Here is a 111748-nt window from a genome sequence, read left to right as displayed (position 1 = left end):
AGGCCAGTCCATATTATTATATTATTATATTATTACCTATATTAAGTAGTTTTGTGGGGCTATTGTAGTTGGTATTTTGTTGGTAATAATTATGATATTGACTGGCCTTGAGGGAGATACCAAATAATTAAATATTGCCCGCACTGAAAGAATATTTTTTTTGGTATCTCCCTCAAGGCCAGTCAATATTATACAATAATTAATCTCACTGGTAGAGTGTTATTGTAATCGTCAAAACCTGTATTACTACCTGTCTTGTAATCTTGAAACTATATATCCCATATAGTACATAGTATTGAGCGAGCGCCTTTGTCATTGAAGGGCTCGTCACTAAATCACTATATTACTAAATAGGCTTTTGACTATTTTTTTTATATTTCTCCAAAAGTATGTTCCAGATCAATGAATTTTTAATTCAGTTCAATATATTCTTTAAAAGCTCCGTTGTTGCCCCGTATCGTTGAATATCAGTTTTAAAAATCCAAAAGTTTCACATCATTCCTTTGTTCGATCCCTATAAACTTATAACACAATGAAACACACACCCTGAAATATAAAAGAGGTAACAGATACCCCAATTTAGACATTCGCAATGTCCTTGAATATTACCCTTTTTTCTTCTTTTTGATAAAATTTTTTCCAAATATCCCCCCCCCCCAAAAAAAGTGTGAACCGGATCGTTAAATTTCCCATAGTTCTATAGAATACGAAAGCTCACCATCGTGTGGGAGGGGAGTATACACTGGCGTAGCCAGGGGGGGGCGATGGGGGCGGTCGCCCCCCCTAAGATTTGGACCGGGGATTTGGGAGGCGGAAAAAAAAATGCGTGTATACTGTATGCATGCACATGAAGCGGGTCTCCTTTGCAACCTTTCATCAAATAAGATATTTTTTTTGAATATTTCACTCAAAGTGTGCACCAGATCGTTGAATTTCAATTCAAAATATGCAAAATCTCTCGTGCATGGGAGGGGGTATCCCCCTCCCAAACCCTCCCCCTCTGTGCCTCTTTCCCTAGCTTAGTACACTTTTTAGATTTACAAAAAAAATTATGAATAATTCTGAGTACACAAGACTTATCACATACCTTCCAAAAACTCAAGGTTCCCTCATGTATAAGGGGAATTTCCCCTTTTAATCGACCCTTTCCTCCCTCAGTCCCCTCCCCCCATCAGTTTTTTTTTTTTTTTTGATTTCCCAAATGTTGATTCCATCAAATATGCGTATACGAGATATCTCAATTTCAACCTTAAAAAGGCAAAAGCTCCATCGGAAGGGAAAGGTGGAGATAACACAAGGTATAGCCCACGCCTTCTCCCTGCTCACCCGCCCCTCCTCCCCCCCCCCCCCCCCCCTTCCGCCATGCATAGAAGTAGACTGTGGCTATACCCAGATCGCTTTATTTCAATTCTAAAAACGCAAAAGCTCCGCGAGCGGGAGGCGGAATTCCCCTTCCCCTAAGCTCTACCTCACTAGACTTTCTACACTGACACACAGATGGTGCATATTCGGAATAAGAGCTAAATTCCGTGATTTTAACACTTCGATGAAAAAGTATTGCACCAAAAATTTGCACCAGATCGCTGAATTTCAGGTCTGAAAACGCAAAATCCCCTTCGTGTGGGAGGGGATATGCCCCTATCTACAACCTCGTGTGCATGCTTTTTCTGTTTGATTGCTGAACAGACAGCGTTCATGATATTCAGTGTAAGAATTAATACAAGAAGTGTATTTAAATATAGGCAAATTGTTCTATAATAATCTACACTAAAATATACTGCAACCTCAAACAAGTGGGACTGCTTCAACTCGTTAAAACACGCAAAAACATGCATCAAATTGCACCATTTTGCAACATCAATATGCAAAAAGTTCTCACCGTGGGAGGGGGACACCCCCCTCCCACACCCTCCCCCTCCCCCTTCGCTCGCTCCGCTCGCTCGGGTTCAGTCGCTTTCATGATATTCAGTGAAACGAATTAATACAAGAAGATTATTCAAAATGATACCATTTTATATGCAAATTGTTCAATAATAATCTACATCAAAATATACTGCTACCTTACACTAATGTTACTGTTTCACGTCGATAAAACGCGCAAAAACATGCATCAAATTGCATCATTTGCAACATCAAAATGCAAAAAGTTCTCACCATGGGAGGGGGGACACCCCCTCCCACACCCTCCCCTCTCCCTTCGCTCGCTCCGCTTGCTCGGGTTCAGTCGCGTTCATGATATTCAGTGAAAAGAATTAATACAAGAAGTGTATTTAAATCATACCATATTATAGGCAAATTGTTCAATGATAATCTACATCAAAATATACTGCTGCCTAACACTAATGTTACTGTTTCACGTCGATAAAACGCGCAAAAACATGCATCAAATTGCACCATTGCAACATCAAAATGCAAAAAGTTCTCACCGTGGGAGGGGGTACACCCCCTCCCACACCCTCCCCCTCCCCCTTCGCTCGCTCCGCTTGCTCGGGTTCAGTCGCGTTCATGATATTCAGTGAAAAGAATTAATACAAGAAGATTATTCAAATTGATACCATTTTATATGCAAATTGTTCAATAATAATCTACATCAAAATATACTGCTACCTTACACTAATGTTACTGTTTCACGTCGATAAACGCGCAAAAACATGCATCAAATTGCATCATTTGCAACATCAAAATGCAAAAAGTTCTCACCGTGGGAGGGGGACACCCCCTCCCACACCCTCCCCTCTCCCTTCGCTCGCTCCGCTTGCTCGGGTTCAGTCGCGTTCATGATATTCAGTGAAAAGAATTAATACAAGAAGTGTATTTAAACGTACCATATTATAGGCATTTTATAGGCAAATTGTTCAATAATAATCTACATCAAAATATACTGCTACCTTACACTAATGTTACTGTTTCACGTCGATAAAACGCGCAAAAACATGCATCAAATTGCACCATTTGCAACATCAAAATGCAAAAAGTTCTTACCGTGGGAGGGGGGACACCCCCCTCCCACACCCTCCCCCCTCGCTCGCTCCGCTCGCTCGGGCTCGGTCGCTTCGCTCCCTCGCAGACTAACCGCCCCCCCTAAGATGAAATCCTGGCTACGCCGTTGGGAGTATAACCCTCCCATATTATACCCTCCCCCATACCGTTCCATATATTGGCTAATGAGTTATACATGCACATGAAGACAATAGGTATTGTGGACGCCGAAAAGGATGCAACAACCACATCAGTCATTCACGTTGCCTTATAGATGTTCATTTTTCTAACTCTTTGATCAAGACAATATTTCCACACCTATACCCCCCCCCCTCATGCTTACCAAATCGTTGAATTTTAGTTCTAAAAATACAAAAGCTCCACACTCTTCCCTTTAGTCCACTTATCCAGACTTGAAATGAAGACACACACATGGATTGCAGATAAAACTAAGCCACGTCCTGAAATATATTTTTTCCTATTTGTCCATTAAAATTTTTTTATCTTTAACACAAAATGTGCACCACATCATTGAATTTCAGTGCTAAAAAATGCAAAATCCCCCTAGTCCGGGAATGAGGATTCTTCCCAGACCCTCCCCCGCTCGGTCTTTACGCTCCTTAGCTTGAATGTTCCCCACAAAATACTGAATATATTTTCTCTCTCCCCCGCCTGGAACTGGACTGCCACTTTTATTTTTAACCCTACAAAGCCAAATCTATTTTGACCCCTTATATAGGCTCAAGGGGGAGGGGGCACTTTGTGTCCCGATATAACTTCTTTATCATATGACGTATCACTTTTAACGTGTGACGTGTTGGCACATGGGCAGAGCAACTTACTTTACATCACCCAATATCTATTTTTTTTTAGGTCACCCATTGACGGAGTTATTTACCAAAATATAAAGATACATAGGAAATATGCTAAAACCACGTCTCTTTCCTTCATATTTCTTTATCCCCAGTATATTACGTTTTTAGTCTATATACGAATCATATTTACATTTTCCACAAAAGAAAAGCGAGTTAACCTTTATCAGTATGAATTTTTTTATGGTTGAAATTTTCAAGGTCAGCACATGGGGCACTATTTATTACAATACAAAGAGATATATGAGACCTATGATACATTGCTTGGGATACTATTGGTAGGTCCTATCAAATTTCATAATTCCATATCTAATATTGGACTTTTGAGTTTGCAGATATGATAGACAAAGCTTATGTGAAAATTACACAAATTAAATGATAATCTTCGGAAAATGCTGTATTCTTTTATTATTTCTATTACATCTATTGTTTGTTGCCTATGTCACGTAAGAATAAAGTATAAAAAGAAGACCATTTTAGCGTAAGACCATATCATTACTCCACATATTGGTCCTTCAGCAAATCACAGCCAAGAAAACTCAGTTTTGTCCTTTATCATTATCTTAACTGAAATTGGAAAAAAAAAACATGGAAAATCTGACTGTCATGGTTGTCAGTTTATGGTTGCCATGGCAAGCATCAATATTAGACATAGCTAAATTAGGCCTATATGCATCCCAAAATGCAATAAAATCTAAGGATCGCCATAATTACATGTATTATCATTTGGTCGAAATCGGGTAAAAGGCATGATTTATATGAGTGGCAAATGATAGTAGGGACAAAATGTGGCAAGGTCATTCGTACCAACAGGCATCTTGGTTTTTAAATTCACTGGAATAAGCATCTGTGATGTAATGCTTATACATGTAATCCTTATGCTGCTTGATTATGTCTCTCTAAAACGAGTGAAGTGCCCCTAACCGACTGAGAAAAAACAAAACAAAACAAAAAGGTCATTCGGCCGGACCTGGGCAACTCCGATCAGTACTGGCTTTTGTGTGGTGACCGCGCTGAATTATCATAACAATTTTGGCTTCCCATAAAAATGGCCTTGTGAAATACAGTGTGCTTCCCATAGGTTTAATACGTGCCATACCCCAATCTGTGCCGTCTAAAAAAAAACGCGCCCGGGTTGCTCTGCCACAAATTGTCTGCTGCCCTCAACGAACCCGAATCGGTCAATAGAGATGCGCGTAATAAATCAATGTGGTAATAACACCGAACTTTAGTTCGGTGGGTAATAATCACTGAACTAGGTCTAGTTCGGTTATAAATGCGATATTCGGCCTTCCATAATTGGGCAGAAAAATGGCGCACGAATCAATGCAGCTTCTTCAAGCAACCACCCAGCAAGTAGGCCTATGTAAGATTATCTCACGATAATCACAAACTTCAGGATGGGAGTCTTACATCTGTTGGCTCTGTGTAAGTTTAGGACTATCATTTTGTTCACAATTTTCTGTAGAAGAGAATTTAGTCACCTTTCGTCTGTTCAGATTTTCCTTGACTGTCTAGCGTAGCCGTTGGTACAAAAGTGTACAGTTCTGTGGTATACACGCTAGCGTAAACCTATGTTATCGTAGCATTGGATAGCCTAGCCTAGGTCTGACAGCTAGCTACGCATTTTTGGGTTGCGTAGACTAACGTTAGTTGTATAACTAGAATGTAGTAGAAGAGGGCCTACTATTAGTATTAACGTTAGAATTAGATAGAAGGGTACTCATCCGCAGAGACTCCAACAACCCCAAGAACATTCTGATCTGGAGACTCTCCCGCCTGAAACCCTTAGCAAACAGGAGACTCCAACTTGAGTTGATGTGCGCGAAGTTCAATTCATTCATTCTCATTTTCTTCCAACCACAAACATTACACAAGGTAAATCAGGAATTCCATCATAAGCATAATATGTACATTAACAGTGGGCCTACAAGTGATAAACGATAGTCAGCAAACCAAAAGATAAGTTCCTTGCTGCCGTGGTCCAGGGCCCGCTAATAGTAAGGTGTAAGGGCCCTGGAAGCGCTAGGGTTCTAACGTTAGAATGATGCTCTCTCGAGCTAGCTCAAGCTGATATTTTTGAACATACGATGACTCTAAGTAAGAAATCATTTCAAGCGGGAGACACAGAGCCAGGGCGGGAGAACAGCCGGGAGATTTTGCAAAAGAGGGCTTTCGGCGGGAAATCTGCCGTCGAAAGCGGGAGAGTTGGAGTCTCTGCGACTGTATCCGTGGATCATCAAAATAGATTTTTTGTTTGTTTTTTTTTACTTCGAGATTCTACGTTACAAGCTTTACGTGTTCTGTTACGTATTATTATGTTCATTCGCTTTGGAAATTCATTTATCAACTCATTCACTTATTTCGTTCATTCTTTATTTCTTTCACTCATGTACGCACGCATTCTGTGCCTTTCTCTAATTTTTATCCGCATGGTACTGGCAAACATCTCAGACATACAAACAAAGAAAAAGTACTAAAACACAATATTCATGATTAATCATTTTTCAGTTCTGTTTAATGTGGCTTCTTTTAAGAGTAGTAATATTTTTAACATCATCATCGTATTCTTCAAAGTCGAGATGACAATATAGTTTCAAACATTTTGTTTTGAACGTATGACAGATATATACAAAGTATATAATGTGACAATCTTTCAGATTTGAACCATTTGAGAAGCACATTGGTTTGAGTGTATTTGGTGTGTTTTTATGTGTGGGTTTGTGTCTGTGTGTGCGTGTGCGTGCAACGCCTTCAACTACAGTGTATATAATTGTATGAACAAGAAATAATATTTAATGAGCACAACATGGGCAGGAAAATGCGTAAGAGTTTGACACAAAATTGGGGTGTGTAATATTTCAGATGCACCCAATGTCCGCAATGATTGCACTGGGCCCACGTGAGGTAGTATGAGTATGAGGACTTCCCATCAACTTCAGGGGGAACACGGAGATGGCAAACACAACAGAGTTGTTACTACTGTAGTCATCTTCGTCCATCTCGTCTTTGGTGTCGGTGCAACGATTTAAAGTGAGTCTCTTTCTGATCCCTGAAGGGCCTGCAGTGCTTTTGTAGTCATTCACTCCTGTGATGGTCGAGGGAAGCTGGTTTTCAGACTGGATTGGTTGCCCGTCATCGAATTCTTGGAACTGTGTCATTCTTGGTCGTCTCATTGGTGCTATCCGAGGATCTGCAAACATGAAGTGAACCATTCTGTCGCAAAATCTTCAGATAGATTTTCATCTCAGTCACTGCTACCCCTGAAGACTGGTAGGCTGACTTGCGTTTACTGCCGGTCACTTTCGGTGTAGGAGGTGCGGACGTAACTGAGACAGATGCCTGGCAATGTTGAATGCGACATCGTCATCACCATGGTCGTCATCGTCATTCATGTTGGCATTGTTGTTGTTGTTGTTGTTGCTCTTGTTGACCAGTTTTGAGGTGAGACACGCATGTGAGATGTCTACTTCCTCAGGCTTGAAAGGGAAAACGCCCGTGGCGCGGAATGCCGACCTCAGATTCGCCGATGTCATTGCCCTCCTATAAGCTGAACATATCAGCTGACACATATTGAGTCTGGTGATTACTTAACTAATATGCTCTTTCAAGAAGCGACTACATTCCGCGTTGTAGGCTGACTTCATTGGGCTAAATAGCCCTACATCAAGAGGTTGGAGAATGTGACTCGTATGTGATGGAAGGACCAATATGACTACGTCGTTGGCCCGAGCCTAGTCGATGACCTCTGTTGTTACATGGGATGTTTTCATCACATATCAGGAGGACATGCTCTCCTTTCTTCCTGCGCTCATTGACGAAAGGGATGTCCGGGTGAGTGGAGAACTTGTAGAATATGTCTGAGTTGCTCCATCCTGTCTCAGACATTTCGGTGACGGTGCCAATTAGGTCGACCCCTTTTTCAGATCTGCGTTCTGACGCTTGCCCTTGAAGACGATGAAAGGGGAAGGCTATCGCCGTTGGCATTCCCACAAGCAATCAACGTGGTAATCGCTGATCTTGGCGATGTGATGACAAGTGGACGATGTAGACAACGTCTTTTTGCCACTTTCTTGATGGGCTGATGCTCAGTGTTGAAACCTGACTCGTCCACATTGTACATCAGGTCGCTTCTGCCTTCCAGCCCATACTTCTTGATCATCTTTGAGACCTCATCAAAGTAGGAGTCGACTTTCACCGATGATCGTGCCCTCGTCATTGTCAGCCCCTTGGTTTCACCAGGCGAATGTTAGGCCATCTTCTCAGGAAACCACGGAACCAGTTCTCTGTCAGGAATTGTTTTTCTGGTGCCCTGTCATCCAGACGTCCCAGCTTCTGACAAAGGCTGGTCACGAGAGACATCACCTGTACAGAAAGAAAATATAATCAATTCTAAATTAGTCTTGTTCTTTGTTGTTTTTTTTTAAAGAGGAAATTTACAGCAATATATTCATCATTTCAAGTGATCAACAAACGTTATTATTGATTTTGATATATTATTATGAAATATCTATTTGGAATGAGAGTGCTTCCTAACTAAAATGTGGGTTTATATATCGTGTGTTTGTGCTCCATGTTCTGTGTTATTGTTGATATACAATTACCTTACCCCCCCCCCCCGCCCGCATTATTTTGAACTGGGATTTATGCTCATTGAATTTACCTCAAGGCGTGAGAGTCCATATCCCCTCTCAGCCATGAAGAGTATGTGCTTCACCAGTTCTTCTTCCTCTTTCATCTTAAGGAGAGGTGTGGGACCCTGGTCAACCTTCTTGTACTTCTTTCTCAAGAAGTCATGCAGAGTTGACTTGGGTAGTCCACACTTCCGAGCCGCCTTTCGGACCGAATCAATCACCACGTTGAACCAGGTGTTGGGCGGCATCGTTTCTCGAGGCGCTCGTTAAGAATCTTTGTGGGGTTTTTCTATTTTGAGAAAGTAAATAAGGTTGTGCAATAATTGATAATTAGGTCCTTTCATTATTATTATTTTTTTTTTTTTGGTTTTGATAGCAGTGCTTTGAATTACATGAAAAGAACTTAAAGAACAATCATGAAATACCAATAAGACAATTCAATTTATAAGCCTCAAGAGGGAAGGGATTTGTTCGGCCAGGAAAAACTAATCATTAAAAAAAAAGGTCCACGAACACACACAAACATACTCTTAAAAACACAAACTCATACATATGCACAAACGGAACGCTAATAATGACACACACACACACACACACACACACACTCACAAAATTATAATTTGATCGATGACGAGGATGACAAAAACACATCATAGTTATCACTTTAGTGTTTTCTCTTGCCTCATTCTCGCTGTACCATCGACGCTTTCGAACATTCGATCGAACTGGCCTAATGATATTTGTGTACAACTCGTTACAACTTGTGAGACTTTCACTCAGCGATAACGACACGAATCGCAGCCAGCGGGAGGTATAAATTACATACATTAGCAAGAAAATACATTTTTTAGGTGAGAAAATGAAAGAATTATCATATTTTATGAAATTATGAGACAGTTACTTACATTTTTGCGTCGCATCTTTTAGATCTGTCCATGAGAATTCCATTCCCAGGGTTGGTTTTATTCCTGGGTGCGTCATTTTCATTACAGACGCACTTACAATACACGTTCGGTCCCACAACGCTTGTTCATTACTTGGAAATTGCTGTTTTTAAGAGCTAAATTCTCGGTAAACTTGTACAGATTGTAAAACAAACATGTAATGCATGTAATGAACCTGCTTTATGCAGTAATGAATATGCGTTTATTACCTTTTCATATTTTTTTTTTAGCATTGAGGACCCATATGCAAATTAGCGCATAATTAATGAGATGCAAATTTGCATATTTTCCACCGGCCTGTTCCAGAAAAGAGGATGCTGGAAAAAATTCGGTAAAGTTTTTTTTTTTTTTTTTTTTTTAACCTGTGTGAATCAACTATGCCTACAAAAAGTATATCTAGACACCAAGAACTTGGATAATAAATCTGAACAAATTTGCATAATTAATATTACATCGGCATTAATAAATGTATACAATATACATGCACACGATGTAACTTGCAAATTTTTGTGTACTTGGAAACTGCTGTTTTTAAGAGCTAAATCCTGCCAACTTATACAGATTGTAAAGCATGTAATGCATGTATTAAACCTGCTTTATGCATTAATGTATATGCATGTATTGCCTTTTCATATTATTCCCCCACAGCCTCGGTTGAAAAAGGTGGTAATGCTAAACTGACGTCCCAATGACAGCAGAGGGTCCTGATGACGAACACTACACAATGAATACTTTTAATCTTCATGAAGAATCCATAAGATATCACTGTTTTGGTTACTGATTGTCATTTATCAACTTGTTCTCATAGCTGGCTTCCAATAGTGATGATAAGTTGGTATAAACAGGAGTAGAAGTAACAGCAGCAAGACTGTAGCGGAGCAAGAAAGGGGAGTGATGTTGTTGATCAGCTATGGCATTGAGACTTGCACCAGGATTGATTCTGCACAGATCTGCAAGTTGAAAGACAGAAAATGTCTTTATAAACTCTTTAAAAAAAGAAACAAAATGAAAAAAGTGATAGTCTACAATTATTTAAAAATAACATGTAACATATACTTGATAAAGGATATCGGAAGAAGCCAACATTTCGTTAGTGCTTTTTTCGTTTTTCACCTTAGCAAATAATTTTTAAGTCTCCCTGCGTATAATCCGCGAGCAGCTTGTACGAATATTTAACCTGGTCATTGTCATATTTCACATCAAACCATTCTGGGTATCCTAGGACTTGGGATACAACACGGCCGTGGAATTCAGCAGCTTCAAAGCGATGCTGTATCTGATGGGGTATAGAGAAGTGAGACTGTTAAGAGCAATCGATAATGCACCTTGTTTCTGCAAGTACAAGATTGAAATTTATCCTTATCAAGGCTGCAGAAATGAAAATAATGTGAAATACAAAATAATTTGCAAATACATACATTTTTCACAACTGAAAAGTACCAACAAACAAAAAAAGCTTTAGAGTACTTGGCAAAATGGTAGACCATGCATTAACTCGTAGATAAGTAAAAAACAGCTACTTGTAAAAATGTATATATCACCATTTCGGGTGAAGAAATGAAATAATAATACAACTTACAAATAGAAAAAAACTAATATACAAAATGATAAATGTAAATCTAAATACTGTTATACTCAATTGAATTTGATAGTCTATGAATACAGCAGTGCATGTGAAGAGGAATTAATATGAAAACATTAAAAAATCATAGTTTACATACCTGAAATCAGAACTTAAAAAACAAACAAACTCGGCAGCCTTGATAAACACAAATGAAAAACAGCAAGCAGATCCATATACTTCTCGATTATTTATTCCTCTGTAGTGCAACAAAACTGTACAAATGAGACATTTCATCGACAATGATTGGAGTCTAAAGGTATGGAAAGAACAGAAAGTAGTTAACTAACATTTTGATCGTCCACTCATGACAAAGGTTCATATATCAAAGAAGATATACATGTATAACTGATATTCTTCATCTAGTGTTTCTTTAGTTTAACTTTTATAAACTTGTAGTTGCACAATCCTTTTCAACCACCCTGATACATGTATTTGAAATCAATTGTTCATTTGAAATACAGCACAGAAATTATATGCCAGTCTCACCCTTTTGCCAACCAGAAGAGGTGCATACTCAGGCATTGGGGTTAAAGGGAGGGAGAATGAGTGTGCAATTAGGGACTTCACATTTTCTGCGAGATGTTCCCATGAATGTGGAGAGCCCTTTGCACTGAAGGCATATATGTCACCATTTGAATGAGTCTGTCTTAGTGCATGCTGTCTGAATCTCAGTTGAGCTTTTAAAGCGTTTACTTTTCCAGAACTGGATGGAATTGATGTCAGCATCTCATCAACTTCCCTAATGCTCTGCAAAAGCCCGTGGAAGTGAATGTCTTCAGTGTACTTTTCAAACTCATGTAATTTTTTGTCTGCTCTTTCTTTTTCTTCTTTTTCCGCAGGGCTTCCTGTTTTTGTTTCAGTATGAGGTATGCTCTCTGTTTGAAGTTCTGGTGAACTATCCTTGCCTTCTTCCTCGCCTCTGGGATGTTTCTTGTTTGCTCTTCTGACATTCCCCCAAGCCACTCATCTGTCTTGTTTAGTGAAAACATGATTGTTGCCTCATAAACAAGAGTTGTGGAATTGGGCCTGCATTTTATCAATTGATCCATGTAGGCGAACACCCTTTCACCGAATTTGTTGTGTTTGGCAACACTCTTGCTTGTTTCACGTGCACATTCGGCAGTATCGAGGAGGTGTTGAGAATGAGCGGTCATCACCTTTGCTAGTGATGGGAGAACATTCTGCAAGACAGCCTCTGTTTGTCCATCATAGTCTGCAGGCTCTGTCAGTGCTCTGAAGGCGACATCGTCCTGGAAGTTTACATCGAATGGATTGATAGTGCCATCCATGAACTCATGCGGATTCTGGAATCCTCTTTGAAGAGCAACTTGGATGTTGTCATAGACCTCGGAGAGGTCGAGGATATGAATGGTCTTATCCTCCAGACATTCCACAAGGGTGATGTGATTATCTTGCTCACCAGACCAAGGGCCTTGCATCCTGCCAGATAAAATGGTTCCTCCAAGTCAGCTTGAACACAGTTCAGATGCTTCTTTGTGGCATCAAATTTCTGTAGAAAAGTGATCATTTGGTCTTTCAGGAAATAGACAAATCCGGCGTTGAAAAACAAGATGTTAAACCTGGAACCTCTGAATGGAATGATTTGGAGAGTTTTCATCCGACTTTCGTCCCAAAAACACCAAAAAATTAACTGCAAGCTCGTTCCACTCTAAACTAGACATTTTAACCCATCAAAATACATACTCATTCTCTCACTCCAACAGAAAAGTTACTGTAAATGTAATCATATATGTATGTATACATATATATTTATATATATAATATTCAAGTCAAGACTGTGTGTTGGCCAACTCTGAGAGCGAGACCAAGTTAGAAAGTATAGACTAATCTAGAGAATCTAGAGAAAAGCCAAACTGAACTTCCGAAGTTTTAATTTATTTTTATAAATTTTAGGCCTATGGATCAGTCACACTGTCTGCCTTATGATACTGACTGTGACACTCATCATTCTTTAGCTTAGAAAAGCTTTCATCATATATTAGATATAGTATGTCAACAACCAACACACCTGTGTTTAAACCAGAACAAAAATGGAAAATCTCTACAGTGAACACATCAATTTATATGGATGGGACTACACTACTTCATGTTGTTCCCACCGTTGGTGGCGCTAGAACATCAGCGGCCACGCAAAAGTTTCAAATATGATAACAAGGTCTCGAAATACCGCAGTGGTAATTGGCCACAAGTTGTATAATGGCATTGAGAAGCTAAGAGTTCACTGAACACAAATTAAGACACTTACCGGTACTTTTTGGTCACTACCCCTAGTTTGTTAGCTAAATACCTTTGAAACGCGGCCAAAATATCAATTTTCGCCATTTTAAACGATATTCAACTTGTGTCAAAATGTGTTCGAAAAATGTAATTTGGCTAGAAATCGAAAGCGAATAATCTTACCTTCCGTGGAAGCCATCTTGCACTACTGGAAACATTCGAAATCTCGCGGGACACGTGATTTCACCCACGAGACCCCTGCAACCCGGAAGTGTCTTCAGCTCCACTGCCTGCGATCAGCGATGATGCACAAAACCCAGTACGGTACGCAAATAAGCCACACAGAAAACGATATTTTGTTTTATGTTGTATTCATCTCAAAATAACCACGAAGGAAAATAAGCGTATGGATATTTTTGACGAAAAAAATGTGAGTTATTACATTCTCCTTAAATTAGTTACGTGAGATATCAACTGTAAATTGAGGGACTTGAAGAAGCATTCATTGTGTAGTGTCGGAATAGGACACGCGCAGAGGGCGGTCAGTTTGGCATCGCTACTTAAGGAAAATATCAATTTGCCTTGTTGAAACGAAGTTATGTGCATAACTTATTTACTTTGGATTTTCCCAAGAAACTTTTTTTTTTTCAATCATTGCTTCATTTTCACAGCATGGGACAAGATCTACCGTCTGAATGCGCCAGAAGGGTATAGCTTCTAAGCTTGGAAGAGAACAAGTCTGTAAGTATGTTTACTTTACATGTAGGCCTAGGCCTATCTTACGGCCTGGAAGTGTAATACCACTGTATAAACTTTTAATGTTTTCTGACGTTACAATAAGAAATTGACATTACAGTACAACATTAAATTGGTAATGGCATTACAGAGCTGTCATTTTATTATGATGCTTAGTGAATATATAGATACAACATGTTTATGTATAATGATAGAGTCCTACATACTATTACAAGTAGTATTAATTATTATTTGTTCAGGTGAAGAAACAAACATTTTTGTTAATGGAGAACTGTACCGATTTTTGTTCCACCTACTGTGATCTCTGAAATTTATGTTCGATATGTTCATACAGTGTAGACGTGATCTATCATGCATTGTTTCGCTTACTGTTTTACAGAAAGCACACACACACACACACATGGACACAAGCACTTGGACACTCGCGCATACACAGCAAGGAGGAGACCCGACTCGACTGTTCGCTGACTGGATAGGATCTACTTTAATAGTACATGTAGTGTTACCTGAGGCCAGCACATTGTGATCGCCTCTTTGGTCCCGAAATCATACCGCCGGGTCAGAGGATTTGTACAAGTGTATACGCTGTTGTCATGAGGGGTTCTATTGCGTCGGCCTTTATATTATATATTTAAATGATGATGATGATCATCATCATCGTCATCCACAGCATTTAAAATGGCGCCATATATCTGTTATAGAAACATTCAAAGGCGCAGACTCCTCCAAGAGAGTTAGCAATTGAATGTCAGGTGAAAAATGTGAGTTTTTAGTGAGGCTTTGAAGTGATCCAGTGATATAGAATTTAGCGTAGAATTAACATTAATTTAGCCTATGACAGAAACTTCCGTTTGTTTCATTCGAGTGAGCTGAAATGCAATCAAGGACACCGTCGGTCAAACTATCATTTTCTTATCCTTCTGTATAAAAAAGGGGGGCTACTATAGACACATACCGCAGGGAAGAAGAAATAATAATTGTCCCCCCCCCCCCCCTGTCTATCAATTTAAGGTACCTCGGTACGCCACCTAGAGATCGAGACGTACAAAGAATGAAGTTCACATCTACTCTAGACATTCAATGACATAAATGATGTCAGAAAATTTTATTTGCGTTTTTGTTTCTTGCAAACATGTTTCCATTAAACCTGGTTAAAAGTCTAGGCTGTATACTACAGTACTAGTACATTGTAATGTATTAGTCAGATGGACGTGACGCACACGTTCGTGCTTGCGTTGTAGGCCTAATTGTGCACCCGGCACGAGTAGTACATGTACAGTTTGCATACTGTGATTCATTGTCGAAATTCATTTAAGACAAGAAAGCATTTGGCTGTTTGTAGAATCTAGACTTAGTTGCCGATAAAATTGCAGGCTTTATGATTAGATCTACAGGTATGTTTCCGTAAGGTGCAATGCGATGTCACTCCGTGCGAAAGGGATACAACGTGAAGCAGCACTTTATTTAAAAAAATTATTTTAAAAAATGCTTACTTTCTTCGAGTGTAACTTGGGCGCATTCTTTAGTCGCTACTTTCGTCTACTAACTTAAAATTAATCTATAAATTAATCGCCCTCTTGTTATCTTCGACATCGTTCTTGTGAAGTGTACCCTGTTGCTCCGCGTACCCTGTTGCTCCGCCGCGGCGGAGCAACAGGGTACACTTCACAAGAACGATGTCGAAGATAACAAGAGGTCGATTGATTTATAGATTAATTTTAAGTTAGTAGACGAAAGTAGCGACCGCCTCGTAAAAGAAATTCTAGCACTGTTACGGCGCCATTGTTACAAGACCCATCTCGGCGAGTTTCTCGACAGGAGAAAGTCATAGGGACACAATGACATGTCCCTTATCATTGTGTCAGTGCCAGTGATGAGACTTAGCGGCAGTGGAAGTGGCCCCCTCCGCTCCAATTCCATTGCTCTCTCTCGTTGGTATGTGGAGTAGGGCCTACTTCTGATTTTGGCGTGGATTCTTAGGTGTTTTCACCGGTCCAAGATTTGGGAGGTGTTCCAGCTTGCTCCATCCGAAACATTGTTTGAAACAAAGATTTCTTCCCATTCTTTCTTCTTTTCCTCAGACATTGTTCTAAACGTCTGATTTTGTTCTGCAATATGTCTATTATTTTCGCTTTCAACTCGAGTAAGTATAGTTTCTTTTAACTGCTTGAGAATTCCCTCTCACTCTTACACCGGCCATTTTTAAATTCACGTTGTTATTCCTAGCAATGTGTGTTATTAAATCTGTGATTTGTTTTATATCTGCTTATAGTACACTTGTGAGAGTATGATGAATTGTACTGAGCATGCTTACTTCAGTGTTTTCTCCATGGTACAAATACCGTACAATTCATAGAACAATTTTAGACCCATGTTTTGAGTATTCACGTTTAAACTATGATTTGATTTTGTACCATGTTTTACGTAGAATATATGCGATACTTTTCGACTCACCGTGGATGATGCTATTCAACTATAGGCCTATTATTAGCAGTAACTATCCTTCCATTTAATAGACAAATTAGTATTCAAGATTTAACAATCCTTTTTTTCTTTTCTTTTCTTTTCTTTTTTGCCATCTTCATGGGCGTCACCAGGGGGGGTGCGTTGGGTGCGAACGCACCCCCCTTCAGATCCTTAAGAAAAAAAAAAAAAAACAACAACAACCGTTCAGTCTGCGAGCGATCTCAACGCCGGACGCTAAATAATCATTCTTTTCTATTTTTTATTCTTTTATTTTACTCCAGGGACAAAAAAAAAAAGAAAATCGTGGGCAAAAACAATTCTCTCCCCTGGTTCTGGCAGCACTGCTTTTATACATATCTACTAGTATTCTATACAATGTTTACTATTTATCGACCGTACTGTACATCCGTACGGTACGGAGCACGTACACGTTTGCATGTACATGTGCTACTTACAAGTATGGGTCTATATACGTTACTTCTGACCAATCCATATTGCAAGCCCAAGTGCGAGCCTTAGCCTCATTAAAAAAAAAAAAAGATGGAGGGGCAAGCATATCATTGTGCCCACCCCTCCCCCCTCCATAATTCCAGAGACGAGAAGATTTTCTTACCTTTTTTTTTTTTTTTTTTTTTTTGGACAGAAAAAAAAAGTTGCCCCATAAAAATATTGGAGGGGCAAGCATATTATAATTTTGCCCCCCCCCATAATTAATAATTCCCGAAATGAGAAGATTTTCTTGCTTTTGAAAGAAAACAAAAATGTTGCCCCCATAAAGATAGTGGAAGGCAAGCGCATCATTTGCCCCACCACACATAATCATAAGATTTTCTTGCTTTGTTGTTAGAAATCTGTCCAATTATTTCACCCAAAAGCAGTGGCGTAACCACGGAGGGGGGGGGGGGTGCCCCCCTAAAAAAAAAAAAAAATCCGCTGGTTAAAAAAAAAGACTTACCAAAATGGTAATTCGAGGGTTAGTAAACTGCTTTCAAATGAAAGGGTGATCAAGAAATAAGATATTTTTCTATGATTTCTTTTAACCATAATTAAATAGGTATATAGTGTGAAACATTGTTCAAAGAGCCCGGAGCTGACAAATAATTGTGATTCAACGTGATTCCTGATTGGCATTCTGCATATAAGCAGGATGTGCGCAGTGTACTCAGAACATCCGAACGGCAAAAAGAGTCGATGCAATGTTGCGCAATGTGATGTAGAATGTACACCTTTGTACCTTACGCTTCGTTATATCAAAGCTAGATCATTGATTTGCAGTGTTGCTTTACATACTAGTCTATATAGAAATGTCTTGCATTGCCAATAAAAAGACTTGACCTGGGCTAATTCCTAACTGTTCCATGTATATAGTACACACACACAAATAAACACGCACAATTAGGGGATGCTCTGAAGTGCAGATTTTGGACATCCTTCCCCCGCTTGGTCACTTCGACGTCACCTCGCTGGTCATACCTCCCCCAGTCATGAACATAAACCGACACCCTTGACTACCAGTAGCGGATCCAGGGGGAGGGGTGCACCGGGCGTCCCCCCCCCCCCCTTAATTTCTAAAGCGAAAAAGTATAGCTTCAAACGGCAGTTTTTGGACTGTAAAATGTCAAAATTTTCAAGCTTGCTTGCTCCGCTCGCTCGCATTTAGTCGTAATGCCATTCTCCTGAAGTTGCTGCCAGTAATTGCCGGCAGTTGCGCCCGGTGCGCCCCCTTAATTTCCAAAGCGAAAAAATATAGATACAAACGGCAGTTTTTGGACTGTAAAATGTCACAATTTTCAAGCTCGCTCGCTCCGCTCGCTCACATTTAAATTCTCCTGATATTGCTGCTAGTGATTGTCAGCAGTTGCGCCCGGTGCGCCCCCCCCCCCCTTAATTTCGAAAGCAAAAAAAGATATAGCTTCAAACGGCAGTTTTTGGTCTGTAAAATGTCAAAATTTTCAAGCTCGCTCTCTTCGCTCGTTCGCATTGAATAGTTATGCAATTCACCTGATGTTGCTGCCAGTAATTGCCAGCAGTTGCGCCCGGTACGCCCCCTTATGATTTCCAAAGCGAAAAACTATGGCTAAGAACGGTAGTTTTGGGACTGTAAACTGTAAAATTTTCAAGCTCGCTCTCTTCGCTCACTCGCATTGAATCGCTATGCAATTCACCTGATGTTGCTGCCAGTAATTGCCAGCAGTTGCGCCCGGTGCGCCCCCCCCCCCATTAATTTCCAAAGTGAAAAACTAAGGCTAAGAACGGCAGTTTTTGGCCTGTAAAATGTAAAAATTTCAAGCTCGCTCGCTCCGCTCGCTCGCATGTAATCGATGCTCTCCTGATATTGCTGCCAGTAATTGCCAGTAGTTGCGCCCGATGCGCCCCCTTAAATTCCAAAGCGAAAAAAATATAGCTACAGTATACAAACGGCATTTTTTTTTTTTTACTGTAAAATGTCAAAATTTTCAAGCTCGCTCGCTGCGCTCGCTCGTATTTATTGTTACGCCATTCTCCTGATGTTGCTGTCAGTAATTGCCGGCAGTTGCGCCCGGTGCGCCCCCTACCCCCCTTTATTTCCAAAGCGAAAAAATAAGGCTCCAAATGGCAGTTTTGGGACTGTAAAATGTCAAAATTTTCGAGCTCGCTCTCTTCGCTCGCTCGCATTTAATTGTTATGCCATTCATCTGATGTTCAGCTGCCAGTAATTACCAGCAGTTGCGCCCGGTGCGCCCCCCCCCCCCCCTTAATTTCCAAAGCAAAAAAATATGGCTACAAACGGCAGTTTCTGGACTGCAAAATGTCAAAATTTTCGAGCTCGCTCGCTCCGCTCGCTCGCATGTATTGTTATGCCATTCTCCTGATATTGCTGCCAGTAATTTGTTGTTTCACACCGTCATTCCATAATCCATTTATGGGGGGGGGGGGGGAGGGGACAACCCCCTCCCACAACCTCCCTCCTTGCTCGTTCCGCGTGCTCGGGCTCGGTCGCGTTCATGACATCAGTGTAAGTTTCCCTCAAAAAATAGTAAAAGTGTATAATATAGGGATTGAGAGTTTCGTATATTCCAAATGTTTGTCCACAAAAAATATCGTTACATTTACTGTCAAAACGCACCCCCCTTGAAAAAAAGCTGGTGACGCCCCTGATCTTTCCGTCACATTCTTATCCACATCCATAACCTTGCTCTGAGCAGGCCCCTTATGTACTCTCTCGGTCTTCCCAATCTCCAACCTAGTTAATTATGACGGTGTCTCAACCTCAAATTTCTTCATTTTTAATTCATTTATCACCTTATTATTTTTTTAAATAGAACATAACAATCCATTAACCATACCAAATAATATAACACCAGATCTTATACATCATAGTATATTCACAGTAAACTAAATGCCGAATCCTCTTTCTTCCTTTATAAAGGCCTAAACATAAAATCTTAACTCTCAAAAAAAAAGTTTGCTAATGTTATAAATAAAGATACAAACATGTCTAAAATCATCAAAACTCTATATGCACATAATAAATCGAACCCCAAATTCATCTAAAAGTAAACAAAATTAGTTATTAGTCATGAATTATGTATACAATGTATACTATACAGAGACTTTCATATTATTTACAAAAATATACAAAATGGTGCAAGAGCCAACAGAGAGAGAGAAAGTGAAAAAAATCATGCAAACAAAACGGTGTTAAAATAGCAGGTCGACAATCACGCAGATAAAACCGATTTCAATCATGTAAAGCAAAATGCTTAAAATATAACATTAACATAAAGAAAAAAATCAAATAGTGTAGACACTAACTTCTTGTGAGCCTTCAATTCATCACAAAATTTGGCTAATTATACCCCCACCCACACATAGTGTGTAGGGGGGGGGGGGGGGGGTATAGGAATCACCCTGAGGTCGGTTGGCCGGTCGGTTGGCCGGTCGGTCGGTCGGTCGGTCGGTCGGTCGGTCGGGCGGTCGGGCGGTCGGTCCGTTGCAAAATCTTGTGGGTCGAACTCCTCTCTCAATTTTTGAGCATTTGACCCCAAATTTGGCATGTGTGACCGCTATCAAAGGTAGATGTGCAAGACACCTTTTTCGTTAGTATTGCATAATGCGTTGCCATGGCAACGGCATATTTTCGTAAAAACTTGTGGATCGAACTACTCTCTCATTTTTTGAGCAATTATTCCCAAATTAAACATGTGTGACTGCTATCAAAGAGGGATGTGCAAGACACCTTTTTCGTTAGTATTGCATAATGAGTTGCCGTGGCAACGGCAAATTTTTAAAAAATCTAACAAAATGTTGTGGATCGAACTCCTCTCTCATTTTTTGAGCAATTGACCCCAAATTTGGCGTGTGTGACTGCTATCAAAGGTAGATGTGCAAGACACCTTTTTCATTAGTATCGCATAATGCGTTGCCATGGCAACGGCATATTTTCATAAAAACTTGTGAATCGAACAACTTTGTCATTTTTTGAGCAATTAACTTCAAATTTGGCATGTGTGACCGCTATCACAGGCAGATGTGCAAGAGACCTTTTTCATGAGTATTTCATAATGCGTTGCCATGGCAACAGAAGATTTTCATAAAAATCTTGCAAAATATTGTGGATTGTTCTACTCTCTTAATATTGTAGCAATTCAATTTTAATTTGGGTTATGTGATCAATGTAATGTATATTTGTGCAAAACACATTTGATATGTGTGGTAATGAATCTGTTGCCATGGCAACAGTATTTTTTTAAACCAATCATACAAAAATGTGTTGATTAGCCTTCAGTTTTCAAGCATTTGGCTTAAAAATTGGCACATGTGACCACTATTGTATGTAGATGTGCATACTTACTCTTTCGTCATTGTTGATCAATGTGTTGCCATGGTAACGGCATAGTTTGAATGAAAATCATACGAAAATATTGTGGATTCAGTTAACTCCCTCAGTCTTAGAGCATTTGACTTGAAATTTGGCACACATGACCACTATAGTATATAGATGTGCAAACTTAATCTTTCGTGAGTGGTGAGCAATGCGTTGCCATGGTAACAGCTTTTGTTTACCAAAAAAAATACAAAAATATTGTGGATTCTGCTAACTTCCTTTAGTCTTCGAGCATTTAGCTAGATATTTGGCACACATGACCACTGTGTTACGTAGATGTGCAGAGGTAATCTTTCGTCAGTGGTGATCAATGCGTTGCCATGGTAACGGCATATTTTGAATGAAAATCATACAAAAATATTGTGGATTCAGTTAGCTCCCTCAGTCTTTGAGCATCTGGCTTGAAATTTGGCAGATATGCAACCACAATAGCATATAGATGTGCAAACTTAATCTTTCGTCAGTGGTGAACAATGGGTTGCCATGGTAACAGCAGCTTTTCACTAAAATGCATACAAAAATATTGTGGATTCAGGTAACTACCTCAGTCTTTGAGCATTTAGCTTGAAACTTGGCACATCTGACCACTATAGTATGTAGATGAGCATACATAGTCTTTGGTCATTGTTGATCAATGTGTTGCCATGGTAACATTATATTTTGAATGAATATCATGCAAAAATATTGTGGATTCAGTTAACTCCCCCAGTCTTTGAGCATTTGGCTTGAAATTTGGCACATGTGACCACTATAGCATATAGATGTTCAAACTTAATCTGTCATTATTGTTGAACAATGCGTTGCCATGGTAACAACATTTTTTCACCAAAAAGCATGTGGATTCCGCCAACTCCCTCAGACTTTGAGCATTTAGCTTGAAATTTGGCACACCTGACCACAACGGTACCTAGATGTGCAAACTTAACCTTTCATCATGGTTGATCATTGTGTTGCCATGGTAGCAGCATAGTTTGAATGAAAATCGTATAAAAATACTGCGGATTCAGGTAACTCCCTCAGTCTTTGAGCATTTGGCTTGAAATTTGGCACATGTATGCAACCATTGTAGTACAGAGATATGCAAACTTTGTATTTCATCATTGTTGAACAATGTGTTGCCATGGTAACAGTGCATTTTAAATGATAATGAAACACTAATATTGTGAATTCAACTAAGTCCCTCATCCTATTACTTGTAGCATTTGGCTTGAAATTTGGCACATGTGACATGTATGGTTTTTAATAAAAACCATAGAAATCATCAATTTGTCTTGCTCACTCAGTTTTTGAGCACTTGACTTGAGATGTGGGACATTTGACTAACAGTGAGCAATACATTTATTTACTGTTGGACAGCGCATTGCCATGGTATTTTTTTTTCATTAAAAAGTAAAAAAAAAAATCCTGGTTGAGCTAATTTCCTCAGTTTTGGGTGGGGTTATATTAATCACAATGAGTGATAGTTCTAGTTTAATCAACTGACTATATATTTCCAGAATTGAATAAATGTAACATCTTTAAAAGTGTTCGACCTTATTATATCATAGGGGCTTAATGAATTCATTTCTGGCCTTAATCATTTTCATGGCTCTTAAATAATGCAATTCATCACCAAGTCTATTGAAATCAGTAAATTACAAACTCGATCACAATGCTCAATTCCCAGGTACTATTATCTGCCAATCACAATTGGCAATCTGTGGTTGGCACAACGCAATTTTGCGAGAGTTCGTCCGAATTATGATTGAATACGCTAGGAATCTTAAACAAGTATGCATCTTAACACAAATCCGTTTTGAAAAACCTGTGATTGGTACAACATCCACTGCTTCTAATGATAAGACTGCAGATTCTGTAGAAGGACGAGTAGTTTTATCGAAGACTTCAACCGCTAAGACTCTTTTTTGTCAAAGCCATTCCTATGTAATGAACAAGCGTAAAAATATTTCTTGTTAGCTTGATTTGATATCATTTTACATACAATGGTTGATATAGACTTCAACCAAAAGTTAAGCGTTCTTTAACGGTACAGACTACTAGTATTTCAAACTTAACTTATTTTCCCAGAGCCGTGATATATCATATATATGTATAGTCAAAACAGTACGTCAACATAAAAAACTCCGTTAGAGACGTAAATTTAACGAATATTTGCCCATAAGGCTTTGTCAAGTCAATACATTTGTCACTCTATTTTGAAGCAGATATAAATCAAAATAAAAGATGCGTCGTCAGATTGAAGTTTGAAGTTTGATTTATTACTCAACGACCCTCATGGGGTATGGGAGTACAATGTCAATTGAAAATACACAAAATCAGAAAAATGTCAAATAATAATTAACATATATAAAAGTATAATACAAATATATACAAGATATCAACATACTTTTCAAATACAATTTGCATAAAAGTATGTTATAAATGATATTATACTATACAAATGTAAATCTATCACATGAATTACGAACAATGCAGGCACTGCCTGATGCAAATAATCACGCAAAGGGTATATAAAATAAACTAAATCAAACGAAATAATTAAAATGTAGTAACTAACTAAAAAAGGACATTATTACCTTACAAAACCTCGAAATGTTTGACAAAGTCTTTTTCTTAGTGGAATTGAACAATTAATCAGAAATGTGTTACGATACTTCCTATAATATTTTTCGAGAAATCTTTTACGTTCTGTCTTGAAGAAGGGACATACAAACAAAAATAATGAAATTCATCACCAATATCATTTTTAGAACAATAGGTACCCAAACGTTCAATTCTTGGAATGTCTTTGTAACGCCCAGACACTATTGGAAGCTTATGATTAAGGCAACGAAAACGTGTTAAAGATTTCCTATTATTTTCAATAAGACGAATCAGATACTTTTCAAAGCATAATTGCTGCTTAAAAATTCTATAAACAGTGCATTGATTGTTTAGCTCAACATCACTGTGCCACTCCTGTTGACTCATATCTTTAATTTTTGTATCTATTATTCTTTTGATTGAAGATAAAGATAGATTACTTGCTTGACTCTTCCACACGTCAGAAAGGCCTAAGCTATCAAGAGTATTCTTTACTTTGAGAATCCAACCCATCTGATTTTTCCCCTTCAAAAAGGAAAAAATTCAAAGCTATAAATGATGCTTGATAATTTAGCTGATTTTCCATTTACGAGACGATACCAGAACATTAGCATTCGACTAGTGACAGTTTTTTTTCTAATTTGTAGTGCCCAAGTTCACCGTAAGTCATCAATTGGGAGTTCTCTTGTTCAGACCAAGCAATTCTTTACAGAACTTCAAATAAAACGTTTCAATTTGAATTACATTTTCAAAACCCTAAACCTCACATCCATATAACAGAATTGGTAATATCAATTGATTAAATAGCTCAAGTTGAATATCAACAGGTAGACAAAGAGATGCGATTTTGCTCTTCATGGAGTACATAGCTCTTTGTGCTTGAGTTACTTGTTTATTTATAGCTTTTTTGAAGCTATTGTTATAGTTGAAAATTTTATCTAAATACACATACTCATCAATTACACTTAAAGGTTCATTGGCAAAATAAAACTTCGGAATATTTCTAACTTTTCCTCTAGAAAAAATAACCTTCGTCTTTGTGGTATTAACAGTAAATGCCACAATTGGCAATAATCAGAAAGAGAGAACTGCTAAGAGCATCTTGTAAATCATTCGCACTTTCAGTGGTAGCGCGTCCATAACAAACTGCGCACATACACAAATAGCGCACAAGGTAGGACGTCACAAAGAAAACTAGGAAGGTAAGTAAAATACAAGAAGCGTTCAAAATAGGACGTCACAAAGAACAAAGAAAAAACACGTCACAGAGCAAGGAGGTAGAAAATTGCAGATGAGAGAGAGAGGGGGGGGGGAGGAAACGAAGATAAAAAGGAAGGATTATTCCCTAACTTGGAAAGAACGGGAAAAAACCCAACATTCAGTCCATTAATGGGTTGAAGGCAGCCGAGGCGATGGATTAGTTGTTCTTCTCGTAGTTGTCAAGGATAGCGCTGATACATATTATGCAGCTTAAGCAACACTTGTTGAGAATAGGGGTATGGTAGAAAGTGATGTGCAATAATTAGAATCTCAATGAAGACTCAACTAAAACTCAACAAAAGTTCTGAGTGTATGAGTATATTATATATATGCTATATGTATCATGTATAAGTACATTGCTATATACATCCATGTAATTTTAAACTTTAGCGACTCCAATTTTTTTTAAGATAAACATCGAAGAAAAGCATTTAACGACGCATATCAAGCATTAATAACAAATGGAGAAGAGATGAGCTAGTACAACAAATTATCAGAGCATCTGTTTACTGTGATGATAAAGGTTATGACAAATTAGCGGATAATCAAGACATCATATTTAGCATGAAAAAATAAGTAGTAAATGTAAATATAATGAAATCTCAACATTAACTCCATTAAAATCTCAATGAAGACTCAACTCAAACTAAAAGTTCCAAGTGTATAAAGTGCATATTATATTATGCTATATATGCTATATGTAAATACATTGTTATACGTCCATGTAATATTAAACTTTAGCGACTCCATTTTTTTTGTAGGTAAACATTGAAGAAAAGCATGTAATGACGCATATCTAGCATTAATTGCAAACGTAGAAAAGATTGAAAGAAATTAATGAGCTAATGATATAACCAAATATCAGAGCATCTGTTTCTGTTATGATAAAGAAAATGACAAATTTGCGGGTGATCAAGACATATTTAGCATAAATAGTAAGTAGTCAATGCAAATTAATCATAATGAAATCCTAACATTATCTATCATAAATAATAAAAAAAATATTCATATATAGGCCCAGTCTCCGATTCTTAGAGCTTCATTTCTTGTAGATAGTGAAATTGCTTAGCCATCTAAGGTCCTTCTTGAGTCCTGTTGCAAAAGACCTGGTTTGGATGATGAATTTCATTTCAGCTAATTTTCTGGCTTCTCTGTCTTTGAAATTAGTGCCGATGATACAGAATTGCAGATCCCGAATTGAGTGGTTGCCTGAGTTGAAATGTTCGGCAGTTGGTAGTGATGAGTTGTGCTGAATTGAATTTCTGTGATTGTTGAAACGAAGTCTGGACTTAGTACCTGTTTCCCCGATGTACTTCGCGTTAGGGCATTTGGAGCATGATATGCAGTAAACCACATTTTGGGTGTCACATGTGGCATGAGGGGTAGAGACAGAGAAGCCAGGAGTTCGTTCTACTTTTTCAGATGTGAGCATATGGGCACAGATTTGGCAATGGCTTTTTCCACATGGGCGGTTAGCCTTCTGTTTTTTGTTTCTTTGAGATTGAGCTCTTTACCAACAAGTCTCGTAGGTTTTTCGGTTGTTTTTGAGCGTTGATGGGGTGGTCCGAGAACGTTGCTGGGAGAGATTTGTCCAGAGATAGGTATTTCCACTCCTTGTTGATTTCATTCATCAACGTTTTTGTGAAGGCATGATACGTTGTTACATGAGGTACCCTGTCGGATGGTTTAGCAGTTTCGTTTTGATATACATGTATATATATATATATATATACTTATATATATATATATATATATATATATATATATATTTATCTATACATGTATGTGTATATATATATATATATATATATATATATATATATTATATATAAGTAACAAAGCTGCAACAAAGTTCATGCTGTATTCACCAACGGTTTATTTCTTCGCACAAATTTTCGAGCGTCTCGCCGCCCTTTCTATATATAGCAATATATAGCAATAATAATGTCACAATAGAGGAATGCATTAAATGCCAGTTGCCTTGATTCTAAATCCGAATTTTCGGGGACCTCCCCCTTCGTTAGGGATGACAGTGCTAATGAACTTTCCTGGAAAGGTATAGGGTATTGACTTCTTGTATAAAGACAGTGCACTGAAGCTTTGGGCATCCGCATAATCATGATCTGAGGTAGAAGTAATTCGAACTGACGTTTCATATTTTCTAAATCAGTTGAAAGTCTGTTTCTTCGTTGCTAAAGAGTCTACATAATTGATATGCCCATACTGCTTAAATGCAGAATAGATTGTGCTATCCTGTGCGGTGCAGTTATCTCCAAATCCCTTTTATTTTGGTGTCGGCAGATCATTTTTCTTGTAGCAGTTGGTGATTTCCCAGCGAAGATCTCATGCCGCAAAAGAACAGTTCAAAGTGGTCCTGGCTCATCTTGTAGGTCAGAGAGTATTTCAGCTTTGGATTTTCTGTAACTACTTATTTGTCGTACATGAATTATTGCGCTCTTCATGCCGACAAAACAAAAACAAAAACACAAACGGGGAATGGAGTCTTGCGGGGTGTAAGGTCATGTGATTTCCATGAGCATCTGTGATGGAGCTTAGGTGTGGATGATTCGGTCATGATCTCCAGAGGTGTTCATTGTCGGGACAAAGAGGAGCTTTGAAGTCACTTGCTAGTGGGTTTCTTGAGTTTAGTAGATCGAAGAGTTTTTCGAATGAAGTGAACTGTGGCACCGCATCCTTTGAACTGAGGAAGGCCATGGTCTTCGAGAAATTCTAATGCGCTTTCATCTGTCTTTGCCACGCAATGTGAGCGTTGAATTGCGCAGCGTGTTGCCTAATTGCAACCCATCATCCCTTTACGTGATGGTTAGAGCTCCTTCAGATATTCCCATCTTATTACTTTCCTTCATCTTTTAGGATTTCTTATGTTCCAAGGGTATTACTCATCACCTTCATCATGATGTTATGACACAATAAACTAAATCCTAAATCCATATTTTCTTTATATAAGCCTAAACATAAAATCTTACTACTAATGAAATTAATTAGTTTGCTAATCTTATTTAAAAAAAAAAACGTCCTGTCTAAATTAACAAACGCCATACGCTCGTAATAAATCGAATCCAAATTTATTCAATTATCTAGTAATTTAAAGAAAAGTGAGTATAAAGACCTATAAAAGAAGAGAAGAAAGAATTCCAAATAAAATTACGTGAATATACCTAAATACAAGACTTCCTATGACTTATTTCTATTGAGTTTCTGTATTCTGACATTGTCTACCATCCATCTATTTCTATTACGAAATCCATTGATTATACAGAAATGAAATTTTGATTATTCGTCACTCAAGGTCTCAATCTCCTAAACCACAAACATTTAAAAAAAAAAATCAAGCTTCTATTCTCTCTCACTCAGCACTGAAAATATGCACAAAAGTTCTATAAAGTATCTTGCCATAGTTTTGCAGAAAATATAATACTTATCTTATAAATTTTTATCCTTATATGCACTATAACAGAGGATATTATCGTAACAATTAACAAAATATATGGGTTTTCTACTCACATCACTAGATGATGATATTCAACTGTCTGTTAAGCGATGATGGGAATACAATTGTTATGGAATAATCTCTTTCTCTGCTTCTGTTTCTTATTCTGTACTGTAGAGGCCCGCCTCACATCTTGAGAAGACAAAAATTCTTCCAAACGACACCCTTACAACACCTCGAGCCAACCCATATTTGATACTGGTTTTGATACGGGCAGATAATCTGCCAGTCACAATTGGCGATCTATATAGTTGGCACAACGCAATTTTGCAAGAGTTCGTCTGAATACGCTAGGAATTTTAAACAAGTACAATGTATGCATCTAAACACAAATCCGTTTTGAAAACCCTGTAATTGGTACAACATTCACCGTTTCTTATGATAAGACTGCAAATTCTGTGAAAGGACAAATAGTTTTATCGAAGACTTAAACCGCTATGAATCAATATTATCAAGGCCATTCCTAACGAACGATAAAATAATTATATCTCGTTAATAGGCTAATTTGATATCATTTTACATACGATGTTTGATATAGACTTCAACCAATAGTTAGGCATTCTTTCCTTAACAGTACAGACTATTTCAAACTTACCTACTTTTCCCAGAGCCGTGATATAGATATGCATAAATAGATATACATGATTATTGATCTCAATAAATGTTTACAGTATTGTGTATGCAGACTCTGTGCCTACCAAATGTTCTTATCCCGAAGCTTTACTTCCAGGAATAACAATGGTTACAACAAGACGATCAAAAAAAAAAATCTAACTGGATACCTACTAGTATAGAAGCTGCTCCTTTGGTATGCATTGCTCGTCTTTCTTGATCAACTTGTTTAGCTTAATTGGGCCTTCTTGGTATTATTTTTATGATTAGACACAACTTGCAAGGTAAGCATGCTCATCCAAAGTTTTTGCATTGTTGTCTCTGTTTTTATATATCAGTTCTACTCTGTCCCTAAACTTATCACTTAATATCATATTGTTACATTAAGTTCTAAAGATCTTCAGCTGGAGAAGAAGCGATTACACTCTGCTGGTGAATCGAACATGTGGTCAGACAATGAATAAAAGATACAGCCATGACCGACTTCTTGAAGAACTGCAGTGCAAAGAAAAACATGTAGGTGTTGTGATTGTGGAAGATTACCGCAATTAAGTTGCCTGTATAAGTTGCTGCAGGCATCCCATGCCCATCCCATACCAACATCTCATATTGAGGTCTTCTAGCCCTCCTCTATGTTTCTTTTCGAGGAAACTACCTTCCCTAACTTCACCTGTTATGAGGGCAGCAACACACTCTTCACATTTCAAATGCTTCTTGGTTATCTTGACTGTGTATCCTGCTAAAAACAAACAATAACAAAAACGAGGAATGGAGTGTTGCGGGGTGTAAGGCAATGTGATTTCCATGAAAAACTGTGATATCTGTATTTTGGGGGAAATGGGGTATGAGAAGAGCACTCCTGGTAAGACTTACCACCCCCTGTGTTAACCGCTTATTTACTCATGTGTAAGGCTGATCAACAATAGTATTCCATGATTGCACATAGGAACCTTAGAAATTTTTCTCTGTAAAACCTTGAAACTTCCACAATCACCGTTATACTCACAGTTATTATACACATTCCAAATACCACAACGATACAATTCTTAAACTAAGACATGCTTATGACTGGTTTGTTCCTCTGTACTTAAAACTCTGATGATATCTCGACAAATTCACTTAAGTTTCCTGAAGCCTGTGTAGATCATGTTCCTTAATTCTGGTAGGGTAGAAGTTTACTAAAGGTTGAAAAGTATAAGATTGGGTGATATACTGTACATGGGGATATATATGGGGAGAGGTTAAGTTCTCATAGAGAGCCGTATGTTAAGGGGTGAGCTGAAGGAGTTTGCTCGTTGTCGGAGAGAACCCTTAGAGTCGTCTCATGTCAATTAGTTAGGGACGCCTGGCGGGGGGGGGGGGGGGGCACTTATACGCGAGTATACAAGCCTACACATGCGCTTAGCGCTGAACTTGTACTCTCCGTAGACCTCGTGCTAATTAGACGTCTTAATCCTGTAAAAGTTGAAATGTATTACTTTCCGGAGTATAAAATCTGTAAGATGATTGAATCTCAATCATTTAACAGATGACCAGAAACATATTGCAAGGTAAATATCTCTGGTAATGACTAAAAACGTCAAAATTATTGTAACTTTTACGTACAAAGGATCTAAATCATAAGCTGGCATGGCTTCGTCATCACTGCGATGCGAAACGGATGCTCGCACTATAGATTTCACATCATTTTGCAAGTCAGATTTTCCTAGATCGTAAGATTTATGTCTACCACTGAAAATATTACGACTGAAATAATTATAGCAACTTGTTTTTGTGGGTGATCGGGAATTTATGAATTTTAGATATGTATTGAAAATGATAACCATATAACAAACGGATTTTACGTCTTCGCTTAGAACATAAACCTTTAACAAAAAATGATTAGAATGATGCTGCCTGAATATAGATTATTTAGTTGACCTTAAAACTCATCAGATCTAACGAAAAAGTACAGGTCTAATTTGATATTTGAATCCCTAACAACAAATTATTGCATAAGCAATATATATGCCTAACCTACATACAGTGGTCACTCATGAAGCTACATATTAATTACTACGCAGATATTACGATATTATACTGATATAAAGAATAATATGGAAGGTGAGGGTTTGACAAGTAAGGGGATTTAAAGCAGTATGTAGATCCTATGAGTTATTAAGTATATTTATGCTCCGAAATCATTTATCATTTGATTTCGTTGGCAGAAGTTGGCAGATATATTGCATTGTGTGACCAAAGACACTTGGTCTTGTTGCCGCATGGACGTCAACTGCATCCCGGTGGAAATGATACACTCTTGTCTTACAGACATGTTTTCCGTCTTCATGCCATGGAGATAAGCGACGGAGGATAGTCTACCGACATCATACCTGGGCCATGTTGCATAAAACCTCAGTGCTATACAGACTTGGAGGCTTGCAGGCACAGCATGATTTCTGTTGGTAGAGTGTTCTAGCTGGCCTGCCAGGTTGTCAATTATGTACATAATTCCCCCACGGTTAAAACGATACTTTTTGAACATGTCTATGAAGTCGTAGCAATCTAACGGATTTAGTCTATCCCTAAACACCCTCAGTTGACGCTGGATAGGGGACTTGACGCTCTCGCTCTATAACACGGGGCCCTGGTGATGAGTTGCCCAGGATGTTGCTGCATGAATTTTCCACACTCAGTGAAATATGCCCTTTTCATGGATGAAACGCATGCGATATACAGTGGCTGAAGCATGTGTGATATGGGCGGCCAGTACAAATAGAAAGATTTGATGTTTGTGAGCAAACTCGATTACGGGGATGGAAACGTTGGAAATATGTCCATCATAATTATAAGTAAGACGTGCTCAGCTCATCCTCTCACTTACAGGAAATGGTCCCCAGTGAAGGTTTGAAACACCTCTGCGTTGTTCTATCCGGAGTTCAACATTATTGACATTTTGGACTCAGGAAGCGTCCCTTCAAACAATTGTTTCATACTGCGTTTCCCTTTGAAAACGTAGTAAGGAGGCATAGCTTGGCCTGCAGCAACGATATGGCAATTCTGTGTGATGTGATCGAGTTGGTTTTCTTTGAACTCGCAACGGCGGATGAGGACGGATTGAATATGAAACTTGGTTTGTCGAGAAGCTCGTACTGTGTAAAATTTCCAGCAACTCGTCAAAATACTGCGACAAAATGTCTCCATTTGTAGCCCTTGCCCGATTCATGGCGAGCTCGCTGTGTGACGACATGCGAAAGCAGTGATTTCGACGCACGAAGTGCCGTCACTAATGCCTTGAAAGTAATCTCCCCTTTAGCGTAGATGCTCGTCTACTGAAGTGGTCGTGCATGTCGGTGGCAATATGTAATACACGTGTACTGCTATATGATGTTAAACCTTATAAACTGATGACTGATACATGAATGAAAATCACTATTAAGATAAATATGGCAATCTTTACGTCGATTGAAATCATCACAAATGATCTCTACCTGAATCACAATAGACATGTATTGTGTGAATTGTCCATGTGCGAATGACCAACGTTCTCAAATAAAACTCAAGTATCAAATACTGTATTGTGAAAAGTAAATGGGTTGATCTCTAAATCAGAATAACAGATTTAGTTAACTACAAAATAGGATACTTAAACTATTGATAATCGATTGTAATGTGATATCTTCCGCAGTATGCCATTGAAACTTAAAAACTGAGCATGACTCATTCATTGAATGCATCACAAGCAAATAAATACCTGATGCTTCTCTGTCTATTGTTTAGACGATCTTCCTCTTTACTTAGCTAATAATGATACTAATGATAATAACAACAATAATAACAATAATTGATTTTATATGGCGCTTTATACTGGTGTTTCTAAGCGCACTGGTGCTATTCATACAAAAAAGACTATAAACACAATAATATTCGGACAACGCAATACCAAAATTACAGTCCCAAAAGAAGAAGAAAAAATACATGTGATACAGTGAAACAATAATTGTTAACTGACTGTGTGCGCCTCTAGAAGAAAAAAAAAAGAAATGATGTGGTTGTCGTTAACATGATCTGCTAGTATATGAGTGCTCTGTTCCTGATCGTCCATGTCCTCATCAGCAAGGCCCCTCAGCCTCTTTTAAATGCTGTTCAGTATGCAGCAAGTCACATACTCTTATTGGAATTACCCTTGTGTCCTGGCCCATTAGACAGCGAAACTTGAATTTTCTTCAGTTGGCCATTGACCTGTTCGATGACCACTCCTGTCGCACATGAGAGATAATTTCTTTCTTATTCGTTGCGTCAATTGCATGCCTTTTACTTGCGACTAATGAAAACAGTTTTACACTGGCTAGAATATAACGTATTTTGAAATTACAAGTACAATGTACTAACAAACAGTCGTAATGCGATTTCTTCCGCAGTATGGCATTATGTCATATTTTCATAACGTACTGTACGATGTATCTTGACAAACTAAACACCCTGGCTCATAATTCAATACATCTCAAACGAAGAAATCGCTCATGACTCTCTGTCAAGCCACTTTCCCTCATAAACGTTCTTTCTCCATGTCGTTGGTACATGTCGTCGTTAGCATGATCTGACTCTAGGTTATCTTGTTCCTGATCCTCAACATCCTCATTGTCTAATTCTCTCAGCATCTTTAAAATCGTATGCAACATACAGCATGCAACATTGGTGTCACAATCTCTTTTTGAATGATACTTCTGTCCTGTCCAATGAGACATCGAAATTTGTTCTTAATTAGTCCATTGACTTGCTTGATGCCAAACTCCTGTTGCATCATACATAGGTTCTGCGAGAAACAATATATGTGCTTATTATGTCCCAATAATTGATGATGAATGATAATCCATGTACTTATTTCACGTTTGAGACATTTAAACTGTATGAATTATACATGACAGATTATTCATTTGAATTCATTGCATCACTAGCATGTCATGAAATTACGGTTTTATACCAGCTGTATTGAAATTTGATTAGAAATGATGTGGCATTTCCTTCAGTATGTCATGTTGTATATCTTTATAAAGTAAATTAACAAACAACCTGGCATATAATTCCATACATCTCAAACGAAGAAATCGCTCATGCATGATTCTATGTCTAGCCACCTATCCTCGTAAACGTTCTTCCTCTTCATTTGGTTGATCAATGGTCGTCGTTTAATGATCTGCTGATTCATGGTTCCTCTTGTTCCTGATCCTCAACGTCCTCATTGGCAAGGTCTCTCAGCCTCTTTGAAAAATTGTGGGAATGCAGCAAGCCGTAATATCGCATTACTCTTCTTTGAATCATGCTCGTGTCCTGGCCAATTAGACATCGAAACTTGTTTTTTAGTTGGCCATTTACTTGTTCAATGACCACTCCTGTCGCACATGATAGATAATTCCTTTATTATTTGTTGCGTCACTTGCATGCCTTCTATTATAAACAGTTTTAAACTAACTGTAATATACTGAATTTTGAAATTACAGGTACTGACGAACGGTCGCAATGTGATTTCTTCCGCAGTATGGCATTATGACATATTTTCATAAAGTACTGTACAATGTAACTCGACAAACTGAACACCCTGGCTCATAATCATGTACGTCAACTCAACTCGAGAAATCGCTCATAACGATTCTCTGTCACACCACTTTCCCTCGTAAACATTCTTCCTCCTTATTAGGTTGAAGGTCGTCGTTAGCGTGATCTGTTTCTAGGTTCCTCTTGTTCCTGATCCTAAACGTCCTCTTCGGCAAGCTCTCTCAGCCTATTTAAAATGTTGTGTAGAAGTTGTGTAGAAGTCGTGATGTCACATACTCTTATTGGAATTACGCTCCTGTCCTGGCCAATCAGACATCTGAATTTCTTCTTCAGTTGGCCATTTACTTGTTCAATGACCACTCCTGTCGCACATGAGAGATAATTCCTCATTTTGTTGCGTCGCTTGCATGCCTTGTATTGAAAACAGTTTTATACTGGCTGTAATATACTGAATTTTGAAATTACAGGTATCGGCAAGCAGTCGTAATGTGATTTCTTCCGCAGTATGGCATTATGTCATATTTTCATAACGTACTGTATGATCTAGCTTGACAAATTGAACACCCTGGCTCATAATTCAATACATCTCAACTGGAGAAATCTCTCATAACTCTCTGCTTTCCCTCGTAAATGTTCTTTCTCTTCATGTTGTTGGTACATGATGTCGTCGTTACCATGATCTGATTCTAGGTTCTCTTGTTCCTGATCCTCAACATCTTCATTGTCTAATTCTCTCAGCATCTTTAAAATCTTATGCAACATACAGCATGCAACATTGGTGTCAGAAACTCTTTTTTAATGATACTTCTGTCCTGTCCAATGAGACATCGAAATTTGTTCTAAATTTGTCCGTTGACTTGCTTGATGCCAAACTCCTGTTGCATCATACATAGGTCCTGCGAGAAACAATATTTTGTGCTTATTATGTCCCAATAATGGATGCTGAATGATAATCCATGTACTCATTTCACTTTAGAGACATTTGAACTATCAATTATACACGATAGATTATTCCTTTAAGATTTATGGCGTCACTAGCATGCCTTGAAATTATCAATTGAAATTTGAAAGTATTGATTAGAAATTATGTGATATTTCCTTCAGTATATCATGTATATTTTGACAAGGTAAATTAACAAACACCCTGGCTAATAATTCAATTACTCAAACGAAGAAATCGCTCATGACTCTATGTCTAGCCACCTTCCCTCGCCGACGTTCTTCCTCTTCATTTGGTTGATCAATGGTCGTCGTTAGCAAGATCTGTTGATTCTGGTTCTTGTTCCCGATCGTCAACGTCCTCATCGACAAGTTCTCTCAGCCGCTTTTGAAATGTTGTGCAGCCTGCATCCAGCGGTGATAATATCATCACATACTCTTATTGGATTCACGTTCCTGTCCTGGCCAATGAGACATCTGAACTTATTTTTAAGCTGCCCATTCACTTGTTCGATGACCACTCCTGTTGCACATGATAGATAATTCCTTTATAATTTGTTGCGTTACTTGCATGCCTTGTAATGAAAACGGTTTTATACTGGCTTTCAAATATCAAAATATGAAATTACAGGTACAGTGTACTGACAAACAGTCGTAATGTGATATCTTCCGCAGTATCAGGCCAAAATCGTCGTTAAAGCTGATCAGCCAGTTTGCTGTATGTGATCGACTTTCATGTCGAGAAATTGCAGATTACTTTCCGTGCAAAGCCTTGTAACCTGGTGGCAAGATACCATCCTGGAGTTACAATTTTGGTTAATTTGTATTAAGCTTAATGCAAAATAATCCAAATTGATTCGAAATGGTTCGAATTATTCGTTAGATTAGAGATGTTAATCTTAAGATATACTCGTGATATTTCGTTCCCTTTAGATGATCGAATTTGTAATAATTCAAGTACATAAATAATCGTCAACATAAAGATATATCTACACAACCGTCGCGTCGTCTTGTGTGATGCAAAGCTTTCTTTCAGAAAGGCTTACCCGGAAGTAAATGCAATGTATTACGAAAGTGCATTGCAATGGAGTGGAATGTACCCTTCATGAACTTCCTATATTGCCAGAACATACTTCTGTCTTTGGCGAACCCGCATATTATTGCAATTTACATCATGCAGTATATAGCCTCAGCTTGCTAGACACTTTCAATTACAGCCACTCACAAGTGGTTGTGGCAGTTTCACATGATTTCAGCACCGAATTTTAGCGGTTGTATGTGCAAGTCCGTGTATACATAGACTTCGAAGACGACAATGTAATACAATTTACACAGTTTGCAAATTTATTTTTAAGCAACGCCGCAATGGCAACTAAGCTCTCTGAAGGAAAGGTGGCATAATCGTATGTACCATCCTTTAGCCAGCCTAGTTTTCTTCTAGTTGAGGCATTTTCCAGCGGAGTTGCGTCACACCAAAATTGCGCTCAACCAACTGCCGCAGCTTGATTGCAATCGTTGTTGAGTGTTAGTTCAGCGTTGCCTTTAAAGTAGTCGTGCCCGACGACTGTCTGGACCATATGAATGCTCTTCATAGTCTCAGATCTACGATCACAAGCGCATAAAGAATTATGTGAACATGACATTTCCTGAAGTCGCCATAAATCTATATTATATGATTGGGAATGAGACGAAAAATAATAACAAGCAATAAATATATCTAGAAATGTGTGCATATTGTATTAGATCAGAGGTTTCTAATTGAAACGTCAGCATTGTTGCCCTGTATATATACTTTCTCGCCAGGATTCAATGTCGCTCAAGGTTTTTCCACACTCAATACCTATTGGTTAAGAGTAGAAAAACATTTTTCTGTAAATAGACGGTTGCCGATTCTTCTAAAAGGGACGTTAACAAAAGTTTATTGACCACAAGGGAGGCTGCGCACAATCCAACAGTTTGCATTTTATCGAGTTGCATACTGTAATTGATACGAATGGTAATGATTTGTCAGCATACATAGATACATTTAACTTGAAAGTGAAATAATTGTTACGACAGATTGCAAGGAAAATATTCCATTTCTGTGTAGGTGGCAGGTTGCTGCCTACCGTCACATAGATGTGACATCGTTGATTTGCCTTCGGAGCTGATCTAGAGCCACCTCAAGATTGTAGAGACAGTCTGTCCCGTCAAATAAGGTATTAACTTGTGTATACATGTATTATAGCAAAGGCATTTGGTCCCTGGAGCAGGAGTTTGAAAGTTTGAAAGTGCATCCTCCCTTATCCCCGCCGATCTTTATCCAGACCTCATTGTTGGGTATTTACCATTCCGTCATGTAACTTCTCCAAGTATGTCAAGAGTCATCGTTGATTTGCCTTTAGAGCTGATCTAGAGCCACCTCAAGGTAGTAGAGACAATCTATCCCATTAAATAAGGTATTAACTAGTGTACATGTATTAGCAAAGACATTCGCTCTCTGGAGCAGAAGTTTGAAAGTTTGAAAGTGCTTCCTCCCTTATCCCCTCCGATCTTTACCCAGACCTCATTGCTGGGTATTTACCATTCCGCCATGTAACTTCTCCAAGTATGTCAAGAGTCATCGTTGATTTGCCTTTAGAGCTGATCTAGAGCCACCTCAAGGTAGGAGAGACAATAAGGTATTAACTTGTGTACATGTATTAGCAAAGACATTCGCTCTCTGGAGCAGGAGTTTGAAAGTTTGAAATTGCATCCTCTCTTATCCCCTCCGATCTTTACCCAGACCTCATTGTTGGGTATTTACCATTCCGTCATGTAACTTCTCCGAGTATGTCAAGAGTCATCGTTGATTTGCCTTTAGAGCTGATCTAGAGCCACCTCAAGGTAGTAGAGACAATATTATCCCATCAAATAAGGTATTAACTTGTGTATACATGTGTTATAGCAAAGGTATTCGCTCTCTGGAGCAGAAGTTTGAAAGTTTGAAAGTGCTTCCTCCCATTCCGCCATGTAATTTTAAGCTCTCCAAGTATGTCAAGAGTCAGTCTAGGCTGTGTGAAACTCAGCTGTCTGACTCTGGGCCGTGTGAAGATCAGTAGCCTAACTCTTGGCGGATAGAAGCTCCATGTCTTATATTGCATTAATAATGTGAATATGAAAATGGTTTATTAAAGATGTTCTATGTTAAGTACGAGTATATCGCGATACGTTTCAGATTTATATTGATATTGAAGATCCATTGTCCGTCCATTTTTGAATAACTAAAAGACAAGTAATGCAATAGTCTTCAAATCTTAAAGTCACATATACACTATAGGATATACAAAAAAATAAGAAGATAAATCTGAATGTTAGAAATTGTTCATCAAAACAAACCACAGCAATTAACATATGTTTTTATTGTGGGCATCTCAAGAACAACAGGAACAGTCTTTACAATTCACTCTTAAAGCTTGTTACTTTCCTTATTCTGTTATGTTGAGCTCTCTGTTTTAATGACATTGAAAAGAAATAGAAAAACAATAATTCTATGAAATAAGTACGATATCAATACCATACATGTCTTCTACATTAATAAGCATAATGATTAGATGAATCTGCAGTCTGACTTAGGATTTTTCTTTAAAATCACGTTTGAAAATATTGTAAAGTTTGTTGAAAAATAAGTGAAACAATATGTCTAAAGACCTTTTAAGATGAAGAGATATTTAGTGGTATGATTTCCTTTCATCATTGTTTGCATAGATTATCATGTTTGGCGGAAAGGTATGCCTGCAAAGACTCACTGTAACACTATAGGTCTACAAGCAATAATAATGTCACAATAGAGGAATGCATTAAATCCCAATTGCCTTGATTTCAATTCAAAATCCGAATTTTCGGGGGCCTCCCCCCTTCCTCAGGGATGACAGTGCGAATTAATTTTCACAGTGAGGCTTTAATGTCCTACTGGCATGCGCAATCTAGACTAACTAGATTAACTATTAGCGTTAATATCCTACTAGTTATTAATCTAGATTTATAGTGTTAATAGAATTCTATAGTAATAGGAGGCTTGATTGTCATCTTTGAATGATTTTTGCATAACTTTGCGTCGGAAAAAAAAAAAGTCTCAATAAAAACCTTTCATTTCTGTGTATACCTTGGTTTTTTTTCATCATTTTCAAAAAGTTAACGTTTAAATGGAGAGTGATCAAACAAAATGATTTTTATCACATTTGGAAAGCTTGTAAAGTTTCTTGCAAATAAATGAAACAATGACAACAATGACAAATGCTAGCTTGGGCCTAGTCATAACGATATCATAGTTCGATATTGAGTCAAAAGTTAATGTAATAACATTTACAAAATAGTGATCTATGAGTAGATCTAGTATAGTGTTAGTAGTATTCTGTACTCCCATTGATAGGAAACTCGACTGCCATCTTTATGCGATTCCTGCATAACATTGCTTCTGAGGAGAAATCTCTGTAAAAAACAACAACTTTAATTCCTGTGACGTAGAATTTATACTTGTTTTATTTCTTGATTCTCCCATCGATATAGGTTTTTTTGGGGGGGTGGTTTTAATATCATTTAATAGTTTACATATAAATGGAGGATGCTCAAACATGAAAATTCTGGGCTTTATATCTTGTTATATGGAAGAATAATTATGACGTACATCGATATAACGTATACTTCATCCTGTCCATATGACCATGCGGTCTTGTGATCCTTGACCTTTATTATTCTTGATATATCGTCTAGGAAAAGAGATTACAATGTGATTCAGATTAGCTATCCTATAATAGGAGGACATGAATTTCAACACGTGTTTAATATATATCTATCATCAATGCAACATGCTCGGTCCTGTATGATAAACATTTTGACGGTAAAATGAGCATGGAAAATGAGCGGGTGGGTAAAATAGTCTCCACTTCCTCAGTCCACTCTTAGGTATTCATAACGTCGTGCAACGGGCACTCGGCTGCCTCTCATGCATGTTTCACCATTGCACCCTACCGTCGAGGGCGCTGAATCTCCCCTAAGCACTCTCACCTGCAGCCCATATTTTTTTATACACGTACTACCTAATGAGGAGAAACTGAGATGAGTAGTGCCACTTATGTTTTACAAGTCCTGTCTCCTTGCACAGAAATGGCGACCATTTCGTTCTTTTTTTCGGAAAGGTAAATGAGTAACAGTCACCTTCATTGGAAGATGAAACCGATCGACTGAAGTTCTTTAGTAAAAATAAAAAAAAAAGTGAATAAGTCATATAGGGCAGTTAGGGCTAGATCACTTCCGATACCGGTAGTAAATCTTGACCTTGCATGCCACCTATGAAAGAGAAGTTGTTGATGAGTGTTTATGCTGAAGCTTAGGTTAATAGGAAAGGTATAGGTGGTGACGAGAGTCCAGCTGTAGGACTGAATCTAGAAGCGACAGAGCTTAGGAGTACTGGGTCCTGTACCATGACTACTTGTAGGACTTGTCATATTTTCCCGGTACACGTGGTTCAGTGAACAGTGTCCGGGCATTAGCATCGATATTCTATTCTATTTTTTTTTCCCGACCTGCGTATCTCATATCAACTACATAATATCTTTACAAATGACGTTAATAATCTATATCAAATATAATAGCTATAAAAAAAAATCTTCGTATAATATATTATTTACTCATTATCCACGTCCCACAAGGTTTGCTTTTCAGTGGATCACTATTTTCCATAATCGAATTTATTTTCTGCACGCCCACGAAGTATGTATGCATTGTTCCTCCTAATTATTTGATATATATAAATATATGTTGCTATTATCTCGTATACTACATGAATCTTTTGCAAATGTTTGAACAATATTATTTCACGACATGTATACTTTGTACTCTGTTTTGATTTTCGTTGATTGGAAATGAACTATGATTGAATTGTGCCAGACGTTGTCATAGACGTAGACTGAGCCCGAGACTCAGAGATAAGAAATGTTATTCGCAGCTTTGAAGTGACCTTCGCTGCAAATATCGATCCCGAAATTCTGCTGAAAATATCGTTGGAGTCCATAGCGTGGCGTGAATTTCCCGTTTCCACGGCGCACCTCCGCGTATTATAGAAGGTATAAACAGAAAAGAGCATAAATCTTCAGTTTACTTTCTTTCCATTTCAATCACATTGATTCCCTTCTCAACACAGGAGTCCAAAGGCGTCATAGCGATGTTTCTAGTATAAATCTGGCTGTCATAATAGACGGAAATCATTGCAAACAGTTCTTACAAGCATCGTTATCACTTGTACGGAAATGATTTATATAGTCGTGATAAATCTTAGAAGCTGTGATGTACGCCTTGAAAATCCCTCGAGATTGTATTAATAAAAGCAGCGATAAAATGTTGAGAGTTAGGTCACTATTGATAATGTTCATGGAGCTGTAACTATATGTCATGTTTGCAAAACTTTCATGCTGAGTTTTATCGTTGTGGCTGATGTACTCTGCTGCTAGGAGATTAGAATACATTCCACCTGTTCTGAGAGACAAGTCAGTTTTTTGCCGAATGTTATGGCGCCATGAAAGCTATCTTGTCTTAAGTTATCGAATTGAGTTACGTCAACATCGTGGAAAGACCCATGCTTTAATCTAATTTGTCAGCCCTAAAGACTGGAGTAGTGTCAGTGAAAAGTATATAAGGATTCCAATTTTATGATACTCTCTCAACAACAGTGCATGCGGAATAGTGAATGCCTATTTTTAAGATGCTACTTCACAGTGCGTTATGGTGACATGTACACGACACTATAGTTTCTTCTTTCGAATTTGTCTGTGATAAATCTTTCAAACAGCGAGGCAACAAACATAATGATCGGTAAATTCACTTACAGTATTTCTTCAAAGAAATGGCAAATTGTTATGTCAAACATAGGCCTATTGTATAGGACCCTACTTAGTTCAGGAGGATGGTGATGCTCGTGGCTGGATGACTCGTTGAGTTCTAGGTTAATGACCAAGCTTACTTGAGCACTTGTGATTTATGAGCTGGCTGGATTTGATCCTTAAACTGCCAGAGAACAGTGCAGTAAACCTGGTTCTGTTGTTTTGTTTGTTTGTTTGTGTGTTTGTTCATTTTTTTTTGTCCTGTCTGGTAAGGCGTATAGCTCTTCACACGGGTTTCCAGCCACGATCGCTCCTCCACTTTCTGCTTCTTGAGATCTCCTATGTTTTAAGAGGTAGCGCTTTGTGTGTGTGTCTGTGTGTGTGTGTGTGTGTGTGTGTGTGTGTGTGTGTGTGTGTGTGTGTGTGTGTGTGTGTGTTTATTGATCATATAACCAGCCAGCTGATAACAAGCCCAACGGCGTCCTGCTTTGTAATCTGGTCTATTTTGTTCTCCTTTTTATAGGAACTCAGTTGGTGTAGGTTGCCTGTAAATAAAGTCTTTTCATCGTCACCTTTTCGAAGTCTAATCAAGAAGTCCAAAATACCAAAATCATTATCTGATGTCGGTATACAAGTCCATAAACAAGCTTAATAAACTGCAAAGTATTTTTTAGCATGTTATAATGCTAATTGTATGTTTACATTGTTACAAATATTTTTTCTTATTTTGATCTGTAAAGTAATTAATAACAAAATGTAACAATGAAATCGAATCTAAATACTCTCACTTTTGTCATGTTTGCCTTTTTTCTCACATTCTGACCTTGTGTTCAGACAAAGGTCTTAGCAGAATACATTACGAGTTCAGCAGAGATACTTACTGTGCTTGTTTGCTCATACATATTTATTCATTTGTTTATTCATTTATTTATTTACTCGTTTATTCATTTATTCATTTATGTATTTATGGAGAGAGGGGGAGAGAGAGCAGCCTTCATTATTACCAAGGTGTTTTAACAAGTGCTATGGGACAAATCTTTTTAAGCTGCCTCTTTTAGACAAGAGGGACGATTTCAGGTGTACTCTGGCTATTTCCGGACTCATTTTTCAAATAATATACTATGCAACGATACAACAATGTACTAAAATAATTCATGGGTGGTATCTCGCTATGACGACTTTTTCATTGGTTGAGTGATTAATTCATTCACTCAGTCATTTACTGTCCATCTCTATAATAAACCTATTTTTAAGCTATTTTAGATGATTCTATTGCTATATCGCACTTCTGTTACAACTACGATGCTGATTTTCATAGATTTAGTCGACCTGGCGTCATTCCAAATAAACAGATCCAAACAATACTCATTTTTGTAATTTTCCCTATTCTTACAACAATTTGCGCTATCCAGGAGGTGACCCCAAATCACGCTGTGTTGTAGGTGCATCAAGGTTCACGGTGTTTGTGTATACCCGATTGCGGTCAAATATGGATCTAAGACCAGACCCCAACAATCAATAGTTAAATGTGTGTCCTTGTTTATCACTCCTTGGCGCAGCTTCTCACTACAACTGATAAGAAAGCAGAGACTGAGGTTTAGTTCACACACACAAATTAGAATTAAAGATGAATCTTGTATTGTCACACACACACACACACGCACATATTCCCACCCTGCACACATATATGTCTCATTAACATTTGTGCTTTCAGATGCCTTTGTCAGCTTTCCTTTTGCGAACTTTTAAAAATGGAATATATCATCATACTAGTCGTCAGCCTAGTATTTTTGTTGTTGTTTTTTCACATTAAGATCAATATTCAATCCAATATTCTGGGCTGTAAGGTTAACATGAATAATTGAATAGTGTACACCGATTTACCCACCAGCTACTATTCGACACTACACATTATAAGCTATCCAGCAAAAAAAAATACTCACACACACACACACACACACACAAACACACACACACACACACACACACACATCGCTTTAATATCCGCAGGCCACATTTCTCTCCGACACTCTTGCACTCCATGTGTATGCACACACTCCGTGAAGCTAAGATTGAGAAAGGCCGACACCTGAAAGAAGGATGAACAATGAATAGAATACATAAAACTTCCGGCGATTAATGCTCATGAATTATGACAAGACGCTCCTTATACACTGAAGATAAATTAAGCCAATCATATATTTTTAGAAATATTGTTTGCACACCTGAAGAGATGGTAAATTTAAGAACGTCGATCAAAATCAGCATTTCTGCCATTACCTTAATATGCACAAAATATGTGATAGTTATATTTGAAAGGAAATTGTGTAATTTATAATACAGACTTTAGAATGATCATTAATTTTGGCAGATGAATCGAACGATTTCCGTATGTAAAAGAAAATCGACAGGTTGAAGTAATAATTACATGCTCTGAAATGTATATATAGTATCTATATATTAAGTTTGCCCCATAATCAGCTATTAGTGCATCGGCCTCCGATGTATATAACGTATATACCTAATCCGCCATGTGCCAAATGATAATGTAAGGTGACAATGTAATATATGTTGGTATGTTTGTGATGTCTTACGACAAGTTTATAACGTGCATTTTAACTGAATTATTGAACGAAAATAACAGGACATTAATATTTCTCTTTATGACACCGGTACTAGACAAATCAAGAAAGAACAAAATCTTTTAATCGCTGTAAAGTCAAAATTCTAAACCTTAATCCTAAGTAGAAAAGTTCTACGGAATGGTTTGGCTGTGCGAAGAGCTGAACTTGTGTTGAGCAATGCACGGAAGCCACTACCAGTATCCACCGACCGGAGCGACCGATAAACAATACTCGGCTCTTCCATAGCAACTCTATTGTCCCGTGGCGTGCGAATCTGCTACCACCTGACACACACACACCAATCCTCAATGCACTGTTTGTGTGGTTGTGTGTGTTTACATTGATACCCACGTATTTCGTACGTTCACCTCGTAGCACCAATCGCATGCCGCGTAGGCAAACTACTAGTATTGGATCGCTATGAGCGAGTTGCTCAATGATGTCAGGCGATATACCAAAACTTCATGAAGTTGGACGTCAAGCGGATGATTCTTGATATACGTATATCACATTCTGTTGTGGTCAACGGCGGTTTTCTTCGCGATGCCGTCAAAAACCAGTGAACAAGACCTATTCCAGCTGGCTCATTCTGGATTTTTAACGAAGTTAAGCGGATACATCCAGAAAACTGGCAAGAAGTTGAACGTCAACGGACTTTCGAGAGATGGAGCTACTGCACTCATCCAGTGCGTGCAGGGGGCTCGCGTCGACCCCACAGCTCCGGGTGCGGATCATGTCGCCTGCTGCCAACTGCTCCTACGGTGTGGTGCAAAGCCCAATTTGGCGGACAGACTTGGCAGAACTGCCCTCCACTGGGCCGTTTTTTACAAGAAGACGGAATTTGTTCGCGTTTTATTGGAGTCAAAGGCTGATGTCTCCGTAGAAGACAAGAAGGGACAGAATGTCATTCAGTTTGCCGTTAGGATGAATGCTGTCGAATGTTTGAAACTCCTATGTGAATCCGACCCAGTGTCATCAAATGGAAAGGTAACAAACGTTTTTGTCTTCAGGTACTTGTTTTGGCTCTTATGATATCGCGTCAAATTCGAGCAGAAGCGAATATTAAAACCATGGGCTAATTAATGTACATAAAATTATGTATTTGTGTTGAAGGTGTAAAGAGGGTGCCAAGCCTATACAACAATATTAATACTAATACTAATAGTAAAATAATACTGTAGAACTTTCTCTAACTTAACAGATTTTCTGCACATTAATGTATGAATCTCACTTAATTCTTAATTTCTTTTTTTACTGTTCGCAAATTGTAAATTTTTCATGAATGAAATGACAGAAGGAAGTTAGAATATGGCATGGAATGTTTCGTTGGGTTGTATTCTCATTGTCTTTATCATATCAGAAACTGAAATTGAAGTGATGCTATGCACAGACGGACCCACAGTGAACTATTAAACTTCACACATTTACATAGAGAATCTGGCTGGGGCAAATTGAAATCATTACATGTACCTGCTGATTTAAATTTGTGAATTTCAAATCGTAAAGACAAGGAAAAAATACACTACACATACAGATCTGTGCACAGCGCACTCATCATTGAAACACTTTTTTTCCCCCAATGAAATTACAATCCACTTTAACGTTTCATACATTATACGTTATATGTGTACTGTTTTGCATATTGTATGTGTTCAATTACTTTACACTACATGTAGTGTAGTACATATATTTTGTATGTACAGTTGAACCTCTCGTATCCGGAAAAGTCGGGACCGGGGCTCATCCGGATAAGGGATTTGGCCGGATACGGGAGACTCAATGCTTTACATGTACACATGTACTGATGTAGCCCATTGTAGTACCACATTTAGTAATGTGTATACTGCAACCTATCATTGTTACACTCAGTAACAGACCCCCAAAATAGAGGTTCGTGTTTGCAAAAATGAAATCATTTTCTTTTATAAATTCTTGGGATGATTTACCTAAATAATTATTAAGAAATGTATCAAGTAGATCTTGAAAATAAACAGTACGGGTCGACAAAACTACGCTTCAAAATGCGATGATTTGGGGATGTTTGGGGATGTTAAAATGTCTGAAGGTAAGCAATCTGGAAGGAAACTTGATGCAATGTACTAGTATGTTAATCATGTTGGAAGTAATATGTAATTCATGTGTGTTTGTGTAGGAGTTCTCAAGGAGTTGGGAATCCCCCTTTCCTCCCGTAATTATTTTTTAAAAAATCACGGCGAGATTTGCGTCCGTATAATAGAGAGATCCGGATAAAGGGAGGCCGGATAAGAGAGGTTCAACTGTATTGACATTGACTAAAAAGAAAATCCTCTTGGCTTCAGGTATGTGATAATAGCTGATATTCTAAACTTAATCTGATAACAAGTCAGTACCCATACATAGAGACACAGACAGACATACAAGCAAGTTATTCAGAAAGCACATGTACATAAAGAGTGCACACTCGTCTATGGAATTCTTTATGATCATGTTTCATCAATGCATTTCACACTTTCCACACAGATTCTGGCTAAGCCGAGTACCTCAGTAGGCACCCCACTCATTTATGCCACCAAGCTCGGCCACAAGGAGTGCTGCGAGATCCTCCTGCGGGCCGGGGCCAACATCGACATCAAGGACCAGATGTACTTCGACAAAACCTGCCTCCATGTTGCCACCGAGCTCGACCACGCAGACATTGTAGAGATGCTGATCAAGTGAGTGAAAGTGCTGTGCGCAAAAGCCTTCTAAAGAAAAAAAAGAAACTGTGAGAAATTTTGCATAAGATGGAGCAGGGTGAAGGGAATGGAAAGACTTCCTTATGCCTTGCCCCCCCCCCCCCCCCCCTGCTAATTTTGCCATGCTATACACCACCTTGTAAGTTTTCATGCATGGATACTACTGCAAAAGTGGATATTTTCGTGCTAAGCCAGATAGGAATCTTGAGTTTTGTGTGCTTTTAATTACACGGAATGAAGACATCAACTACTGGAATATATTGCAAGCAAAAATATTTGCGTGCTTTTATTTTCGTGCTAGTTTCTGGTTCCACTTTTACAGTAATACTCTACCACTTGCTTAAATATACATGTGTGCATGCATCAGTGTCTACCAAAGCTAGCAAGGCCAGGGTTTTGTGGTACATACAAAATGTACATACATGTACACATGTACAAGTGTAGAGTGATATTTCAAAATTATTGGGGGGGGGGAATTAAGGAAGTCTTTCCAAAGTAACCTTTCGATTGCACTTTTTGAATGTTTTCTGTTTTTGCAAATGTACATATGTATCAATTTCGTGGAAACTTGCAACACAGGGAGTGCCATTTAAGAGGTGCATTTACATTTCCATTGATTTTCTATCCTTGAATGAAAGATTTCATTCCTTTTGTTTCATCGTCAAAAAGAGTGAATGAAGAGAGCATGCTGAGGTACATCTGTATTATCACTTTGACTTTACTAACTTTGGAATTTTGCCAGTCTGCTTGTATATTGCCTTTAAACTTCAAGTACTGTAGATAGCATCATTACCATATTTGTCTGGAAATTTTCAACCAACATCATCTCTCTACTCTGAGACAAAATTAGTCTGTCACTTGAGGAAAAAAAGGGGGCAAATTAAAGTGTCTTATATGATGATATAAACACACTAGGTAAACTGACCAGAAAGTAATATGATTTATCAGTGGAAATATTTTTTCCACTAATAATAATATGAAATATAGAAAACAGCAGAGAACTGAATAAAAGTACAGTGTTAAAAGCCAGATTTCGTGAGGTAAACATAAGGTCATCATACTCTGGAGAGTTAATGTGTACTTTTACAATGATAATAAATGCCAAAAAAAAAAGAAAAAAAAACGACCTCATGTCAACAGAGTAGTTTTTTTTTACAAGTTTTTTTTTTTTTTTTTTTCATAGAAACTGACAATGACGTGCTCTCACATTCATTCATGTTGGCGTGCAGGTTCGTTGATTGTTAGGTGAAAATCGTGTGAGAGGGAAATTCAATAAGGCCTGATTGCTGAATCCGTGCAATCTCTCTTTACAAAATCCATTAGGCCTAAAGCGGATTGACATTGGATTGATTAATCAGTGCCTTCAGCATCAGTACAGCGAGTTATTAGATAATGCTGTTTGAATGTCACGCTGGTTGTCGTTGGAATCCTCTCCATTATTTCCTTATTAACTGGAAGACCTTGACACTAAGTGAATGTTACACCATGCAGTATGATCCTTTCAGACCATCTATGATGACAGGGATTGATTTGAAAGAAACAGAAATGAAGCATCTTATTTCTGAATACGACCGACCCGAATCTGTTTTCATAGATCTGGTGGCTCTCTGAGTTTTCAGTATAATGATCAGTGAATTAATAGATAGAGAGTTTACAGTGACACCATGTGGTATTGCTCATTAAGAGAAGAGTGTTCGGATTTGAAACAGGATGGATCAGTGAGAATTTGAGAAAAGGAGTAAATTCTCACTCAGAAAATAAGTTTTGACTGGAACAAATGAGTACAGCTGTACTGTACAGTGTATGTAAAGTATGTATTGAGGGAGATGGAGAGTTCTGAGTGAATTAGGAGGTGAGAGTGGAATGTACAAGTATGTAGATTTTTCCAGCAACCACCGGTTCTAGTGACCTACAGTATCCCGAGGTAAAGAGGGACAGTATACAAAGTATATAGAGAGAATTAGGCACAATTATACATAGACCCATTGAAGAGTAGTCCCAAGCTTATTCGGACTAGTGTCTATGGGAAATGTGTGTTACATAAAAATCAGAATCAAAACCCTGAATGGGATAAAGTGAAAAGCACAAGGGAGAGATCCATAGAAATAGATATAGTGTATAAAGGGAAATCTATAAATTCAACCAAAACAAGGATGTAATCACGTATGACTTCAGATTCTTTTTAAATTTAGAAGTGTTTTTGTGGAGTCTCCTGATTGGGTAAGACCATTCCAGAGATGTGAAACTGCAGAAATAAAAGTTTTTTCCTTCATATGAGATAGTTCTTTGGACTGTGGAGTGTTACTATTGCAAGAGCGAAGATTTCTGCCAGGAATACTTTCTGAGAATGTATGTATCGTTGAGCAAAAGAATGTGCTACTTTCCATGTGGAGCAGAGTTTTAGGCTCTTTTTTTAAAATTCATATTCTTTTTTTTTTCTTTTTTTTATACTGATAGACAGAGAAGTGTAAAGAACTAGGGTAAGGTCGGGAAAAGGAGATGTTCCACAGAGGATCCCAATGGCAGAATTTTGAGCACAAGTGGTGTATTTTGGCAAGTTGGCTTGGGAAGCCTTGCACAATAATAATGTGCGTAATCAGAGAATGGATGTACAGCTCAGTATGTGACATTTTAGATAATTTACAAGATGTGACGGTGGAAAACAAATATGCATTTAACTTAACTGTATATCTCTTTTTACCGAATGTTAATTCTTTCTGTACTCTGTTCACCTAGGGAAGGTGTGAGGATTTGGGGAAGGGTTCTGCAAGTGATATGAATGATGTATTTTGCAACAAATTACATATTCTTCAATTTCATCTAGATGGAAACTTTATAAGTAGATAAGTAGCACTCTCAAACACATATCACTATTATTGTAAGTGAAGGGAAATAAAATCAACAAAACATAATCTTCTGATGGACAATATTCATGGAAGTTAGGAGGAAAAGTTATTTTTGTCTTATAGATTTCTAAGTAAATGCAAATCAAATGGGAGGGAACAATCAGAAACATAAATTTCCATCTTGTTCCTGAAGATACTAGAAGCCAGAGAGTTTCTTAATGCAAATACGTATCAGACTGTCCTACAGCAGGCCCAACTGTTTGCACGTAATAATTTTCACTCCAGTTCACTCAGATGAAAGCCCCATATACATCATTCGTTCATGCTGTAGCAAGTATATTGAACATACTGTACATCCATTGTACACACACACACACACACACACACACACACACACACACACACACACACACACACAAACAAACACAGTTGCACATTAGGCACTGTTGACATAACCCAAATAAAGCATGGAATGGGGTTCACAGTTTCAAGCTCATGAGTTATTCACACTTTATTGATGACAGAGTCAAGTCAAATATCATGAACTCTTGTACACACACATTTAGCTGTTTACCCTGCCACCTTCCCTGCAATAAGCGATGATAAGGATTTGATGGGGGGGGGGGGGGTGAGGTATGTACCATATGTATTAAATGTACATTTGTATATGCCTACATAAATTTTTACACAGTTCTTTTCCAACTTGAGATGAATTGTTACGATATTTTGTCACTGTAAAATGTCTGAAGGTCAATTACAATATGAATTCATCGATCATGGTTTTCATAGTCAGTGATAAAATATGATGAGAGTTTTATTAAATTGCAGGGCTCTTTTCCCATGGAAAGAAATTAATGATATTTTCATCATAGCTTTAGTGTACATATAGGCAAAGATAGATACAATTTGATAGTACAATGTATGATGTCCACCTATCTACAATGGTTGAAATCATTTTTATTGGTGGCATTTGAGTGAAAAAAAGGCAGTCATTTCCAAATAGCCATGGCAGTGTTGCATGGTGACACTAATTATGCCTTATGTGTGATATGTACATTGTAGCCTTCTCATTCTTTCACATTTCTGTGAATTGGAATTGACGCATGCCATATTCATCAAGATTAGGAGCCTATCGGGTTGATTTCCAAGCAAATTTCTTTCTATCTGAGAGTACGATCTTGTTTGTCACGATTATCAGATACAATGCTGACCTGAAGGCCGAGGACGCAAAGGGGAACACCATCCTCCACATGTCCTGTGTCCATGGCAACCCACGGTGCACGGAGGTCATCCTGGATGCCTGCAAGAAAGGGACTAAGGAGCTGGTGGAGCGCAGGAACAAGGCTGGACTGACTGCGCTCATGGTGGCCAGCCAACAAGGTCATGAGAAAGTGGTCAAGCTCCTCCTAGATCACGTGAGTACAGCTGGGAGAGAGAGCAGAGGGAGGGAAGGAGATTGAAAAAGGAGACAGAACATGCAGGAGAGCAATGTGTACTGCTTGAATAAATTCTGAGATCAGAGCAATACATCCAGTAAACTTTCAAAATATCCTCCAAAATAATAGTTGGGGGTAAAGTGAGCAAGATAAAACAAAACACAAACAAAAAGAAAATGAGGAGAGACCTTTGTACAAACATATTGCATAGCAATTAGCAGTTTAGACCACTGATCAGTAGTGTGGGTCATGGCATCTCATGTTGATAAGAGATCTAGTCCTAATGACCTGAATGTTATTGATGTCCTTGGCTTCCTGATCAAATTTTGAAATTTAGCAGGTGTCAAAGAAGCAGTTATTGAGGTACCAACAACCAATGTAGAATATACAGCCCTTTCAATGTCAACAGGCTCAGCAGTGCGTGTATAATGAGAGGAGCGGACGAAGGGAGTGTTGTGCAAAGACTAACAGTTTCCACCGGTGTCGGCAATTTAACAAGGTGTATCCGATGTTTTGATGAGCATTCACTCGAAGTGATGAAATATTTACAGGCCAGACCATGCACATCATAATGGATATTATGCCTTATTTGTATTGCCCCCCTCCCCCCCCCCCCCCCCACATAATTTCTCTCCCTTTCAACTACAAAGGAATGATGGGCACAACTCATCATGCTTAATTGACTCAGCAAACTCATATTCTGCACAATGGCCGCTATCAGTCAGAAGATAATTGCTTTGTTGGCAAAAGGCAAATGTCAATTGCTAAGCCGACAAGGCAGGATGATTAAGAAGGCATTGGACACTTCAAATGAAATTTGATGTACCGTTTCTTGTGTACTTTTAAGGAGGTCTACCGGGCAGAAAATGATTATTTCTGATACCGAGTGGTAGCAGTGTGCTGTTTTGTTGCTGAATGGTTTCAGGGTCGCAATGCCAATAGTAGGATAAAATGTATGTTGACTTTAATATTATCTGTCACATGTTTCTATGACAATAATGCATCCAAAAAAAAAAAAAAAAAAATGCAACATTCTAGTTTTACTTTACTCTGATGCCATGACTGATAGTGTTTGATGCCATTAATTACTCTAATTTCACACCAGCCCTGTTTCTGATGTGAACTGAAAAAGATTGTTGTTGTTTTTTTTTTCTGATGCCAACCTCCATAGAAGTGATGATAGGAGTCATATCAATCCATGTTTTGTGAACTCAACATTTCAGTGCCCCCTTGCTCCTTCACACTGACTTTGCAACATTTACATCGAGCGCGTCATCATGTTTCCAAGGAATTGCTCAGTGTACTGTTTGACCTGGAAGCAATAAACCAGAGAGTGCTTGTACCACTACTGACATACAATGTAGTAATTAATCATTGTGTTAACATAGTGTATACACTGTATGCAGTGTGAACATGCTTCATTGAACCCACCAAAATATTCACTTACATTCATATCATTACAAATATCAAATTCCAGAATTCACCAACATCGGTACAAGATCAGGCGGGGAAGACTGCTCTCCACTATGCCACAGAGAAGGGCCACACCACTTGTGTGGAGCTGCTGCTGGCCCGAGACCCAGGCCTGCCCTGGACCCAGGACTCCGAAGGCCGCAGCCCACTCCATCTGGCTGTGATTGAGGGCAAGAAGGAGGTGGTGGTACAGATGCTGAAACACGGCAGTGTGAACTGCCAGGATGGCCAGGGACACACTCCTCTACACTGGGCAGTGGGTGAGTTGAAATGCTCCACACACACTTTGCCCTCTTAAATTTTTGTTTTACTTCATCCACCGTAATAAATTAGAAAAGCACTCTTCCAAAGAGCACAGACCTCTGCCAAGCAGCTCATTTCCACTACTTCTTCCGAAGAGATCAGTGATGCATACTGGACACGTATGCTGAAAATCGTCCAGTTTCCCAGTATTGAAGCCTTTTGTGTTATATGTCATCAGCTTCCGGCTACACAGCACCTCGCCGAAGCAGAGCAGTGCTTTAGAGCGTGTCTGCAAACTTCAAATATGCGCAGCTTGAACTCTCAAGTTCATTGACTCTATCTTCCGAAAGATTTTAAAATACTTCAAAGATCCATAAAAAAATCCCGGATCACTACCAAAACTGTATCATCTGCTCCTTGTCTCATTATCAAAATTTCCTTCAAGTTCTATGACCCTATCTGCCAAAAGATGAAAATTCTGTCAAAAATTCATAAAAATTCTTGGATCACTACCAAAATTCAGTCATCTGTTCCATGGGTGTCATCTACTTTTCCTGCAAGTTTCATTCATATCCATTCACAATTTTTTGAGTTATTTTGCACACACAAAAAAAGAAAGATGCAAAACAGATGAAAAACATGACATCCTTTCTTGGCGAAGGTAATGATGTCTTTTGGTTTTGGGGTTGTTGTTGTTGTTTTTTTTGGGGGGGGTACTTTGGATTCTGCAGCATTATGCTGCCGCCGTCTCTGCCGCCGTGTCACATTCTTGTGTGCGCTCTAGCGGCCACAAACCTTGATGGATTTCTTTGAAATTTTGTATGGAGATTCATATTGGTAATATCTCCACACCTATAACTTTAGGTGTTGCTGCCCCCAGTGTTCCATCTTTTATAGGGTAAACTGCCATATTTTTGTGCATAGTTTGTGTGCGCTCTAGAGTTCACGTTTGTTTACGTGGATATTGTTCAAATTTGGTATGGAGATTTATCATGATGTAATCTACAAGCCTATAGACTTTGGATGTGCTGCCCCCAGTGTTCCGTCTTTTATAGGGTCAAAGGTCATGTTACGGGATGGTTTGTGTACACTCTATAGGCTACATTTCTTGACAGATTTTGTTCAAATTTGGTATGAAGGTCTACCATGTATGTGGTATGAGCTAGTTGAAAGATTTTGGATGTGCCCCCCCCCCCATGTTTCGTCTTTTATAGGGTCAAAGGTCATATTGTTGATGGATGGTTTGAGTACACTCTATAGGCTGCATTTCTGAACAGATTTTTTTTTTAAATTTGGCATTAAGGTCTACCAAGATATGAGCTACAAGTCTATAGATTTTGGATGTGCTGCCCCCAGTGTTCCGTCTCTTGTAGGGTCAAAAGTCATATTGTTGATGGATGGTTTGTGTGCGCTCTATAGGCTATATTTCTTGACAGATTTTGTTCAAATTCGGTACGAAGCTCTACTATCATATAATCTACAAGCCTACTGAATTTGAAAGTGCTGCCCCCAGTGTTCCATCTTTTATAGGGTCAAAGGTCACATTGTTGGTGGATGGTTTGTGTGCCCTCTCTATAGTGCCGGGGGATACAGTCGCATTGCGCCACAATAGAAATTTCTAGTTTGCTTTTTTCAGTTATCCTTGATAAATTGTTGCAACACTACTCTACAACAATTTGACTTGTAGGATGTGATTTCTTTTCTGGGAAATGCATCTCAACAAAGGACATTTCCTGCTACCACTACCACTTGTACATAGTGGGTGTATCCAAGATACAATACATAATGCAACACCCATTATATCCTTTTCCTACACCATGGGGAACAAGGTTTATTGAACAGCTATTAGCAAATGAATTGGAGACTTCTGAAGTTGTAACACCATAATATTGCCATAATATTGCTTATAATTTGTGATGTATGTTGCTGTTCTATGAGTTTATATGACTATCAGCATTCAAGATTCTAAGTCTTGGTTCCGCTGTGATGGAACCTTCACTGTTCTTTTGTTTGTTTGTTTGTTTGTTTGTTTTATTTTTTACTGTATACATTGTACATCAGTGTCAACTTCAGTACGGAGTGATTTTATTATTTATACATTTCGTTCTCCGACAGCAAAGAAAAAAAGGGATATGAGATATGAGAAATGAACCCCAAATTACAATGATTACAGTGCTGATAGGAATCACATTTGCTGCGATAAAATGGGATGCATTTCTGCACACATCGCATATTTTATCATGATGGATGCTCAGTGCTATTAAAAGCAATGCTCTAGATCTGCAGTTGATATGAAGTGGAAAAGTAGGGCAAGTACATTTGTATGCACCTTTATTGTCTAGCGTTCACCATTAGTTTGAGTGATTGCTACTGCCACAGTAGACACATGCCAGTTTGTTTCAAACATGTTTCAGGTAATGAGCCATAGACATGAAGCGATGAAACATTGAAAAGTTTCACCAGGCACCAAGGGCGTGTCTATCCTTATTTGGTAGTTGGTGGCAGGATGTTTTATCAAATGGCAATAGTTTGCCTGCATGGACCCCATTTTAGCTGGCATCGTATCATGCACGGGGTATTTCTATTTCTTACAATGTACAATGTGTGATGCATTTTTCATCCATCCTGATGTTGCCACTAGCAACTGTTCTCAAGCTTCAGTAGACCGAGCTGGAAAAAAAAAGAAAAAAAAAAGAAGAAGCTTCAATACAGAACAAAGCAAAAAGCACAAAAGGAATAGTGCCTGCAGCTACAAAATATCTATTTGGACGGTCACCTTGGATGGATACTAATGTTTACCCAAATTATTAATAGTGGTTGTGTGATCCAGGTCAGGACAGTACGGTTGATAGAGGAAGAAAATTGAATATTTATGATAAATGGAATTGCTACCAGAATTTCAAAATTTTAATAATGGAGAAGACAACAAATAGACAAATTAGATATCATAAAATTGTACATTAGTGAACAAAATTGTAAATCTAAATTGTAATTGTTTTCTATCTGTGCCAATCATGCTTGTTGCTTTAAATTGTTTATAGTGATCATTTCTCATTTTGTATTAGGATGCTTCTAATAAGATAAGCTTCTACAAAATCATTTCCGTATTGTTCCTCCATCGCATTACAGGCAGGTAGTCTTCAAACAATAGGTGTTGAAGTAGCTTAGCTACTTTATTGTTCACTGGTATTTGTTTAATAAGATATGCTTATAGTTTTTACTGTAATGTACAGTGTACACTTGTATCAACATATTATCATGATGATTTATTTATTTTATTATTATCTTTTTTTTAAGTGTCTTTCTTCACAGTATAGAACAGATTTTCTTAAATGCTCCTGGTGATCTGGTGTTTGAGTTGTAATATTGGCTGCTCCCCGAGAGTTTAAAGGGATGGTATAGCAATGGTGGAGATGAGGATTTGGCTTTCAACTTTTTGTGGGTACCAAGAAACCACGTATGAAACAGTATTGAACATACCATTCTAAGAGGACTTCAAAGTTTAAATCAGTTTTGGAATGGCCTAAACGTCCAAAAACAAAGTAAAACAAATTTATCATTGTATAATAAAAGGTGGGTTCCACCTTTTATCAAGACTACTCTTTTTGGATATGATCTCGGCCACTTCAAAATCGATTTTCATCAAATAAACATTTAATTCCTCTTGAAATTACATGCTCTTTCATATTCATATTAAGAGGTTTCTCATCATCTCACCGAAAGATGACAGAAACCTGAAGTTAGGTCTCCACCAAAACTATATGATCCCTTTAAGGGAAAGTTTCAGCATTTCTTTTTAATTGCACTTGTATACTTTCAGAATATATCTTTGAAAGATAAGTGTTAAATCTCTTTAAAGTAATTACAACTAGTCATCATGAAAAAAAAAAAAAAGAAGAGTACATGTACAATGCTGAGTGCTAGCCTGTTACTCAGTAACCTTCGTCATGAAAGGAATCAGTACAATGCCATTGGGAGTGCCAGCCTAGTCAATGGGCCTATGCATAAAAGCTGCTCAAGCATGCAAGCTTGTCTAGCAGAAGATCGAGCTCAAGCAGGTGCTTCAATCCATATGCATGACCCTTGTGCTTGTGCTCACGCCGTTTGCTTGCATTCACCAAGCAATTGCTTACGGATTGAACAATAGCATTGGCATGCCTGTGCGAGCGCTGTGTGCATGAGAACAGAGGCAGGTTTTGTGTGTGAGGAATTTCATGGGACGTGTGTGTGTGTGGGCTCCTGACATAGCCTTCTGCAGTGATCTTCTAACAGATGAATGCTTAATGTTCAATGTGCACACATTGTACTAAGCTTGTTTTAGTTTCAGCTGAATGTGAACAGTACTGAGTACTTTTGAGAATGACTGACAGTGAGGAATACACTACAACTGAGCAAGATCTTAGCACATTGCTGGTGGAGATCATCAAAGAATTTCCCATATTGATGGAGAAGTGTCAGCTGCCACAAGCCAAGGAAAAGAAATACCTTGCTTTACAGCATGCAAAGGCCATGGTCATCACCCGCACTGGCAAATATCTGGATGAAAAACAAATCTTGAAAAAGCTTGCCAACATGAAGACGAGTGTCAAGAAGAAGACTGACATTTATCAAACAGGGAATCAAAATATCATCCTGTGTCCGTGGGAGAAAGAGCTCTTCATCATCATGAAGGGGTGTGAAAATCCAGTAGTCATGAAAATGCTCTACTCAACTTCTGCCGGCTCTTCCACCAGTAAAAGTTCTTCATCACTCTACTCTTGTCAAGCATCATCCAGTGCACATTTTCATCAGGTAGGCAGAATTAAACCATTTGATTTATCCTACATAGGTGATGAATTACTTATTCTGAAAATTAAAAGAAAAAAAAAACACACACACACCTTGTGTATACATCTTATTCGGATTTTGACACTTAAAATTGATCTCCACATTTTCGTACACCCATCATAAGTATACATTCAAACTCTGTTAAATCGCAAATGGCAGTTAATAGAAAATCAAACAATGAGCTGTTACATGAGCGCTGAATAGACCGATGAATAGATAAATATGATGTTACAAACACAAAGGTAAACTACCGTTGTTTAACTTTTTGTTTAACACAGGATGCAACAAATCCTAAGCGGGGTCCATTCTATGAAGCAAACACACTGTCAACCATGCCTGCTCCTAACAAAGGTGCCAAGAGGAAAGTGTTGCCAGGGGAAACGGAAGAGACGATTAACCTGTCGACACCAGAGTTGCAGAGACTGCTTCTTCTGGAGCAGCTCAAGTACACGCGAATGAAAATAAGACGTCTGGAGGAGAGCCAGCAGCCTACTGAACATGTTGAAGAACTTTGAAATAGTAAAACTGTAGCAACTGCACAATGCTAAAAGCTGGGTGAAAGAGAAATATGGAATGATTCGAAGCAAAAAGAGTTTTGTTTGTTTTGTTTGTTTGTTGGTTTGTTGTTGTTTTTTTTTTTTGCTTTTTAACTCTTTATGTGCCATGGAAGAAACCCTTGTGTGGCACACTATTCTGAGATACCAACTTAGTCATGTTTTGGGAACACATTCTGTTTTTCAAATCTACATACATTCTTGTATGTAACTTTTATAGATTTGTAATATGTTGGACATGTATTGTAGTAATCAAAGTTGTAGAAAAAAGTATAGAAAATGCTAAGCTGTGCTTTGATGTATTGTATAACAAACCTATGAATGTCTTTCTTTCAAATGACTAATAGATGCATTATTTTAAAGGCATGACTTTTTGCACACAAAACAGTAACAGAAACCAGGGAGGTGGGAAGAGAACCACCTCCCTGCAGAAACTTAAAATTCAAATGCAAATCCAGTCGGGAACACAGCTTGCTGGTCAATCACCACATAAAATGCAAGCTGTGTGCAAGAGGAATGGAATCGCGAGAAACACCTTCAATGAAGGAGTTTCATTGTACTGTGGCATTTGTAGATTTATCAAACAGCTTGGGCAGATGGGTGTGTGCATATGAGCAGAATATGCGAAGTTGGCACGCCGTCAACTGAATTTGGGGTGCAAACATGGCACATCTTTGTGGTTTAGAAGTTTAGAAGATAAACCATGGTTTATGTGTATTTCTTCTGCGTAGATATGATTGACAGATTGCATTCGCTAACAGGCATCCAGTAAAAAAACGTGCGTTGATGCGCGCATGTATTGGTACGCCTATTTAACGCGTATTTTAGACCGTGGTCTAAATTTGCACCATGGTCTAAGTTTAAACCACCTTCGTGAATTCGGGCCAAAGAGTGAGGGGAATTATTTTTGTTAAGTTAGATTGTCAACATGTACATTGTATTTATCAAATGCACTGAATCCATGGTAAGTTGTAATAAAACTTAAACTTTTTACACCCAGACCAAGTTACTGTTCCAGTGTTGTTTGTTTCCTATGTTTTTCTCAGTTGCACTTTATTCCAGTGTGAATCACTGATGGCATCTTCCATGCAGATGGTTGGTGATTCCATTATGGTTATGTTGCTCTTGTTGCTGGAGATTGGGAGGCGCTTGCATGACAATTCTGCGATGATTGCCATTGTTGCGAGCATGAGCAATGTCTTCATCAGTATCACGCAACATGCCACACATTGTGATGCTAAGATGCACTTGGGGATATTCTCAAGCTTTTAAAGGGGCATTCAAGACGATTTTCATAATTTCACATCAAGTAAGACATAAATTGACAGCTCCATGAATAGATTGCCGCAATGTACACATTGTAGCAGTGTAATTCCCATTACAATATTATATTGCTCGCTTGCAAGTTAACCTGTGTATAATCTATGCATGCTGCCTTTTGTTCTGCTTCCTTGAGCCCCAACACATGCATTCTTATGGTGAGGCTGCCATATGTCATCATCCTTGTTCATTGCAATTTGTCATAAATTTTGAAAACATTGTTATTCTTCATCGTAATCATTATAAATCCTGAAACTCTGCACTCAGTATAACTAATTTATAGTTTTTCATATGTGAAAATCTGAAAATCATCCGGAGGTCTCCTTTTTAAAGGCAAACCTCGTACCAGTCCAGTCAAAGAATCTCTCGACTGCAGTGTTTGGATCAGTGTACAGTGTCATCATGTAGGGTGAAATGCCTATCCTATATACAATTGTAGTCAATTCAGTTTTCAATTTCATTTGAGATTTATTTCCATTCGTTCACAGAAACCCATAAGAAAATAAAAAGTATACATTACACAATTATAATCATTTTCTAGAAAATACATGATAAAAGTATCATGAAATATGATAAATTATACATTCAATTTCATTAAATAACCATATAAACCAAGAGTCCCCTAGCAAGCAGCCACATATATTTCATGAAACGATGGAGTGTAGTTCCAACATTGGAAAAATCTTGGACATGAACTGATGTGTGCCAACCAGTGTCAACACTGGTGCAGACATGATTCTCATCACAGGTTGCCTTGACATTGAAGGGAGGCCTGTAGTTTGTGTGACTGATGAATTCATTCTCGTACTGACCACGCAGTTTTCAATACGCACATGGGTACAGTCCATCGCCCCAATGGTTGAAGGAAAGCCCAGTTTGTTGGCCCACGTATCATGCCTCTGCATGTGCCACTTCTGCATTTGAAGCAGGGAACCTGATTCTGGTAGGGTGTTGTGCAGCGATGAGGTCAATGTTTTGTGCAACATGCCGAGATACATTGCTCTGCCTGATCCCCATCACTTCCCCCGCTGTTGCTTGGTAACCCAGATTTGCCAAATACTGTATACGCCATATATTTCGCGAGTCTAAATTTTCACGAATCAGGAAATCCCAACAATTTCCAAGTGGTTGAATTTGCGATCGTGGAGTCCCGTACTGACTGGAGAAATGTACACGTATACGTCACAACCACATCAGGATCAGAGTCAATATTTTCATGTGTCTTTAATTTCACGGATAGCACCTGACTAGCGAAATTCGCGAAAATAAAAACCTTGCGAAATATTCGGCGTATACAGTAGTGGATTAAAGTCTCCATGCTCTCTACTGGTCTGGTGTCAGCCTCACCATTTCTTATCACATTCATTGAGTGTAAGAATCTGTCCGCCAACCATTGAACATGCTCCTTGTTGAAACAAAATAGTTTCCAATATGTCTTGGGAGCAATTTCTTTTTGATTTATTCTGCTCCTGTACAACTGGTTTCTCCTATGTGAACATGAACATGATGCACAAAAGGCGACACATGGTACAAAGTATAACAAGCAAAAATTAAAGAAGTATACACACCATAAAGAGTTGTACTAAATGTAAGTGCAAATGAATGTATTATAGTATAAACCAAACAATGCATACTTTACATAAATGACATTAAGAAGTAAACAAAGGGATCGAAAAGATTGATCCACTAAAAGGCACAGCTTGCACATGTGCATCCCTTGGTAAACAATATGCATATACACTGTACATATAACCTATCTACTTCAAATACATCTAGATGTTGAATGAAAGTATTTGTTAACTGTTATGATAAAAGCATATTGTAAATGATGCCTAAATTTAAAAAAAAAGTGTTTAGAATACGATATCAATATCAATATTATGGCAATATCCAGGCAATCCAATGTCCATTTAGCAGTATGTGCCAATTAAATATGGTAACAAGAAACAATACATCCATACACACACAGTAACATTGGTCATGCACATCAAAACAAAACAAAACAAAACAAATATAAAAATGCACATAATAAGTGAACAGAAGATACAGTAGATATAATATATACAATATATGTTATGCATACGGATTCAAATAAAAGGTTAGCACAAGCAAATGCTAGTTTTTTTTTTCTTCTTTTTTTTGGGAGGGGGTTAAGGTTTGTTTGTGTGTTTTTTTTTTTTGCATACTGCCCAACATAACGTATTAGTATGCAATTGTTTTACTGTATGGTATTGCTCTACAAGTGTTGCCAAAGACTGTGGGGGTGAGGAAGGGAGGGGTAGTACTGTACGAGCTGAAATTTTCGCGGTGGTTTTATTTTCGCGAATTTCACGAATCGCCTTTGAACATGCGAAATTAACAATGCGCGAAAATGTCCTCCATGTAGCAATTCACGAAAATATCTGTATGCGAAAATTTCAGCTCGTACAGTACTTCTGGTGGCATCAAGGGACAATGTTCCAAAGAATCCAGAATGCTCCCCTTGGGAAATTACTTGTTTTGTAAAGTTTGTTAGTTTCCACGGGGGAGATGTTTTGTGTATGTGTGTGTGTGTGTGTGTGTGTGTTTAAGAGACAAAGTTGGGTGGGGCGGGGATGCTGCAGCCACACCAGCCCCCTCCCCCTCCCTGATTCCTCGGTCCAGAGATATGATATCACTGTGTCGTATATCCTTAGGTTGTAATTTGTCCAAATTGAAATGTTACGTTTAATCTTTGCCTATATATGACCAGATGATGTGAAATGAATTTGTTGTATTTCTTCGCCCATAGTTTGCGGCTTTCATGACCTCATTGACCTACTGGTCGACCATGGTGGCGACCCCTCCCTAGTCGACGACCACGGCGCACAGCCTTTGCACTATGCTGCTCAGATGTGCGGAGACCCAAATGTTTCTGGAATTGGCATACTATGCCTGAAGGTAGGTGAAGCTTCTTTGACTTGGATGAGCTTGCATTGTCTCTAGATCAGTTTTTAGTATTGAAGTCTGATACAGTTGCAATTGCCCATTTTCTTATTTTTTTTTATTACTCAATTCTTCAGACTTTAAAACTTTGCAATGATATGTAATCACATTCATTTAATTTCTCGTCTCAGAACATTATGTTATAGCTATATACACCTGTCACAGTTGATTTTGAAGACTTCAAACTCTCACAAGAAAATTGACTTGCTTATAACATATCAAGGTCACAATGTGCCAACATCAACTGCACTTGAATGAGATAAGATGACAGCTATTTCATGACTTCTTGTGTCTTTGTGATACATGCATATAACAACAATGATGATGTCTCTGCAACTTTGACATTTCTGTAAATTTTGGATCTCATGTAGCTCTGGACTTACAGGTAATTTGAAAGTTTCATAGACCATAAATCCATTGTCATCATCCACAAAGATGTGTCAGACCTGTACAGTGTAACTCCTCTCCCTAATGAAGTTTGCTATAGTAAATAGAGTAAATTCAAACAAATAGGATGGTGGATGTCTCATTAAAATCATCCATAAAAGTTAAATTACTTTTCTTTTTTTTTTCTTCTTTTTTTAGATTGCCATTTTTAAAGAAACATAAACCGTTCTGCCTGGATGATTTTGCTCTTTTTGTTAAAGTCAATTAACACATTGGATGGCATTCCACTTTAAAAAAAAGAAGAAAAGAAATGAAAAGAAAAACCTAAATTTCCAGTTTACTATCCTGGCTAGGTATTTTGATCTCTGTCATTAGAGAAATTATGAAAAATCCTTGAAAGTGAGGATGGGGGTGGGAAGGGAGTGAATAGGGCATGGCGAATGTATATTAAAGATTCATCTCATTTCCCAGAGTGCCATTATGTGCCACAATTATGAGTGATAATGTGCTTTCGTTTTTTGGTTTTGGCTTTACCTTAACCTGACTGTAATTTTTATGCTTCCGCCACGAAGTGGTGCCGGAGGCATTATATTTTCGGGTTGTCCGTCCGTCCGTGAGCATTCGTTTACGCGATAACTTGAGTAATATTGACTGGAATTTTACCAAACTTAGTCCAAGTATAAAGTTTGATGGGGTAATTACTTGATTAGATTTTGGGTGAAATTGGCCAAAGGTCAAAGGTCAAGGTCAAATCCTAAAATGTATCTGTTTACGTGATAACTCCAAACTGGATGAAGCAGCTTTCACCAAACTTGGTCCAAGCATGATGTATGATGGGGCAATTAGTTGAGTAGATTTAAGTGACATTGGCAAGAGGTCAAGGTCAAAAGGTCAAGGTCAAATGTCAAAAATGTTGCTATTTCCCCCATATCCATGCAATGCCCAAAGGTATTTTCTTGAAATTTAGTGTAGACATGTACTACTGCATAAAGAGTCTCCAGAGAGAGTTTCATGTCATAAGGTCAAAGGTTAGGTGAAAATGCTACAATTTCACTTTTCTCGCAAATGGTTTGATGTATCTTCATGGAAATTGGTACATACGCATGTACTGACTGGCAGGGATTATCTAGGGAATGTAGGGGTCATGGGTCAATAGTCAGGGGGTCAAAGGTCACGGTCAACTCCTCAAAATTTTACTATTTCCCTCATATACTAACTAGTATATGCAGTGCTTGCATTATTATTTTAAAAACTTGACATATACATTACCTAATGGAGATTCTCTAGGAAATGTCCAGCCAGATGGTCAAAGGTCAAAGGTTAAAGGTCATTGGCCAGGTTTAAATGCAAAAAAAAATTCTATTCTATACTGTAATTACACTCTTTCTTCATACCTTGAAAATTACTCAATGCATAAACTTATAAAAGGGTCGGTCAGAAGTCAAGTAAAAATCATCAATTCCCCAATACATGTACCTGCACTCTTAGACAATTATAGCAAACCTAGTTCAAGGAAAGTGAACATTCAAGATATTTCTGACAAACCTGTCGTTTCAATATTTTGCCAATTATGTGACACTGTCATCACACATTTTGAAGACATTGTACCATACACCTATTGGGAGAATCATGCATTATGGCGGAGGCATCAGTCTCCACAGGGACATTTCTAGTTCTTTTTTATAATTTTTTTTTTCAATGCATCTTAGAGATAATATGAAAGAGTGCATTAATTTTTTCCAAAATTTGTGTGCCAGTAAATATCTCCACCACTGCTCTCAGTTATTGATTTGAGGGCTCCACTCTCAACGCTCAAACAAATTTGATTAGCCTGTGCCAAAGACTTCCTGGCAAAAACCGCAACTGTTAACCTATGTGTCTTTTACCCATCTTGCTATGTCTGATGCATGCAGTAATTCCATCAATACACAGACCTAATAAAACAATGCACACACAATCCAGGTATTGTATGAGCACACATGTACTTGCACTCTCAAAAGGAGCTGTGTGCATTGCTATCATACATTGTTGGTAGTGCGCTTTGCTTTTTATGTTCGGGAGAAGCATGCTGCTTCCTTCCGCAACTGTTATTGTATTTATAGCCCAGCCTGTGAGATGTGAGACATCTAAATATGATTTTGGAGCAAGTGGCTAATTAAACTGGACCAGACAGCACACATTGTTTGTGCCACTGTCAGTGCAGAAAGCTCTCATGTCACTTGGAGAGAGGGAAAAAAAAGGTAATCGATGGTAGGTTTCAGTCAGATATGAGATATGCTAACGCAAACAAATTCATTCTATAATCATCCTTTTTCTCTCTTCCTTTGCATGTCTGGCTTCTAGGCCTTAATCAAGCGAGGGGCCAAGGTGAATGCGATCGACGTTGGTCACAAGACTCCACTGCTGTGGGCAGCCAGTGCAGGGAGCAGCGAGGCCTGCAGACTGCTCAAGGAAGCCGGGGCTAACACAAACATGGCTGACCTTGATGGATTGACAGGTTTGTTGGCAGTCATGGACTCATTTCACAACTCTTGCCACACTCATCATTTACATTCCACTGGACATCCAGAATTGCAAATAAACAATGAAACTGCCAGCTCAAACAAGACAAAGTAGCTGTGACTATTAAGCTTCCATTCCACCATTAGTTTAAAAATTAAGTGGATTTAATGAGAATATATTGTCCATCTTGAAACAACTTACAATGAAATACAAATATAAGTCCATAAAAGGCCATCAGCTCCAGGTCAGCCTACAATTTAGATCTCCATAAATTTCAAGATTAAATGGGTCAGTTTGTTTGTTTTATTGTGTAGTTTCAGTCAAGTTTTTGCATATAGGTAAATTAGTATTAAACTGAATCTTTTGAGAACATGCGAGCTTTTCAGGTTTTTAGATTAATTTTGTCAGGTGTTTGTAAACAGTTGAGTAACAAATACTGTTGCAGTAAGTTAATAAGATGATTTGGCAATGCAAGATAGTGTATGCTATGATGTATACTGAAATAAAAGACAATGTTTTGACGTGATATAGTATGCTGTAGTGAATGAGGAATATATAACAGTCAGAGATGTATACCTTTGTCTTCCATGACTTTCTGCAGCTCTGCACTGTGCTGTGACATGCAATCACTCTGGCTGTGTGGCGACCATCATCAAGGAGTGTGAATGCAAAGTGGACGTTCCTGATAAGAATGGCTGCACGCCGCTCTACTATGCAGCGGCCATGGATCAGGCCGACAACGTTGAGTTGCTCCTGGAAAGTGGGGCGTCGCCAAACTACGCCGACACCAATGGCAAGAGGTGAAAAACACCCACAGTGTGTTTTCTTATTTGATTATTCTTGCATTGAAGACTTCTGCATAAATTTGGAATGAATTGTGACTATGAAAAGATTAGTGTCACTGGAAATCTATGCATCATGGTCATACAATGTATCTTGCCCTTTTTTAAATCTCTGAACTAGCCTGAATTAAAAACAACATTGGTGTGGCACAGATGAGTGCATGACTGCATTTGTATTTTTGTCACTTGAACCTTACTAGGTATTTTGATACAGAGTCTGAGTGATACATGTTTCAGTTTTCATGCAAGAGGAAAAAGATGTATTGACAAGAATGATGTATGCATTTCAATTAATCACTTTGAATATTTCCCCATTGAAGTATTTTCATGCACAAGGATGTACTGGAAAATATATTCATACTATTCCAACTCCCAGCGTAGTCGTGCAATATGTTAATATATTTCTTATTTGTATATTTTGCTCACACCATCATGTGTATGCAAGTGTCTGTATGTATGTATGTAACCCTCTCTGTGTCTGTCTTTCTCTCTTCCACATAGCCCTGTACACTGTGCAGTGGAATCTGCCTCCCTAGACGTACTGAAGCTCCTTCGAGAGCACAATGGATCCTTGGAGTCCACTGGTCCTTTGGGCCATTCCCCCTTCCATGAGGCCATTCTGAGGGAAGACTTAGGTATGAATCTGGCCATAGTCATGTTTACACAACCAGCTGCCCTAACTTGAAGTTAGCTATGGAACTTTAATGATACATTGTCAGCTGCCCTAACTTTTAAATCAACTTGAAACGAGACATGAAAACTCGTCACATTGAGGACGAGTTAGGTGATACGCTTGTGGTCATCAGATGACAGTCATCTGTGATCGACAAAGAAAAGAATGTGATATAGGCACCTTGAAGTTATATTGAGCGTACATGCGAAACCGTTTCTGTAACCACTCGGCCACGGGTCATCCACGGAAATGGTAAGACAAAAAAAAAAAAACAATGTATAGATATAACAGGGGGAAAGTCAATGCCCACTCAACCAACGTGGCCGTGTGAACATCTATTGCATTGCTAGACGGAAAAGCGGCCTTGTAACGACTGAGGTCGCTATGCCATTTCTGGCAACTTGGGAAAAATACGTCCCGCAGACATAAAACCTATAATCGGCTGGTTTTGATACCTTGCCTTTAATCACAATTTTCAGTGTAATGACGTCATCAAATTACAAAACAATGACATCGTCTTGAAAGACAATTGTTCAAAGTACAACACCTCAGTCGTCGTCATTACATACTATGATCGGTTTGACAAAGTCAACCTGCAAAATTGTGCTGCAGTCGAAGCAATGTGGTCTCCAACACACAAAAAAGAGGGATATGGCGTGTGTGTGTGTGTCTGTGTGTGTGTATAAGTGCGTTTATATACGTACGTGATTTCTACATGGACGAATATGTAATACAAAATTGAAGAAAAAAAAGTAAAATAGCTAAGTATTTTGTTTCGTGATCTTGTGGGGTTCCAACCCGCAACCTTACGTCTCTGAGACGTCGCCTTTAGCCACACGTCTCGACGAGAAAATATGGGGAACGTAAACTTATGTATGTGAAAGATACATGAGGAATCGTTTTGTCCACATTCCATTTTCATTTTCAGTTTTAAACTGCAAAATTGTCAATCTGATGAGGAGATTTCAAAGAATAAAATGCATGATTACTGCAGCTTATTGTCTCAGCTACAACATACCAAAGTTTCAGAGGAAATGAAGCAAAATCAGCTGAGATAGAGGTGCTTAAACGTTGTCAAGTAAATGCATGGTTTTAAAAAAAATCACCTCCCATAGACATAACACGTAAACTTGTCCGATTTTGTGTCTTTACTTTTATCACAATTTAAAGTATGATGACGTCATCAAACTAGAAAACATCGATATGGATTTGAAAGACAGCTGTTTAATGTATAATATATTAATCGTACGTTGTCAGTTTGTCATTGACATGACGATCAATCACATGAATATGAGGCAGCTATTAGTACCTGTATGAAATTATTATAGGCATGGTTATCAAATTCCCTTAAAATTTCCTTATTATTGCTTTATTTTTACACACAGTTAAGCTATCTCTTTAAACTCGTCACAGTTTAATGAGAATCATGAACATCATACATTAGTACCATATTCAGTTCCATAGCTGATCGCGTTTGCTAATTAATTAAGATTTATTGCCTAGAATGTGCCATATGGCCAACCTGTATACACACGTGGACACACAAACACAATGCTAAATGTATGTATCAAACCTCTGTAACACAACTTTGAACTAACTGTAGAAAGTATCGCTGCACTTATCATACATACTTTTTATCATTATCTGAAACTCCACAAAAACCACTAATTGACAAATAATCATCAATACAGAAGACTGACTTCAAGGAAAAATTCAAATACCTTTTTTTACAATGTATAGCTTCTTACATGTATAAAATCAGCACAAAGTAACCACGACTACATTGTGTTACTGAATTGATATGAACAAATTTCATTTTGTTACAATATACCATGATCAGCTTGAAAAGCCCAGCCTGCAATATTTTGAAGCAGTCGAAGCAATGCAGTCTCCAACGATAAACAAAGGGATACTGTGTGAGTGTGTGCGTATAGGTGTGTTTACATGCGAACGTGACTTCTACATGGACGAAGGTGTAGTACTCCATTGAAGAAAAAAAGTAAAAAAAAAATTATTATTTTCTTTCGTGCTCTTGTGAGGGTCGAACCCGTACGTGTGCAACCTCACGTTTCTGTGACGACACCTCTAACCACTCGGCCATACGTCTCGACGAGAAAATTAGAGGAACGTAAACTTATGTACGTGAAAGATGAATCAGGAATCGTTTCGTCCGCATTCCATTCTCATTTTCAGTTTTAAATTGCAAAATTGTCAACCTGATGAGGAGATTTCAAAGAATAAAATGCATGATTACTGCAGCTTATTGTCACAGCTACAACATACTTAATTTTCAGAGGAAATGAAGCAAAATCATCTGAGATAAAGGTGCTTAAACGTTGTCAAGTCAATGTATGGTTTTTAAAAAAATCACCTCCCATAGACATAACACGTAAACTTGTCCGATTTTGCGTCTTTACCTTTAATCACAATTTAAAGTATGATGACGTCATCAAATTTCAAAACCATGACATGGACTTGAAAGGCAAATGTTCAAAGTAAAACATATCTGACTTTGGGGTGATATTAAGCTTAAACAATAGAGATACGAGTAAATGAATGTCAGAAAGAGTACCTCAAAAAAATTAATTCCACTTTTTTGATTTCAGATGATGATATGATGACGTCATGAGTTTTCCTGGCAATATTGGTACTTGAAACGTTATTTCCAATTCATATGCTTTTGTAATATGCAATAGAAATATAGGGTCAATGGACGATTTAAAGAGCTATGGCTACATAAACAAAAACATGTTTTTTCACTATATTTGCAGAAAGACGCGCGCGCGGAATTTCAACTTTGACGCCAGTGCATTCCTTTGTTATAGGTCAAAATCGATCGGAAATCAATGGATATTGTTACTCAAAGTATCAGAAATCCAAATCAGTCAAAAAAATTGCATTTTCATGTTGGTTACGCCCTCTGCGCGCGAAATTGCGCGGACGGACGCGCACGCGAGAAAATGTTTGAAACGCTTAGAATTGTCTGAAACTTCGAGATTTCCCATTGGGAAGTCGTTTTGAGCCTTTTAAAATTTTGACGCGCGCAAACGCGCGCGTAATGATGACCTTGGTAACTAGCGTTAAAACGTAAGATAGAGCCTGACCTGAACTTTATGTCCACCGAAAATGATACAGAAATGATATCTAGTTATGAAGTTATGATCGATCATGTGACAAGGTCCGAAAATCACAAAATGGCGCCTAGATGACGTCATAGATATGTTACTGTCATGAAAACCTTATTGTGGCTAGATATTGTTATGAGACATGTTGACTGAAAATGTTATGTTATTCCGTAGTGTCATTGTTGAGATATTGACGACACAAAATGTGGCAGAAAGAAAGAAGAATAAAAAAAGATATGAAACTCGTCACGCTGACGAGTTAGGTGATACGCTTGGGGTCATCAGGTGTCGGTCATCTGTGATTGACAAAGAAAAGAATGTGATATAGGCACCTTGAAGTTATATTGAGCGTGCATGAAAAAACCGTTTCTCTAACCACTCGGCCACGGGACATCCCCGGAAATGGTAAGGCAAAAAAGAAATGTATAGATATTACAGGGGGAAAAAGTCAATGCCCACTCAACAATCGTGGCCGCGTGAACATGTATTGCATTGCTAGACGGAAATGCGGCCTTGTAACGACTGATGTCGCTATGCCATTTCTGGCAACTTGGGAAAAATACGCGCCGTAGACATAAAGCCTATAATCGGCTGGTTTTGATACCTTGCCTTTAATCACAATTTTCAGTGTGATGACGTCATCAAAGTACAGAACAATGACATGGTCTTGAAAGACAATTGTTCAAAGTACAACACCTCCGTCGTCGTCATTACATACTATGATCGGTTTGACAAAGTCAGCCTGCAAAATTTTGCAGCAGTCGAAGCAATGTGGTCTCCAACACAAAAAAGAGGGATATGGTGTGTGTCTGTGTGTGTATAGGTGCGTTTATATACGAACGTGATTTCTACATGGACGAATATGTAATTCAAAATTGAAGAAAAAAAGTAAAATAGCTAAGTATTTTGTTTCGTGATCTTGTGGGGTTCGAACCCGCAACCTCACGTCTCTGAGACGTCGCCTTTAACCACTCGGCCATACGTCTCGGCGAGAAAATATGAGGAGCGTAAACTTATGTATGTGAAAGCTGAATCGGGAATCGTTTTGTCCACATTCCATTCTCATTTTCAGTTTTAAACTGCAAAATTGTCAACCTGATGATGAGATTTCAAAGAATAAAATGCATGATTACTGAAGCTTATTGTCTCAGCTACAACATACTTAAGTTTCAGAGGAAATGAAGCAAAATCAGCTGAGATAAAGGTGCTTAAACGTTGTCAAGTCAATGCATGGTTTAAAAAAAAATCACCTCCCATAGACATAACACGTAAACTTGTCCGATTTTGCATCTTTACCTTTAATCACAATTTAAGGTATGATGACGTCATCAAATTTCAAAACCATGACATGGACTTAAAAGGCAAATGTTCAAAGTACAACATATCTGAATTTGGGATAATATTGAGCTTAAACAACAGAGATACGAGCAAATGAATGTCAGAAACAGTACCTCAAAAAAATTAATTCCACTTTTTTGATTTCAGATGATGATATGATGACGTCATAATGTATTTAGGGAAATATTGATACTTGAAACGTTATTTTCAATTCATATGCTTTTGTAATATGCAATAAAAACATAGGGTCACCTGACGTTTTAAAGAGCTATGGCGAAATAAACAAAGACATGTTTTTCGCTATATTTCCACATAGACGTGCACACGAAATTTCAACTTTGACGCCAGCGCATTCCTTTGTTATAGGTCGAAATTGATCGGAAATCAATGGATATTGTTACTTAATGTATCAGGAATTCAAATCTGTCAAAAAATGTGCATTTTCATGTTGCTTACGCGCACTGCGCGCGGAAATGCGCGGACGGACGCGAACGCTCGGAACGCTTAAAATTGTCTGAAACTTCGAGATTTCCCATTGGGAAGTCGTTTTAAGCATTTAAAAACTTTGACTCGCGCTAATGCGCGCGTAATGATGTCCTAGGTAATTAGCATTAAAAAGTAAGATAGAGTGTGACCTGAACTTTATGTCCAACGAAAATGATACAGAAATGACCTTTAGTTATGAAGTTATGATCGATCATGTAACATGGTCCGAAAATCACAAAATGGCGCCTAGATGACGTCATAGATATGTAACTGTCATGAAAACCTTATTGTGGCTAGATATTGTCATGAGACATGTTGACTGAAAATGTCATGTTATTCCGTCATGTCAATGTTGAGATATTCACGACACAAAATGTGCCAGAAAGAAAGAAGAATAAAGATATGAAACTCGTCACGCTGACGAGTTAGGTGATACGCTTGGGGTCATCAGGTGTCGGTCATCTGTGATCGACAAAGAAAAGAATGTGATATAGGCACCTTGAAGTTATATTGAGCGTGCATGCAAAACCGTTTCTCTAACCACTCGGCCACGGGACATCCCCGGAAATGGTAAGGCAAAAAAGAAATGTATGGATATTACAGGGGGAAAAAGTCAATGCCCACTCAACAATCGTGGCCGCGTGAACATGTATTGCATTGCTAGACGGAAATGCGGCCTTGTAACGACTGATGTCGCTATGCCATTTCTGGCAACTTGGGAAAAATACGTGCCGCAGACATAAAGCCTATAATCGGCTGGTTTTGATACCTTGCCTTTAATCACAATTTTCAGTGTGATGACGTCATCAAAGTACAAAACAATGACATGGTCTTGAAAGACAAATGTTCAAAGTACAACACCTCCGTCGTCGTCATTACATACTATGATCGGTTAGACAAAGTGAGCCTGCAAAATTTTGCAGCAGTCGAAGCAATGTGGTCTCCAACACAAAAAAGAGGGATATGGTGTGTGTCTGTGTGTCTGTGTGTGTGTATAGGTGCGTTTATATACGGACGTGATTTCTACATGGACGAATATGTAATACAAAATTGAAGAAAAAAAGTAAAATAGCTAAGCATTTTGTTTCATGATCTTGTGGGGTTCGAACCCGCAACCTCACGTCTCTGAGACGTCGACTTTAACCACTCGGCCATACGTCTCGGCGGGAACATATGAGGAACGTAAACTTATGTATGTGAAAGATGAATCGGGAATCGTTTTGTCCACATTCCATTTTCATTTTCAGTTTTAAACCGCAAAATTGTCAATCTGATGAGGAGATTTCAAAGAATAAAATGCATGATTACTGCAGCTTATTGTCTCAGCTACAACATACTAAAGTTTCAGAGGAAATGAAGCAAAATCAGCTGAGATAGAGGTGCTTAAACGTTGTCAAGTCAATGCATGGTTTTAAAAAAAATCACCTCCCATAGACATAACACGTAAACTTGTCCGATTTTGTGTCTTTACTTTTATCACAATTTAAAGTATGATGACGTCATCAAAGTAGAAAACATCGATATGGATTTGAAAGACAGTTGCTTAATGTATAATATATTAATCGTATGTTGTCAGTTTGCTATTGACATGACGATCAATCACATGAATATGAGGCAGCTATTAGTACCTGTATGAAATTATTATAGGCATGGTTATCAAATTCCCTTAAAATTTCCTTATTATTGCTTTATTTTTACACACAGTTAAGCTATCTCTTTAAACTCGTCACAGTTTAATGAGAATCATGAACATCATACATTAGTACCATATTCAGTTCCATAGCTGATCGCGTTTGCTAATTAATTAAGATTTATTGTCTAGAATGTGCCATATGGCCAACCTGTATACACACGTGGACACACAAACACAATGCTAAATGTATGTATCAAACCTCTGTAACACAACTTTGAACTAACTGTAGAAAGTATCGCTGCACTTATCATACATACTTTTTATCATTATCTGAAACTCCACAAAAACCACTAATTGACAAATAATCATCAATACAGAAGACTGACTTAAAGGAACAATTCAAATACCTTTTTTTACAATGTATAGCTTCTTACATGTATAAAATCAGCACAAAGTAACCACGACTACATTGTGTTACTGAATTGATATGAACAAATTTCATTTTGTTACAATATACCATGATCAGCTTGAAAAGCCCAGCCTGCAATATTTTGAAGCAGTCGAAGCAATGCAGTCTCCAACGATAAACAAAGGGATACTGTGTGAGTGTGTGCGTATAGGTCTGTTTACATGCGAACGTGACTTCTACATGGACGAAGGTGTAGTACTCCATTGAAGAAAAAAAGTAAAAAAAAAATTATTTTCTTTCGTGCTCTTGTGAGGTTCGAACCCGTACGTGTGCAACCTCACGTTTCTGTGACGACACCTCTAACCACTCGGCCATACGTCTCGACGAGAAAATTAGAGGAACGTAAACTTATGTACGTGAAAGATGAATCAGGAATCGTTTCGTCCGCATTCCATTCTCATTTTCAGTTTTAAATTGCAAAATTGTCAACCTGATGAGGAGATTTCAAAGAATAAAATGCATGATTACTGCAGCTTATTGTCACAGCTACAACATACTTAATTTTCAGAGGAAATGAAGCAAAATCATCTGAGATAAAGGTGCTTAAACATTGTCAAGTCAATGTATGGTTTTTAAAAAAATCACCTCCCATAGACATAACACGTAAACTTGTCCGATTTTGCGTCTTTACCTTTAATCACAATTTAAAGTATGATGACGTCATCAAATTTCAAAACCATGACATGGACTTGAAAGGCAAATGTTCAAAGTAAAACATATCTGAATTTGGGGTGATATTAAGCTTAAACAATAGAGATACGAGTAAATGAATGTCAGAAAGAGTACCTCAAAAAAATTAATTCCACTTTTTTGATTTCAGATGATGATATGATGACGTCATGAGTTTTCCTGGCAATATTGGTACTTGAAACGTTATTTCCAATTCATATGCTTTTGTAATATGCAATAGAAATATAGGGTCAATGGACGATTTAAAGAGCTATGGCGACATAAACAAAAACATGTTTTTTCACTATATTTGCAGAAAGACGCGCGCGCGGAATTTCAACTTTGACGCCAGTGCATTCCTTTGTTATAGGTCAAAATCGATCGGAAATCAATGGATATTGTTACTCAAAGTATCAGAAATCCAAATCAGTCAAAAAAAATGCATTTTCATGTTAGTTACGCCCTCTGCGCGCGAAATTGCGCGGACGGACGCGCACGCGAGAAAATGTTTGAAACGCTTAAAATTGTCTGAAACTTCGAGATTTCCCATTGGGAAGTCGTTTTGAGCCTTTTAAAATTTTGACGCGCGCAAACGCGCGCGTAATGATGACCTGGGTAACTAGCGTTTAAATGTAAGATAGAGCGTGACCTGAACTTTATGTCCACCGAAAATGATACAGAAATGATATCTAGTTATGAAGTTATGATCGATCATGTGACAAGGTCCGAAAATCACAAAATGGCGCCTAGATGACGTCATAGATATGTTACTGTCATGAAAACCTTATTGTGCCCAGATATTGTTATGAGACATGTTGACTGAAAATGTCATGTTATTCCGTAATGTCATTGTTGAGATATTGACGACACAAAATGTGGCAGAAAGAAAGAAGAATGAAAAAAAAGAGAAATTTTGACAATCACAATAGGTGATACGCTGATAGCGTATCACCTAATTAAGCTATTAAACTTTTGGTGAAAATGTAGCCACACAAGGATCCAAAACTTGAATGTAGAGACCTTGTGAACACATCTTGTAGTTGACTAGACTTTACATAAGCATGGAAGCTCCTATTCTCAACCACAAAAAATCCTTTGGGTTAGGCTTGTATAGGTTGATGATAAGAGCACCCCCTGTGGAACATTGTAGTTAGTGGGCCAATTTGAATTAATTTAACAACAAGCTCAAACATAGACTTGACCTCTGCAAGCAATGAATTACTTCCATTAAATGAGCACCTCAAATTGTTCACGCACCATTAGCGGTGAGGATTTGTGCAAATGCTTGTCATGCATGAAAGGGGATCATTGCCTTTGGTGTGTGGCACTTTCAGATTTTATCATTGCATGTAAATCATGCAAGGCTTTACTATGAGTCCTTTCATAGATGATAAGACCACCATTTGAAGTTAAATAGGTCTTGCAAATCATGTCACATGGACAGTTGCAATATGCACTGAATTATCAAAAAAAAATATACATATACATGTACAGGGTGGCCCAGAAAGAACAGAACACCTAAGATCTTTAATTTCAACAATATTGTAGCAAGTATGTCATTATTTTGCATACTATTTGAAAAGCCATTCTTTTTCCAATAGAATGACACCAAGTTCTTTAATTTTGTTTATGCGTTATGATTTTAGGACCATTTTTGTCAACCCTTGCAATTTCAAAATGTGATCATTTTGCACTCTCAGAGATACCGAAACCAGCAACAATTTGGCTTGCCATAGAACCAGTAGCGGTCACAATGTGTGGAATGTGGGGTGGACGGTGTGATTGTCATTGTCCGTTATCATTGTGAATGAGACGACCTGATGGGCTCATTGAGATGCTAAATTTAGCTGGAAAATAGCGAGGTTTATTCAAAGGCATGATTGGCAGTGACGTGAGTTCATGAGTGGTTTAGGAATAAAGCCCGTACTTTTAATCAAGTATACATTGATAAATACACTGAGAACTGAGAATATTTCAGTGTCGGTTTATTAACGAATTACCAAGTATCTCACCGGGCTTGAAACTAGTTTACGACTGCAGACTTTGCTAGCTGCAGAGATGTCTTCGCTAGCATACGACTCTGAGATGTCTATTGTAAAATTACAGTGTCTCCGAGCAGTCGTATGAAAATTTAAAGACACGGTTTAACAATGTGGCTGACCGATTTTAAAAATTCTCTATCTGAGCTGTCTGATCTGTATAATTATGTTCAGATGGATGAAAACTACAAAGAAAAGCAAGCATAATGAAGATCATAAATTAATTTAATCATAAACCGACTCAGCAATATTCTCAGTTCTCACTGTATTTATCAATGTATACTTAATCAAAAGTACGGGCTTTATTCCTAAACCACTCGTGAACTCACGTCACTGCCAATCATGTCTTTAAATAAACCTCACTATTTTCCAGCTAAATTTAGCATCTCAATGAGCCCAACAGGTCGTCTCATTCACAATGATAACGGACAATGAAAATCACACCGTCCACCCCACATTCCACACATTGTGAACGCTACTGGTTCTATGGCAAGCCGCTGGTTTCGGTATCTCTGAGAGTGCAAAATGATCGCATTTTGAAAATTGCAAGTGTTGACAAAAATGGTCCTAAAATCATAACGCATTAACCAAAATTAAAGAACTTGGTGTCAATCCATTGGAAAAAGAATGGCCTTTTCAACAGTATGCAAAATAATGATGTATTTGTAACAATATTGCTGAAATTAAAGATCTTAGGTGTTCCATTCTTTCTTAGCCACCCTGTATATTTGCTGTCAATGTACTTCCTATATCAATACATCACATCCTCTGGTGTGTAAGAGACTTTTTTCCCCTCTTTTTTTTTTTGCTTGGCATGCAGACTGGAAAACTATTATCATAATCAAGGTTAAAACTTGGTTATCCCTGAAGTGAAGGCAATATATATATAGTCCCAGATGACACAGTAATAGTCCTAGATGTGGAGGTAGTAATTCCAGAAGGGAAGGAACTAGCCTCAGAAGTGAGGTGAAAGTTACAGAAGCGAAAGTTTTAGTCCCTGACTTGAAAGTGATTTTCACAGCGATGAATGAAATAGTCCTTTTTTCCAAAGAAAATGGCATGGAGTCTTTGAATTTGTCACTCCTTTGAATGAATCTGTACAATCTGTACAATAAAAACATATGTGACATTGCTCATATTCTGTGTATTCATTCGTGCATTCATCTATTTGTTAATCCGTCCATTATTTATCTGTTTAATCATTCATTCATCCCTGCATTCATTCTTTCATTTATTCATTTATTCATTCATTCATTCATTCATACATTCATTCATTCATTCATTCATTCATTCATTCATTCATTCATTCATTTATACATTCACTTATTCATTCATTCACTTATCCATTTGTCTGTTTGCAGATATCCTTAAATTCCTAATTGCCAGTGGTTGCAAGCCAGACTCCAAGGATGAGAAGGGTAGAACCCCGCTGCATGTGGCAGCAGAAAATGCCAAGGTGACATCGTGTCGATTTCTGGTAGATCTCAAGGTGGACCTTGATGCCATCTATCACCATGAAAACGTAAGAGCTGATTAATTTGCATTGTCACCCCCATATGTACTGTTGCATAAATAGCCTTGTATCTTTAATTATGATGATATTATTAGAACAGAACTGTATAGTGATATACATAGAGTATTAGTTTTGGTATATTGTTTGAAGAAGGTACAAGTAAATTGTTTCTGAGCTATGACATTTTGTCATATATGTCCAAATGCAAAGCAGTAAGATGTGTCACAAAGAATTAGGATTTCCCTCTGTTACAATTACCTAGAATATATTGTGAAAATTTACAATTGCTATTCCAAAAAATCTTGAAGTTAAACCACCTTTTGAGACCAATTTTGCAGTCTTATTTGATCCTGTAAAAAAAAAAAAATGGCGATATGCCTAGAATTTGAAGCAGTTGATTGTAGTATTAGCATTGGTAAGATTAAGGTATGTCGTTGAGACAATCTACCTCTTGTTCTCGTAAAATCTGCAGGGTCTGATGTTGACCCCGCTGGACTGTGCGTGGGATAGTGGTGCCGTGGCCTGCATGGACTTCTTGGCTTCAGTCGGAGCCCAGAGGAGAAGAGATCTTGACGGGACCGACAAACAAGCAGACAACTCCCCCCGCACACCGAGGGATGAACTCACAGAGAGTGCCAAGAACATGGATGACAATGCATCGCAGAAGAGCGATGGCTCCCGGATGGGTAAGGGCCGCCCCTATGCGGTGGCGCCCCACCCCAGCTATGACCACGCCCAGCAACGAAATGAAGACGAGAAGCAGCAGGCGGATGAGAGGAAGAGTCTGCGCTCGATGTCCATCGACAAGAAGCTGGGAGACTGGGAGGGCTACGTCAAAGGTAGACTACCATTTGTTTGTTTCTTTGTTTGTCTTCCATGAGGAAGGGATCAGAAAGGGAGTAGGTGAGAGCCATGTCAGCGGAGGAATATGACAAGAGACTGCAAATTTACTTTAACTCTCCATCGTGTTAGCAACTTCTTTGTGTACAAAGTCAATGGCATTTAAGACAGTGGTGATGAGGGGGTTAATGAAAACCAAGTACCACCCATAACATACCAATTAGCACATACTGGTGCATTTGAAGTGGTGCAAAGATACCAGGTTTATCCGTTGCACAAAAGCAAATCCCTCTAAACTGAATTCATCTGAAAAATTGCTGTCATAAAGAACATTCTGCCGATATCTTATTGTGAAAATTTGATGTGCATTCTCTCTTGTATTGTTGGACATGTGCCAAATTGTCTTTCTTTTTTTTTAACATGAGGAATTTCATCGGACCACTTTCAGCCAATTAACCAGTGTCTTGTTAGAGTTACTCTGCAATAGCACAAACTCTTGTAGCATCATTATATGAATTGTATGATTATATGCATTCTTTCTTGTAATGTTGTTGGACACATGCCAAATTGTCTTTTTATTTTAATGAGGAATTTCATCAGGCCACTTTCAGCCAAAAAGCCAAGTGTCTTTTAAGAGTTATTCTGCAATAAGACAAACTTATGTGGCATCATTATATTAAAATCCAAAGAGGTTCATATCCTGTTTGATTTTTTGGAATGCACAGACCATGTCCAGTTCCTCGATGACTTGCTGAGCGTGGACCATGAGCGCCTGGAGTCCATCAAGTCCCACGCCATGCAGGAGAAGGAGAACCTCGTCAAGAGACTGGAGGACATCCGCAAGGAGATGGAGCAGAGGATGGAGAAGAAGTCATCAGAAGCCGAAAAACTCAGGGTAACCACTGTCCATCCCTGTTTAATCTCTCTGAGAAATTTGCATTTGTATTTGAATCATCCTTTCACTCTTAACCCATTGAGGACGAGTCCCAAGTATACTCGGGCAAGTGACTACAGAAAATGTGTGTCGTAGCAAAATCAGCCCATCCTCAACGGGTTAACATTGTCAAAAGAGTTGCAATACTTATCTTTTAAGTGGAAAATGGGTCACTGTTTGCCAACCAGTATTAGTAAAGAGTCATGTGACACTGTACAATGCCAGTTATTTTGTGGGGTTGTTGTATTTGTCATTTTTAGAGGTTACTGACATTTCATTTCATTTCATTTATTGTTTGTACGTGGTACAAATTAACAATTCATTTGAGAAAACATACAAAGTAATTCATCATTCATCATGGCTAACTTTGCACATGAAATTCAATCATCATTGTGACAGAATACATGGAGCAGTGAAATTCTGCCTACGTGTGCATGCATATCAGAAGTATTCCTGACATAGATATTAGCATACTTTTTGTTGTGTTTCTCCAAATCGTTATTAACCAGGAGGAGAGGAGGAAACAGCAGCTGGAGGACAAGAAAGCATTCGAGGAGCGATGGAAGAAAATCCAGGAGCAATATCTGGTGAGTTTAACCCTAAAAAGACTGGGCTATATTGATGCCTCGTAGGACGGGGGGGGAGGCTCATTGGGCCCCCCTAAGATCTTGGCCGTTGACCACGTGATCGCAAGGAAAATTGGCACGCAGGTCACCCACAAGGTGATCTACAAAACTGAATAGGTAATTATTTTGCAAATATTCAAATTTACTTTTAATAAATTGATTATGCTAATTTATGCATGAATTTTAAAAAATGGCTGTTAATCTGTAATTAAAGGTCCATAACTGCTGATTTTTTGTTAAGGTACTCTGTGTAGGATTCTTATTGAATGTACATAAAAAAAACAGCTGTATCAAATTTTTTTTCTTATGTAATTCATTGTTTTTAAAATTTCTTATGTATTTCACTGTTTTCGACTTTTTGTTTTTTACTGTTTTTTTCGATGGAAATCATCGGCGACACTATTTCGATCATAAACAACATGAAATTTATTGATTTTGATCAGTAGAAGTAAAAATAATGATACATTTATGAATTTCGGTCAGAAACAGAATTTGCATTGGATTTGTACATGAAATCACGTTTTTGAGCAATTTCGGGTCTGACATGCACTTACAAAATAGTGCGTAACTTCAGAACCGCGTACCCAGGCGTCGCAAATTTGGTCTCAAAAGACTTTTTAAAAAAAAGTCATAAAACGTCGCGGCGCGAGATTTTTTCGTTCCAGATTTATCGCGAAAAATGTCGAGGGGGGCCCAAAAAGCCCCCCTCCCCAGTCTTTTTAGGGTTAAGAATGTTATGAACCATATATGCAATTTGAAAAACAGCCATGAAAGTTATTTGGCCAGACTCCTTTTTGTAGCTCAGTTTTATCTCAGATTGATGATATAAAGATGAGTTTTGAGCATGTTTATGTGTGTTAGAGATGTACATCAGACTTGGGAGTGGGGGGGGGGGGAGGGTAGGGCAATGTAGTATGCATGTTTAATGGATTTTGTTTAATTTTAGTGCATTGATACATGCAAGTCCTTGTGATGAATTCCAGTAAATGAATTCTATTTTTTTTCTATCTCCATTTTCTTTTCATATCTTGTAAGTACATGTCTTGTCAAGTTGAATGGTTGAATATGAGATGTTTCAGTTGCATCAGTTATTTTATGTGAATTTTCATACACATGTATTTGGTCAAGCTGTATTAATACACAAGACATTTAGTTTTGTGTTATTGTTATGTATTATGAATCCATTTGCCATATCATCTATTTCAAATAATGAATAAGAATAGAAAATTATGAATTTTTACCTGTCTGTCATCTTATATCTTTCCTTGTGTGTGTGTTAGTTTGTGCACATTTGTATATGATTGCAAATTCTGTTTACTCCAGAAAAGAGGAAACATTATTCAAAGACAGGTCCAGTACTTTGCAAGAATGTCCAAAAATGTATATGATGTCACCATATCCTCTTTGCCTTCTTCTTATGTGCAGCAAATAGGCAACAAGGCATCCCATCAGATGACTGTCCACAAACAGGCCACCGAGGCAATTGACAAGAAGTCTGCCAAGATGGAGAAGAGGTTCCGGAAGCAGAAGAGTGATCTGTCGTCACGGCGATCAACATCCAGGTCTTCAACGGTTAATGAGTGAGTTTCTAGTGACAGTGCATCTTCCAGACTCATTAGATGTAGACTTCGAAACTATGTCATCTGTTCTGAATGCTTGTGAATCAAAGTTATATAATAATAAGGTATTTTAAAATGAACTTCGTCAAACTGAAGCTTAATAATAGTCTAATGGATACAACGCCTGTCTAGTAATCAGGAGATCATTTATTTCGAGTCCTACCGGTATGTTTATGCCCATGATTTTTTATCATGGCTATGACTAAATCATTGAATAATTGCTGCATACAGTGCACTCCCGTTATAACGAAATGCTCGGGACCGGCAGTTTTCTTTCGTTATAACGAAATTTCGTTATAACCGAACAAATATATTGTACAGCTGTATAATGAAAACAAGGAAACCACGTATATATATATCATATATATTCTGTTTGCTGAATACTCATCATACACCGGAAAGCTATGTGAAATGTGATGGGATAACTGTATTACAATAATTAACGCAAGTTCCCCTCAGAAACCGTGCGTGACACAAGGAGCGAACACACAGTGGTGAGAAGCGTTCACCCATGCAGAGACGCTAATTATAAGCTTGTTCCGCTACGTATTTTTGAAAGCAATTCACATTTCGTTATAACGGAGCACATTTCTTTTGTTTTTCTTTGTCTGTGGCGCTCGGAAAAGACTTCGTTATAACGGAAATTTCGCTATAACCGTGTTCGTTATAAGCGAATTTTGTACCATAGACTTTAATGGCGATAATTTTGGGACCAGAAGATTTACTTCGTTATAACGAAATTTCGTTATAACCGTGTTCGTTGTAACGGGAGTGCACTGTATTCACATTGATGAAGGGCTATTTGTCAGTCAGTTGCAATCCAGATATTCATGGTACATTTTTTGTCATTCATCAAAATTTAGATAATGATAAGACTTATAGGGATTCACTTGCAAATGAGCATCAGATGCAACAAGGCTATTTCATGGAATGTTTTAGTCCCAGGAAATCACAAAGTGTAAAGCAGGAGGACTGGATGGATGAGTTAAGAGTGCTTAATTTTTGTTTCTCTATCCCCTGTGTAGTGATGAGCGAACCCAGAGGCATGTGGACTGGTTGAAGCGCAAGAATAAGGAGTACCTTGAGAAGAAGAATGCCGTTAAGCTGCAGGGGGTCATCAAAATTGACAGTGTGACGCTCAGTGCAAATGCAAAACGTAAGTATGTACATTGCACATATTCACTGTCTGTCAGGGAATTAGCGCACTGGTAATCTCATCTAGATGGCGGGTACGATGTCGAGTTGAGTATTAACCCGTTCAGGACGGACTGATTTTGCTATAACACGCATTTCCGATAGACACCTGTCCGAGTAATCTTGGGACTCGTCCTCAACGGGTTAAAGTGAGTACCACTTGCAATTGGTAAATTAACCCCCCAGTGTCAGTTTGATTTTGTGTTATGGTGTAGTAATAGTGGTGTCTAGAACACCACTGTTGGTGCATCAGCAACATCAAATAGTGTAAGATTTGACTATACCACACCTTATCATACATTTATGTATAAACAGGCAGCTCCAGTCCAAAGCGACAGCGCTCTCCTGTAGCTTCCAAGGTCGACCACTCCCACCACACGCGACGATCTCCTTCCCCACCCAGCCATTGCACCCCTCCGCCCCCTCGCGCTGCTCACCCATCCCACCAACAAACCAGTGAGAAGCAGCCGAGGCACAGTCGACAACCATCCCAATGGGACCAGCCCCGCATGGGGGTACATCCCAAGAGGACGCCGATAGACAGGGGGGATGCCCTCCATGGTAACCCTGCACCATCATCGTCATTATCATCTCCCAAGCCATCACAGAGTGGGATCTCTCCCAGCAAGAGCAAGTCACGTGGTGGGAGGTTGTCAGCCGACAGTGGGCGAACGAGCAGCCAGTCCAACGCCTCATCACACAGCCTCACCAGCCACCAGCTGGCCCAGATGAGGCGTAACCATGGCGACAGCCTCAACCGGAAGCTCTGGCCCAAATCCTGGGAACTCCACGATAATTTCGCAAATCAAGAAGAGGAAGAAATCTATGACCTGAAAAGTGAGCTTCCCCAAAAAAAATCTGTGATTTTCAAAAGATCCCAAGTTTAGGTAGAATCTTATGATATGAGATGTATGCTATTGTTCCTTATAAATATAATCATGCCAAGCAAAGTATTTCATAACTTTGAAGAATTCTTTGTCTATGTCAAATGGTGATATTAACTTAGCATAGTAAAAATGAAGTGCTCTCACCATTTTGCAATGCACTAAGATGTAGGGAATGTGATAAATGGCTTCATATTTATAAAAGTTGATCTAACTTGGTGTTCTTTATGGGAATTCTTCCCATTGATATCAGTGTTTTCAAATGAACAAAAAATGAAGACCAAATGGCGCATGATATATATTACATTTATTATTATTTTTTCAATCATAATTGATGCCTTCTTTCTTGCAAAATTTGTAGGAACACATCTGGAAGAACTTCACAAATGTATATAGATTCTACCCCTTTTATAAAAATGATGCCTGCTGAATACAGTTGTCAGTGAGTTTATTAACTTGTAGTACACTGTCATGTCAAAAACTTACGATATATTGTTATGCTGTGGATATTTTTATCTGTTTGTCATGTCTGGTATTTCAGCCTTTGAATGTTTCTAAAACAAATATGTGGCGCTATACAAATGCTGTGGATCATCATCATCATCATCATTTGTTTGAATTGTTCTATTTCTCTTGCCCTCAAACCCAGGACACTTCTCTCCTAGGTGGGACGGAAAGTTGCGGCATCGACACATCCTCCAGTTCACGACTTCAGCATCAGGCTCTGGCAGACGGCAGAGACCAGAGACGGAAGCCGAAGCATGACCGATCCTTGTCCTCATCGCCCCTCCCCCGTCCTTCCTCCCCATCATCCAACCCCGACGCCCCCCTCCCCCATGTAGGACAACACTAACTGCAGTAGTGACGCCAGTCATGCAGAATGAACCAATCCTGTGACTGAAATTGTGTCTAGAAAAAGGGATCTCCCTATCAAGTTGCCCAGAAAATCTTTTCAATATTAAAAAAAAAAAATGGTATTCATGTCTGTCTCAAAAGGGAAAAGGAAAAATAGAAGAGAGGTTCTTACTCGATACTGTGTCAAATTTAGTGTAAGTGACATTCTTGTTTTTATTTTTATTTTTTTCAAATGCCTGGACTTTCCTGAGTCTACGTAAATGTGGAAAGGTAGTTATGGGGGCATTTTTAGACCAGTTGATCTTTACTTTGATGTATTAAAGTCACATGACATCAGTGAGCATTTGTACATCAGTTTAGAAATAACCCATGTGACTATTACTTTGTAAGAATTAGGAACTGAGGGGAAAGGATAGTGCATAAAAACAGTAATGATCAGTATCGCAGTGTTGAAATAGTAGATGTTCTATTTAACTTATTTCAGAGGCTTCTATCCTACTGTTGTATACCTGTATTTCATGGGAGATCAGTTATTTACAGTTTGATAATTCCATTATTTAACACTGCTAATTGGAGCTTTTGATCATACAGTTAAGTAACTGTTGCATCGGAATTCTGGCATTCAGTTCAAATGATTCTAATCATGCATCATTGTGGCTGAAGGTGTTAAAGGACAAGTTCACCTTCATAAACATAAGGATTGAGAGAATGTAGCAATATTAGAAGAACACATTGGTGGAAGTTTGAGGAAAATCGGACAATCCGTTCAAAAGTTATGAATTTTTGAAGTTTTTTTGCAGTACCCGCTGGATGAGAAGACTACTGCAGTGTATGAATAACTTAGATGTCACATGCGTACAACAATATAAGGAAAATATAAAGAGAATTTCACAAAATTCCATCTTTTGAAAAAAGTACACATTCCCCTGACTCGTTACCGATAAATGTTATGGGTAATATTATTCCCCCTGCCTTTAGAAAGAGGCAAGTCAATTGCTCTTTTATTATGCGAAAAAAGTGAAAATATGTTGAATTTTCTTTTATATTTTCTTTATACTGTTGTACGCATATGACTCACAAGCTGTAGTAGTCTCCTCATCCAGCGGTTCCAACACAAAAATTTAAAAAATTCATAACTTTTGCATCGATTGTCCAATTTTCCTCAAACTTTCACTGATGTGTTCTACTAATATTGTTGCATTTTCTCAATCCTTATGTTTATGAAGGTGAACTTGTCCTTTAAGGTATTTACGTTTTCTTCATGTTTTGTATTCTTTTTGCACTTGATTGCCAAACCAGATCTTAGTTTTTTTTTTCATTCCTGTTCATCATATTCAGCTTGCCACTTTCTAGCAATACTCAATGGCATAAGTATTATTACATACCAGTATGTCTTGATTTCAATTTTAGTATTTATGTTTAAACAGACATATATCTTGATTTCAATTTTAGTATTCATATTTCAACATACATATATCTTGATGAAGGTGGTTATCGTCTTATTCCGTCCACAAAGTAGGATTTCTTTCTTCCTTCCTTCTTTTCTTTCTGTCTTTTTTCTTTCAAAACTGCCACCCCCATCCCGTTCAGTAAATGTCTGAGACTTTTTCTTCCTGAATACTAATAGGTATTTTATGTTTATTTATTCACATGTAAGGTGTTCCCCATTCAACTCAGATATTCTGTGTAATTTCTGGTGGTATTTTATGCCTTGGGATTTATAAGTGCTCCCCAAAATTGGCAAACATATGACTCCAAGAGTTCCGAGTTCTGATTCTGCTGCTTTAATTTCTCTTGTAATAAAATGACTTTCATATTTTGTACTTACAAGAAGAAGAAATATGAATGTATAATTGTATATCAGTGTTTTCATTTCTTTTATTCGGTTGTGATAGTACTACAACTATTGTACACGTGTACTGAGCAAATGTAGTTTTATCGTCTGTTGGCCAGTGTGGTGTGTTAATTCCAGAGAGACACAGACTTACAGAAACACACATACACACACCAACGCTGCACACTGGCACTGGTCCGACGGTCCCTGAATAGTACAAACCACTGTCAGACCAGTAACTTTTTCAGGAATGGACCAATAAAAAGTGGAAAAACTGGGAACCTACTGGTCCATCCTGTCTGTCGTCGCACCAGTAGAAAAAATGGGTTAGTGTGCAGCCCCGCACACACACAAACATAAACATTTATTCATAGACACAGGAATAAAGGAAGGTCTAAAAGTAAGAAATCCTTTTGTTGCTGAAGCTTCACCATGCTGTTCACACAATTTAAAAAGATATTTATTACGTTGTAGTTCATTATTTGTCTTTCTTTTGCAAGATATTTCTAGATTTAATGTTTCAACTTGAAACCCCCCCCCCAAAAAAAAAAAAAATATATATATATATATATACATATATACAACAATAGCAATAATAATAATAATAATTAACAAGAAATGGACAGAAATTTGCTCTTGTGGCTTTAATTTGCAGTAAATGTAACTTCATACACTACCAGATACACACCATTAATAGGAAACTATTGAAATTGGAGACCATAATTTATTGTCTCAATTTCATGTGCAGAGTATGTAAATTAGTGGGAAAATATATTACAACTTTTTTGCTGTAATTGATATTTCAGTAATAATACCGTATAAATTAATTTTACTTCCATCCAGAATCAAACAAAATGGCTTACACACACAAGCAAAACAAAGTACACATATACAGAAAATAACTTTTGCAATTATTTCAACTTTATTTCATGAACTTTTGATTGTTGTTTATGCGGCAATGCACTCCTTTATGACACCATGGGCTAGCAAATAATGCACTCAACAAATCAAAAACTTTCTTTTTACAAGTTTGTGTATTTGTTGGTCAGAAATGAAAAGGACAATATGACAGTGTCGATGGCAATTCTATCCTGAAAATTGATTGTTTATTACACGCAAAACCAATGCTATTTATAACCAGTCTTGATAGTGAGCCATTACCCTTTGAACATATGGCTGTATATTATACATGTATATATGTACAAGACATTTCTTTTTTTTTTCTAATCCAGCAAATATATGCACTCCCATTAGCAATGCATGTACTGTATTTATTTCTAGTAAGTGTGCATATTTTTCTGCTATAAATGGATCTAATGAATATACCCACATTCTCACAGCACTGTGGTAAGAGTATTCTCAGACTTGACTGTTGATTATAGTGATTACACCACCCAGAAGTGTCTACTATTTTTTCTTATCGATTTACCCATTCATATGAGACTATGGATATACAGCTAGCTACAGATGAAACATTGACCATTTTTCTTTTGTTTATGCTGTACGAATGTCATTTGAATAGCAGTTGTGATTGCAACATGTATTAAAGCTGTACTGAATTGTTTTGGAAAACCCATGGTCTCACGCTTGGGCTCCACTGTTACATGAAAGCAGGGAGTATATGTGACCCATCATCATATTGACCTACAGATTACAAATATTCTGATTTTGGCGGTATAGTACCGTATAAGCTGTTCCGTTTTGCGTACAGATATTTTCGCGAGTGAGGAGGTCACACATATTTTCACAAGATGTTTTAGCGAATTTGACGCCAACACTAATGTAAATGCATTATTACCCTAGGGCATGGCGACATTTTCGCATGTTGTTAAATTCACTGTCCTACTGTGATTCGCGAAATTCATGAAAATCAAACCCTTGCGAAAATAACAGCTTATATATATTTTTTTTTAAATTCTGGATTCTCTAGGTAGTCCAGGAAAATATCGTTTGTCACACTTTATCCACAAGATCTTAGTTCAAAAGAAAAAGAAAAAACAGTAAATAAAGGAAGCCCGCTTCAAGATAGATGCAATTTTTGAAAAACTTGTCTTTGGAGATTTGATGCGGTGAAGACTAGGCAAACACATAAGCTGCGGTCACACTGGAAAAAGATTGTGAAGTTTGAAGATCATGAAGTGATGCTCATCCGTTCACACTGGCAGCTAAACTTCTTGATCTTTAAGTTCTCGAAGTTTTGGTTATTGGTGCAAGTGCGTAAGAAAGAGCGTGCCATCTGACAGCCAGTACTTGTGACGTAACAATGCACATACGTACATCACAATGACCGCGCGCTTTGGAGGCACCACCTGCAAACATCTGGTTACGTGATGAACTTCACAAAGTTCAAGTTGCCTGCATTCACACTGCCCCCAAAGATCGAAGAAATTGGCGGGGGTGCGGGAAATATCCCCAGTTTGAGTGGAAAGTGTTGCAGGAAGTTTTGCAAGAAGTTTTGCAAGAAGTTTGCGATTATACTGGCAAACTTCGAGATCTTAAAGATCACAATCTTAAACTTCACGATCTTCTGCCAGTGTGACCATGGCTATAGCAGGGCTCCACACTAACTTTTATTTTTGGTGGCCCAAAGGCAAACATCGACATTTTTGGGTGGCCCGATCAGGCCACCAAAGTCTTCATTTCTGAAATTTTGGTGTCCCGATGTGCGTTTTTGGTGGCCCCGGGCCACCGGGCCACCGTTAGTGTCGAGATCTGGCTATAGATAGTGTTTAGCAGTTTTCAGTATCTTATTCTAGCTTCTGATTTAAGGATTACTAGTGTGACAAAGTGGGAAAAGGACATATTTCAGAAAATATCACCAAAAAAAACTTTGCATTTAGAAACATCTTTAAAAGAATGATAATCTGACCAATGGAGGTGAATTTTGATTCTTGAATAAATACCAACCTCAATATCTTTCATCATAATTTCTTAACATTTCCTCCAAGAAATTTGACTTAATCAGGGTAACATGATGATGGGTCATGTGGTATGATTCAATGCTTTACAGACACTCGACTGGTTATCCTGCTAGATAATCAAGTATATTGATACTACATATATATATATATATATCAGTCAGTTGTGCATCATAGCACAGTAATAGATTAGATATCACTTCAATTCCTTCATAAGCTGTTTAGATAAGGAGTGAGGAATACATCGTAAATGAACATTCCGAGTAAGAATCAATCACGAGGTATTAAACCTACTACATACACAATAGATTGGTTCCTATGCAGGAGTATTGCTTTTTAAGGAATTAGATAAAGAGTGTGGAATTCAGGAACTTTCACAAAGTTTATCAGCAAATTCTATACATGGAAAGTGCCCTTTGTAAGGTGCTCATTGCCTGCTTGTATGTTTGTTTGTTTGTTTGTTTTGTTTTGTTATTCCTTGTTGTTGGTTTTCTTGTTTGGTTATTTGGTTGGTTGATGCCTTTTTTTTTGTGGGGGGGGGGGGGAGGGGGCTGAAAGCCATGGCTGCATGTGCAACACATAGTTCCACAGTGAAGTACAGTAAATACTGGCAGTCTATATTATTGATGGCTGCAGATGGTATATTACACACTTCTTTGAATATGTTTCACACCATATTAGGCAGTAAAACTCATAGGAAATTGGAGAACAGAATGAACAGTCTTAATTTGAAGGATGATTGAAATACATGTACCAGCCAAATTTGTTGCAAACAAGTCACTTTAACTTTTTTAATTAAAGCTATATTAACTATGTGTGACTGCATTATGAATCATTCTGAGAACATATGATTTGAACTGCAGGGCTTATAAGGTCCTTGATGGAACATTATTTTCTTATACACCAAAACAAACAGAATATAACGACAAAATACATAGTATGCACCATAACAGCTGCCTTTGATAAAGTTACCATTTTATTGTGAAGGAGCCACAAGCCCCAATTTGTGGTACTCAAATTAGCCCAGGTGCTTCAAGCCTTGAAAACCGCATCATGCAAATTCTTAAAACTCTTTATACACTTCCCAGTTCACACACGCTATCAATATTCTACACAAATGCTTTACGTGGAAGTCATTTGACTGTTAACAACTCTTATTTGATGCACAGATCAGAAAAAATGTTTTGACTTTGGGGAGATCAGCTTTTCGCTGCATATGCAGGGATGATATTGAGGTTTTTTGAAAAAATCGGAAATCAAAATTTTCAGGTGATTTTGATACATGAAAATAGCAGAATGTGTTACAGACTTGAGAAAAGAAAATCTGAAATCAGATTAAAATCTACAGAATATCATGCCTGATATGTTTTTGATGTCACTTGTTACTTAACCAGTTGCTTACTGGAATAGCATGTGCCAGGCCATTACCCAATGAAACCTCAATATCTCTCATCTGCAAAGGGTTCGACACAACTTTGCAGGAGCAAAGAAATGCATAACTGCTCCAGTCACTTAGGCCATGACATCATATGCCTGCCTCCAATGCTCTGGATTTGATGATATTATAACCACTCTATTTAGATTCACAGAATCATCATAAAATGTTGAATTTGTGCAATATCAATCTACTCACAAACACCCTCAGTAAGTATGAACATTGCTGACTGCAACTACTAGCAGTATGTAATGCATTGGTCGAAAACGACAATGTAGGCATACTACAGGTGTGAAATCACAGTGATCTCAAGATTTCAGGGAAATCATTTTTGTTTTGTTTTTTTATATTGCATTCAGTAATGTCTGGATATGCAATTCTGCAAACAAAAAGTCAGATTTATTCAAATTTATGAATTTCGCACCAAGTTGCTTTTATTGCAACTGACAAAATGAACAGCCCTACTTCAATGTAAATACACACTAATTATTCAGTGTTTTAGTAGTAGCCATGATAAGATTTAGCATGGCCACTACAGTACTAAAACACTGAATAATCTGTATTTATTTACGTCGACGTAGGGCAACTTGTTAATCAGTTGCAACAAGGCAAATTATTCTCCCCAAGATCTACACGTCATACAGCAGACACTTCTGTACTACAAACTCCATGTTCATGTCCTCTCCCAAGTTCACTTCTTACGAGTCTGCTAGACTCTGGCTCCACTGACACTTTAGATTCCCATCCGTCCACAAAATAATGAGATGCCAATGGAACACTCGATAAAAAGCAAATGACTGATGCCATCAGCACATCTCTTCACACAGTTTTTAAAAATCGTCCCCTCTCATTTTCAGTCACATTGCCGTATATTACTGCTTTTTACTGCCAACCAACATATCGGAATGGCTCTTCAAACCAAAGGCAGTCCAACAGAACTCTTTATTCCAGTGATGCCCTCACTTCAATCTTCTGTGCACTTCTTTATTTCTCCATCCAGGGAGGACCATGCCAGTCTGTTCCTATTGCAGGAAACATCAACCTCCACATTTCTAACTGTTTAAGAGAAATGCGTTTCTCCCTATTTTTTTGTAGCATATGATTGCTCTTTCAAGTCTATCATGGTGACAGACCAGCTCCTTGAGGTGGTTTGGAGGAACCCCTCGACCACACCCTTGAGGCAATCCATGAAAACAAGCGTTCTCCATCATCCAGATGAACAGACTTCCTTCCATAAGATTGCTGCGGTAGACGACCTTGCAGTGCTGACCTGAAGATGGACAGAACCCTTTTAATACGTGTCCGATGTTGACTAAATCTTTGCGTATATCCATTGCACGGTTTCTCGGGTCACATAGCTTTCTCTGAGGGGTGTATCCCTTTAACTCTTAGCATGCCACGCCCATGTAAACTTGCCTCTAATGGATAGTCACATTCATGTTCACTAGCACAAAGAGGAGTGCTACATTCTTGTTCACTCACAATAGACACACAGTCATTGTCTATGTCGACTGATTGATCTTGACGGCTGGTATCGTATGCTTGATTGATTCCATTCTTTAGGCGATTCCCACGCACCTCGCTTTTATTTGTTGCCTGTAGAGAAATCTTGGCATTGGGCGTCAACTCCTGTTTCTTAACTTCAATCTGCAAATAAATCTTTCCCTACAGAACTTACACCTTGACGCTGGCTGAAAATCCAGTGGGTTCATTAAGATCTAATGCCACAGTCACACATATTTTGACATTCTTACACCAGAGCTCCAAACCCTGAAACACATTCTCTACCCACCTCCTGAAGTACAATCTTCAGTGACTTTACAAATCACTACATGATGGTTGGTACAACCCAAGAGGGTATTAAAACTCCACACAACTCGTCCCTTCTCAATCGCAGTAATAAAACAGAGCCAACATGCTCGATAAATCACGAGAGCAAAGTTGCGTGGACACCAATGCCATCACCATCTTTGCTCCATCCGCACAAAGTCCAATGCTGTACACACTACCGATCTTCCGGAGCAGATATATTTCCTGTTGATTACCTTAAACACTCTTGCACTGCAATCCTTCATGCACTTAACAAACGAAACTTTCCTCCAGATACAGCAGCAGGGCATGAGAAATCAACAAAGAAAAGTGAAAGAGAAAAAAAAGAACCAAAAGGAAAGAAAAAAAATTTGATAATGCAATGTCCAGCTGATTTTGCAACACCACGCACCTCCTCCTTACTTCCATCGCCCCGGCCACTGCTGGTCTTTGCTCGTGAGGGGAACATAGACCACACCCATTAGGGTCTTCTTGGTGATCTGGCCATCCTCTTTCTTGTCATACTGCTCCAGGTTTTGGCTGGCCCCTTGAGGCCCCACTGGGATGATCAGACGACCGCCAGGTTTCAGCTGCTCTATTAACTGCAGAGACAATTCAGGCACACAAGATGGGTACATCAATGCTTTTACAAATGCGATGCCTTGATTATTTTGTTATTTAACTGCAGAGTAATATTCACCATGCAAACTGACAGTGATGTTCACACACCTTTTTGTTCTCACTAATTTCATATGAATTTGAATTTTTTGATTGCTTACAATCGTTCACACATATTATGTGTGAACACTTGTAAGCAATCAAAAAATTTAAATTTATACAAATGCTTTGACACCTTAATTCCAATGCTGAAGGCAGTCTTATCTTACCTTACATTTTCAAATATGTCACAAAATTCAGTGTTCAGACCAGGAGGCCTACTGCATTTTTTTTTTTTTTTTTTTGGTATAGTTTGGAGGTCATCTAGATGAGCTTTACTACCCGAAACACCAAATTAATCACTAAAATCCAGTACTTCAATGACAACCACACCATGGAAAGCTTCTTGTTTAAATAGTATTTGGTAACTAATTGATAACCTTCAAAAATGTATCTATCATTAGCTCACTTTCACAATAAGGAATCACATTTTCCTGGATTTTTGTTTTCTTTGAGAATCTAAGGTATTTACCAGTCCCCATTAAAGAGACAATGATAAATAAGCATAAACAGTATGCATTTACACACACACACATGCAAACTTACGTACATACCTACACATTATCATAATGACATACCTACATAGATACATTCAAACATACAAACTTACAAACATACATATCGATATGCATATAATACACATGCATTCATAAATATACAATGTACACATATACATGTACACACACATACCCTTAAACAAACACATGAACACGGCTGAGATGTGAGACTTACTGCTTTCGGTAATGTAGGGGCTGCCGCACCAACGTGTATAGCATCATACGGGGCACCCGGTACATGACCCTGCCGCCCGTCTCCGACTGAGGAATAAATTTGACATAAACGATTGGCGGAGGTCAATGTGATACAAGTACCTACCTGACCATTGCTAACAGTCAAAATTTCATCTTTCTTTCAGGCAGTGACTCTCATTGCCATAGCAACAGGATGGAGATGAACAACAACAATAGGGCAATTCCAACTAAGAGATATACTATACAAACTAATTGAATGAAACTACTGGTGGATTAGCTTTCTATGATGTAAAAATTAAGCATCCTGGTAAAAGCAAAACAAAACAAAATAAAACAACAAATATGTACATATGCATCTTCATCAAACATTCATTTGAAGACTCATCAAACATATTAAAAATTGATCTTGAAAAGTATCAAAATGAGAGCAACTCGACTGCAGCGCTAAGTTGACTAAGATGCTTCAACCTTACACAATCCTCTTGCACAAAATTATGCTGAAAGTCATGCATTCAGCCAGACTGCATTTACATTTTACTGAAATTCATTGATCTTGACCACTGACCCTGAGACTCCCAGCTGAAGTAATGGCTGGAAATCACTTTTTTCTATCATGGTACAGTGACCATTGTCCAATATCATTTTGCAAAACAACTGGATGAAAAAAAAAAATGGATGAACAACCCGAAAAATATACTTCTCTTCATGATGGACCCGTAAAGAAAGTAAAAAACAAAGAAAAAACAACAACAAATCAAGCCATTATCATTTGCTACACAATGCCAATTTGGCAGGGCAGCAATATGTGTCCATCAGTATACAAATGACGCACAGGTCTGAGTGCGCCAGTCGGAATTGTGTGCATAAGGTAACTATGGAATGCTTAACCCACGAGGCGAAGCCGAGTGGGTTTAGGCTAAATTCCATAGTTACAGCATGCACACTATATTCCGACTGACGCACGAAAAGACATGTGCGTCATCTGATTTATAGAATAGGTAATTTTCTTGCCAAAAACCCATTTTTCTATCATGTTACTCGATGACAAAACTACTGGATGCATTTCCTTTTGGCATGCTGTAAACGAGCATGCATCAGTTTTTACTGGACGCACGGCCAGCCATGCATCCAGTAAAAACTGATGCATGGTTGTTTTAGCCAATAGGCGTCTCGTACTGAGTGCGCGAACGCTTGCTTAGTGCGCGAACGCTTGCTTAGTGCGCGAACCTTTGTTACAAGTGCGCTTACTCTTGCTACAAGTGCGCGATAACATGTTTACCACTGTGACGACTAGACTCAGCGTGCGGCCGGCAAAAATCAACACATAGCTCTCGACCAATCAGATCGCGGGATTTTCGCTACCCATTCTATAATAAAGGCTGTATACAACGCTACAGCCTTTGAGTCACTACGCTTTCTGTGGTGATCACTAATGCATGCCATGAATCCATCTCTGGATGCACAGAATATATTCTGTACCCTTGAAAGGCTAAATATTTTGTAGCTATTCTGCCCTTAGGTACAGTCAAAATGCAATGCCAAATTTTGTTCAAATTGACTTTAATATCTAGAGTAAAGTCAGACAGGCAAAACAGCAGTTTCAGCATAATCAGGCATAAGCTTAAAAATTTATGGAATTTAAATTGCCACAGTTTATGATGAAGACAACCAAGGTAACACTACATGCAACTTAAACAAAGTGTAGAATATTGCACAATACATCAAATCCACTTAGGGTGACAAAATGATACATTCTGTAAAATTCTGTTTTGATCTTTATTTGACTTGATTTGATTTTTGATTGACTGATCTTAAATTGTCTCCTGAGACAAAAACAAAACAAAACAAGAGACCCGGGGGTCTCGTGCTCACCTGAGTATCGCAAGTTCACCTTCCATGCATTCTGGCAGACTCTTACCTGAGAACATTGGAAACCTGTGGTGGGGTAGCTTTGAGAGCTGGGGGCATGGTGTCCATTTGCATATTCCATCACACTGGTAACAAGAAATGTCGCTATGGCGACTGATGCCTCCGCCATAATGCATGATTCTCCCAATAGGTGTATAGTGCAATGTCTTCACAATGTGTGATGACAGTTTCACATACAGTTGTAACTGGCAAAACATTGAAATGACAGGTTTGTCAGAAATATCTTGAATGTTCACTTTCCTTGAACTAGGTTTGCTATAATTGTCTATTAAAGAGTGCAGGTATATGTATTTGGGGAATTGAGGATTTTTACTTGACTTCTGACTGACCCTTTTATAAGTTTACGCATTGAGTAATTTTCAAGGTATGAAGAAAGAGTGTAATTACAGTATAAAATATTTTTTTTTTTTGCATTTAAACCTGGCCTTGACCCTTAACCTTTGACCTTCTGGCAGGAAATTTCCAAGAGAATCTCCATTAGGTAATACATGTATATAAAATTTTAAAAATTATAATGCAAGCATTGCATATACCAGTAAATGAGGGAAATAGTAAAATTTTGAAGAGCTGACCTTGACCTTTGACCCCTGACTATTGACCCATGACCCCTAAATTCCCTAGATAATCCCTGCCAGTCAGTACATGTGTATGTACCAAGTTCCATGAAGATACATTGAACCATTTGCGAGAAAAGTGAAATTGTAACATTTCCACCTAACCTTTGACCTTTTGACCTCTGACCTTATGACATGAAACTCTTTGGAGAATCTTTATGCAGTAGAACATGTCTACACTAAGTTTCAAGAAAATACCTTCAGGCATTGCACAGATATGGAGGAAATAGCAACATTTTTAGCATTTGACCTTGACCTTTTGACCTTTGACCTCTTGCCAATGTTACTAAAATCTACTCAACTGATTGCCCCATAATACATCATCCTTGGACCAAGTTTGGTGAAAGCTGCTTCATCCAGTTTTGAGTTATCACGTAAACTGATAAATTTCAGGATTTGACCTTGATCTTTGACCTTTGACCTCTGTCCGATTTCACTCAAAAATTGGTCAAGTAATTGTCCCACCATACATCATCCTCGGACAAAGTTTGGTGAAATTTGCTTGATCCAGTCTGGAGTTATCGCGTAAACAGATACAATTTCATGATTTGACCTTGACCTTGACCTTTGACCTTTGGCCGATTTAACCCAAAAATCTAATCGAGTAATTGCCCCATCACACTTTATACTTGGACCAAGTTTGTTAAAATTGCAGTCAATATTACTCAAGTTATCGCGTAAACGAATGCGGACATACGTACGGACGTTCGGATGTACGTACGTAAATACGGACGGACGGACGGACGTACGGATGGACGGACGGATAACCCGAAAACATAATGCCTCCGGCACCACTTCGTGGCGGAGGCATAAAAATACCTGCAAGGTACACTGTACTTTATAGAATGTTGGACTATCCAGTTTTGAAAAAAAAAGACTTAAAGCCGTATCACTTTTGATTCTGGAGAATTAGATTATTGAATATTCCTTAATTTCGGAGGTGCATTTGCCTCCCTCCCCCCCCCCCCCCCAATTTTTTTTTTTGGGGGGGGGGGCACTGCAATGAACAAACTTGGAATTACAGTCACCAATATACAAACACAAAGTAATTTTGCTTTATCAAGTCTGGCTCTTGAGAAGAATTGTAAATATTCCTTAATGTTGGGGGGATTAGGCCCCCTCAGGTCCCCAAAGGGAGCATGCTGCCCTGTTGAACAAATTGAGATCTTAACTCCCTGGCATGCAACCTGTCAAGTTTGGTGAATATTCATCAAAGGGTTTTTCAACGATTATGAACATGTACAATTCACACCACCATTTGGACCCATTCCACCCCACTTCCTTGGGTCCCAAGGGGGGGGGGGGGGGGTCCCAAGGGGGGAATGGGCACCTCTGATTCTGCCATGAACAAACTTGAAACAACAGTCATCAATATACTGACTCATTGTATTAACTTAGCTCAATCACTTCTGGTTCTAGAGAAAATCTTTAAAGATTCCTTACTGGGGGGTGGGTTGGGCCCCCCGGGGGCCCCCAGGTGGGGCATGGTGCCCATTTGATGGAATTGAGATTCTATCTCCCTAGGGATGCTACCTGCCAAGTTTGGTGAAAATTCATAAAGGTGTTTTCAAGAAAAAGATGAAAAATTACAATTTAGGCCCTAATTTAGGCCCCCTGGGCCCCCAGGTGGGGCATGGTGCCCATTTGATGGGAATGAGATTCTATCCCCCTAGGGATGCTACCTGCCAAGTTTGGTGAAAATTCATAATGGCATTTTTTTTTTAAAAATGAAAATTTACAATTTGGGCCCCATTAGGACCCCTCCCCATCCCCCTCCCCTGGGTACCAAGGGGGGCACCCCTGATTCCACTATGAACAAACTTGAAACTACAGTCATCAATGTACTAACTCATAGTACTAACTTAGCTCTATCACTTCTGGTTCTAGAGAAGAAGATTTTTAAAGATTTCTTACTTTTGGGGGGTTTGGGCCCCTCTGGGGGCCCCCCAGGTGGGGCATGGTACACATTTGAACAAATTGAGATCCTATCCCCCTAGGGATGCTACCTGCCAAGTTTGGTGAAAATCGGTCAGATCATGGGGTTCTCAAGAAGAAGATGAAAATGTAAAAAGTTTACGCACGACGGATAACGCACGACGGACGCCGGACAAAGAGCAATCGCAATAGCTCACTTGAGCCTTCGGCCCAGGTGAGCTAAAAAGTCTGAAATTTTGCAAAGCATCAACTATCACAATTTCTCAAGATGTGTGGGATGACTACAGAAATGGTGACTACACTTTCAATAAAAATAGACAACTTACCTACTAGTTCAATTCTTCCTGATCTTAGTAGATCTGGATTGTCCTTTTCAATATTCTTCCTAGATTTATCTACAAGTTCCTGGATGTGATCAATACCTACTACTTTGCCTGTAGGGCCAACCTGTGAAGAAATGGACAAAGAAAATAGAAAACAAAGAGAATAAAGATGATAAAGATAGTATACCAATACCCATCAAAATGACAATTTAAATCTTAAAGAGCAATAAGCGGTTTCATAACATATTCAAATTTCATGCCATACCTTTTAAAAAAGGTTGCTCTTGACAACCTGAATGCTTGTCTGAGGCGTGTCCGACATAGCAACAAATAATATATGCAAACTGGATTCCAGCACTTAAATTTAATTTAAGAGGAGCAGGCTAATGGAATAGCTCATAGAATGAAACATCCATAAATTTGAATACATTACGAAAACAGCCTATTGTTCATGAGGCGATTTGACATACAGGAGCACTAAAGAAACTAGGGAAGGAAATTTCTAGTGAATCTTTATTTCACTCAAACAGGATTAGTTTTACCAGGTATATATCAAGTCATCTGCATTTCTGAACTTCAACTGAACCATGGTTAGATTGTTATTAGCTATAATTTGCTGGAGACATTACTTTCAGAAATGCGGCTCATGACAGCATTTACACATTATCCCCTCATACTCCTCTTTTTGTTGATTCTTCTATCTTTTGACATTTAAGTTCATATTGAAGTTCATACCATTTTTCAGCAGGACATGGAAACCTGTGATGATTTGTCATCGTCTTCAATAATGAAGCTAATAGCAACCACTCTAACTCCAATACATGACAAACTGTTAAAGTAGTTTGAAAAATATTTTTGTTGATGGAACTTGAATTCTGTGCATTTGCCTTTATAGATCTACAGTGTACATGGGGTGATTTATGTTTTAGTTCAGAATCCAAGGAGATGTTATTTACCATGAGTGCCATACAAGCAGTCAGATAGCCACTGCCTGAACCTACATCGAGTGCAGTCTTGCCTGGGGCAAGGTGATCCCGAAGCAGCTCCAGAGCATGGGCATGCTAGAAAGAACATACGAAATAGTTCCACTGATAGAAGCAGGACCCTCTGAATGAATTAGTATCAACATATACAAGGCTACCCCGGAGGGCAAAGAGACCATATCATCATCATAACTTACATAATCCTTATCATTATTACCATCACCATCATCATTATCAGTATCGCTATTAGGACTAAACTTACATCATAGCACTCCAATTACAACAAAAATTATCCTCATCATCATTACTAGTCCTACTACCACTGCTACTACTACAAACAAATCTTACTTTTCCATTGAAGTTTCACCTTATTTCTTCAACTGGCATTCAGCATCTATGCAATTCTTGGCTTCTGATGCAATCAAAAGTAAACAAACAGCAGTAGTCACTTTTGCATTTATTTGGTTTTTGCTTTACATATGCAATTCTTACACTATTTCACAGCTTTAAAGGACAAGTTCACCTTCATAAACATAACGATTGAGAGAATGCAACAATATTAGTAGAACACATCAGTGAAAGTTTGAGGAAAATTGGACAATCGATGCAAAAGTTATGAATTTTTAAATTTTTTGTTTTGGAACCGCTGGATGAGGAGACTACTACAGCTTGTGAGTCATATGTGTACAACAGTATAAAGAAAATATAAAGAAAATTCAACATATTTTCACTTTTTTCGCATAATAAAAGAGCACTTGACTTGCCTCTTTCTAAAGGCAGGGGGAATAATATTACCCATAACATTTGTCGGTAACGAGTCGGGGGAATGTGTACTTTTTTCATAAGATGAAATTTTGTGAAATTCTCTTTATATTTTCCTTATTATTGTTGTACGCATGTGACATCTAAGTTTTTCACACACTGCAGTAGTCTTCTCATCCAGCGGTTACTGCACAAAAACTTCAAAAATTCATAACTTTTGAACGGATTGTCCGATTTTCCTCAAACTTTCAATGATGTGTTCTACTAATATTGCTACATTCTCCCAATCCTTATGTTTATGAAGGTGAACTTGTCCTTTAAGCTCCACATCACTAGCTCAAAAGCTTCACATGTCTCAGAATAATAATGTATAATTTAAGGTACTCGGTATTAATCAACTCTAGGCCAACTCCAAGAGTGTTGAATCAAACACTTACCATATGCGGTGCACTTATAGTCACTGCATAACCTGAAAGAGAATGAGGAGACATAGTAGGGCAGAAAGTGTTTCAGTTACACATTCTGAGTAACTTCTCAAGAAAATCCTTACCATTCATACATCTCAGTAAGAAATGAATAGACAAATGAATAAAAGTACCTTGCCTTTACTACAAACAGACTTTAAACGATCTAACACTGTTTAAAATCAACTCACTAGTATCTTGTAAAGCATGCTTGCTTTTTTTTTCTTTTATATGTGGCCAAAGAGTTTGGTTTAAAAAAAAAACACCAAAAAACATGCAGAGACTCCAACTCTCCCGTTTTCGACGGGAGATCTCCCGCCGAAAACCCATTTTTGCAAAATCTCCCGTTCTCCCGTTTGAGATTCAATTTCTCCCGCCCTGGCTCTTTGTCTCCCGTTGGAAAGGATTTCTTGCATATTTCTATCGTATGTTGAAAAAAAATAAGCCTTAGATAGCACCAGAGAGCATCTAGAACCCTAGGAATTTCGCGCTTCGCACACATCAACTTTGAGTCTCCCGTTTGCTCGGGGTTTCAGTCGGGAGAATCTCCAGATCAGAAGGTACTTTGGGTTGGAGTCTCTGAACATGTGACATTCAAATACAAAGTCTGCATCTTGAAAAGTATAAAGCAACAAGAAGAACATAACAAGTGAATGAAATTATAACAGCTATCTATCATCAATATGCAACTGCCACTGATTGTGTGATCTAGGAATTACATACTTACACATGACACTGAATGATAAAAGCTGGATCTCACTAAGGTAGCACACACAAGTTATCCACTCAATTTCATTCATAATACTGTGACCTTGTTAGTTGGCGATTATGGACTCTTCATAAATATATCAGGCTGTTTTGTGCAATCAATCACAATCTCTTCTCACTTGCCTGTTTGGTCTGTTTCCTTTTGAAGTCAGAAACAGAGTAACAGCAACATTTAACTGATACAGAAACCTACATACTGTAGCCTTTTGGGCAGAGATTTTACCGTTATTTGTTTGCTGGATAGTATGCAACTTTAATATTGGATGGGATGTAAAGAGAGCTACCTACCAATACTTTGAGGAGAGTCTGCATATGGGGAGTGTGTGCTGTAGTGCTTGCGATCCACATTTCTCATCGCCTTCAGCACCGACTCGGTCTTAATGATGCCATTTTCTAGAGGATCGAACCATCATTGAGTAAATTACAAGGAATATAGGATTATGACTGGCGTACTTCATGCATTATTTCAAGTCAACTCAGATGACTCTCTAACACTGTATTCAATAGGCATTACTACATTCATCATCATCACCACAGAACAAATTACAAATACCCAGTACCTGGTATCAAGTATTTGGGAGTACTGTATTGGCAAAGGAACGATTCATATAAGAGTAAGACCCTATCATTGTTCATACAATGATGAAATGTGTGTCTAGTGTGACCATGAAACTGTCGAGTTGCTTACCGGCTTTAGCCAATGTATATGGGCTATAAATGATACCTCATTACAGAAAACCATGTCTATTTATCTACTGGGGCACTGCACACTCGTCACTGGCAGGGAAGATATCTGTTATAGACATAATAATGCTCCGACAGTTTTTAGTTATTGTCAGCAACAGAACAGATTCGCTATTGTATCTGTTTCCATAATTGCAACAGCTTACATCAAAAGTTAGAGAGAATACACTTACATGTTTTATCATCCTATCCTTGGTATAAATTAGATCTAGAACCTCTAACGTTAGATCAGATACATGGATCTATAGGATGTAAATTTATAAAATTTACCCATATGATCTATTAACATTTATTTCAGTTCATCATAAGATTCAGTAACACCAACTTGCATGGATGGGACTATCATAATAGGTGGGACTGGCTCGGGTTGGGCCATTATTTCCTGGTAGTGCAGTATCAGGATCTATATGGAAGGCATGTTAGATCAGTGACGGATTTTGGAGCTCGACTCCGTCACCTCGAGAGCTCGTTACTTACCGTGTAGCCTCGTGATGAGTTCCTCGTGTGATTCGCCGCTCGATCTCCACGCCATTTCAGCTCGATGTAGATACCGCGCCCCTGCGGCCCCCATAGGTTCGCATGTGCCGTCCTCTCCGTAGCTGCCGCTTTCACAGTATTCACCCCCTACGTCAACATCGGCAGCCCGATGATCTTCTCCGACAGCACACCTTGTTATGCAGACAAGAACAATTATGAAGAAAGTCTGTTTGGCAACAGATTTAAATCCCGACATGAGGAACACGATTCCACGTCATCCACTTTTAGTTATGACCCAATTATGATATCGTTATGTCACGTCGTTATATCAACATGACACTACGGAGGCGATTCAGTTCCCGAAAAAATATGCGCCCTCAGAAATTGTTGAGCAACATTCAGTCGAGTCTAGTCCACATCACCACCAACTTTGAGCGTAATTTTTTTTAGTGATCTATCACATCGCGCAGCACCGAGGGTGGTTGGCTTCCAGCAAAGAATATAAACTCGTAGCACCAGGCAAATCAAAGGCAATACAAAAAGAAAATCAGAATGCCGTGCCCCAAAAGAAAAGAAAGAAAGAAAGAAAGGAAATCAGTAAAAACAGAAACTAAACGCTTACCCGGAAGAAATATGAATGAGATAAGGGACTTAACTCATTATCTCCTAAAAAATCAAAATCCAACACGCCAGAGGTCGCTAGTGAAACGGAATAGGCTTCACAGGAGATTCGAACAAAAAATAGGAATGCACAGGTCACGCACATACTTTTTATTGGCTCGCGGTTGTTTCCCCCGAGGGATGGTCTGGGGGATTCCCCTCCTCCCCCTCCCCTCCCCTCCCCTCCCCCTCCTCCAAAGCTCCTCCTATGGAAAGTAACTTGAGGCGCGGGGGAAGGGGTGCCATGGAAATGATGCTGATTTCTTTTTAATTGTAAAAAGCATGTAACCTCGCGTCATGTCAATGCTGATGTTACTAAAAGTCCCGAATGGTAGAAGAAAAAAAAAAAAAAAAAGAATAATGTGCGACCTACAACGGCACCTTCCACGGTTTGTTTGAATGGACATTAATTCGCTTGCCTGATTTTGCAATATGAACAAAATGATGTGAACTCCCATTTATTGTCATACAATAGTGGTAGGGCCCTACGTGAGAGATTCTTCAAACTCGCACATAGGGCCTTACCTGAACAACAACGACAACAACAACAACAAACCAGAAGCTTCAAATTTCATATGTTTTCACAAAGCAGTGGTAGTCAGCATAATAATTTTGTCTATTTTACGCAAAAATAAATGAATAAAGATGATTACGCATGTCATGGTCGTATTGGATGTCATACTGTACTTTTTTTTCTTAAGCTATCATAATTATCGATTTTGGTCAATTGTAATTTGGCAACGATGACTTTATTTTTGAATGAAAAAGTAATTGCTTAGTAATTGCATCTTGAAATTAGTTTGGTGTAAATGCTGACGCACAAAACACAGGCAAAAGACGCTCGCGAAGCAAAGACGTAGGAAGATAGGACAAACAGCAAGAGAAAACGGGAAGGGGAGGTTATAGAGGGAGAAGGAAGGAAGCCGGGGGGGGGGGGGGGGAGTAAAGAAGGAGGAAGGAAGGAGGGAAGGACTATGCTAAGAGGTAGCAGAGGTCCGCAACTCATGCAGGGCTATTGCCAGACACTATAATCCATTGGCATGAGCAAAGTAATCAACATCCAAAAAAAGAAGTGTAAACATGATGAGATGAAAAAATTTGTAGCTCAAATGTTATCTAAAAATCAACTAAAACTATCTTTAATTTTCTCTTAAACACAGTAAGACTTGGTGCATCTTTTAAATCATCACTTCCAGTTGGTTCCAAAAGCTTGGTCTACCAATAGGTGCCTGCTGTATAAACATAAGTATTCTGGGCAAAGATGGTACGGAGTAAAGAAAAATAAAATTCACTGAATTTTCGTGTCAGATACATAATTTATGAAAACTGACATGTTTTTTTACTTTAGGCAACCCATTTTCCCCCCTAAAATCAAACATAAATTGTCCTAAAATCTTTAACCTTCAAAATTTTACTTTTCAAAAACAATTTGTCAGTTTGGCCACATGGTTGTAAGTGATATAATTCTCAAAGTCTTTTTTTTTTGTAACAAATACATTTTCAATCAAATATAGATGGGTATTTCTACCATAGTTAATTAATACATGGAAATATAAGACTGTAATAAAAATCGAGTAAAGTATGGGCGGGGAAATGCTTTAACTTATTGAGCCAATATTGGGGGATTTAATCTTACAACAATGATGAACATGAAATTTCCAAGACAACTTACTGTCAACATAAAAACCAACAAGGAATGATAATAATGATGATAATAGATGAAACCATTTCTAGGGGAGTGCCATCAAACATAACATTGCCTGGCAGCGTTTCAAGTTAATTACTAAAAAACATAAACTTATAGTATTTTGTGAATTGATATATGGTTTATTTGCCCGTATCCATTGTGTATAACGTGTTTCAACTCTTCATTGATAGTTTGTAAAAGAATGCCGGAGTCTCTGTGGGAATGCAGAGACTCCAACTCTCCTGTTTTCGACGGGAGATCTCCCGCCGAAAACCCATTTTTGCACGATCTCCCGTTCTCCCGTTTGAGATTTGATTTCTCCCGCCCTAGCTCTGTGTCTCCCGGTGGAAAGGATTTCTTACTTATTTCTATCGTATGTTGAAAAAATAAGCCTAAGACAGCACCAGAGAACATCTAGAATCCTAGGAAGTTCGCGCTTCGCACACATCAACTTGGAGTCTCCCGTTTGCTAGGGGTTTCGGGCGGGAGAATCTCCTGATCAGAAGGTGCTTGGGGTTGGAGTCTCTGGGAATGAAAATGATTGGAGTCATCGACAAATACAATACTAGTAAAAGAAATGTAAGAAATGTCAATGTAGGTATAGGGAAGGAAGAGAAGAACATTTCATAACGAATGGAAGATAAATACATTTCTGTTGTGAAAGGGAGAGAACAAAAATCCAATATCTAAGCGAAATATTTTATAATTGTTTTATTAAAACAATAAAAACGTGAGAATCACATTTATAGTAGTAATTTCTTGACAGTTCAGTAGAAATTAGCTCAAGCCCCTTTCTTAGTGCAAAATAAAGAGTTTTCAACAACAACAACAAAATAATATTATTCTACATAATATTAATAGCGCGACAATATTGTTTCAATCTATAAGTGCAGGAAATTAATATGTAATGGTGTTAAAAAAGGGGAGGGAAAATTCAGGAGATCGGAAGTAGGATTGAAAACCTGCTTATATTCAAAACACACAATTAAACGAACAAACCGAAATTCGCAGCAGTAATCTTAGCATGTTTATTTTGCATTCAACAACTCCAAAACAAAGATCAACTCACGACCACTGATCTCATAGAGATCTGGGGGGTGTTTCATCAGCGTTTGTCAATTTCAGCAAAATCCTTGGTTTTGATTGGATGAGATGCTCTGGTCGCTGCTACTATGGTGATTGTCAGCGCTGACAAACGTTGATGAACACCCCCCCCCCCCCCCCCCCCCCCCGCGGTGCTCACTACACTGACAAAATGTTGTCTTGTTGATGACGGTAGATGGCGCCTGTCTCATAGCATCAGAGCGGGTTGCGCGGGTTGCTCTGTGATATTATTTACCCCATGAGGTTCTGAACCTCTTTGATAAACCCGCTCTGCACAGCATGAGCCTGCTCAAACCTGTCCCGTGTGTTGTACTGTGGATTGGATATTGGAGCTATATAGCCCTCGCGGCAAAGTACATTATGTTAAAAATTATTTCTTTTGACTCAATGAAACATATGACTTAAAAAAAAGATGACCTACTATGTCTCTCGTGTGTCGCATGTCTACTTCGACCTCCAGAGGAAATGAAAACCACCCCAAAAATCAATCAAATAAGCAAGAAAAATTGGCAAACAAGGTCACAAACAAAAAGCAAATCATTTCTACACAGTGTAGACTGGTAAGAAGCCTATGTATATCGTATATCTGTACCTAAGCATTAATCTACATCGTTTCAATCGGTTTATCATTTATTTCCCCCTTCATTCTTAAAATATTACGTAATGATGGCTCTGAAATCAACTGTTGATTCTAATTATAAACACAATAACTATAAAAATAACACACCGAGAAATGATGTGAATAAAGATACCGTTTCATAGATATTCACTGACATCACATTTATTTTACGAAATAAGCCTTCTTCAAATCTTGATAGGTGCATCCACATGAGGTCTCAAATTTGCTATTCATTACCTTAATTCAAAGTAAACCAACATGAAAGGTATAGGAAAGTTGAAAGGAAGGCAATGTTTTTATCTCGTATACGTGGGCATCATTCTTAAAATCGAAATGAAAGATGACTCAAATTGTTTTTTTTTCTTTAATCAGATGAATAGTAGGTCTATGTCCCCCAAACAACAACAATAATAACAACAACAACAACAACAACACATTAACCTCAAAAGTGAATTCACGATGTCAAATTCTTCTAATAGTGTTTGTAACTTGGTCCCAAACTCTAAAAAGCAGCACGAAAAAAGAAAGAAAGAAAGTAAATAAGTAACAAAGGAAGTTAGAAAGAAAGAAGAAAAAAAGAAAGAAAGACAAATAGAAATTTCGTTTTGAAAAACAAACCCACCCACAAACGGAATAGAGAATTCTTCATTCCAAAACCTTTGATTATTTTTCTACTTTTTTTTTTACCCACTAGCAGTTGGATAATTAAGTCCTTTTCAGCGTCTAAATTAAGCAAGTAGCGTTTCACGGTAACCAGTATCTCAGATAGATAGATAGACAGATAGAAAAATGCTATATGCATGGTTAAAGTTGAAATGTACACGAGTTAAGTCATAGGACCAAATACTAAAACGATATCCAACAATTATTATGGGCCTACAAACTGAAAAAAAAAATCGACATAATTATACACAGCGTAAAACCGATCAGATTTCGACGCAAGAGCATGAACCGGCCAACCAGCTCATAATTAAACCAGTAAATTCGCAAAAATAACATCAAAGACCCAGAAACGAGTAAAATAGGAGACATGGAATATTCTTTCAATAAGAAATTGGCCATCCGCGGGTAGGTTTCATGGCTCAGTTCAAGCGGATGTGGCAGAGGAATGTTGCGTAACCCGATCAGCTGATAATGTCCAGACGTGATTACCGTTCCCTAGCGATCGATGCGATGCGGGTACCATCATCGTATCGTGTGAGGATGTTTTTCCAAGTGGGTGAGCTGGAACGTAACGCCTAACGTTACAACTGGAACTCCAAACTTCTCCTTGAAATTGTGGCGTAAATGGTAAGAAAATTCAACATATTACAAGTATGTTCTTTTTTCTTCAGACTAGGGCTAGTCATAAACAGCCAAGAAGGTGACACCCGATTGGAATCGGAAGGCATCTAACTTGGTCGTATCAAGAGAAGCGCGCAACGTCGTGCGCACCTTCATCGTTGTTTAGTTTTATAGCTAAGTCCCACGCGCATACAATGATGTTGGTTATTTCTTGCAACTTGAGTTTTCAAACTATGGAAGGTTATCCTCAGTCTGATCCACATGCGAAGTAAACTAAAAGAAATGGATTTTGACAAATCACCATCATGTTTTAGCAGGAGCACTGTAATTACATTATAGGAGAATGTACTGAAAAGATAATTTGCTATGCCTATACTGGTAGAACACTCTAAATTTAATAGATCTAGATATATAGCTAGATCTCTATAAAAATTGTCAAATAAAAGCAGCAGTCGCACAAAACAGATAAGGAACACTAGATAACTGCAGGAAAAAAATCAAACATATGTAAAGAGAGACAGTAAGCCCATCATACGGATACCGTGATGTTAAGGCAGCTGTGTTAGACTGTTAGTCATATCATATGACTAGCTCTACAGCATCAATTTTATAATCATCAAAAACATGAGTCATGCACAACAAAATGGTACAGTCTGCAGCATGTGACTGTCTTGGATTTGAATGAAGGAATTCCTTTTTTTTTTTTTGAGAAAGAGAGTTGTGCGATACTGCAAATTTTCTGAAATGTCTTGAGTGTGAGACACAAACCAAAAGACAACAGCAAGACATTTTTGGCCTTTGATTATCAAATAAATGAGGAGCTGCATAATGAGGTCTGCATAATGTGACAGTCATGTTTTAAAGCAAGAGGAAACTCGTGTGGTTCACACCAAATACCATGTCATTGATGTTGGATGGATGATAAAATCCTGACTGTCTGATGATCATAACGAAACAAGCTAATTTTTTTTAAACATATATTTCTTTAACGGATCTGCTGCCAGAACAGCTGCTTTGTTTCATTGCGTGTTCTCGTAAAAAAAAACCACACACACACACAAAAAACACAAAAAAACGAAATGTCCCCAGAAGGTACACTTTCTCCTTGGCATTAGCCCTTTGTGTGCTATAAGTGCTGATTAGCACAGAAAACCCTGTGGTGTTGTACACACTGTCCTAAGTCCTTAGCACAGAAAGGGTTACGAATATAAGAATACCCATGCTGTCACACTGAATCATGGCTGTTATAGCATTTAAAGACATTATTTACTATTTGCAGATGAAACAAAACCCAGCTTTAGTGCATCATAATAATACCTTTACCTTTACCTTTACCGAAGATCCTGGAAGATTGCTGTGTAGCAGCAGTCGAGCTTCCAGGTCTATCCTCATCTACACTGTATTGTCAGTTCAAAAGAAGGCAAGGCAGACATAATAATAATAGTTCTGAAATGTGAGTTAGGAAAAGAAACAAGCAGTGTAACTGAAAATGTTGATCAGTATAATCAATGTTATGTATTGTTAAATATACATACAAAATGTGAAAAAGAGTTAGGATAATATTATTTCCAGAATAAATGGTCTACAGTACAGTTAGGTCTATTGAGAAAAATAGTGATATCTCCTAAATATTTTTCCTTAGGCT

At 38.2% G+C, this 111748-nt stretch overlaps 3 protein-coding genes across 3 annotated transcripts; 2 read left to right on the top strand and 1 right to left on the bottom strand.

The window, feature by feature from the left end:
- Nucleotides 1-45823: 45823 nt before the first annotated feature.
- LOC139734111 (uncharacterized) lies at nucleotides 45824-86195 on the top strand. Its single transcript, XM_071644928.1, has 16 exons — nucleotides 45824-46267; nucleotides 47780-47973; nucleotides 52039-52255; nucleotides 53754-54009; nucleotides 63464-63612; nucleotides 66388-66541; nucleotides 67148-67346; nucleotides 67890-68023; nucleotides 79182-79342; nucleotides 79806-80172; nucleotides 80899-81068; nucleotides 81617-81694; nucleotides 83159-83313; nucleotides 84378-84508; nucleotides 84862-85383; nucleotides 86080-86195. The coding sequence occupies exons 1-16, from the start codon at nucleotides 45824-45826 to the stop codon at nucleotides 86193-86195; spliced, it is 3447 nt and encodes a 1148-aa protein (XP_071501029.1).
- Nucleotides 58279-59772, top strand: LOC139734089 (uncharacterized). The gene is made up of 2 exons (XM_071644902.1): nucleotides 58279-58783; nucleotides 59098-59772. The coding sequence occupies exons 1-2, from the start codon at nucleotides 58352-58354 to the stop codon at nucleotides 59332-59334; spliced, it is 669 nt and encodes a 222-aa protein (XP_071501003.1). The 5' UTR covers nucleotides 58279-58351; the 3' UTR covers nucleotides 59335-59772.
- A 5436-nt stretch (nucleotides 86196-91631) lies between the features above and the next one.
- Nucleotides 91632-105031, bottom strand: LOC139734088 (protein-L-isoaspartate(D-aspartate) O-methyltransferase-like). Its single transcript, XM_071644901.1, has 7 exons — nucleotides 104750-105031; nucleotides 103817-103921; nucleotides 102734-102765; nucleotides 101508-101612; nucleotides 100555-100675; nucleotides 95731-95816; nucleotides 91632-94883 (listed from the first exon to the last, which is right to left on the bottom strand). Exons 1-7 carry the CDS (start codon nucleotides 105003-105005, stop codon nucleotides 94701-94703), a joined length of 888 nt encoding a protein of 295 aa, XP_071501002.1. The 5' UTR covers nucleotides 105006-105031; the 3' UTR covers nucleotides 91632-94700.
- Nucleotides 105032-111748: the final 6717 nt, after the last annotated feature.

This window comes from Diadema antillarum, unplaced genomic scaffold (genome assembly GCF_040938485.1).
Source record: "Diadema antillarum isolate AM-2024a unplaced genomic scaffold, OU_Dant_1.0 seq00000510_RagTag, whole genome shotgun sequence".
Taxonomy (NCBI): Eukaryota; Metazoa; Echinodermata; class Echinoidea; order Diadematoida; family Diadematidae; genus Diadema; species Diadema antillarum.
The sequence above is the reverse complement of the archived record's forward strand: the minus strand, read 5'-3'. Positions and strand labels throughout refer to the sequence as shown.

What these genes read in the sequence shown, in the direction of transcription:
- LOC139734088 (XM_071644901.1), bottom strand. Translation starts at nt 105,005, where the DNA reads ATGTCGGGATTTAAATCTGTTGCCAAACAGACTTTCTTCATAATTGTT. An exon ending in CTATAAGTGCACCGCATATG is followed by an intron (nt 101,613 to 102,733) that starts GTAAGTGTTTGA and finishes TGTTCTTTCTAG; the next exon opens with CATGCCCATGCTCTGGAGCT. An exon ending in CCCCTACATTACCGAAAGCA is followed by an intron (nt 94,884 to 95,730) that starts GTAAGTCTCACA and finishes TTGTCTCTGCAG; the next exon opens with TTAATAGAGCAGCTGAAACC.
- LOC139734089 (XM_071644902.1), top strand. Translation starts at nt 58,352, where the DNA reads ATGACTGACAGTGAGGAATACACTACAACTGAGCAAGATCTTAGCACA. An exon ending in CCAGTGCACATTTTCATCAG is followed by an intron (nt 58,784 to 59,097) that starts GTAGGCAGAATT and finishes TGTTTAACACAG; the next exon opens with GATGCAACAAATCCTAAGCG.
- LOC139734111 (XM_071644928.1), top strand. Translation starts at nt 45,824, where the DNA reads ATGCCGTCAAAAACCAGTGAACAAGACCTATTCCAGCTGGCTCATTCT. An exon ending in TCAAGCTCCTCCTAGATCAC is followed by an intron (nt 52,256 to 53,753) that starts GTGAGTACAGCT and finishes ATCAAATTCCAG; the next exon opens with AATTCACCAACATCGGTACA. An exon ending in TGACCTTGATGGATTGACAG is followed by an intron (nt 66,542 to 67,147) that starts GTTTGTTGGCAG and finishes GACTTTCTGCAG; the next exon opens with CTCTGCACTGTGCTGTGACA.